The sequence below is a fragment of the Schistocerca cancellata genome, chromosome 10 (genome assembly GCF_023864275.1).
Source record: "Schistocerca cancellata isolate TAMUIC-IGC-003103 chromosome 10, iqSchCanc2.1, whole genome shotgun sequence".
NCBI classification, from domain to species: domain Eukaryota; kingdom Metazoa; phylum Arthropoda; class Insecta; order Orthoptera; family Acrididae; genus Schistocerca; species Schistocerca cancellata.
This window is the reverse complement of record NC_064635.1, coordinates 166,937,228-167,081,406: the sequence shown is the minus strand read 5'-3', so window position 1 is coordinate 167,081,406 and position 144,179 is coordinate 166,937,228.

Below are 144,179 nucleotides of genomic sequence, written 5' to 3'. Positions count from 1 at the left end.
AAACCGTCATCGAACCCATCGTTCTACCATTCCTAGACCGGTAAGGGAACTTGCTGTTCCAACAGGACAATGCACGTCCGCATGTAACCCGTGCCACCCAACGTGCTCTAGAAGGTGTAAGTCAACTACCCTGTGCCAGCAAGATCTCCGGATCTGTCCCCCATTGAGCATGTTTGGGACTGGATGAAGCGTCGTCTCACGCGGTCTGCACGTCCAGCACGAACGCGGGTCCAACTGAGGCGCCAGGTGGAAATGGCATGGCAAGCCGTTCCACAGGACTACATCCAGCATCTCTACGATCGTCTCCATGGGAGAATAGCAGCCTGCATTGCTGCGAAAGGTGGATATACACTGTACTAGTGCCGACATTGTGCATGCTCTGTTGCCTGTGTCTATGTGCCTGTGGTTCTGTCAGTGTGATCATGTGATGTATCTGACCCCAGGAATGTGTCAATAAAGTTTCCCCTTCCTGGGACAATGAATTCACGGTGTTCTTATTTCAATTTCCAGGAGGGTATGTTGGGTCAGGTTTGTCTGTGCTGTAGGTCGACGTTGTATGTATGAACATTCACGAAAAACTGACTCACTGGTTTCCGTGGTGCTCAGTTAAATGTGGGATCGACGACAGTATGCTTTGTAGCTCTTATGGTTCTCAGTGCCTCGTTTCTATTTCTAACCAAGTGATCACGTAGATAGATATGAATGTAATCATTTTCACAAACGGCAATGTGTGTTTGGAGATGGTTGTTTACTGTGCTGGAATCTGCTTTAGTGTGTAGTGTCAACACGAACTCAGTTGAATCTCTTTTAAGTGCCAATATAGAAGAAAATTACCAGTAAAAGCTAGCCGCAAAGGAATTATGGCCTTCCACACAAGATCCATTGACTGAGAAAGTGAACGAATCAAATAGGTGTGACTGCAAGCGAATGAGGAAGTTGTAATAAGCATAAGTTTTTGTGTGGGTGCAACGTAAGAATGTCTGATTTTCAGCCCGTAAGTTAATTCGTTAAGTAACGCTTGTGTTAGGTATACTGTACATTTGTCCGAAAAATAACTCCCATTTACAAAGAAAAGTGAAAAGTTATACGTTATTTCGTTCTTGCCGTAAACTATACATAATTATGTACAAAATAACACAAAAGCTATTCTTTCTTTTTTCAGACAAGTTACGCATATTATTATTACTATAGTTATTATTATTTTCAGTGGCTGTAGTTGTGTAAATATGTTGACAGGCGTAACAGTTACACATGAGATGCTATTAATTTTACACCCTCATATTTATATGAACCCAACAAGTTATGGATACCATACACTAGGCGCCACTGAATCCAATTTTGGCTCATCCCGTATATGTAACCTGCTATGCTGTAGCCCTTTCAAACTATCTTGCTCGGTTTGAAGTCACCTACGATTTCCTCATTTTGTGGCATACGCACAGAGGTTACATCTGTAGTCATCATTTACGTCTCCAGTAGGTGCTGATCTCTAGCAGCTGCAGCCTGAACTACCTCATATGTTTCAACTCTTAGCAGTTAGAAGAACAAAAGTAGCAGCCATTTTTGTATGCGGTACACGATTGTGCATGTTTTCAAACTGTGATTGAATTTACACTCCTGGAAATGGAAAAAAGAACACATTGACACCGGTGTGTCAGACCCACCATACTTGCTCCGGACACTGCGAGAGGGCTGTACAAGCAATGATCACACGCACGGCACAGCGGACACACCAGGAACCGCGGTGTTGGCCGTCGAATGGCGCTAGCTGCGCAGCATTTGTGCACCGCCGCCGTCAGTGTCAGCCAGTTTGCCGTGGCATACGGAGCTCCATCGCAGTCCTTAACACTGGTAGCATGCCGCGACAGCGTGGACGTGAACCGTATGTGCAGTTGACGGACTTTGAGCGAGGGCGTATAGTGGGCATGCGGGAGGCCGGGTGGACGTACCGCCGAATTGCTCAACACGTGGGGCGTGAGGTCTCCACAGTACATCGATGTTGTCGCCAGTGGTCGGTGGAAGGTGCACGTGCCCGTCGACCTGGGACCGGACCGCAGCGACGCACGGATGCACGCCAAGACCGTAGGACCCTACGCAGTGCCGTAGGGGACTGCACCGCCACTTCCCAGCAAATTAGGGACACTGTTGCTCCTGGGGTATCGGCGAGGACCATTCGCAACCGTCTCCATGAGGCTGGGCTACGGTCCCGCACACCGTTAGGCCGTCTTCCGCTCACGCCCCAACATCGTGCAGCCCGCCTCCAGTGGTGTCGCGACAGGCGTGAATGGAGGGACGAATGGAGGCGTGTCGTCTTCAGCGATGAGAGTCGCTTCTGCCTTGGTGCCAATGATGGTCGTATGCGTGTTTGGCGCCGTGCAGGTGAGCGCCACAATCAGGACTGCATACGACCGAGGCACACAGGGCCAACACCCGGCATCATGGTGTGGGGAGCGATCTCCTACACTGGCCGTACACCACTGGTGATCGTCAAGGGGACACTGAATAGTGCACGGTACATCCAAACCGTCATCGAACCCATCGTTCTACTATTCCTAGACCGGCAAGGGAACTTGCTGTTCCAACAGGACAATGCACGTCCGCATGTATCCCGTGCCACCCAACGTGCTGTAGAAGGTGTAAGTCAACTACCCTGGCCAGCAAGATCTCCGGATCTGTCCCCCATTGAGCATGTTTGGGACTGGATGAAGCGTCGTCTCACGCGGTCTGCACGTCCAGCACGAACGCTGGTCCAACTGAGGCGCCAGGTGGAAATGGCATGGCAAGCCGTTCCACAGGACTACATCCAGCATCTCTACGATCGTCTCCATGGGAGAATAGCAGCCTGCATTGCTGCGAAAGGTGCATATACACTGTACTAGTGCCGACATTGTGCATGCTCTGTTGCCTGTGTCTATGTGCCTGTGGTTCTGTCAGTGTGATCATGTGATGTATCTGACCCCAGGAATGTGTCAATAAAGTTTCCCCTTCCTGGGACAATGAATTCACGGTGTTCTTATTTCAATTTCCAGGAGTGTATGTCTGTAAGGCATGTTTTGCCCTTGGTTTACGTACGGAAAACTGAACTGTTCGTCTTTATTCTCCGTGTATTGCTATAATAATTAAATTCATGTATTTATTTTCCTAATTATTGTGGTATTTCCTTTTGATACCCTTGAGGCTCTAATAATATGACTAGCTATGACAGGTAATTATATTTGCAGTTTCACGCGATGTACTCTCGCAGAATAAAGGAAGAGAAAATTCCGGCGTGCATCTTGGAAGGGATTTCTTCTGGCGACCACTCAGGGATTGAGAGTAGCTGTGAAAGTGGAGATGATGTGTCAGCAGGAGACAGTAATGTCGATTTGGGGATTGTATGCTATGACAAATAGTTTTTCAGACTAATCAGAAAGTCCTGGGCATCCAATTACACCATGACTATCAAGTTGTAAAACATAAAACAGAAGCAAAGAATCTACCAATACAAGGCTCAGTGTACGCTGTAGCACAAAGAAGAAACCACACAGAGTCAGATGGGGAAGTGTGTGGTGTCTGCTAAGTAATCTTACTCCTACCTACAGAGGGAAACTGAATTTTAAATTAGGATCAAAAAGTAACGACATTTGATGCACAGTTGCCCTTTTGAAACTGTTGAATCCCGCCTTGTCGTTGAAGATGGAGTGTCTAGTAAACCTGCTTTCTCGGATCGCTAGACAACAATTCAAATAAATCGTATTAATGAGTTTATAGCGAAAAGTAAATAACAGTATCTAACACATATATGCGTAACAAGCAAAGGGCGACATGCAATATAATCAGTGTTCTTCTATATAACAATTCCAAGATTGAGCTACATAGAATGTACGAGGAAAGTATTGAGCTTTGACGCTTCTATCTAGTTGCTAGTCTCCAAGCTGCTGTAGAAGTTCGCTGCGACAAGTCGTCGGGCGCCGGCCTACTACACGTCACAGAATCTATCCAAGACAATTTCAACAAGAAAAAACATATCATTGGAGCCTTTCTCGATATAGAGAAGGCTTACGATAAAATATGGCGACACATCTTGATCGTCAAGCTCCGACGTACCACTCCTCTGCCGGACTGCTACTTAAAACTTCTCGACAAATTTCTCCAGGATCGCAGATTATGTGTCCGCATAGATGACAAGAATTCAACAACATGGCCTGTCCTTGAATGACTTCCACAAGGGTCGGTCATACCTCCACTGCTGTTTAATTTATACATTAACGACCTCCCGACGGTGCCACATGTTACTGCCAGTTTCTATGCCGACGACACAGCGCTCCTGACTGCAGGCACCAGAATGGACCACCTCGTCACACGGATGCAGCGCCAACTAGGTTTAGTTCAGATAGTTCAAATGGCTCTGAGCACTATGGGACTTGACTTCTGAGGTCATCAGTCCCCTAGAACTTAGAACTACTTAAACCTAACTAACCGAAGGACATCACACACATCCATGCCCGAGGCAGGATTCGAACCTGCGACCCTAGTTGTCGCGCGGTTCCACACTGTAGCACCTAGAACCGCTCGTCCACTCCGGCCGGCCCTATATTTAGTGTATCACTGTGCCCACAGGAACAAAGTAAACATTAATGCAAAGATAACCAAAGTTATTGTCTTCCCACGTCGGAGAGCCATTGTCAATGAACGCCTACGGATATCAGACCAGCCACTTCCCTGGGCAACAGCTATAAACTACATTGGCGTGCATCTCGACACCAAACTGCTGCATAGTCATAACATTATGGAGAAGATGACGTCTGGCCTCAAAATGCTGACAGGTCTCAAACCATTTCTGAAGAGCTCGTACCTCAGCCAACGCACGAAACTCTAGCTGTACCACACCACAGTCAAACCATCTATTTCCTATGGATCGACCTCCTGGGGTACTACGTGTGCCACTAACTGCAAGAAGTTACAGGTTGTACAAAGCAGAGGCCTACGATGGATCACTGGAGCCCAATGGTGGATCCGGAATCATGATATTCATCGATCCTTAAGCGAATCTTACCTCTCAGACAAGGTCAAGGGGAAGGCACGAACCTTGTTTCGGAAGTTGGACATGATACGCGACAGTACACCGCAATTCACCACAGTAGGTATGGTAGAACCGTCACGCAACTACAAATATAAAGTATGGAAGGCGATAGTATTTGAGTCCCCGTAAATGTTATCCCTACGTAATTCTTCATAATTTACGGACATAAAGTTCCTTAGCACTTCTACACACTGTTTTGAAACACACACCAAAAGCAGCGAGTTGAAGGACTCCTCTGTGTGCCCAAACAAAAGCTGATGGAAGAATAAATAAAGGGAAAATTTTTACCCTTTCCATTCCCTATAGAAGTAAAAATCAACGAAGTTGATCAGACTTCAGCACCACGCACACACACACACATACACGCACACACACACACACACACACACACACACACACACACACACGCACGCACACACACACACACACACACACACACACACACACAAAGGTCGGGTGCGGCGCTTATATCCGCATAGAGACCGCTGCTGTCACGTTGTCGTCCGTAAAAAGGACCGGTCAGCGTGAAATTGCATGACGTCACCACCTTCTCCGCTCTATCGTTCCCGACTGGCGTGCCGGCGCTTGACTTGACGCCGTAAAATAAAGTACCCAATATGTCCTAAATTAATGTATGTAACATCTATTTTTCATATTGTTCTGTGTCGATGTACGTGCAATATCTAATTAAAAAAAAGAAAATTCAAAGAAATTTTTGCTATTTCAAGTCTGAAAGGGGTAATCGGCCTGACGTGTACACCTGTTTAAGCTTTAGAATGTGCGAGCTGATGACAAAATAGTCGAAATGACTTACTGCAAAATAATATCTGGTAGAAGAATATAAAAGTGACTAGGAACAAAATCTGTGAGGGGTATAAAGTGCAGTAGAGGTGTACGGTAAGGAGACGTAATCCAGGTGGACTCTGCCTTCCTCCGCCGCCAGTGGAGAGGCGCCCCGGCTGCCGGCAGCCACTTGCCACGCTTGCTCCCTGCCCCTCCCCAGCGGATGTTTGTCTGACGTCACGGCCTGACAGGATTCCGATAGGAAGCGGCGGCCGGATGTCTGCAGGAGACGGCAGAGCCCTGGCCGAACTGCCGCCCTGGTTTGTTCATTAGAGAGAACTAGACCAGGGAGGAGACGGGGTGAGAGGGTGGAGTAGTTGAAGAGCGAGGGGAGGGGGCAGGGAGGCTGTCCGAGAGAGTTCCGGCCGCGCCGTCTCGTCCTCGGCAATTGGGGAGGCGTGGCGGTCGTCCTCAGAGGCGACAGGGCCCGGAAGCAGGTGTCCCCACTCACCCTGCCTGGAATGACCCGGTACTGTACCAACACCTGTTCTAACCGGAACGTAGCACGCAGTCAGTACAGGTAACGCCCACATGCGAGATGATTACAACAGTTTCCAAAAGAAACTTTATCTGGAAACCTGGGAGAAAACCCCAGAGATTCTGGTCGTATGTAAAGTATGCTGGCTGCAAGACACAATCAATGCCTTATCTGGGCGATATCAAAAGTAATACTACCGATGACAGCCTTTCGAAATTCATTCACCAAACGACATAAAGTTAATATTCCAAAATATAAATCAGGAACAGATGCCAATGTGAGTAGCTCAGAAGCAGATACCTTCGGAGTAGTGAAGCAATTTAATTCATTTGACAAAAAAAAGTCTTCCGGTCTAGTTAATATTCCACAATATGAATCAGGAACAGCTGCTAATGTGAGTAACTCAGAAGCAGATATCTTCGGAGTAGTGAAGCAACTTAAATCATTTGACAAAATCAAGTCTTCCGGTCTAGACTGTGTACGAATTAGGTTCCTTTCAGAGAATGCTGACGCAATATATCCATACTTAGCGATCATATACAACAGTTCGATTGACGAAAGATCCGCACAAAATCTACATCTACATCTACATACATACTCCGCAATCCACCACACGGTGCGTGGTGGAGGGTACCTCGTACCACAACTAGCATCTTCTCTCCGTGTTCCACTCCCAAACAGAACGAGGGAAAAACGACTGCCTATATGCCTCTGTACGCGCCCTAATCTCTCTTATCTTATCTTTGTGGTCATTCCGCGAAATGTAAGTTGGCGGCAGTAAAATTGTACTGCAGTCAGCCTCAAATGCTGGTCCTCTAAATTTCCTCAGTAGCGATTCACGAAAAGAACGCCTCCTTTCCTCTGGAGACTCCCACCCGAGTTCCTGAAGCATTTCCGTAACACTCGCGTTATGATCAAACCTACCAGTAACAAATCTAGCAGCCCGCCTCTGAGTTGCTTCTATGTCCTCCCTCAGTCCGACCTGATAGGGATCCCAAACGCTCGACCAGTACTCAAGAATAGGTCGTATTAGTGTTTTATAAGTGGTCTCCTTCACAGATGAACCGCATCTTCCCAAAATTCTACCAATGAACCGAAGACGACTATCCGCCTTCCCTACAACTGGCATTACATGCTTGTCCCACTTCATATCGCTCTGCAATGTTACGTCCAAATATTTCATCCACGCGACTGTGTCAAGCGCTACACTGCTAATGGAGTAATCAGACATTACAGGATTCTCTTTCCTATTCATCTACATTAATTTACATTTATCTATATTTAGAGTTAGCTGCCATTCTTTAGACCAATCACAAATCCTGTCCAAGTCATCTTGTATCCTCCTACAGTCTCTCAACGACGGTACCTTCCCGTACACCACAGTATCATCAGCAAAAAGCCGCACATTGCTATCCACCCTATCGAAAAGATCATTTATGTAGATAGAAAACAACAGCGGACCTACCACACTTCCCTGGGGCACTCCAGATTATACCCTCACCTCCGATGAACACTCACCATCGAGGACAACGTACTGGGTTCTATTACTTTACTGGAAAGTTGCAGAGGTCACACCAACATTCAAGAAAGGCAGAAAGAAGTAATCCACTAAATCATATAATCAACGTTGATATTCAGAAGGGTTTTGGAACATACATTTTGTGTCGACCATTATGAACTACCTCTATGAGAACAAATCTATTGACACACAGTCAATACGGGTGCACAAAACATCGTTCTTCTGAAACAGAACTAGCTCTTTACTCGCACAAAGCGTTGAGTGCTATCGAGAAGGGATTTCAAATCTATTCCGTATTTCTAGATTTCCAGAAGGCTTTTGGCACCCTAGCTCACAAGCGGCTTGTAATCAGATCGCGTGCTTCTGAAATATTGTCTCAGTTATGCGACTGGATTCGTGATTTCCTGTCAGAGACGTCATAGTACGTAGTAGCTGACGGAAAGTCATCGAGTAACAGAGAAATGATTCTGAGGTTCCCCAAGAAGTGTTACAGGCGCTATGCTCTCCGTTATCTATATAAACGATTTAGGACACAATCTGAGAAGCCGTCTTAGGTTGTCTGCAGGTGGTGCTGTCGTTTATTGACTAGAAAAGTCATCAGGTCAAAACAAATTACAAACCGAATTGGGTAAGATATCTGTGTGGCGCGAAAAGTGGCAGTTGACCTTACATAAAGGAAAGTGTGAGGTCATCCATATTCTATAAGGAGTCCGTTCAACTTCGGTTACATGAAAATTCAGACAGCCATAAAAATACCAAGGAATTACAATTTCGAACAATTTAAATTGGACAGAACACATAGAAAATGTTGTGGGGAAGGGAAACAAAAAACTGCGTTTTATTGATAGAACACTTAGAAGATGCAACAGATCTACACTACGGTTGTCCGTTGGAGTACTGCTGCACGGTTTGGGATCCTTACTAGACGGTATCAACTGTGTACATAGAAACGTGAAAGGATGAGCAGCATGTTTTCTATTATGGAGAAACAGTGGAGAGAGTGTCACAAACATGATACAGAATTTGGTGTAAACATCAATAAAACACTTGCGTTCCACGCTGCGGTGGGATCTTCTCATGAAATTTCAATCACCATCTTTCTCCTCCAAATGTTAAAGTATTTATTGAGTGCGAAGTACACAGGGAGAACCGATCATCAAAATAAAATAAGGGAAATCAGAGCTCACCTGCCGCGCGATGTAAGCCGAGCGGTGTATGGGCGCTGCAGTCGTGGACTGTGCGGCTGGTCCCAGCGGAGGTTCGAGTCCTCCCTCGGGCATGGGGGTGTGTGTTCGTCCTTAGGATAATTTAGGTTAAGTAGTGTGTGAGCTTAGGGACTGATGACCTTAGCAGTTAAGTCCCCTAAAATTTCACACACATTTGAACATTTGAGAGCTCATCCGGAAATGTATAGCTGTTTATTTTTTCTGCATCCTGCTCGAGAGTGAAATGACAGAGAATTAATATGAAGGTGATTCGACGAACCCTCTGCCAAGCGCTTAGGTATGGCTTTCAGAGTAGCTGTGTAGACCTAGATGTAGATGTAGCTGATATGAAATCTTCATTGCCTCTTTGCCTGACCGGCTGCTTAGTCAATAACGTCAGACTTCTTTTAGGCATCTATGTCTCCATGTATAGTGCGCTAACCACCCAACGGTGTGTGTGTGTGGGGGGCGGGGGGATTTGGCTGTATGGGGGAGGGGGGAGGTCGGCTATTTTGTGTACCACGGTTACCCCCCCCCCCCCTCCTCATTCTTTCCAGTTGCGGGAAGAGTGATTGCTGGTAAGTTATACGTAGGGAGAAGTGCTGTGTTGGTTGACTCTTCCTAGAACGTAGCCTTCAGGTGCTTCAACAGTGGAGCACCGAAGAGGGGGTGCTTACATCTCAATGGCAGCGATGTCATCGTTGTTGGCAGCGTCCTCGTCCAGCGATGGCTGCTGCAGGAAACGTGGCGGCGTAACTGGCGGCGCACGAATTTGAAACTGCGGCAGACCGGACATCGCAGGTGGACGGAAGTTTTGGAAACGACCTCCTTATTGAGTGGACTACATTTCCTGACAATTCTTGCAATGAATGTCAGTCTGATCTGCTTTACGTGCGATTACTTTTATATGGTCGTTCCACTATAAATAGCTCCGTACGCATATTTCTAGATATATATTGACCCGTTGCTTGTACGGATTGCTCTGCGATCGCATTATCGTACAACAATATGCCTTTCTACAATGTGTCAGCAATTAGTTGCTCAAAGGTCAACTGCCAATCCGCTTACCAAGCATTTATCCTGTGAAGGTCTTCCTGTATTTGGCTTCAACTTTGTTGGGTTGTTCGCTGTATACAACAGTATCATCCATGAACATCCCCAGGGAATTTCCTACGTTAACCACTAGCTGATTTATATAAAGGTAATTGTGGTATCAAAGTTCGATACCACATTTGTTATGGGTCGCAGGTATCGACCGCGGTCCGTAATAGATATCGCTGGACCCGCGAGTCTTCGCTAGCGCCGCTCCGCGGCTTGTGACAAGTTTCTAGCGAGCTCTCGTCCACTCTTGCTCGGGACGTCAACTATGAATGCAGCATAGCCTTCAGCTGATAGGAAGAAACCTCTAAGGCGCTTAGTCAAGTATGGAATAAGTAATGCCTCCATAGATATCTGTTTTTAATTATATGTGTGCAGCATGTGAAGAAGGCTGTAACCCAAGTTAAGTACAATATACACTCCTGGAAATGGAAAAAAGAACACATTGACACCGGTGTGTCAGACCCACCATACTTGCTCCGGACACTGCGAGAGGGCTGTACAAGCAATGATCACACGCACGGCACAGCGGACACACCAGCAACCGCGGTGTTGGCCGTCGAATGGCGCTAGCTGCGCAGCATTTATGCACCGCCGCCGTCAGTGTCAGCCAGTTTGCCGTGGCATACGGAGCTCCATCGCAGTCTTTAACACTGGTAGCATGCCGCGACAGCGTGGACGTGAACCGTATGTGCAGTTGACGGACTTTGAGCGAGGGCGTATAGTGGGCATGCGGGAGGCCGGGTGGACGTACCGCCGAATTGCTCAACACGTGGGGCGTGAGGGCTCCACAGTACATCGATGTTGTCGCCAGTGGTCGGCGGAAGGTGCACGTGCCCGTCGACCTGGGACCGGACCGCAGCGACGCACGGATGCACGCCAAGACCGTAGGATCCTACGCAGTGCCGTAGGGGACCGCACCGCCACTTCCCAGCAAATTGCTCCTGGGGTATCGGCGAGGACCATTCGCAACCGTCTCCATGAAGCTGGGCTACGGTCCCGCACTCCGTTATGCCGTCTTCCGCTCACGCCCCAACATCGTGCAGCCCGCCTCCAGTGGTGTCGCGACAGGCGTGAATGGAGGGACGAATGGAGACGTGTCGTCTTCAGCGATGAGAGTCGCTTCTGCCTTGGTGCCAATGATGGTCGTATGCGTGTTTGGCGCCGTGCAGGTGAGCGCCACAATCAGGACTGCATACGACCGAGGCACACAGGGCCAACACCCGGCATCATGGTGTGGGGAGCGATCTCCTACACTGGCCGTACACCACTGGTGATCGTCGAGGGGACACTGAATAGTGCACGGTACATCCAAACCGTCATCGAACCCATCGTTCTACCATTCCTAGACCGGCAAGGGAACTTGCTGTTCCAACAGGACAATGCACGTCCGCATGTATCCCGTGCCACCCAACGTGCTCTAGAAGGCGTAAGTCAACTACCCTGGCCAGCAAGATCTCCGGATCTGTCCCCCATTGAGCATGTTTGGGACTGGATGAAGCGTCGTCTCACGCGGTCTGCACGTCCAGCACGAACGCTGGTCCAACTGAGGCGCCAGGTGGAAATGGCATGGCAAGCCGTTCCACAGGACTACATCCAGCATCTCTACGATCGTCTCCATGGGAGAATAGCAGCCTGCATTGCTGCGAAAGGCGGATATACACTGTACTAGTGCCGACATTGTGCATGCTCTGTTGCCTGTGTCTATGTGCCTGTGGTTCTGTCAGTGTGATCATGTGATGTATCTGACCCCAGGAATGTGTCAATAAAGTTTCCCCTTCCTGGGACAATGAATTCACGGTGTTCTTATTTCAATTTCCAGGAGTGTATATTATTTTTTACCAAAGACAACTAATTATTTCAGTCGTTGAAGATACACACTATGCAGCCAGCTCCTTACCGACGTCACTGTCAAACCTGCAATATGTGTTTCTATTTAGCATTGGCCATCTGTTGTCATAACAATTGACGACGAGAATCATCGAGAATCATAAAAGGTAATGATGTTATAGCACTCCTCTGAGATACGGACTAAATTACTTTCACGTTTGAAGATACATGTCTGTTGAGTATACGAGGTGAAAATCTAGTTAGACGACCGACTTCAGTGACTTATTCCTGACAGCAATGAGAAAATTGAATTTCCTCATTTCGAGGGTACTGAAGGTGCGATCTGTTTTACTTACTAAAAATCAATCAACAGCTAGATTACATCACACATTTCTTTATTGAAGATAATCGGTTTCGAGAGAGATGGCTTTCTTCTTCAGTTCTTAAAATCCTTTTTGTTGTATGAAACATGTTCCTTTTGTGGTGAACCTCAGGCCTAGTTGTGAAATGGATAAAAATCTGCATATTACAGAAGCTGTTGCTGATGTGGAGGCGTGGTGTCTTCGAGTGCCTCCCATACGTCATTGTGCACAGCAGCAAGCCCTCGCTAACGGTCGTGGTATGGATTCGCGTTGCCGACTTTGCATTGATATGGCACCGGGATCTCTCGACGATACGACAGTCACTATGCTGCAGGAACGAGCATTCACAGACAATTTACCAGCGTTTACTGACACTCACTTGTGTCCCCAAACAAGCATTTACACTAGGGGGAATGAAAGAGAACACGAGCTAACGAGCATAGCCTATGAACTTTGCGTTATTGCTTTTTCGCGCTAATAATCAGCTTGCAGGATACAACATTACATATTTAGAACTGTGATGAAAGACTTTGATATTCGGAGAAGATTACTTAACATGCTGAGTGCACGGCTTTTGACGAAATAAACAAAGTGGTTTAGGGAAAGAGGAGTTTAGGTTCCTGAATGTATCCGTTAGCGTGAAATGCGTGGGGGTAGTCCATTTAACACCGTTTCCAGTTTTCCTTAGCATTGTAGCAAAACTTTGTACTTAAGTTGGTTGTGCTTTTCGCTGTCTCCTCAATACAACTAAGAAGGTAATTTAAAACGAGGACACTAATTATCGAAGACAGACGTAACCTAAAAAAAGGCTAGTATTTATACTTTGGTTATTAGCAAATAGAAAAACTTATGCTACTTCAATAGCTGCTATACAGGGTGTAAATTTTAAGTTGACAAACAAGAATAACTCGAAAAATAAGCTTCACACGAAAAATGTGTAGAATCCAAAGCTGATTATTTTCGAGCTGGGCATGTGCTGGTGCTGAAGTTAGCCGGCCACCCCAGCCCCCTGGGTGCGGGGTGGGAGGCAACTTTAAAATTTCAAGTGGGAACCCCCATTTTTTATTGCAGAATCAGATTCTACATAAAAAAAACTACGTACATTGTGGTGTCACCAATAGACACAACACTTGCTAGGTGGTAGCTTTAAATCGGCCGCGGTCCATTAGTACATGTCGGACCCGCGTGTCGCCACTGTCAGTAATCGCAGACCGAGCGCCACCACACGGCAGGTCTCTAGAGGCGGACTAGCACTCGCCCCAGTTGTACGACGACTTTGCTAGCGACTACACTGACGAAGCCTTTCTCTCATTTGCCGAGAGACAGTTAGAATAGCCTTCAGCTAAGTCCATGACTACGACCTAGCAAGGCGCCATTAACCATATCTGGAGAGAGTCTCATTTGTATAGTCAAGAGCGATGTACCACAAGGATGAATTAATTACGTATCCTGTTCCAGAATTCACGCCCGTCTGCGTTAGATAGCGTGCATTTCAGCCTCATCTATCTACAAGGTGTTGGCACATTTGCCAACACATCATACATTTTGTCTGAAACCTTTGCTTTGATTCTTGGTGGTTGGCGCTCTAATTCAAGAAAATCCAAGTTCTCATTTTTGCGTGGAAATTACTTATTTACTTCGTAAATTTTTACTGTAAGATGTTTGGTTAGTTAGTTGGCTAGTAAGATGATTTGTTTGGTAATTAAAATTTTAGTGGCCTCATGACCACTAAACAAACAACGGTTATCCGAATCTGCGGAAAAAATTAATATTTGGGTCAACATTTGTAAAACTCTAATTCCTTTCTCTGAAACCCCACCCTACGGAGAGCGAGGGAGAGTTTTAGTTTTAGCGAATCAAAATTTGCGAAGTAAATCCGTATTTTTATTTATCCGTAATCATTTTCCACGCAGAAATGAGAACATGAATTTTCTTGAATTACAGCTCCAACTACCAAGAATCAAAGCAAACGTTTAAGACGAAATGTACGTAGTTTTTTATGTAGAATCGGATTCTGCAATAAAAAATGGAGGTATCCACTTGAAATTTTATAGATGACTCCCGCCCCACCCCCAGGGGCTGGGGTGGTGCGCTAATTTTAGCATCATCAGTTGTCCCCCTCGAAAATAATCAACTTAGGATTCTACACATTTTTTCGTGTGAAGCTTATTTTTAGTGTTATTCTGTTTTGTCAACTTAAAATTTACACCCTGTATATGACGTAGTTTATGATGTCTAAAAAGCTATTCAATGATTTTATTGAGATGCGCATAAGAAAGAATGTCAACGAAATGTGATTAATGGAACGTGAAACGTAAATAAGTACTTTACTTCGTAAATAGGCTTGATAAAACCTGCTATACTGCTTGCTACATGGCAGATGGCGTGATTCAGGCCAAACTATTTTTTGTAATCTTAAAGTGTCTGTAATGCAGCAACGGTTCATCAGCCTTGTATTAGGTTGGTGTGTAAGTTTGTAGCGTTTTTCCGTAAGTTTAGTCATCAATAATCTCCTTCACAATTTACAAAAGTTTGCCAACGCTAGAGTAACACCTCGACTCCGCGACTGTAGAAATCACACGTTTTTGAGGAAAAGAACTTGTCGAGCCATGCTCGGAGCGCATTTTGATGCGGAAAGGAATTTCCTTGAAAGTTGTTCGTTAGAAAGCGGAAAAGGTGATAATTTGAGGGCGCAAGACCGGGTGAATAAGATGGGTACGGGATTACTTCCCGACCTAACTCCTGTATAGTGCTTTCTGTCAGTCTAGCTCACTGCGGGAGGGCGTTATCGTGTAATAGCATCACTTACTCTTCCTGGTCGTTGTTCTTGGACTGCAAGACGTCTCACCTTTTGACAATAAATGTCAGCAGAGATGGTTACACGTCGGGGAAGGAATTCGTAGCACACTACATCGTCGCTGTTCCACCAGATGCGTAACATTACTTTTTACGTAGGCAGGGAGATCTCTTTACGGGGAGTTGCTGCCCTGGTTGGACTCAGCTATCGCTTTCTTTTCCTTATGTTAGCACAAAGACACCACTTCCCGTCACCAGTAATGATACACGATGGGGATGGTCGATGTTTTTCGCGAGCCAATTGATGACGAGCATGTAGAGAGATACATTTGTGATTTCGTTTCAGAGCATGCTATACCTATACACCCAATTTTTGAACCTTCCTCTTTGCATGCAAATGTGGCACGATGGTGGAATAATCACAGATCATCACATTGGTCGGTTCTCAAGTATACCGATGTGGGTCATTGTGGATTAATGCGTTTCATCGATCTTCGTCAGACCCCGAAGGTCTACCTGAACGTGGGTAGTCAAATTGATCCTCTTTAAACGAGGAAATCACTTTCTTGCTGTGCCCTGTCCAATGGCAATACCTTAAACAAGGCACAGCTGTTCCTGTCTGCCTCCAGTGAGTGCTGTTACACACCTATGAACTCAAACGGAAGAATATGTAGGAAATGTTCCGATTACTCCACAAGACACTCACTTTTCTAGCGTCTACATCTCCATTTATCGTCTCCAAACGACAAAATAACAATGCGTAAACTAAACAGCAACAGTGTGGCTAAAACAATTACCGACGATAAATAAACCCAATGCAAAGGGAATACCAAAATGCAAAAGAAAACGCTACGAACGTATGTATCAACCTAATAGTTATAGACTGCTTAAACATAAGCAACGAGAATGATCAGGTCAGCTGCGTATTTTGAATTTAATGAGCGTAACAGATACATATTCGCACTCATCCACTTTCTAACAAGTTTAAAGTACTTTTCATTTCTAAAAGGAAGCTTGTACGCTCCCTCCCTTCCACATACAAGCATTGAGTAATTTATTGAGGTGCTTGCGCCTCCCCCCCCCCCCCCCCCTCAGTTAGACTTTTGAGAGCTTCGGCAGTTTTCTACTAATCCTATTTCTCTTGCCTTTGCACTTGCTCTGTGGATCTCTCAGATCCCAGATGCACGTTCGAGATCTAGACTCTTCTATTAATCACACTCTCTTGGGGCACCCCATCGTTCAAGCAACTCACATCAACAACAAAACTAAGATGACAGAGGAAACTTCTGTGTTCTCTTAGGATAGCAGCGGAGAGCACTTAACTTCCGTTCATTGTTCTGTGCCGGCCATTGTGGCCGAGCGGTTCTAGGCGCTTCAGTCTGGAACCGCGCAACCGCTACGGTCGCAGGTTCGAATCCTGCCTCGGGCGTGGATGTGTGTAATGTCCTTAGGTTAGTTAGGTTTAAGTAGTTCTAAGTTCTACGGGACTGATGACCACAGATGTTAAGTCCCATAGTGCTCAGAGCCGTTTGAACCATTGTTCCGTAAAAGGCCGACAACCGGCAGCGCGAGAACGAACACTAGCGAAGGCCGACAGAACACCACCGAACGCCGTTCAGTGAGTATCTCCTGCCTGCCGTGTAAATCAGAGAGAACCTTCTTTCGCTGTTGTTCATTCGTTGGGGTGTAAACCAGTCATCAGAAATCGCTTGCGAGCGGAGCACACTGCGGCAAACGGATACCGAAACAGGAACTCGAGCACAAGGGAAAGAATAGCTTTGACGACCGAAGTCCGACGAAATTCAGCGTTTCCGAAGTTAAAAGCCTGTTTCGCTTGGTTCACGACCACACGCGTGTACTTTCCGGCCCATCTACCTGGTTTAGATAAACGAGCGTCATTAATTCGTTATGCTGTGATCATTTTACACACATCAGTTAGTTTTATGTTCCTCCAGCTCGTAGTTTGTAGTCTACAGAAAAGTAGCGATAACTCCGCTAAAATCTGTGTGCTTGAGAAATGGTACTACACTTTGGCAGACCTTTCAGAATTACCTGTACGTCAGTTATGTTTCTGTACACATCGAACAGTCACCTTTTTTTGTCTATATTATGTCTCAATAGTGAGAAATTTTACGAAAATACGAGAGGTAATATTCCAGTACATCTACATCTACATCATACTCCATAAGCCACCTAATGGTGTGTGGCGGAGGGTACTTTCGATACCACTATCTGATCCCTCCAACCCTGTTCCCCTCGCGGAAGAATGATTGTCGGTAAGCCTCTGCATTGGCTCTAACTTCTCGAATTTTTTCCTCGTGGTCAATAGGCGAGATGAATGAGGCAGGAAGTAATATGTCGCCTGACTTCTCCTCAAAAGTGCTGTCCGGAAATTTCGTTAGTAAATCTCTCCGTGATGGACAACGCCTCCCTTGCAAAGTCTGCTAGTGAAGTTAGTTTAGAATCTCTGTATGCTCTCTCTCCAGCTAAACGATCCCGTGGCGAAAGCGCCGCGCTTCGTTGGATCTTCTCTATCAGTCCTACCTGATAGAGATCCCAGATAGATGATCAGTACTCAAGAATCGGGCGAACAAACGCTTTATAAGCCACTTCTTTCGTAGACGAGATACATTTCGTTAAGATGCTTCTGATGAAACTGAGTCGTCTGCTTTTCCCACTATCTCTTTTGTATAGCCCATTCCGCTTAAGGTATCTCTGGATAGTTACGCCTAGATATTTAACGGCAGACGCTGCCTCCCACTGTTTTTCATCAATAGCGTAGCTGCACAGTAGTGGGTTTCTGTTATTTATATTCAGGGTCAACTGCCAGAGTCTGCACCAATCACCAATTCTCTAGAGGTCGTTCTGCAGAGTCTAACTATCTTCTGGCGTTGCTACTTTGGTACAGACAACTGCATCGTCTGCGAACACCCTTTAAGAGCATCCGACACTTTATACTAGATTATTTATATATATTGTAAACAGCAACGGTCCTATCACACATCCCTGTGGTACTCCAGATATTACCTTTACATTTGTCGATTTAATTCCGTTAAGAGCGACGTGTTGAGTTCTTTCAGCAAGAAAGCCTTGAATCCAGTTGCAGGTCTGCTCCGACACTCCGTAAGCTCGTATTGTTTTTTTCATTAATCGTCACTGCGGGACTGTGTGAAATGCCTTACTGAAATCAAGGAACACAGCATCAACCTGAGCACCGTTGTCCACTGCGCTGGGGATCTCATGGAGGAACAGAGCGAGCTGAATTTTGCAGGGTCTCTGTTTGCGGAATCCATATTAATTTATATAGAGGAGATGTTCTTTCTCCAAGAACGCCATAATTCTTGAGCAGAAAACACGTTTCTACAACAGATTGACGTCAACGATATAGGTACGTCTATAATTGTGTGGATCTGTCTTACGGCCTTTCTTAAAAACTGGAATGACCTGCACTTTTTTCCAATCGTTAGGTACCTTTCGTTGCTCAAGCGATATGCGATAAATTACTGCTAAGTAATAAGAAAGTGTGGTTACGATCAGGCACTGACACCACTGTGAAATACTTTATTGTCCTAATGTATTTTAAATGTTTACTATTCGAGTAAGCCCCCACCTAATAGGGATCACATATACAGCCTTTATCTTGGGCAGCTGGAGAATCCGAGAGGCGTCCTGTAGATGCTTCATAAAGTAGCTGGAAGCGACGATGACGTCATCTTTTTTTTGTACAACAAGTAATAGTTAATCTATACGTATTGTGTAAAATATGTCTATTTTCACTTTAAAAATCAACACTTTCACTTCGAAATAGATGCTGGCAGTTAAAGAATTCAATCTGAACAAAGATCTTAATATAATATGTCTCTTTACAGGTAAGCACCATCATCATTCAAACAAATTCTCTTCACCAACAACCAGAGAGCGTTGAAAGGTAAGACGGCCTCTTGAATCTTCTGAAATATTACTCTAGTGTCAAGTGCACCATATATCCAGGTTTCACTGTTCGCACCCTAGATAGAACATGTAGTAACTTTACCTTTCGTTGCTCACGATGTAGATGGAATATCTGTTAATAGTTACCAAAACATTGTTGTTGTGTACACTGCTTGTCAGTCTAACAATAGTAATTTCGCCACAAAATGCTTTATCAAATTTAGGCCATTTTGAGTGTGCTGCAACGTTAGATAAAATAAGTCAGTGTAGTAAGTAAGTCATTAATTTGCAACCTTGCTTTCACTTTGCCGATAAAATTCAGAACTGAAAGAATAATAAACTGAAATGAACGCTTAATGATCGAGCACAAATAATGCACCATAGCCTTCTTTAGAGAAATAAAATGTTTATTGTGATAGTTAATTCTCATTACACCATTTTAGATGTAGAGGAACAGAGGGATTAGCGTTTCCAGTACTATTTTTAGCCTCTCTTCTTAGGCATATATCCTTCAATCATAGAAAGTGATCTACGCCTGAATGTACGAGATGAAACATTTTGATTCACAAAACTAGTTTGAAATAAAATTGTGTAATGATTTTGGTTCCTTGTTCGCAAAATCTGCTGTATGCAACTAAGAAGACTAAGTATTTGTAAAAATATGGGAAGATGATACAGATGAGGTAATAGGAAACACTGATGGAGGTCTGAGATGTAATTTGAAAACTATTAAGAAATCTCTAAACTTTCTATGATTAAGATGCTCACAAATAGTAATGTTTTTCTAGCAGTTCGTTACTGTACACATTCTAACTCTCAGAAAACTGAGAGGATCCAAGTATACCTTTAAAATTCGTGTGAAGTTTAATTACCACTTGTGACTCAGAAATGACAAGATGAAGACATTGTCAGGAAGTACTGTTGGTGTTTCGAATTCCCCTTCAACTGTCAAAATCCTTATCAAAATGGATATCGCACCCATAACATAGAAGTTAGAATGATGAATGGCACATGAAGGGAGGCAAATTATACTTACACATCAAGTGTATTGTGCCACACATCCATCGACTTCTGATGAGTAAGGGTAAATTCAGGTTAAAAGTCTGCAGTGTGGTTCCATGTATTATTTAGACTATCGCTAAGCAGGTAGGGAACAATGGTTACAGTCAAGACGGCGTAAGATGGCCCCAGACAGCTCAGAGCACTGTGGTCAGCTTTCAACTGCGAAGCGCTAACAGCTGCAGACGCAAACAGGGGCCGTCTACAGTGTTGCGACAACAAAGAGGCGTTGCTGCAGAGATGTTTAAAAAATCGTGTTAAATTATTGGCTGAGGCAGGCCCCCAAAGCGTCCACACCCAGACTGTTGCAACTATCAGGGATCAACCGATGCCAGCGCAACTTACAGTATTGGTAAAAAGCATTTGTTGTTTTTTTTTTTTTTTTTAATAAAGGATACCTGCATAAATGTTAATTTGAACTTTCGTTTTGGTGTAAATGTTTAAAAAACGAGTTCTAACGAAATGATACATGACAGAATACGATTTTCTAAGAGTACAATTTCATGTGTTAAGAAAAGTGTAGGGGGGGGGGGGTTATGAGGCATAGAACTAAACATAGATTTTAAATAAAAAATGTGTTTTTGTAGTTCAGAAATAAATTAATCTGATTTTATACATGAAGTGAAAGATTATAACTAATTAAAGGAGCGTTGAATTTTTAGTCGACTGAACCTGACGCAATGCATTAAAGTTGTGGACCATGGTTTTCTGTAAGGCAATAAAAAAATAAACGTCGTGTGGCTAGGACCTCCCGTCGGGTAGACCGTTCGCCTGGTGCAAGTCTTTCGATTTGACGCCACTTCGGCGACCTGCGTGTCGATGGGGATGAAATGATGATGATTAGGACAACACAACACCCAGTCCCTGAGCGGAGAAAATCTCCAACCCAACCGGGAATCGAACCCGGGCCCTTAGGATTGACAGTTTGTCACGCTGACCACTAAGCTACCGGGAAGCCAATGCTTCTTCATAAAGTTTTGAAAGAGGCCTTTACCTGTCAATTTCTTTTCTCTGTTAATTCGGTGAGGCAGTTTTGAATTTTCTGCCTAACCATAAACCAACGACTGAAGCTCTGCCTTAGCTAGTTGCACGTACCTTGAATCTAAATCAATAATGTGTGCTGAAGTCATCTCTTCGTAATTTACTTCAAATGTTTGTTTAGAAAACTCCGTGTCACAGACGTTTGCTGATTCCCCACAATGACTTTAAATTTCCTTGCAGTGTAGCTCTTAGAACATTAAAACGATCGACAGCAGTTCTCTCGTCAATTCGTCTTCTTAAATACAAGACACTGCATCTTTCTTTGCAGTTTCAGACCACTTCCCCTCGCCCGTCACTGGATGGCTTCTTTAAAATTAGCATCGTACACAGAAAAAGTTGACTTACGGGGTCTATACCAGTCGGCCCATACGAACAGACCGACACTGCACATTAGAACATGGCAGAAACAGAATCTGGCTTGAGAAAGTCCAATTTCATTATTACAATACAACTCACATTACACTACTTAAATATTAGTAGTGGTGTGATAATATTACTTCTTAAGTTCAAAAGGGAGATGCATTTGAGAGCAATATTATAGAAAATGAAGAGGATGTAGATGAAGAGATGGGATATTGCGAAAAGAATTTGACAGAGCACTTACAGACCTAAGTCGAAATATGGCCCCGGCAGTAGTCCATATTCCATTTGAACGTAATCAAAAGTACCCGATCACTCCCATAAAACTTTTCATATTAGGTGTATTGTGCTGCGACCTACTGCCAGGTACTCTATATCAGCGAACTCAGTAGTCATTATACATCATGAGAGAGCAGAACGGGGTGCTCACGGACTTAGAACGTGGCCAAGTGATTGGATGTCACTTGCGTCATACGTCTGTACTTGAGATTTTCACACTCCTAAACATCCCTAGGTCCACTGTTTCCGATGTAATAGTGAAGTGGAAACATGAAGGGACACGTACAGAAGAAAATCGTACAGGCCGACCTCGTCTGTTGACTGACAGAGACCGCCGACAGTTGAAGAGGGTCTTAATGTGTAATGGGCAGACATCTATCCAGACAGCCACACAGGAATTCCATACTGCATAAGGAGCTACTGCAAGTACTACGACAGTTAGGAGGGAGGTGAGAAAAGTTGGATTTCACGGTCGAGCGGCTGCTCATAAGCCACACGTCAAGCCGGTAAATGTCAAACGACGCCCTGCTTGGTGCAAGGAGCGTAAACATTGGCCGATTGAACAATGGAAAAACGTTGTGTGGAGTGACGAATCACGGTACACAATGTCCCGATCCGATGGCTGGATGTGGGTATGCGGAAAGTCCGATGAAAGTCATCTGCCAGTATGTTGAGTACCTACAGTAAAATTTGGAGGCGGTGGTGTTATTGTGTGGTCGTGTTTTTCATTGAGGGGGCTTGCACCCCTTCTCGTTTTGAGTCGCACTATGACAGCACAGGCCTACACTAATGTTTTAAGCAACTTGGCGACTGCATCTTTCAACACGATTGTGCACCTGTTTATAATGCACGGCCTGTGGCAGAGTGGTTGCACGACAGTAACATCCCTGTAATGATCTGGCCTGCACAGAGTCCTGACCTGAATCCTATTGAACACGTACGGGATGTTTTGGAACGCCGACTTCGTGCCAGGCCTCACCGACCGACATCGATACCTCTCCACAGTGCAGCACTCCGTGAAGAATGGGCTGCCATTCCCCAAGAAACCTTCCAGCACTTGTTTGAACGTATGCCTGCGAAAGTGGACGCTGCCATCAAAGATAAGGGTGGGCCAATACGATAATGAATCCCAGCATTACCGATGGAGGGCGCTACGAACTTGTAAGTCATTTTCGGCCAGGTGTCCGGATACTTTTGATCACATAGTGTAGCTTTGGGAGAGCTATCCATCACAAAACTCTTCCATCCGGTGAGCTAGATGTATGAGACAGGCGAAATACCATGAAACTTCTATTAGACTGATAGTTCGCTTATACTCACATCTGTCAGCACCTGCTTTCTTTGGAATATTGCACATATTATATGATTCTTGAAGTCACTGTTGCAAATGCTAACACGAATTCGTTACAGAAGAATGGGAAAACTGGTAGAAGCCTACCTTGGGGAAGTTCAGTTTGAATTCCGGAGAAATGTAGGAACGTGTCAGGCAATACTGACACCATTACTTCTCTTAGAAAGTAAGTTAAGGAAAGACGAACATACGGTTATAGGACTTGTGCGTTTAGAGAAACCTCTTGACAGTGTTGACTAGCGTACTCTCTTTGAAATTCTGAAGATATCAGGTCAAAATGAAAAGTGCGAAAAGATGATTAGAACTTATACGGGAAACGACGGTAGTTATTAGAGCAGAGCAGCATGATAGGAAAGCAGTGGTTGAGAAGGGAGTGTGACAGAGTTGTAGCCTATCACCTATGCATTTCAATCTGTACCCTGAGCAAGCAATAAAGGAAACAGAAGGGAAAACTGGAGTAGGACTTAAAATTCAGGCAAAGGAAATAGAAGCTTTGAGGTTTGCTGATGATATTGAGATTCTGTCACAGACATAAAAGGAGTTGGAAGAGCAGTTGAACGTAATTATACAATGAAGGCTTCCACGACCGGTTGTTTCAGCTGTCGAGAATTCTTCCGGGTTGTATGGCCGTGGTCCATGGAACTCTTCTATCCCTGACGTTTCGTCCAAAGCTACGTTGGACATCTTCGGGGGTGCTCCTGGTTGTGCTGAGTCTTGTCTGACGAGTTGGACTTCCAAGAACGAGCTAAATACGGTGGAAAATGGGCGTGGTCTGAATTTCACGTGATAGCAGAAATAAACTTTTCAAGGATAACCCCTATTCTCTCCCGGAGCTTTGCTACACCACGTGGTAGGGGCGGTACATACACCAGATCTGTAATGCGTCCCCCACACGGAGTGAGATCTGGGAGGCCATTTAATTAAAAAACCGTCACCTTCTGTAGCACGGCCGATCCATCGATGCGGCAGCTCCGTGTTCCGGTATCCACAAACTTCACGATGAAAATGGTGTGGAGCCCCATCCTGTTGAAAGATGAACGGAGAGTCTGGTTGCATTTGAGGCATCAGGAATTGCTGCAACATGTTCAAGTAGGAATATCGAGTTACAGTACTCTCGGCGAAGAGGAATGGCCCGTACAGTTTCTGACATGATAAGGCACAAAAAATATTTACCTTCGGGAAATCACTCTCAAATTCAATTTGTTTGGGTGCTTTAAACCCCAGATTCGTCAATTATGCCTGTTTACTTTCCCGTTAGTGTGAAAACTGGCTTCGTCTCTAAAAATTAATCGATGAACAGTGCCATCCCCATTCTCGTTCAATTGTTGCAACTGCGAACAAAACTCAAAACGTTTGTCTTTGTCGTCGTCGTCGTGAGCTCCTGCACTAGCTCCAGTGGGAATGGTTTCACAGACAGCTATTGTCGCAGGTCTTTCCACACTGTCACTGAAGCCATTTTGAGTTCACGGGATGCACGACCCACCGATTTCATTCCTTATGAATGTCTCTCGTACGCGCTCCACGTTCACTTCTCTCACACTGGGACGTCCGCTTCTCTTTGCCGGGAACAAGTAACCAGTCGTAACGAACTTGTTGTACCTGTGGTAAATGGCCTTCCTTGTTGGTGGCTCCTTACCGTACTTGGTTCTAAACATCCGTAGCACACTCGTTTTTGTCGAACTCAAACACACAGAAAGCTCGCTCCGCACCTAAGATCGCCATGTTTGCGACAAACCCTGACTATCGGCAAATTACCAAACTACATTGTGGCGGTATAAATGAAAAAAAAACATTCAGGGTTTCTCTTCAATATGACATATGTATGATATCTGCACAATGTTTGGTTCTTGCGCAATAAATAATTGAAAGTGTTCCAGGAATTCTTGTACACCCCGCACGCATGCCTATACCTGTTTCCTTGGCGCTTCAGTGTAATACATAGCTCACGGTTTTTCACATTCATGTTATACATTTCTAGAGGCCATGGAGGGTACTTAGTGAATCAAGTATTACATAGGACGCCATGTCCGGAAACGTCATTCAACGACAGTGCAGATCGTCAAAGTTATAGGCGCCGGCGCCTGTAAACGAATGTGTATACATGGTGATCCTATGATGATGTTACTAACTTTAAAGGAGGATAGAGACGCATAAGTGTGTCAATTTTAGGTAAGGGTTTCTGTTTCGGAAACGAACGAAAGTTACGATCGAAAATCATTCTGATATCTTTGACTGGAATTGCATGTACCGCTACTGTTGTTGCTAAGAATGTAGGGTATGTAACTTTCGGAGTAGTATGGACCACTTCAAGAGAAAATGTCAAGCAAACATGCGCTCTGAAATACATACCTAAGGAGCTATGAGAACTTCATCTTTTCTGTTGTGAAACACATCTCCTGTATTCAAAGAGTGCCCATAACTCTTAAGTTACGCATTTTAGAGACCTTGTTTACTAGACATTTTTCTTGTTTCAGTGCATGCTACAACCTCTGAAAGTTGCCTACTCTACAATATTAGCAACAGCAGTACATTCCACTGACAGAGGTGTCTGAAGGTGTTTTCGCTTACAGCTTTCTACTCGTTCGTTTCGGGTGCAGGGTCCTTACCTCAAATTGGAACATTTATCAGTCTCCGTCTTCATGGAAGGGTTGTCACATCATCACGGAAACACCTTGTATATACAGGGTTATTACAAATGATTGAAGCGATTTCACAGCTCTACAATAACTTTATTATTTGAGATATTTTCAAAATGCTTTGCACAACCATACAAAAACTCAAACAGTTTTTTTAGGTATTCACAAATGTTCGATATGTGCCCCTTTAGTGATTCGGCAGACATCAAGCCGATGATCAAGTTCCTCCTGCACTCGGCGCAGCATGTCCCCATCAATGAGTTCGAAAGCATCGTTGATGCGAGCTCGCAGTTCTGGCACGTTTCTTGGTAGAGGAGGTTTAAACACTCAATCTTTCACGTAACCCCGCCGAAAGAAATCGCATGGGGTTAAGTCGGGAGAGCGTGGAGGCCATGACATGAACTGCTGATCATGATCTCCACCACGACCGATCCATCGGTTTTCCAATCTCCTGTTTAAGAAATGCCGAACATCATGATGGAAGTACGGTGGAGCACCATCCTGTTGAAAGATGAAGTCAGCGCTGTCGGTCTCCAGTTGTGGCATGAGCCAATTTTCCGCGGGCCGACCCGTTGATTTCTCCTTACAGAGGCATCCAGAAGCTTTAAACTGCAAATACCATCACCGAATGGAGTTAGCAGTTGGTGGATCTTTGTTGAACTTCGTCATGAAGTGTCGTTGCACTGTTATGACTGACTGATGTGAGTGCATTTCAAGCACGACATACGCTTTCTCAGCTCCTGTCGCCATTTTGTCTCACTGCGCTCTCGAGCGCTCTGACGGCAGAAACCTGAAGTGCGGCTTCAGCCGAACAAAACTTCATCAGTTTTTCTACGTATCTGTAGTGTGTCGTGACCATATGTCAATGAATGGAGCTACAGTGAATTTATGAAATCGCTTCAATCATTTGTAATAGCCCTGTACATGCATTTAAAAGCGCCGGCGCCTGTAACATTGACACTCTGTAGCGTCGTTGGGTGACTTTCCGGATATGGGTCCCTGTGTAGAACTTGATCTACTAAGTCCGCTCTTCAACCTCTAGAAGTTGTAACATGAATTTTGGTACATCCTCTATACGATTTCATACAACATGAGATCTGCTAAGATGAGCTTGTGACGTAAAACCTACGCTGTGCCCCCACGAAGCCAAGATCTGGCATGGTAGATTCCCCCTCCCACGCTTCGCAGTGCTGAGGAAGGTGAAATTTCAAACTGTGACGTCACCAGCTCCTCGTCCACGGATGTGTTCATGCATTGTGGCAGGGCGCCTCAAGAGACAGTTACGAACTTCTTCTTGGGCCTGGTCCGACAGGCCCTGGTCAGTGTCTGTTGCCGTACGTATTTTACCGGGTACAGCGTTACTGACAGTCGAAGACAGAACTCTTGGATTTTCGAGATCTCGCGTGTGGACGGATGTGGGTGGTTGAGGTCACTGCGCTTGTGTGGGAGTGGTGGGGGAGGGAGGCGGAAGGAGAAGTTTCCTGGCCGACGACGCCCAAACTACTGCCCTACAGGGAGCTGCGCTCTTAATTAATTTCCGGCCGACTTCACTCTTTCTCTACCGAACGTGGACTCGATGGGTTCTCTATCTCGCGGAGTTCTTTCCTATCCGCCCTCCGGTTCTTTGCCCACGTAAACCTGAAGCCGCTCACTAAAATCACCGCCGGTCCACCACTCTTACGGACTATAGCATTGCCTCCGGCAAAAAAATATAGTAGCGAAAATTCCAGAGACTTGACAATGAGGAAGCGTTATCTGCGCTATCAGAATTACAAACATTATTATCTGTATATATACTAAGATGGTATCTGTTCTTTCGGACACCGGCCACTTGACCATCTTCTTCTTCTGTGCGGATGTACAAACAGTGCCCGAACTCTTACGGGAATCGGCAACGCACCGCGAGTAATGAGTATAATGGGCGGGGGCACTACGAATGTAGTGCGGGACAATAGGCTGAGAATTTGGGTTTCGCGGGAGGCGTGCGAGAGATAAATCCCTGCAGTCGCGTTGTCCTCTGTGTCCTCGGTGGCTCAGATGGATGCCGGCACGGTAGCTCAGCGAGTTCGGTCAGAGAGCTGGTTGGCCTCTGTAACAAAAAAAACTGAGTGGAAGGATCAACAAACGAACTTGAATGGATGTCAGGTGACGTCCGCAACGACCAGACACGACGATCAACAACGAACAAAATTAAAAAAAGAGATGGCTAGAGCGTTTGCCATTAAAGCAGGAGGTCCCGGGTTCGAGTCCCGGTCGGGGCACACATTTTCATCTGTCGCCGTTGACGTATGTCAACACCTGTAAGCAGCTAAGGGTGTTCATTTCTTTTTAATTGTTATCTGTGTTCTTTTGTAGAGGAAGATTGAGATTGTTTTTGTTTCATTGTCTTATCGATTCTGCAGTTGTCGCTGACGGACATTAATTTTCATAGTCTGTGAGTGATAAATAAATGTTTGTAGTAGAAATATAATTGTGCTCAATATATATATATATATATATATATATATATATATATATATATATATATATATATATATATGAGATTAATAATTGTAGTGCGTGTTTTTGTCAGTGGCGAGTACCTATCCTGTATATTATTCAGTGCGTAGTAATTGAGGCGTCAGAGAACAGAGAACAGTCTTTACAACATAACCATCAATACAATAGCAAATTATTCACACATGTTCAAATGGCTCTGAGCACTATGGGACTTAACATCTCAGGTCATCAGTCCCCTAGAACTTAGAACTACTTAAACCTAACTAACCTAAGGACATCACACACATCCATGCCCGAGGCAGGATTCGAACCTGCGACCGTAACAGTCCCGCGGTTCCGTACTGCAGCGACTAGAACCGCACGGCCACCGCGCCCGGCTATTCACACATGTACTCCCCCACGGTTTCGATTCGCAAAGCCCTAGACAAAACGTGGAGAACGTATCACTTAGACCAACATAATCGTGCTCCCTCAGTTACCCCAAATAACTGACTCCCTTAGTTGCACAGCAAAGAACCAGACCTAATAAAACCCCCACAGTTTCGCCTCTAAATTGTCACAGTACAAGTGAGACTCAATCCCAAATGTCATTATACATCACCAGTTCCCGTATAGTCAACACAAGCGCCTGATTTTCACCCATTTATAACGGCAGGCAGCAACATCGTACGGAAAAGAGCGTAGACACAAGCTCTTACCAATTCTCTTCTCCGAAAGCAGCCACCGCTACTCTCGGGAACCACTGGGACATGCAATGCAAAAATCGTTACTCCTTCACTCGAATTACAGAAGGCCCACTTTCCGCTGCTTGCTACGGCGCCTTCCGTTCAGAGCCAACTTGTACATCTCCATGTGACAGGTCCGGTCCCACACTCGCTGCGTCAACCCGACAACCGTTTTCCACCACGTCCCGGAGCACACCCCACCCCCCCTCCCCAGAGAACCTCGCCACGTTACTCCTCGCGTAGGCCCCAGAGGGCGCTGCTTACCGCCCTGACCGTGCCAGGAAAAATAAACCACCAGAGTTGCACTATAGATAAGAGCCTCCACGGCTCAGTAATTAAACGGTGCCCTGGCCATTTTTGTGCTGGCTCATTATTGTAGCGACACCATTAATGACAAAAATTGTGTAAGTTCTTCCAACAGTCATACAATACTAAAAGTATAAAAAAATAATCTTAATAATATGAAAACGGTCTTGTAGTATTTTTCAATTCACATTAGTCTAGAGGTACAGTTTTTAATTAATAACGATATCAATGAATGCTTACGCTGTCATTGCAAATAGGCAGCAATCTTGGAGCATCCAGTCCCACAGAAAAAATAACTAAGCACTGAAACTTCCTGGCAGATTAAAACTGTGTGCCCGACCGAGACCCGAACTCGGGACCTTTGCCTTTCGCGGGCAAGTGCTCTACCATCTGAGCTACCGAAGCACGACTCACGCCCGGTACTCACAGCTTTACTTCTGCCAGTACCTCGTCTCCTACCTTCCAAACTTTTAATCTGCCAGGAAGTTTCATATCAGCGCACACTCCGCTGCAGAGTGAAAATCTCATTCTGGAAACATCCCCCAGGCTGTGGCTAAGCCATGTCTCCACAATATCCTTTCTTTCAGGAGTGCTAGTTCTGTAAGGTTCGCAGGAGAGCTTCTGTATAGTTTGCAAGGTAGGAGACGAGGTACTGCCAGAAGTAAAGCTGTGAGTACCGGGCGTGAGTCGTGGTTCGGTAGCTCAGATGGTAGAGCACTTGCCCGCGAAAGGCAAAGGTCCCGAGTTCGAGTCTCGGTCGAGCACACAGTTTTAATCTGCTAGGAAGTTTCATATCAGCGCACACTCCGCTGCAGAGTGGAAATCTCATTCTGGTAACATCCCCCAGGCTGTGGTTAAGCCATGTCTCCACAATATCCTTTCTTTCAGGAGTGCTAGTTCTGCAAGGTTCGCAAGAGAGCTTCTGGGAAGTTTGGAAGGTAGGAGACGAGGTACTGGCAGAAGTAAAGCTGTGAGTACCGGGCGTGAGTCGTGCTTCGGTAGCTCAGATGCCCGCGAAAGGCAAAGGTCCCGAGTTCGAGTCTCGGTCGGGCACACAGTTTTTATCTGCCAGGAAGTTTCATATCAGCGCACACTCCGCTGCAGAGTGGAAATCTCATTCTGGTAACTAAGCATTGTTTAAATGTACTATCGCGTAATATAAAAAAAGTATCTTTAATCCATAGTCAGTAGGGCTGATGTCTTCACTCTGGGATATCCAGGCTATTATCGGTGATAGAGCCCTGACAAAAATTAGCCGTGGCTAATAAAAGAAAAAAGTTTCATTAATTCTACTTTTCAAAACCATTCCATGCAAGAAGAATAACGGCACAGTTATCGTTATATGGAATATTCAGTTAACAATTTAATTATTCATTAGGCGATAAGACAAAGGAAGTATCGCAGCTTAACTTTAGCATCACAGCTAGCCACCACTCCAAACGTGAATCCTGAAATATGTGGAAATGATTATTCGTTATATTTAATTTCATTTAATTGGCATCTGATGTTCATTGACAGCGGCACTACGTTGTATTGAATGTGCGTATATGACAATTACAACAAATTTACGTTGATCAGCCACAATATTATGACCGCTGCCCACCGCAAAGTTGGATCCCACCTGGTTGCGTTTCAGGCACGTGACGCGGTAACAAAACATATGTAAGTGGAGCGGACACAGATCGGAGATCACGCTAGCGAGTATACGGACTGCAGATGGGGAAATACTTTGATATAAGCGACTTTGACGAGAGGCAGGTAGTATTGTTACACAGAGCCGGTGAAAGAGTATCTCGAAAACGGCGGAGCTGATCGAATGTTCACGACTCTTCACAGAAAAATGGCTCTGAGCACTATGGGACTCAACTGCTGTGGTCATAAGTCCCCTAGAACTTAGAACTACTTAAACCTAACTAACCTAAGGACAGCACACAACACCCAGCCATCACGAGGCAGAGAAAATCCCTGACCCCGCCGGGAATCGAACCCGGGAACCCGGGCGTGGGAAGCGAGAAGACTCTTCACAGAATACGGAGCTCGGAGATCTGTCTTTTCTATAAAGTTGCATAAATGGTGATCCGTGGCATCTCTGCCGTTCATCGTACATCGCTGAACATGGAGGTCCGCAGGAACCACCCCTACCTGTTCACATGTTGACCCAAAGACGCCGTCAACTACGACTCCAGCGAGCACGGTACCATCGGAATTCGACCGTCGGTCAGCGGGAACGGCTCGGCTCTTTGGGTGAATCACATTTATTTCTGCACTATGTCGCTGGTCGTCTCCGCAAACACCGTCAGCCCCGACAGTGATGCAATTTTTCAGCAGTGCGATAGTCCGTGTCTAAGTGCCAGAACCATGATACAGCGATTTGAGAAGCATTACAGAGTGAAAAGATTTTCAAGTACCGCTACCAGTTACAAATTTGGTTGCGAACTGAATTATTTATTTAGCGATGTGTTACGAGGTGATACCTTATTATCAAGCTCCATTACCAATACAAAAACATTTGACAGATGCTTATATAAATATTGAAGTTCTTTGTATGACTGCTGTGATCATCTTGTGGGGACAGTAGGATAACCTGGTCAGAGGCGATGTCACTTTGTGTACTGGACTTCTGCTCACACGAAAATGTTGTAAAACATTCAGTTTTTTCTTGTGGCGTGAAAGATATTTTGAGATGTGTTGAGTTATCGCTATTTCGATGGCTCGTTTGGACTTCTTTACCACTTCTCACAGACTTCACAACGGTGCCCTCAAGACACGGTACACAAAACAAATTTGCAGAACAGATCAGATGATGGCATTAAAAAGAAAACTTGTTTAGATTTGACTATCGATGTGTCAATCCTGCTATTGGCGGTAGCAATGTCTTCTGCATGCCTTGCTGTCGTAGCACTAATGGTGGCTAGTGTAATGTATTACAGAATGAGCGACTGTGACTATTTGATAATAAAAAGACAATGTAAATACTTTTTATTTACAGAATTACAAGGAAATTTCTGGGATCTGTGAAATGTACTTACTATTCTAAGAGTACTGAATTCAAATTCGTAAAGAAGTGTGAATTTTTTAACTCTGGCATTCCATTTACGACGTAGTTTTTCCATTTAAGGCCAAAGATGAATATTTATGAATATTTTCATTTCAAGATGTCCATTGTCCAGTTCTTTTCCAAAGTGTGTAGTACTTTCAGGTCCTTATCTATTGCGACACTGTGTCTAGTTTCATGTGTATATTTTGCTTACATGTGTATTTTGCTATAGCTGATTTATTAGCTTTATCCTGTCTGAAACAGTCAATGTGTTCAGAATGAGATTTTCACTCTGCAGCGGAGTGTGCGCTGATATGAAACTTCCTGGCAGATTAAAACTGTGTGCAAAGGTCCCGAGTTCGAGTCTCGGTCGGGCACACAGTTTTAATCTGCCAGGGAGTTTCAGTCAATGTGTTCTTTACAATGGGTTTTAAAATTTCTTCCTGTTTGGTCAGTATAGTATTTCCTGCAATGACTACATGTAATTTTATAAATTTATGGTGCGCTCAGTTTTTTTGTATGTTGTACTATGTCGTGGACCAGTTTTCTTTCTTAAGTTATTATTGGTGACAAAAATGATCATGATGTCTGTATTTTAAACAACTCAGCTATTTTGTTTGAGATGACTCCTAAGTATGTTATCGTTTTTTACTTCAATTTTTTATGCAAGCAAGCCAAGTTTTTCGAATACTTCAGGCGTACAAAAACATTAAAATGTATGTACTGAACAGTAACCTAAGCATAAAGTTCAACAAAATCTGAGAGAAGATTTGACCCAAAAATACGTAAAACTGAAAACAAACAACAGTTGTTTCTCTGCCAAGTGGTGACAAAAGTAAGAGGATAAATTCTGGCTGAACGCTGAAGCGAAACAACAGAACAAAAAAGAAAATCACTTAAAATGTTAGCTATAAATTTTATTAAGAATTACTACTTCTTACCCAGTCATCTCAAGTACTTTTATTCCAAAATGTCATAGATGAAGCTCTACAAGGTAATTAGATCAGGATTAAAGCAACACACCTGAAGAGACTATGTCAACTCTGACAGTGAAACAATAACTTCATCCCCAGCACCAAAATGCTAGAGCTCTCGTCAGTTTCTGCCAAAGAGTAGTCAATTCCACAAACATTCCTTCCCATAAAAGTGAACTCTCTCTACTAAACAAAGACATTAAACAAAAATTAGAACCAGAATTTAATCAGCATAACATTAAAGATGTCATCTGTTTACTTAAAATGGCAGCAAATATAGCCAACTTAACTAAAAATGAATAAACATTAAAAGGCCACAAACTAATAAATTAATAGAGGAACACCTAATCAAAAACTCAATAAAAGAAGCTAAAGAAGAGGACCAGTTACTTATAAACATAAAAAAAATCTCAATAATGGCGATTCACTGACAGTTATATCTGATAAAGTCTCTACAGTAGTTATCATCGACAGATGTGAATATATAAATAACACACTTGAGTTCCTTCATAATAATCATATACAAGAAACCTCACGTAGCCTCACTCAGAAGTTCAACAGTAAATTAACGAAGCAGTTCAATAGTACATATTTCTTATTAACAAAACAGGAAACTTAGAGACTTACAATCACGAGCCCAACAGCTCCAAAGCTATGGGCCCAAGCAAAGATCCATAATGATAATGTCCCTGTCAGACCTATTGTCAATGCTATCAACCATCCAGGCTACATAGTTATGAGAAACTTACAATTCAATTTTGCAAAACCAATACAAATTTCAGAACATTTTTTCAGTGAAAACTATTTACCACGCAATTCGATTAATCAAAGACCTTCAGATTACACCAAATGTAAATGTCATTTCTCTTGACATTGTTAACTTACGTACCCATCAAAGAATCTATAGATATAATGAAAGAAAATGTCGAACTATGTCCACAGCTGTAGTTGAACTAATAAAATTGCTAGAGTGTGTTCCCTCCCACAATCATTTTACACTCTGTGGCAAAATTTACAAACAGGATGTGGGCCTGCAAATGGTAATTCCTCTCCGTGGGATCATTACAGAAATTTTCATTAACTATCACAAAAATAAACTACTGCAGATATGCAGATAACACATACTTTATATATAATGGAACTAATTAAAAAATAGAAACTCTTTTAAACAGGTCCAAAGACGTACACAGTAACATCTATTTTACCATAAAACACCAGAAGGGTAACAAAATAAATTTTTGAGACATGACCATAACCAACACAAATCAGACTCTGAACATCAGCGTACGACAGAAAGTGATCAAACAGAGACACTGTCATTAATAAATCTTCCACACACCCAGGCTCACATAAACATGCTGCATTCAGATCGGTCTTAAACAGAGTACAGGAATTCTCACGTAATTCTGCTGACCATCAGACAGAAATAAACATTATCAAATACAAAGCACGCAGCAATGACTATCATGAACATGAAATAGATGCACTTTCACAATGCGAAACTAAAAACAAAAGCTCGCAAAGTAATATGGCTACTTCACATAGCAGACGAAAACGTAAGTATTTAGTGATACCGTATTTATGAGTTACCTCAGCCAAAATAGCCAAGTCAGGCTCACTTTTGTCACCAACAACAACTTAACTGGCCCATAACATAGTACAACCTACTGACAAACTGAGCAAATCAGGAATTTATAAAATTACATCTAGTCATTGCGTCAAATACTATATTGGCCAATCAGGAAGAAGTTTTAAAAAACCATTGCAAAGATCACACTGACTGTTTCAGAATGGATAAAGCTAATAAGTAAGCTATAGCAAAACATACACATGAAACTGAACACAATGTTGCAAGAGATTAAGCTTCAAAGTACTGCATACCTTGGAGAAGAGATGGAGAATGGACATCTTGGAAGAAACTGAAGTATTCATATGTGGCCTTAAATAGAATAACAAGGTCCTAAATGAAATGACGGAGTTCAACAATTCCTTTGCGAATTTCAATTCAATAAGTGCATGTTATCGATCATAATTTGTGTTATAAAATTGTCACAGTCGCTCATTTTGTAATATATTACGCTAGTCACCATCAGTGCTAGGACAGCAAGTCATGGAGAAGACACTGCTAACAACACTAGAATCGACACAGCCATAGCCAAATCAACACTAGCCTTATTTTTACGGCTATCTGGTGATCTGTACTGCTAAATTATTTTGTGTATCGTGCTTTAAGGGCACCACTGTGAAGTCTGTGAACAATGTTGAAGAAGCCCAAAAGAGAAAAGGAAATATCGATGCTTCAACACATCAAAAAATAACTGCCACGCCACGAGAACAAAGTAACTGTTTTATGAAATTTTCTTGTGAGCAAAAGACCAATACACAAAGTGACAACGCCTCTTACTAGGTTATCCTTCTCTCTCCAGACGATGATCACAGCATTCATATAAAGATCATATCTATGTAAACATGAATCAAATGTTTTTGTAATGACAAAAAAATGGATCAAATTTCTTTGAGCACTATGGGACTTAACTTCTGAGGTCATCAGTCCATAGAACGTGTTGTTGTTGTTGTTGTTTTCAGCCCTGAGACTGGTTTGATGCAGTTCTCCATGCTACTCTACCCTGTGCAAGCTTCTTCATCTCCCAGTACTTACTGCAACCTACATCCTTCTGAATCTGCTTAGTGTATTCAGCTCTTGGTCTCCCTCTACGACTTTTACCCTCCACGCTGCCCTCCAATGCTAAATTAGTGATCCCTTCATGGCACAGGACATGTCCTACCAACTGATCTCTTCTCCTAGTCAAGTTGTGCCACAAACGTCTCTTCTCCCCAATCCTATTCAATACCTCCTCATTAGTTACGTGATCTACCCATCTAATCTTCAACATTCTTCTGTAGCACCACATTTCGAAAGCTTCTATTCTCTTCTTGTCCAAACTCTTTATTGTCCATGTTTCACTTCCATACATGGCTACACTCCATACTAATACTTTCAGAAATGACTTCCTGACACTTAAATCCATACTCGATGTTAACAAATTTCTCTTCTTCAGAAACGCTTTCCTTGCCATTGCCAGTCAACATTTTATATCCTCTCTACTGCGACCATCATCAGTTATTTTGCTCCCCAAATTGCAAAACTCCTTTACTACTTTAAGTGTCTCATTTCCTAATATAGTTCCCTCACCATCTCCCGACTTAATCCGAATACATTCCATTATCCTCGTTTGGTTTTGTTGATGTTCATCTTATACCCTCCTTTCAAGACATTGTCCATTCCATTCAACTGCTCTTCCAAGTCCTTTGCTGTCTCTGACAGAATTACAATGTCATCGGTGAACCTCAACGTTTTTATTTCTTCTCCCTGGATTTTAATACCTACTCCAAATTTTTCTTTTGTTTCCTTTACTGCTTGTTCAATATACAGATTGAATAACATCGGGGAGAGGCTACAACCCTGTCTCACTCCCTTCCTAACCACTGCTTCCCTTTCATGCCCCTCGACTCTTACAACTGCCATATGGTTTCTGTACAAATTGTAAATAGCCATTCGCTCCCTGTATTTTACCCCTGCCACCTTTAGAATTTGAAAGAACGTATAACTACTTAAACGTAACTAACCTAAGAACATCACACACATCCATGTCCGAGGCAGGATTTGAACCTGCGACCGGAGCGGTCGCGCTTTTCCGGACTGTAGCTCGGGCACTCTGGTCGGCTTTGTAATGATGAACTAGCCTGATATTGAGATATCACGGAGCGGTGCGGTACCTTTCTCTCCATACAGTGGTATTGGAAATGGTTCCCGCACGCTCACCAGCAGCGGTCCGATCCACAACAGACCGTCAAACGTCCCGTATTACTGTATGGAGGCGACATGACGTCACACACTTGGAGCCTTCCTGCACCCCCATTCTCTATGTCTGGGTATACTGTCTCTGCGCTACTTGGCATCCACACCAAACACTTCGGATCTTGGAAAAGAGAATCCTTGTGTAATCACAGATGTGCTATGATCTGTGCATTTCATACCAATTATTTTCTCTCCTATACTTTTCAGCCTTTCTTTCTTTTCTACTTTATCTGTTCACATAATTTTCAACGTACCTGAGCAGTGTGGTGGTGACAGCTATCTGGTGAACGCGGCAGAACGTCGCAAGTTAACTGACTCTGAACACAGCGTTCGTGAGCAGCTACATTATCCCTGCTTACAAGTAGAAAAGAATTTTCGTGAGGAGAGGTTGGGGGTGGGAGATAGATTGGGGAGGGAGGGCGATGAAGCACGCTTGCATAGCTCAGGACAGGACTGCACGATGTTCCCCGCACGTGACAGGGCGTGTAGGCCCGGAGTAGGACTTCAGTCAATGTAGAAAAGGAGACGCAGCTTTCTATCATTTTCAGAGAAAAGAGAGTTTGAAAATTTTAAGCTTATTCGTATACTTTGTCCAGTTGCTAGCTTTCAAGATGCAGCTGCTAAAAGTACGAGGAGCATTCACATTCTAAGGCCTCCGATTTTTTTTCTAATTAACTACTCACCCGAAATCGATGAAACTAGCGTTACTTCTTGACGTAATCGCCCTGCAGACGTACACATTTTTCACAACGCTGACGCCATGATTCCATGGCAGCGGCGAAGGCTTCTTTAGGAGTCTGTTTTGACCACTGGAAAATCGCTGAGGCAATAGCAGCACGGCTGGTGAATGTGCGGCCACGGAGAGTGTCTTTCATTGTTGGAAAAAGCCAAAAGTCACTAGGAGCCAGGTCAGGTGAGTAGGGAGCATGAGGAATCACTTCAAAGTTGTTGTCACGAAGAAACTGTTGCGTAACGTTAGCTCGATGTGCTGGTGCATTGTCTTGGTGAAACAGCACACGCACTGCCCTTCCCGGACGTTTTTGTTGCAGTGCAGGAAGGAATTTGTTCTTCAAAACATTTTCGTAGGATGCACCTGTTACCGTAGTGCCCTTTGGAGTGCAATGGGTAAAGATTACGCCTTCGCTGTCCCAGAACATGGACACCATCATTTTTTCAGCACTGGCAGTTACCCGACATTTTTTGGTGGCGGTGAATCTGTGTGCTTCAATTGAGCTGACTGGCGCTTTGTTTCTGGATTGAAAAATGGCATCCACGTCTCATCCATTGTCACAACCGACGAAAAGAAAGTCCCATTCGTGCTGTCGTTGCGCGTCAACATTGCTTGGCAACATGCCACACGGGCTGCCATGTGGTCGTCTGTCAGCATTTGTAGCACCCACCTGGATGACACTTTTCGCATTTTCAGGTCGTCATGCAGGATTGTGTGCACAGAACCCACAGAAATGCCAACTGTGGAGGCGATCTGTTCAACAGTCATTCGGCGATCCCCCAAAACAATTCTCTCCACTCTCTCGATCATGTCGTCAGACCGGCTTGTGCGAGCCCGAGGTTGTTTCGGTTTGTTGTCACACGATGTTCTGCCTTCATTAAACTGTCGCACCCACGAACGCACTTTCGACACATCCACAATTCCATCACCACGTGTCTCCTTCAACTGTCGATGAATTTCAATTGGTTTCACACCACGCAAATTCAGAAAACGAATGATAGCACGCTCTTCAAGTAAGGAAAACGTCGCCATTTTAAGTATTTAAAACAGTTCTCATTCTCGCCGCTGGTGGTAAAATTCCATCTGCCGTACAGTGCTGCCATCTCTGGAACGTATTGACAATGAACGCGGCCTCATTTTAAAACAATTCACATGTTTCTATCTCTTTCCAGTCTGGAGAAAAAAAAACGGAGGCCTTAGAACTTGAATGCACCTCGTACTGCTTTTTTCATGCTCACGTTATTCTGCCCACATGCAGTATTAAAGTAATCACTACCAAATTTACGCCACTAGTGCAGCCTTGCAACGTTTATATTTAGATGCACACATAGAGCCGCATAAACCACAAACTAACCCCATCCAAACTAGCATTGAAGACCCAACGCTACCGCCTGGCCGCTGTGTCATCCTCAGTCCTGAGGCGTCACCGGATGCAGATATTCAGGGGCATGTGGTCAGCATACCGTTCTCTTGGCCATTGTCAGTTTTTGTGACCGGTGCTGTTACCCACACAAGGGCTGAGTGCATCCCATTTGCAATCAGCACTCGGCAGACACCGTCGCTGACCCATGCAAGTGCTAGGCAGCACGTAACTTCTGTGATATGACGGGAACCGGTGTTACCACTGCGGCAAGGCTGATGGAAAGAACTGTATAAAACGACTAAAACCTTCTCCTTAAATCGTCGAACATATAGAGAAAACTGCTTAAAATTTCAGTTAATCGTACACCATCAGTCATTTGTGCAAAAAAAAGTTCAAATGGCTCTAAGCACTATGGGACTTAACATCTGAGGCCATCACTCCCCTAGACTTAGAACTCCTTAAACCTAACCATCAAACACATCCATGCCCGAGGCAGGATTCGAACCTGCGACCGTAGCAGCAGCGTGGTTCGGGACTGAAGCGCCTAGAAACGCTCGGCCACAGCGGCCGGCACTCATCTGTGCAAATATTTGGTCATATGCTTCGTTACACATGGTATGGTGCTAAATTACGTGATGACTGAGAACAGCTTACTAATGTAATCAAAGTTTGTTTCGCACCGGAAACCTTGAAAAATCGTGCACATGCACAAATTCGGCGTTCATGGTATGTGCCGTATGTCGCAGTTGTTGTGTCCAGGAATCCTGCACACTCTGTTGGCTAGACAAACAGTCAGAGAACACATATTAATGAGTTTCATTACAAACAAGACAAGATACAATTACTTAACTTTGATAGATGTGTCACAAGCACTGGCCGACTTACGGAATAATCAGTCTTCTTCAGAATAGATAAACACAAGTCTGTGCTACGTGCAGAGTACTAATGAGGAGGCTACGATTTGTCGGCTAACAAAGCGGCTAACGTTGAAGCTGCTATCGAAGTGGGCTGCCACCGGTCGGGCGCGGCGCTTATGACCACATAAGGGCCGCTGCTGTTGTGTTGTCGTCCTGGAGAGTGGTCAGTGTGCGATTGGCTAACTTTTCTCACAGCCGCCTCTTCCCTGACGTTCCCAACTGGCGTGCCGGCGCTGACTTTGCGCTTTAACAGCAATCATTATTGTCTTTCGTTTTTCAACTATCAGTATCATCCCGATTTGTGCAGCACTCCTTAGTTTATAAATGAAACGACTGTAGCGATTTGATTGAAAGTTGTCGTGTATCCTTTTTTATTTCCAGTGTCCTTGCGAAAAAGTTTTTTCTCCTTTTTCTGAACAAATTATTATTGGTTTAATCTCACTAAGGAACGCTTATGACTAGTTCTTCGCCGTGCGGGATTAGTCGAGCGGTCTAGGGGCGCTGCAGTAATGGACTGTGCGGCTGGTCCCGGCGGAGGTTCGAGTCCTCCCTTGGGCATGCGTGTGTGTGTTTGTCCTTAGGATAATTTACGTTAAGTAGTGTGTAAGCTTAGGGACTGATGACCTTAGCAGTTAAGTCCCATAAGATTTCACACAGATCTGAAGATTTGACTAGTTCTTCTTCGATGCTCTCTTCCGTTCTCAATATCTCTTGAGCCCTGCTGATAATTTCTCCTTCCTCTCCTGTGAAAGGGGCCTCCGACATTTGGGGACTCTAGGTGGGAGGGGGGATGGGGGTGGATGAGGGGGGATTCCAAGACTTTACCATAGCACAAAATTTGAAACGATCCTCTACCTCATGATCAGAGATCCCAGCCAAATCAAAGTCCTTTGATACTTCATTAAGCCACAGGCTTCCAGTCTTGTAGCTCGTGGTAAACCTACTGGTCTTCATTCCTAGTAGGTGCCTCCTACGGTGCTTACCGGTGTTGGCTTTTTCTAACTGTTGGTACAGTTCAGAATTAGACTTCCGTCAGTAGGTTCCATCTAGGAGCAAAAAACTGTGTGTGAAATCTTATGGGACTTACCTGCTGAGGTAATCAGTCCCTACGCTTACACACTACTTAATCTAAATGATCCTAAGGACAAACACACACACCCATGCCCGAGGGAGGACTCGAACCTCCACCGGGACCAGCCGCACAGTAAATGATTGCAGCGCCTTAGACCGCTCGGGTCTGGGAACAATCTCGGGCCATGAATTTTTCTGAGAATACGTCTTTAGGCTTTATCCAGGTCAACCGTTCTGAACAAATATTATGTAAAAATAAACGAATCATTAAGTATGTATAATTTGCAGAGTCTTCATAAATCTGTTGTCAGAACTGGGAATGAAAGAAAAGTACCAGTAGTGAGATTCGATTCAGAAACCTCGTGCCTACCAAAGAAGGCGCTTACTTCCTCTGCAGCGGACTGTTTGAATATTTGTGACCGTCCGTACCAAGCATATAAGCACGCCCAGAACTCTACTCGGAAACGATTGACACTTGCGTCTTCCTGTTTACAAATGTTGAAATCCTAGTCCCGTCCTGTACACCCTGTCAATAGGAAACAGAGTTCACACACTCCCCTAGTTAGTCGGCTTCGAGTCACGGCCACGCGCTCAGTTATCACCTACCATCGAGTTACCGCCTCACAGCGAAAGATTAATTCTAAGACGCATTTTTAGCCCACTCTCATTTCCTACCCTGAATCCTTCGGACTCTCGCCTCAGAAATCAGTGACGTAACTGCATTAGATAAGGGCCACTACGTCTGACGTAGGACGCTGAATGTGCCGTCGGATTACACGGAATTTTTACCCGCCTTCCCTGTTTACAGGCGAAGAGCATTTTGCAAGACACAGACCTTAACAAGTTCCGAAGCTTCTTTTAATCCATCGAACAGCTATCGATTTGGCTGACTTTTGTGGACAAAGAATGTCTCCGAAGAAGTTTCTGCGAAACCTGGACGTCGCCGCTTTCTGATAAATTGACTTGCAGCTTGGATGTCTGGTAGCGTATTGATTATCCAAGGCGGTGGGGTACCGGCGAGGCAGAGACAGTTGGACAGAGAGAGAGAGAGAGAGAGAGAGAGAGAGAGAGAGAGAGAGAGAGATAGAGAGAGAGACTGGCAGAGTCGCTACAGAAGTCGGCAGTGGCCCGAGGCAGTTTGCGCAACATTTCCGGCGTTGCAATACAAACAGACAGAGGGCGAGTCGATAAACGCCATTAAGTAGTTCCACTCGGTTAAATCGACTCCAGAGCGTTTCCAGCCTCCTGTCACTCCAGGCTATGGCCTAACGATATGTCAAACATTTACACATCGGCCTAAATTCCCTTCTAAACTGAAAAATGCACCGTTTGTGTCACTCTTGATATCAAGCATAGAAGATAAAATACCTAACGTAACTGATATTTCACCTTCCAATACATGTTATTATTTACTTATTTCGATACAAACTACATGTTGATTGTGACCAGTCGCAATTTATTTTATTTCCAGTACGCATTTCAGAGTTGTGGACAATCATATGGTCGGTTTATTTGAATTAATAGATGTAGTTGTTATGTGTTAGACTTAGCCGGCCGAAGTGGCCGTGCGGTTCTGGGCGCTACAGTCTGGAACCGCAAGACCGCTACGGTCGCAGGTTCGGTCCTGCCTCGGGCATGGATGTGTGTGATGTCCTTAGGTTAGTTAGGTTTAACTAGTTCTAAGTTCTAGGGGACTAATGACCTCAGAAGTTGAGTCCCATAGTGCTAAGAGCCATTTTTTTGTTAGACTTTAGGGAAACCTGCGGTATCATCAAGTAGTGGAAGACAAAACAAAATGCTACTTTAGTATGTAGTTCAAACTTTTGTGTACGTTTTTGATTACAATGGCCCGCTGCTGTGGCCGAGCGGTTCCACGCCCTTCATTCTGGAACCGCGCTGCTGCTAAGGTCGCAGGTTCGAATCCTGCCTCGGGCACGGATGAGTGTGATGTCCTTAGGTTAGTTAGGTTTAAGTAGTTCTAAGTTCTAGGGGACTGATGACCTCAGATGTTAAGTCCCATAGTGCTGAGAGCAATTGGAACCATTTTAAAGCTTCTCTTGTCAATAAATTTTTTTAACGGCCAGTTTCGTGGCCTAGAAACCACATCATCATGTTAAGGAGCTGCTGGGGATTTTTGGATCTTACTGAGCAGATTAACAGGGAGTGTATCGTTTCTTTTCCTCATCCATTCGCATATCCGTGTTATCTTTCGCTGGTAATTTTTCTGACAGTCATAGTTAATAAAAAAGCAACAACGTTTAAGGGTACTTCGACAGCTTGGCTTCTTGATCTCGCTATTCCAGCTTAAAATACTCACATGGCTGTTGGGGGTCTGTTGAACAATAACCACTTGGCTACTCTCGTAGCCAGCCTCTGTGGCCGACAGCCAGCACGGTAGCTCAGAGTGTTCGGTCAGAGAGGCGCTGGACGTCTGCAATAAAGAAGCTGCAGAAAGGAATCAACGATCAACTTGAACGGATGCCATGTGACGTCCGCCCAGAGCAAACCCAACGAACAATACAGAACAAAATGAAAAATAAGCGGTTCTAGGCGCTTCAGTCCGGAATCGCGCTGCTGCTACGGTAGCAGGTTCGAATCCTGCCTCGGGCATGGATGTGTGTGATGTCCTTAGGTTAGGTAAGTTTAAGTAGTTCTAAGGTCTAGGGGACTGATGACCTCAGATGTTAAGCCCTATAGTGCTTAAAGCCATTTGAACCATTTGATTACAGTGATGAACAAAAATATAAATGTAACGGCAAAAATAGTTTCAGTGTCCACAGGTTCCTTGGTGTCATGTTAAAACACATATGCTTCGTAAAGACTGACGTTAACAAAGGTGGCATCTAGAATCTGTAAGTGCAAAGAACATATAAAATAATAAGTTCTCCTACAGTGGAAGAAACAAAACATGACTGTAGCCGAAACGACGTCATAAATGAAGACACATACTAAACGATCTAGACGATGTTTTTCACGAAATATTCACATTGATGACGGGCCATAAATGAAATTTATTTCCTTCATTAATACACCTATCTAGTGAACACAGATTTATTTCTGTCTTCTTGCACACACAACACATGCGTGTCTTATTAATTCAGACTAATCCATCTGAAAGTGCTTGTTCAAACATTTGAACACGTAGCGAAGGTAAAAGAAATTCTGGCTAAACTTGTGGTTGCAGTCTAGATTTGTAGGCGTCACTCTAAAGCCTAACTAAAAATGTGTGTCATTAGTAGACCACATACGGAACACGATATACTTGCAAGTATGACAATGGTATTCTGCTTATTTCTTGTGTTTATCCACAATGTCTTCCGTTAAAAAACTGATGAATTTGGACCTGTCATATCTGACAGGAGTATCATCCATCAAATCAATGATAAAGGAATGCAAGTGGCTACAAAATTAAGCAATGATCTCATTGAATTCAGTTTATTACACGTACGTAATCAAACTCACAGGAAATAAGTTTAATACTCACTGAAATTAGTGAGTTAATGTCTTAGCAAACTTCGTTAGCGGATCTGGAAATATATGGCAGGTGAACGGGTTTCTGAAGAAAAAAATCTGTATTCGTAACAGTTGTACCATGGATGACAAGTTGGGTGCATAGATACAGAAAATACCGCAGAAATATATGCGTTAGTATCAGTTCCCGAAGATGGAAGCATATTGAACTTCTAACTGCAAATAATTATTCGAAATTAAGAGAAAAGTTACTGAACATCATTAAAGAAGATCTGAATTTACTTTGCGGCGGTATGTATCTGTTTACTGCTGTGTAGTTGCTCTTTCAAACAGAGTCCCATACGAGCAAACCTGTTGCGTCTTTACCTGCGGTTGCTCGCACTCTAGCTCCTTGGGCTATGCATGTTTCCGTTTAAAGAGAACAGCTCGATGTAGTTACAGGATCGAAACGCGCACGTTTGCTTCCATGCCCCGCAGGTAACTCGCTGTATCTGTGATCCTGCAGTCAAATAGTCTAGGTGTTAGCTAGAATTGGGAGAAAAGCACTGAAATACAAATAAAAGTTAAATGAATATTTGACAATAGGGTTTCTATTCTATCGTTTGTCATTGATGTAGAGAACAGAGAACTATGTTGAATAACGTTTATTCAAGATAGTCGACCTCAGATAAACAGTAACTGTTCCTACGATATTCAGTTAAGGTACATACAGAAATACTCTTATCAAATGCAGTAAAGCCACGTTGAGAGCGTTATCGATTTTCTCTGCCTCGTGATGACTGGGTGTTGTGTGATGTCCTTAGGTTAGTTAGGTTTAAGTAGTTCTAAGTACTAGGGGACTGATGGTTGGTTGGTTGGTTGTTTCGGGGAAGGAGACCAGACAGCGAGGTCATCGGTCTCATCAGATTAGGGAAGGACGGGGAAGGAAGTCGGCCGTGCCCTTTGAAAGGAACCATCCCGGCATTTGCCTGGAGCGATGTAGGGAAATCACGGAAAACCTAAATCAGGATGGCCGGACGCGGGATTGAACCGTTGTCCTCCCGAATGCGAGTCCAGTGTCTAACCACTGCGCCACCTCGCTCGGTAGGGGACTGATGACCTCAGACGTTAAGTCCCATAGTGCTCAGAGCCATTTGAACCACTCTTTTTTTAAGAGCGTTATCAGAATGGTAGCAAAACCCACTAACTAATTAGTTATCAAAGATACGCGAGTCTGTTCCGTAACCACAATTGTGGAAAAACACGATACATGAAATATTCAACAGCTCAAGATAGTTGGGACTTCAACACGAATATTCACAAATTAACACACACAATACAAAGAATAATAACTCGTAGTCAATCCATTCTCAGTTTGGTAAATGAAGCAGAAATGGGGTCCAACTCTGGAGCAGATTCAGACCTCTTGAAATATGAAGTCCCTCCAAAAGTTCGAGCTTTGTAGCGGCCGTTCACCGCTCAGAGTCTATTACCGACACGAACGAATATCACACGGTATCAAAGGCAGGCCTTCCTTCTTGCAGCACGAACATCCAATTACCTCCTTAAAGATCTAACCGAAATGTGTCCTCAAACGTTAAAATTTCGTAACAGCTGTTCACCGCACAGAATCTGTCACTTATACCACCGAATCATGCACGGTGCCTCAGGTAAGGCCTGCCTTCTTCAAGAACACGACATAAAGTGCCCCATTTTTCTGAGATAGCAGATAAATTCACATTCGCTTTAGTAAGTGTGATTTTTTGTCGAAGATCAGAGAGCTAAGCCATCTTTAAGATTGTCTGATTCTTGGAGCATTGTCTGTCCTTATAAGTCGGCCGGAGTGGCCGAGCGGTTCTAGGCGCTACAGTTTGGAACCGCGCGACCGCTACGGTCGCAGGTTCGAATCCTGCCCCGGGCATGGATGTATGTGATGTCCTTAGGTTAGTTAGGTTTAAATAGTTCTAGGGGATTGATGACCTCAGAAGTTGAGTCCCATTTTGCTCAAAGCCATTTGAACCATTTTTTGTCCTTGTAAGGGGCGGTCCGTCACCAAAATTCCCCGTACTGGGATTTACCCACACACTGCGCTTTGCTGATGCACCTGGCTCCTCTATACGCAATTTGGCTGGAGTGGCCGTGCGGTTCTAGGCGCTACAATCTGGAGCCGAGCGACTGCTACGGTCGCAGGTTCGAATCCTGCCTCGGGCATGGATGTGTGTGATGTCCTTAGGTTAGTTAGGTTTAATTAGTTCTAAGTTCTAGGCGACTGATGACCTCAGAAGTTAAGTCGCATAGTGCTCAGAGCCATTTGAACCATTTTTTTTTGACTGGCAATGGCATCCCGCCCTGGGGCCGCACAACGCCACAAACAAATTCACCTCACTTTGTACCAATTCTAGGCGGACATATACCTCTCCTACATACACGTAACGTTACACTCTACAGTTCGCTTTGCTATTGCAGCTGAATCTCGCCATTGTGTATTGTGTGTTGAACTGGGGACCTAGGAACGTCAGGGAGGCTTCGTCGTTCCGTAGCCCTCAGTGGTTCACAACCCAACAACAGGCCTCAGCAGTCCCCCCGCCCCACCGCTATCGCACAGCGAACCCAGGGTTATCGTGTTGTTCTGCCCCAAGTGGATAACGCCCCCCCTCCTCCCTCCTCCCTCCCCCACCCCTAGGGGAACGTCTCATACCAGACGAATGTAGCAGCAGATATTTGCCTGGTAGAGTAATTATGGTGTACACGTACGTGGAGACAGTGTTTGCGGAGCAATAGTTCAAACGGCTCTGAGCTCTGTGGGACTTTACATCTGAGGCCATCAGTCCCCTAGAACTTAGAACTACTTAAAGCTAACGAACCTAAGGACATCACATACATCCGTGCCCGAGGCAGGATTCGAGCCTGCGACCTTATCAGCAGCGCGGTTCCAGACGGAAGGGCCTAGAACCGCTCGGCCACAGCAGCCGGCCATTGTAATAAAAAACGTACACAAAAGTTTGAACTGCATACTAAAATAGCATTTTGTTTTGTCTTTCACTACTTGACGATACCGCAGGTTTCCCTAAAGGCTATCACATATCAACTACATGCATTAATTCACATACATCGACCATATGATTGTCCACAATTCTGAAATGCGTACTGGAAATAAAATAAATTGCGACTGGTCACAATCAACATGTAGTTTGTATCGAAATAAGTAAATAATAACATGTATTGGAGGGTGAAATATCACTTATCTTCTACGCTTGATTTCAAGAGTGACACAAACGGTGCATTTTTCAGTTTAGAAGGAAATTTAGGCCGATGTGTAAATGTTTGACATATCGTTAGGCCATAGCCTGGAGTGACAGGAGGCTGGAAACGCTCTGGAGTCGATTTAACCGAGTGGAACTACTTAATGGCGTTTATCGACTCGCCCTCGGGGTGTTTGTATTGCAACGCCGGCTGCGGAGCAATCGCCGACATACTGTAAGTGTAGTGCTGGCAGAAGAGCCAACACTGTGGGGCAAGAGGATGCCGAAAAGCACGCGTCAACTCACGCAGGTTTGCTTAGGTCTGAAACAGGATACGTAATGAATGCTATAAAGAAAAGTACGTAGCTGCTGGAATACTTAACTTTAATCCATCATTTGTATACAGCATTCTTGATGATACAAGTGAGACTCTCTTCTAGAAATGGTTAATGGCGCCTTGCTAGGTCGTAGCCATGGACTTAGCTGATGGCTATTCTAACTATATCTCGGCAAATGAGAGAAAGGCTTCGTCAGTGTAGTCGCTAGCAAAGTCGGTTGTACAACTGGGGGCGAGTGCTAGGAAGTCTCTCTAGACCTGCCGTGTGGTGGCGCTCGGTCTGCAATTACTGACAGTGGCGACACGCGGGTCCGACATGTACTAATGGACCGCGGCCGATTTAAAGCTACCACCTAGCAAGTGTGGTGTCTGGCGGTGACACCACAGTAAGTGAGGCGAACCAGTCCGCTTTCGCCGAGGCAGATGGAAAACCGCCTTAAAATCACCCAAAGACTGCCCGGCACAACGGCCCTCGACACTAACCAGCCGGGCGGATTCGTGTCGGGGACCGGCACGCCTTCGTGCTCGCGAAGCAGCGCGCTAGACCGCGCGGCTAGCCAGGTGGGCTAGATCTCACGGTATTCACAATGTGCAAGTGGTGGCTGAATTGACTGCAGAACCGCTGTTTGGCTCTGCACCAGCGACTCCTCTCTGTCTCCGTCAGCCATATGAGAGACCCTCGTCCGTGAGATGGCTCGAGAAGTCACTCAGACATGAAGTCTGCCCGAAAGTACTTCTGTTCGAGATGAGAGTATCTGCAGAGTGCTTCCAACGACGAACACTTAGAGAACTGTGTTTTTCGGCGTCGTATAATTTTGACAGCGGGTCAGCAACGGGAAGCAGTTATTTCCATAAATTATCTGGGAGTACGCATTAGGAGTGATTTAAAATGGAATGATCATATAATGTTGATCGTCGGTAAATCAATGCCAGACTGAGATACATTGGAAAAATCCTAAGGAAATGCAATCCGAAAACAAAGGAAGTAGGTTACAGTACACTTTTTCACCCACTGCTTGAATACTGCTCACCAGTGTGGGATCCGTACGAGTTAGGGTTGATAGAAGAGATAGAGAAGATCCAACAGAGGGCAGCGCGCTTCGTTACAGGATCATTTAGTAATCGCGAAAGCGTTACGGAGATGATAAATTAACTCCAGTGGAACACTCTGCTGGAGAGACGCTCAGTAGCTCGTTACGGGCTTTTCTTGAAGTTTCGAGAACGGGGTTCGTAGCGACAAACACTTCGCTGTGGAAACGGCTTACGAAGTCACCGCCACACTTTTAATAGCGGGCCGACCGGTCCGCTGGAACAGTGAACAGAAAGATGAAAACCCAAACACTCTGATTAAATAAAAGTCGGTACTTATCTTTATTAACGAAGATACAGAAACACAGTAGTGAACTCCGTGTCTACAGAAATCTGTCTAGTTCGAGTCGGAGCGGCTAGGTCAGCGTCGGCTGACGACAAACAACAACTCTGCTGCGATAAACACACAACTGACTAGCAAGTACACAAATCGGTGGCGAGTATACAACTGAGCGGCGAATACAGAACTGTCCTAGCGCTCGCGACTCCAGCGCTTAAGAAGCCAGAAGCCAGCGGTGGCGCGCGCAGACTTGCGGCGATTTCCTGTATCGCTGGCGCTGCTTATGCGGACGGCGTCCGGACTTTGATGCTGCCAACCTTTTGGCAGCGGGCTCGGTTGGCATTACTGGCTAGGATATAACAATACCTTCACCGAGGAGTCAAGCAGTATATTGCTCCTTCTTACGTATATCTCGCGAAGAGACCATGAGGATAAAATCAGATAGATTATAGCCCACACAGAGGCATACCGACAATCCTTCTTTCCACAAACAATACGAGACTGGAATAGAAGGGAGAACCGATAAAGGTACTCAAGGTACGCTCCGCCATACGCCGTCAGGTGGCTTGCGGAGTACGGATGTAGATGTAGACGTACATGTAGATTGACTGAACGCCGATTCTTGTGGGTGTCGACCAGTAAAATGTCGTTTCAGAAGGCGCTCGTCTCCCTCCCTTACCTGTATTTGTAGTGGTTAACCAGTTGAAAACCTTGTTGTCATTGTGTAAGACTCCGTACATGCAACAAAAAGTAGTCAGCCGCCACAACAGTAGCAGTGATAGTCAGTGCAGCAACTAGACATCTCCTACGTACCATCACGAAACGAAGTGGCTCCGAGTGTGAGTGGTCTGAATCGCTGCAACCGGTCATCCTATACCCTGGTGGCAGAGGGTGCTCGTGGTACTGAGCTGTTAGACCTGTGGCCAGTGGGCATGCCCCATTGCGTCCACAGGATTGGTGTCTCACAGTAGCTTGCAGTTCCATTGCTATGACGCATGTGGGGTGGAATCTATACGTGATACTACAGTTAGTTCTGGCTCTTCTAAATGTATCCAGTTTAATCCTTCCATGCACTGGCCAATATGGTCGGACATCTGTAAGCACAGTCACACAACTTACTCCCACTTCTAAATTATTTACGCGATTGAATACCTACTGTCTACACATTTCTTTAAATGTATAGTTTGGTGGATCATACGTGGTTGGCGGCGTCTTATGCTCATCAAAGTATACCTAAGATTCCAGTTCCCATTCCACTTTCTAAGAAGTTGTCTTAAAAACCCATGTTTTTCGGTGAAGTTTGACCGCCCATGTTCCCCTCTGTAATAGCAGTTCTTCCGAGAATAGGGTGTTGAGCTGCTCTCATCTTGTGGACACGCAGCTCCTGGATAACAGCATCTGTTGTCCTGCACATCCGCAATATGTAAACTGCACTGTCTGACTCCAGACATTCTGTGCAAACAGCAGCTTTCTTTCTCACTCTCTTTCCACAGAATACAACTCCGTCCCACATCATATCCGTTTTGTCTTGCCCAATCGTTTCGTATAGGGCCACTAAATGATGCTGCGTTCTAGGAATGCTGTACTGCAATTCAAGCAAATAACATCATAACTTAACTTGTATTTACAAAGATGTCGCAAGCGAAGGGCGACATTCAACCAAGTGAGAGTTCATGCGAACAGTATTGATTGAGAAAGACCAAGTAAGCACTTGATACGGATCACTACAACCCGTTTTGCGAGTGCCGGTCGACAACCGACCGTTAATCTCTGTTGCTTAGACGATCTCAGCGGCCAAGGCTTTTTTTGTGGCATGTTGTGTCCAAATATTGATCGCATTTGGGGATTTTTTTCTTCTGGAGTGGCAAGGTGTGAGTATTGGTTTCACTTTGTTGTGTATTCGCTTGCAAAGGGACTTTGGCTGTCTGGGATCCTTGAGACCTTTAAGGGTGTTGGTTAGGTAGTAGTACGAGTGATTATTTACATGTAAACCAGCGAATAACTGAAAATGAGTCATCTTTGATGCTCCTGTGGGGGTGCAATGATGGCTCGAGGCACCTTGTATTTGTGCCCATGTTGTAGTGGTGCCTGACCTACATTCGCAAGTTGGTGGACATTTCCCCGATACTCGTCTAATTTGTGATAAAGACGAGTTGCCTGGTCTTTTATCTTCTCAGTGACTTATTTTTCTCCAGTCAGCCCGTGTATTTCTCTCGTCCTGGCCCACCGTGTGGCGCCTAGTCTCCACTTCAAGCACCCGTTTTGTAGTGGTTGCAAACTACGTATATTACAGTCATATGTTGTTCCCCATAACGTCAAAGCCATACAGCAGAGAGGGTTGTACCGTTGCTCTACAAAGCTTTAATTTCGTTGACGGGCTCAGATTCCTGCTCATGAAACATGGCGTGAGTGCCCAGATCACTTTCATAGTATTTGTTGTGACTTGGCAAGACAGCCAAGTCACTATGCGAGGATGCCGAAATGCACGCGTTTAAGCTCACGCAGACTGGCGTGAGGTCTGGAACAATTATGGGAATTTATAATAGCAAATAAAGTACGTAGTTGATGTAATATTTAACTTTAATCCATAATTGGTGTACATCGCTCTTGATGATACGTAAGTGCAATCTCAATATTAACTGTTAATGGCGCCTCGCTACGTCGTAGCAAATGACGTAGCTGAAGGCTATGCTAACTATCGTCTCGGCGAATGAGAGCGTATTTGTCAGTGTAGCTTCGCTAGCAAAGTCGGCTGTACAACTGGGGCGAGTGCTAGTAAGTGTCTCTAGACCTGCCGTGTGGCGGCGCTCGGTTTGCATTCACTGACAGTGGCGACACGCAGGTCCGTCGTATACTAGCGGACCGCGGCCGATTTAAATGCTACCACCTAGCAAGTGTGGTGTCTGGCGGTGACACGACAGTATTGAGTTTCCTATCTTGTATGTGTGGGGTAAACGTCATCCCTTTATCCAGTATCACCCGCAGGTATTTTGTCGTAGTCCAGGTTATTAACTGTCCATTGATGGCAAGTTGCGTGCTCAGTTCCGGCTGCTTCTTCGTAAACAGTATTGCTGTGCTTTTCGTAGGGTTTAGGGTGATTTAAATGCTCTGTACCCATTGTTGGGTGACGAAAAGTTGTCGCTGCATCCTGTTGACAAGTTGTTCGATGTTCCTTCCAGAGGTTAGGAAGGCCGTGTCATCGGAATACAGAATGGCGGTGACATACCGAATGGTGGGAATGTCGTTAATATACAAATTAAACAGGCATAGTGATATCACTGTTCCCTGTGGGATGCCAGTTGAGACAATTTTCAGTGATGATGTCTTCCCATGTATTTGTACAAACAGACGCCTGTCCTTCAGAAAGATATCAATCAGCTTGATGTAACAGTCGACTAGTTTGGCTATAAGCTTGTCACGGCACGCCCAAACTAACGAGGCTGCCAGGGGCGGCGCTTATATTCCCTTCTTGCAGGTGCCCCTCGTGTCGTGGGCCGGTCCTAATCAGCTCACCATTGACCGACGTCGCTTCACCGCCTTCTCTGGTCTTGCATTCTTCCTCTTCGTTCCGGCGCTTGTGGTGATCCCAGATCAAATATCCACCTCACATTTTCCAACACATGTAGAGCGAGCAGCGGATCGGCAGACTCCCTGCAGTTTTATGGTCCGACAGACCGTCCCGCACACCCTCAGTGCAGTCCAGGCAGCTTTCACTGCGACTTCTCAAGTATTTATGCAGGCGATTTAACATAGGAAATCGTAATCTACGTAGTTATCTCTTGCCAATCAGTGGTAGCAATTGAAATTTCGTTAGTCGGTGAGGATTAATTCATTCTGATTTAATTTGGATCTTTCTTACGGGTCTTATGTAAATCATACGGGGTGTTCGGAAAGTCTCTCCGCAGTACCGTGTGACTGTTAGCCGCGCGTGTCGTACGGTTGTTCGCCTGCCTGGGTTACTTCCCTTCAAGTGGACTCTCCCAACATTCCTCTGTTTCGTTTATCTCAGCCAGCGTCAGTAGTATCGTTGGTGTGTGTCGTTACTTGTTGACATGGACGTCTAAGTTTAGTTCCATTGATCGTTTGTTTCGTTTTTGTCTCTGCTAGAATGATGACAATTGAAGAACGTGTGTTTTTAGTCGAACACGTATTTAAAGCTGACGGTAAATACACAGTTTCAGTTCGTCAAACATTTAATTCAGTTTTCCAAGAGACAACACTCCCACATCGCCATACTGTGCGCGATTTGATTAACTAATTTCGAAATATGGGTTCAGTGACAGATGCAGCGAGAAGTGGTCGCCCTAGCGTTTTGTCTCAGTGTAAACTACTCGATATTTCCGATAAAATATCCACGAGTCCGAACAACTCAGTAAGGAAACTCGCATAGGAAATCGATGTTGTATGAAAAAAATTAGAACTCTTCCCATACAAAGTGACAGTCGTGCAAGAACTAAAAAATACTGATCATGACAAGAGACTGCATTATTGTCAATGGTTCAAAAAGTTTCGTTCAACAAAATGGAATGAAACGTTTTTCACTCATGAGAAATGGTTTCATTTATCCGGGTATCTGAACTCCCAAAATTCTCGTACGTAGAGTACTGAAAATCAGCTGTGTATTCATGAGGAACCACTTCATTCTGTGAAACAGGAGTTTGGATTTCAATTTCTAGACGTCGGATTGTGGGTCCCGTATTTTTCAACGAAACAGAAAACGCACAACGATTATGCAGTGATATTCTGTATCCATTCATAGGGGAACTTGTGTTAAGTGAAATACTGAACGGTTATTTTCAACAAGATGCTGCAACCGCACATACAGCTAGCGTTTCAATGTCACTGCTTGCTTATGTTTTTGGTGATCGCATAATTTCAGAGGGACTTTGGCCTCCACGATCGCCTGACCTAACACCACATGACTTTTTCTTCTGGGCTGCAGTGAAAGCAACTGTCTATAAAAACCGTCCAAAAGCCATCGATGAATTAAAAACTGCAATATCCACTTTCACTACTTCTGTTACGGAAGAAATGTTATAGCTTGTTTTAGGAAACATGATTAGACGAATTGAATTGTGTATTCAACAACAGGGGGGAGGGGGGGGGCGGGCACTCTCAACATTTAATGTGATAATTTGTAAGTAAAAATGAGTATTCAATAAATGCACCCGCGGCTAACAATGATACGGCACTGCGGAGAGACTTTTTGAACACCCCGTACGACAGTTTCGTAATAATGGTCACACAACAGCTACTGAACAAGATACGACTATGCCCAATATTTTCCCAAATAGTTGGTTGCTTCGATGAGTATTTGACTAATACAGCCCATTACGTTACACTGGCCTCCCGGTTTTTGCAGAAACGAAAACATCTGTTGTGCCACTAAGTGGCTTAATAGAGTCTCTTATGTTCCCAGTATATATAAATGGTTTATTAGAAAGTTTCAGTAGCACCATAAGGATGTTTGCTGCTGTCTACACGAAAGTATAGTCCTCGGACGATCATACGAAATCGTAGAGGGACTTGGACAAAATTTGCAGTGACACGGGGATTAACTCAGAAATGGTTCACCAATTCAGCTAATATATGCCAGGTCGCTTGAAAACAATCTAAAATGGGTCTCTAGTTTATTTTGTCCCGTCTTGCAGTCGATTATATTTCTTACTTCCTAAAAGAAACTTGAAATTATTGATTTTTGGCTGAAAAAAATGAGAATGATACATCAAGAAATTCAAGTGAAGAATGTAGACAGTGGGCAAATTTACCAGTTGCAACTGTATGAGAATAGTTAAGATTTCAGAAATCAATTAATCAATTGCCCAATATTTACTGTCCACTGCTTTAAAGGCAAAGGAACCTTGTAATACATTGCTCTTCAACTTCGTAAAATACTTCCAAGACTATAGATGGTGGCACTCAGTAATACGACAGATGTTCAGCGACGACAGTGATGAACTACCATATAGACCAGCTGGGGGCAAGTTCTGCACACCACTCGCACACGCACATCGTTTAATAGACCCCCCTTAAGCGGCAAGAGGTTCGTTAGTGTCTCTACAAACGATGTACCTATCCTTACGCCATACGTTCGATGTTATTAAATTATGAGTGATCTCTCTTACCATTTTCTACAATAACCCAATTTTTTCGAAGCAATGGAAATTTTGCTAATAAATATTACTCGTTTTTAAAACAAATTTTATTTATAAACCAAAAATGTTTGCACATTTTATGGCAAATTTTATACACCGGTTTTTACCTGGTTATCAGCAGGAAAGACATGCTATAATCGAGACTGAACAAATACTGATAAATGCCGGTTATTGAACCTAAAATATCGGTGTCGGTTTTTCCTATTCCAATGGTTCTCAATTGTTTTCGATGCCTGTATAAGGTGGTGCAGTCAGTCCCTGTCACGTGACCCTGTGTACAGTACGGTATCGTTAAAGTGATAGCATGTTGACAGAGTATTTCTTTTCTTCGGAGCATACCATTACATCATTCGCTCTACAAACCATAATCACCGCCATAAGCTGCCGTATATCGCGGATCTTTTACACGGGAAAGTTCGAGTATGTCTTGCGCCTCATTTTTCACCCACAATGGTCCTTAATGAAGCGATAACAATGGCGCCGAAACCAGCGAACCTTATCTGCACGGAAGCCATGTCGGCATAATTAATCATCTGCGTACTGCGTTGTCGGCCCCACGTTCACGCCCCTCTCCGTATGAATGCCGCCTCAGCACTAAATAGTCCGTTTTATCAGCACAAACTTTCTGTTCTCGCCTTTCGCACTTTAGAATGGACCGTTGGTACTCGGAAGGTCTGATTCAGTAGCTGAAGAGCGGTACACAGCGCGTAATTTGGTGTAACTGCTTGCATGACTGTCTCACTTCTCACTATCGTTACAATAGCCCACAAAAAATCAGATATACAAGGCTCATGTCAATTAAACTCTTATGCATTGCAGAGTTTCTGCAATATGATTCTTACTGTACGCAGTTAAAGCAACGAGGCTTCTGGTCTTTCATTTCGTTCGTGTTGATATGCATAAGCGTGAATGGAAAGCACTGCACGCTGAAACATCAGTCCAGTGTTTGCCATGCAAATGTTAATGACGTAACTGTTATTGAATTATTGAAGGGGATGAATACACTCACGTATTAGTTAAGGAAATTCTTGTCCTGCGTGGTACAAGCTGTGTCAGTTCGAAACCTTTCGACATTGTCGTCGCTGAACATCTGTCGTATTACTGAGTGCCACCATCTATAGTCTTGGAAGTATTTTACGAAGTTGAAGGGCAATGTATTACAAGGTTCCTTTATCTGTTTAGCAAGAGTAATAGAAGGCAGATTTCAGACTACCTAACAAATCAAAACGAAAATTTCTGTTCCGACACTGACAATGTTGAGTGTTTATGGAAAAAGTTCAAGGTAATCGTAAAATGCGTTTTAGACAGGTACGTGCCGAGTAAAACTGTGAGGGACGGGAAAAACCCACGGTGGTTCAACAACAAAGTTAGGAAAGTACTGCGAAAGCAAAGAGAGCTTCACTACAAGTTTAAACGCAGCCAAAACCTCTCAGACAAACAGAAGCTAAACGATGTCAAAGCCAGCGTAAGGAGGGCTATGCGTGAAGCGTTCAGTGAGTTCGAAAGTAAAATTCTATGTACCGACTTGACAGAAAATCCTAGGAAGTTCTGGTCTTACGTTAAATCAGTAAGTGGCTCGAAACAGCATATCCAAACACTCCGGGATGATGATGGCATTGAAACAGAGGATGACACGCGTAAAGCTGAAATACTAAACACCTTTTCCCGAAGCTGTTTCACAGAGGAAAACCGCACTGCAGTTCCTTCTCTAGATCCTCGCAGAAACGAAAAAAATGGCTGACATCGAAATAAGTGTCCAAGGAATAGAAAAGCAACTGGAAGCACTCAACAGCGGAAAGTCCACTGGACCTGACGGGATACCAATTCGATTCTACACAGAGTACGCGAAAGAACTTGCCACCCTTCTAACAGCCGTGTACTGCAAGTCTCTAGAAAAACGGAAGGTTCCGAATGATTGGAAAAGAGCACAGGTAGTCCCAGTCTTCAAGAAAGGTCGTCGAGCAGATGCGCGAAACTATAGACCTATATCTCTGACGTCGATCTGATGTAGAATTTTATAACATGTTTTTTGCTCGAGTATCATGTCGTTTTTGGAAACTCAGAATCTACTCTGTAGAAATCAACATGGATTCCGGAAACAGCGAACGTGTGAGACCCAACTCGCTTTATTTGTTCATGAGACCCAGAAAATATTAGATACAGGCTCCCAGGTAGATGCTATTTTCCTTGACATCCGGAAGGCGTTCGATACAGTTCCGCACTGTCGCCTGATAAATAAAGGAAGAACCAACGGAATATCGGACCAGCTGTGTGGCTGGATTGAAGAGTTTTTAGCAAACAGAACACAGCATGTTGTTATCAATGGAGAGACGTCTACAGATGTTAAAGTAACCTCTGGCATGCCACAGGGGAGTGTTACGGGACCATTGCTTTTCACAATATATATAAATGACCTAGTAGATAGTGTCGGAAGTTCCATGTGGCTTTTCGCGGATGATGCTGTAGTATACAGAGAAGTTGCATCATTAGAAAATTGTAGCGATATGCAGGAAGATCTGCAGCGGATAGACACTTGGTGCAGGGAGTGGCAACTGACCCTTAACATAGACAAATGTAATGTATGTATCCTTTATTGTATGATTATATGATAGCGGAACAGACACTGGTAGCAGTTACTTCTGTAATATATCTGGGAGTATGCGTGCGGAACGATTTGAAGTGGCTCAAATGGCTCTGAGCACTATGGGAGTTAACATCTATGGTCATCAGTCCCCTAGAACTTAGAACTACTTAAACCTAACCAACCTAAGGACATCACACAACACCCAGTCATCACGAGGCAGAGAAGATTTGAAGTGGAATGATCATATAAAATTAATTGTTGGTAAGGCGGGTACCAGGTTGAGATTCATTGGGAGAGACCTAAACTTGAGTATTGCTCATCAGTGTGGAATCCGTACCAGATCGGGTTGACGGAGGAGATAGAGAAGATCCAAAGAAGAGCGGCGCGTTTCGTCACAGGGTTATTTGGTAACCGTGATAGCGTTACGGAGATGTTTAGCAAACTCAAGTGGCGTACTCTGCAAGAGAGGCGCTGTGCATCGCGGTGTAGCTTGCTCGCCAGATTTCGACAGGGTGCGTTTCTGGATGAGGTATCGAATATATTGCTTCCCCCTACTTATACCTCCCGAGGAGATCACGAATGTAAAATTAGAGAGATTCGAGCGCGCACGAAGGCTTTCAGATAGTCGTTCTTCCCGCGAACTATACGCGACTGGTACAGAAAAGGGAGGTAATGACAGCGGCACGTAAAGTGCCCTCCGCCACACACCGTTGGGTGGCTTGCGGAGTATAAATGTAGATGTAGATGTAGAATAAAAGTAGAAAAAACTTGAGATGGTGTTCTTTCAAATTGTTTAAGTGTGCCGAGAACTCTTTGGGGTTGCATGGCAGTGGTCCGTGGAACTTATATGAAGTGTCGGCAGACGTGCCAACACTGTTTTGTTGGAGGAGACCGAAATGCACGCTATAAGCTAACGCAGGCTGGCGTGAGGTCTGAAACACAATACGTAATGAATGCTATAAAGAAAAGTACGTAGCTTCTGGAATACTTAACTTTAATCAACATTTGTAGAACATTGCTCTTGATGATACAGTAATAGAATTTCAATATCAATGGAATACGGCGCCTTGCTAGGTCGTAGCAATTGTAGCTGAAGGCTATGCTAACTATCGTCTCGGCAAATTAGAGCGTAATTCTCAGTGAACCATGGCTAGCAACGTCGGCTGTACAACTGGGGCGAGTGCTAGTACGTCTCTCTAGACCTGCCGTGTGGTGGCGCTCGGTCTGCAATTACTGACAGTGGCGACACGCGGGTCCGTCGTATACTAGCGGACCGCGGCCGATTTAAAAGATACCACCTAGCAAGTGTGGTGTCTGGCGGTGACACCACATTATATATTCCTGAAGTTTCGTCCAAAGCTATGTTGGTCATCTTCGGAGGTGTGCAAAGAGTTATCTGTAGAATGTTTCGCCAGACACCATTAGGCTACATCAGCGAAGAGAAATGGCGTAAGAAATTCAGTTGTTTGTGCGGTGTACAACGCTCGCGCCGACCGACGTGTTACAATAGACAGTGGACCCTGTGGGGGGAAGTGATATTAGGAACTCCCATAAATTATACCTGTCGAGCTGGTACAGAACTGAACATTCCTCGGTAAACAGGGTGGCAAATAGTTCCTAAGCGCGAACCCGTACACCTGCTGCAATCCATCATGACGACAGCGCAGTCTGCCGTTCTGCGTCAATATACAGAACGAAGCTGCAAATGACGATTTCACAGAGAAATTAATCTTCAGATACCGAAACACTTTTCATCTTTCGGGAACGGTCAACCTGGTCATAGGAAGAATGGGATACAACCTGTGGGCTTTGACAAATGACGTCACAGTTTACTCATAGATTTTAATACCTTTATTTTCGTGCCATAGGTAATAAATCGGTTACCTTCTGTGGCGAGGTGTCATCATTGTAAACTAAAATAAATGAATGTGTTTTTAAAAGACATGACTGGACAATGTGTACGATTTTTGTCGCCTGTATTAATTTAAATTATTTCTTCCTTCCAATTCATTCGGTCCTTATATTAATTATTAATGATTTTCAGATGTTTTGTAAGAATCGTTTTTCATTCTGGACAGTTTTTAGTCTTTGATTTTCGTTTGTAGGTATGAATTTATCTATTGCTATGAATATGGTAGGCTTGAAGCAGGATTCGTCAACACAAGTACACAATACAAGTTTTACAGTTGTTTTCTTCCGCCTTCTCTAGCACTAGTAGTACTACGATATGTTTTAGTAGATATTAGTACTATCGAAGACGAAAAGACGATATACGAAAAATATGTATGCCGTACTTCAGTCGACATTTATGGGTACGGGATACAAATTTTTCGTATGTCGAGTTTCTCGCCTTCGCTATCACTAGTACCCTATTCTTCAGTTGACCTAAATAGGTACAAATTTTACTGTTATAGGATTTTTCGCCGTCGCCAGCACTACCATGATAATTTTCGGTAGATACTGTCAGTACCGAAGACGAAAAACAAAATTTGTATCCCATACTATCGTTGGCCTATATAGATCAATTGAGGTATGGGACACAAATTTTATGTATGTCGATTTTTATCGTCTTCGTGTACTTTAACTAGGATACAGGATGCCAACGTTGTGTACGCGGATTTTTTCGTCTTCGCTTGCATTAATATCTTATTCTTTAGTTGACCTATATACATTAGGTCAGGTTAAGTACGGGACACACATTTTACGTATGTCAGTCTTTTGCTTCCACTAGTGCTAGTATCAATTGAAGAATAGGATGCTAGTAGTAGCGGAGGCGAAAAAAGCAACATCTGTAAAGTTTGTATCCCGTACTTCAGTTGACCTGCACAATGCTAGCGACGGCGAAAAAGTCGACATACCTTAAATTTGTATATCAAATGTAGTTGGGAATATAACTCATATATGTTCTAATGACCCTCCCTTAGTCACTAGAAAAATTATTAAGTATTCCTGGTAAGAATAAAAAGAACAAGCAGACAGGCAGCCTAGAAACTTTCCGCTGCAAAATTTATTGTAACTACTGTTCCCTACTCTTACCAGGTCCTCTTTCCTTCCTAGTATTAAATGATTTAAGTAAACCTGTCCTTTTGTGTTACTTTTGAATATGAAAATTTAAACTGCCTTTTTCATCAAAAATAAAATATATAGTGCTGTGGATCTCAATTACTGACTTCTTCGCTGAAAAAGAGTAAATTATTAAATTTTCCGTAATGCGTGGCGTCTCCCGGGTGCAATCGAGCGCACCCAAGTTGGAAGTTCTTAGCAGCCAGCGTAAGAAACTCCTTTTCAAGATCTGCGTCGTAATGTAGCTCTGAAAAATTCTTGAAGCTGTTTTTGAAGAGCATGTCAGACGGATACAATTCTGAACAGCAATGATAGTCTGTTTCGGTAGGGCAACTTCCACAAATTTTCGGTTTTCAGAAAAGAGAATGTGTTCATTCCATAGGACCGTGGGATTGCACAGTACTACCCAGCTTTCAAAGTCCTAAGTCTTCTGCTTGCTTGCACTTTGCATCGTAATTAGTAGGAGAGGAAAGATGAACATAATATTCACTTCAGAAATGAGAAAAATTTTACCTTTTAAAATAACAATTAGTATTTCATAAAAAACGTTCTTCTCAGTGCTCAACTATTACCCTATATAAGCAGCATTTACAGAACCGTATATTGACAAAAATTAATACCTTCTGATACATCGTCGCAATGACGGCTGTAGTCCCTTTTTTTAAACAATAAAAGTACACCTCCTTTTTGAAATACGTCCTTCCTTAGTCAAGTCTACTATTAGTAAAGTCACGGAATACACAAGTTTGTTAAAAAATCACGGAAAGTTACACAAGCCAACGATGTTATTTACAATGCTGCGCTCTCGCAGGCGAAAGCGCTAATGCGGGTTATTTATAATTCAGAGTACTGTGTTTAGTATTTGTTAATTTAAGTTTGATCAATAGTTGCTGATTTAGCAAATTAAATCATTTGAATGCATCATCATAATAGTAAATAAACAAATATTACTTTCGTCGCAGCTCTCAGTATTATGGTGTTTGTTACAGAATGTATTACACGCTGTGAAGTGATACTACAATGCAAACTGAGGTATTCTATGCTAACGTAATTTCTGTACTTTATTGTTGTTTCTTTTTTGCACAAGTGTCCCATATTTGCCGGCCGCGGTGGTCTAGCGGTTCTCCGCGCTCAGTCTGGAACCGCGCGACTGCTACGGTCGCAGGTTCGAATCCTGCCTCGGGCATGGATGTGTGTGATGTCCTTAGGTTAGATAGGTTTAAGTAGTTCTAGGGGACTGATGACCACAGATGTTAAGTCCCATAGTGCTCAGAGCCATTTGAACCCATTTTTTTGTCCCATATTTCAATTGAGCTATATAGGTCAATTGAGGACTAGGATTCGAAGAAGTGATCTACTTTTCACTGTGTGCGACATATCAATGTATGTGATATGTGTCTACATCTGCTTTTTCTGCCCTGAATGCCTTTGTTCCTCAACATACGTCTTTGATGTTAAATCTGGGCAATCCATCATCTCTGGTAACTTCTGACATCATTGTATCACATTATTCAGTAATACCGGTCAACCGACACAACACGAGCAAATGAGGGGCAGAGAATACTGATGTATCTGTCGAACAGGGCCAGGATTTGAGGAAGTTAATGGTTTCCGCGCAGTGTCAAGCAAGACAGTCTATGGATCCTTCTTATTCGCCGATAGGTCAGTGCTATCACCTTGGGTGGTGGACTAAAATACGGAGACCCCACAAACAAATCAGATTACCACGCCTGCTACCGTGTAGGAAAGTTGTTGCCATACAAAACATGTTCAAGTCCCCTCGGAATGGATCGATTCGGGTCCTTTATGGTTTTCATGGAAACCTTATATCATTCTTCCTCCAAATAGTGGGAAGTTTATATAATGATGAGGGGTGTGGTTTAGGGATTATAGACCATTGTCTCCAAAGTAGGCCAGAAAGGATCAATAATACTGAAATCAGTGGTGGGCAGGCAAGATGCGATAGTTAATCCTCGTGCTGAAAAAACCAGTCTTCGACGAAGCGAACTATGTGAACGGCGGCCATGTCATCTTGGTCTTGGAACACAGCATCGTCATTGGGGAATAAACAATGTACCATGGGGTGGGTCAGATCAGCCAAAATGGTCACATAACCCTTGGCAGTGATGCGGCCTTGCCGGATAACCGCGCGGCCCATGGAATATCCCGATATGACTGCTAAAATCACCACTGAACCCCCTTCCTCAGATTAAGACCAATGACTGATATTAGCAGACTTCTGGCAAGGAACGCCCTCTTTTCCAGTTCTAGTCTGCTTTTTATGTCCTCCTTACTTCGCCCATCATGTGTTATTTTGATTCTGTAGTAGTGTAATTCCTTAGTTCCTGGTATATAATTTTAACATTAAGTTTATTTCTGCTGCTCATGCTCATTACGTTCATCTTTCTTGGGTTTACTCTCAGTCTATATTGTGTACTCATCAGAACGTTCACTCCATTCAAAACAACCTATAATTCTTCTTAACTTGAGGATAGAAATATCATCAAGCAACCTTATGACTGGTATTCTTTCACCCTGAATTTTAATTCCTGTCTTGAACCTTCCCTACATTTCAGGCTGGGCTCCTTCGATCTATTCTGGACAGTAGGTCCGAAAGAATACATCTCTGGTTTTTTTTTCTTCTAGCTTCTGACTGGTTGGACGCAGCCCATGACGAATTCCTCTCTTGTGCCAACCTATTCATCTCAGAGTAGCCTTGCAAACTACGTCCTCAGTTATTTCCTGGATGTACTCAAATCCCTGTCTTTCTCTGCAGTTTTTACCCTCTGCATTTATTCCATTATACAAAATTGTTAAGGCTTTCGTGGCCATTTCTTGACAAACTGCCTATTGGCATCAGTCTCGGGTTTTTCGGCCGACGTTCATCTAATGATTTTACTGACGTTTCTCCAGCACGAGTGGTTGGCATTGTCAAAGCTTCACCCTCCATTGCCATTTCCTCCCACCGGCAATGGAGTGTGAAGCTTTGACAATGCCAGCCACTCGTGCTGGAGAAACGTCAGTAAAATCATTAGATGAACGTTGGCCGAAAAACCCGAGACAGATGCCAATATTCCCTGATGTCGAAAAAACATTGTAAGTACACTGTTTAGGTTTTTATGTTGGTAACGCCGCATAGCGCTCTGTATGATAATCGCTGACTGCGTTGTGTGCAGTCTGTGGCTGGTTGGACTCATTGTTGGAATATTTGCTTGTGTAGTGTTAGGCAGTTGGATGTGAACAGCGCGTGACTTTGTGTAGTTGGAGGTGAGCCGCCAGCAGTGGTGGATGTGGAGAGAGAGAGAGAGAGAGAGAGAGAGAGAGATGCCAGAGTTTTGAGAGATTACTATAAGCGGACGATCTGGACGTGTCTTCACCCAGCTCTTACTGTATCAAATAACTAAGAGTTTTTTCAGCACAGTCATTTTTAATTTTTCAAAGGGGACGTTTCAACATGCGCTGTCATCCTTTCCCTTCTTCCTGTCAGTGTTTTCCATATCTATTCCTCTTCTCGCCGATTCTCCAATGAACCTCCTTATTCCTTAACTTATCAGTCCACCTAATTTTTAATGTTACTCTGTAGCACCACGTGACAAATGGTTCGATTCCTTTCTGTTCCGATTTTCAAACAGTCACTGCTTCACTACCACGCAACGCTGTGCTCGAAACGTAAATTCTCAGAAATTGCTTCCTCAAAATAAGGCCTATGTTTGGTATTAGCACACTTCTCTTGGCCTTCAATGCCTTTTTTGCCAGTTCTAGACTCCTTTTAATGACCTGCCTGCTCCGACCGTCACGGGTTATTTTGCTGCCTAAAAACTAAACTCCGCCCGAACAGCCCATAAAAGCCCAACGGTACCGACCGACGTCGGGGTCATCCTAAACCCACAGGCCTCATTGGAAGCGGATATGGATGGACATGTGGTCAGCACACCGCTCTCACAGCCGTATGTCAGTTTATGAGACGGGAGCCGCTGCTTCTCAATCAAGTAGCTCCTCAGTTTGTCTCACAAGAGCTGAGTGCACCCCGCTAGCCAACAGCACTCGGCAGACCAGATGGTCACACATCCAAGTGCTAGCCCAGCCCGACACCGCTTAACTTCAGTTATCCGACGGGAACCGATGTTACCACTGGGACAGGGCCGTTGGCCTTATTTTATTGACTAGGTAGCTCAATTCCTTAAGTTCGTCTACTTCGTGATGACCAATCCAGATGTCAATTTTCTCGCTGTTCTCGTTTCTGGTACTCCTCAATACTTTCGTCTTTCTTCGATTTACTCTCAATCAGCATTTTGTACCCACTGGACTGTTCGTTGCATTCAACACATCCTTTAATCCTTTCTCGCTTCCACTGATGACAGAAATGTCATCAGCGTATATTGTCATACAATGGCCTGTCTTACAAACTTCGTTCTAACTCTTCCATTGTTGTTATTCCCTGTTGGTTCTCAAAAAAACTGGCTCTGAGCACTATGGGACTTAACATCTGAGGTCATCAGTCCTCTAGAACTTAGAACTACTTAAACCTAACTAACCTAAGGACATCACACACATCCATGCCCAAGGCAGGATTTGTGGTGTCACCGCCAGACACCACACTTGCTAGGTGGTAGCCTTTAAATCGGCCGCGGTCCGTTAGTATACGTCGGACCCGCGTGTCGCCACTATCAGTGATTGCAGACCGAGCGCCGCCACACGGCAGGTCTAGAGAGACGTCCTAGCACTAGCCCCAGTTGTACAGCCGACTTTGCTAGCGATGGTTCACTGACAAATTACGCTCTCATTTGCCGAGACGATAGTTAGCATAGCCTTCAGCTACGTCATTTGCTACGACATAGCAAGGCGCCATTATCATTTGCTATTTATCTTGTGATGCATGTACCATCAGACTGGTGTTCACCAATTATGGATAAAAGTTTAGTATTCCAGAAGCTACGTACCTTTTTTACTAGACTCAACTCCTATAACTGTTCCAGACCTCACGCCAGCCTGCGTGAGCTTAAACGCATGCATTTCGGCTTCCTCAGAGTGGCTTGGTTGTCTTGCAAAGTCACAACAGGAATCAAACCTGCGACTGCAGCGGTCGCGCTGTTCTAGACTGAAGCGCCTAAAACCGCTCGACCGTAGCGGCCGGCCGTTGGTTATCGTTCATATTATATGTCACCAGTCATTCGCTGTACCTTACTCCTACTTCTCTCCGATTTTAGAAACACCATTTTATGTTCTCCAGCGCATTTTTCTAGGCCGACAAACCCTATGAACGTGTCACGAATTTTCTCAAGCCTTGGTTTCATTATCAATCGCACCGCCAGGACTGCCTCTGTGATGTCTTTACGTTTCAGAAAGCCATTTTAGTTACTGTAGTAATACTCTTTCGCTGATGCTATACAGCTGCTTGTTGCGCTTCCTGCTTTGAACCACCACTCCACCCGCGAATCTTATGGTTCGCAAAGCGTAAATGTTGCGCGGCGCGCGTTAGCTCCACACGTCGCCCCCTCCCCCTCCCCCCCCCCCCCCCTCTCTCTCTCTCTCACCATCCTGTGGGCGGACTTCCACTGCTTTTAGTGCGACCACTTTTGCTGCGTTTAATAATTCACGGTAACAGAAAGTTAGTCGCGTCCGCTCTGAAAGGGGTGGAGACGCGGCGTTCTTTATCTCGCTTCCCCTTAATCTTACTCGCGTTTTCATGGCACTCGTTCCCCTGGAGTACTCGGCCTGTCCAGAACGTTCCCCGCCGTACAGCTTTTCGGGAGGGAAAGTCGTCACGCATTAGAAAATACTGTGCTGTTTTCCGGGCTGCGGTCTACCCCGCTACTTTAATAATTCCGCTGCTGAGGAAGGATAAAGACCAGAGTCTGTAAACGTGCTTTTAAAACGATCGAGATTCATCCAAGGCAAGCTCAGAACGGTGCATGCGTTTGTATGTTGCATTAATGGTGAGCAGGTTTCTCATTAACGTTCTTTTAGGAAGATGAAACGGAAAGCTCCGTGTGTGTGTGTGTGTGTGTGTGTGTGTGTGTGTGTGTGTGTGTGTGGAGAGAGAGAGAGAGAGAGAGAGAGAGAGAAAGGTAGCCTCAGATTTCTTGATGTGCCCTTTTCTTCAACAGGCATGAGGTTGCTGAATGTGCTGGTTCTCCTAGACGAGACATCTAGTGGAGTAAAGAGTTTGTATGTACTATGGTCGACCATGGGAATCAGAGAAATGTTAGATACTACACTGCAATAATAATCCAAGACATTTTATTCATCGGCCAGTTTCAGTTGAAGAAAATACAAAATTTGTTGTGGGACATTGTGGAGTAGTCGCGCGTCAGCCCTTAAATTTAGTGTTCAGATATGTGGTATATGTAGTGGAAGTGCGTTCCAAGTAGACAGCCGTCATTCAGTTTCTTTTGGCAAGAAACCAGAGCACCGCTGATATTAATAGGAGCTTGCTGAATGTCTAGGGAGACCCGGAAGTGAACAAAAGCACGGTGAGTCGTTGAGCGAGGTCGCTGAAACCTGTCCTACCTCATATGTGCCGGTGGGCCCCACACAGCTGAGACTCCTGAAGTGTTAGAATGTGCGGACACTGTCATTCGAGATGATCGGCAGATCACAATCAAACACCTCGCTCTCCAGCCGGACGTCTGTGTTGGTAATGTTGACATAGGCGTCCACCTGAGGTACTCAGAGGTGTGTGCCCGCTTGGTTCCTCATTGCCTAACATGTGAGTATAAGGACCAACAGAGGACCACCTATGCGAAATTGTTTTCGCGTTACGAGACTTATCGTGACAATTTTTTGTCGACTATCATTACAGGCGATAAAACTTGGGTTCCTAACTTCCACCATGAAACAAAACGGCAATTCAAGACGTGGCACCACACCACCTATCCGCGGAAGAAAAAGTTCAAATCCGTACCCTCAGCTGGTGAACTCACGGCGACGGGCTTCTGGAACTTTTAAGATGCTATTCTCTTTGATGTCCTCCTCATTGTGCAACTATCAACTCTGAAATGTACTGTATTAGCCTCAGGAAATGGAAGAAACAACTTCAGCTTGTTCGTTGCAACAAAAATACAAACTTACTTCTCTTCCTCCATAATAAAGCAAGGCCTTAAATGGCTCTGATCACTATGGGACTTAACATCTGAGGTCATCAGTCCCCTAGACTTAGAACTACTTAAACCTAACTAACCTAAGGACATCACACGCATCCATGCCCGAGGCAGGATTCGAACCTGCGACCGTAGCGGTCGCAGGCGCCTAGAATCGCTCGGCCACAACGGCCGGCAAAGCAAGGCCTCACACAGCCTGGATACCCCAGAGGAGCTCAAAAACATTGATTGGACTGTTCCTCCTTGCCCACCCTACATTCCGGATCTCGTACCTTTCTGTTTGCCCCAATCAAGAATGAACTCCACGGGAGGCAGTACGTGGATGATGCGGAGTTGATTTATGCAGCTCCGACGTCAACCAGTAGAATGGTGCCATGCTGGCATATGAGCCCTCCAACTAACGACAAGGGGGATTGTTGAAGGAAAATGTTTTATAGCAAAAAGAGCGGGAAATAATATAGTGTACTAGCACTAATGAATAAAACCATGCTGCTTTCAGATGCAAAGTGTTGCTTTACTTACTGAACGCCCCTCTTACTTCATTTACTGAAAGGTGTTTCCAAATCAAAACGAAATATATGGAAAAGAAAGTGAATAACCAGTTAAGTATTTCAAAATTATCCGACACAACTGTTACTACATTTACGCCACAGTGAGGCAATACGTTCAATGCCTTCAGGAAAAAATATTTGCGGTTGTTTACGAAAACAGGAGTATCCGTAGGTGTGCACTTCTAAGTCGGAAACAAACCGACGGTCAAGAATGTATTTCTTCAGGACTTCAAAAATATGGATATGGCATGGGGAGATATTTTACGTTTGGACGATATGTACGGGTTTTCCAGTAACACGTCTCTAGCGAAGTCGAAAGTTGACGGACCACGAACATGAGGTCGTTGCCATTACACATCCTGCATTCAGTCAATATCTCTCTCCATGGGATTTCTATATTTTTGGGCCCTGAGGAAAGACGTTCATGTCAGTAGATTTGCTTAGAACGAAGGGGTGTGCGCCTCGCTACAGTCATGTTTCCTAGGCAATCGTAAACATTTTTCCATGAAGGCAGTGACGGTCTTGTCTCACAGTGGTATTTATTTATTAACAGTCACGCCGATAACTTTTGAGTTAATTTACTAGCTTTTATTCCAAGCGTCACGTTTCCGTTTGACCGCCGTTTATATTTGTGCTTATCGGAGTGCTACCGGCAGGTCACGTGACATCAGACTAGGATTCTACACATACAGTACTCTCTACTTAGCAGTTACTTAAGTGGGGTACGACGCCAAACGAGCCGACTTGGTGTAGGAGAGGCACCACAGGACATTTTAATTTCCACTGTCTATACTTTTACCAATAAATTTATAAAACTTTGTCAGCATGACGAGGAAGGATACAGGATTCAAACTCATAACAGTGGACGTTCAGAAACATAATAAAAGAATTTTTTTACGTGTGAAATTTGATCATTATCTTACTTACTATTGGCAGCATTTATTTCTATAGGTACACTTTTCTTTATAACTATCAGAGATTTCTCGATGAATTTTTTTCACAGCATGCAAACCATACTTGCAGGTTAACAAATTCTTGAATTTATTTACTTCATGAAAAAATGAATGAGCTGTTACATTTTAAACTTCATATTTAGAAAAAAACCAAAATTTTATAGTTCATTACCTCAATTTTTTACTGTTTTTAATATATTTCGAAATTTCTAGACTTTCGTACTCCTGTAAGTATGGTTTGTATGCTGTGCAAAATTCATGAAGAAATTTCTCTTACTTGTGAAGAAGAGTGTACTTACAGCAACAAATGCATCCAAAGGTAAGTGGAAATTGATGAAATTTCACATGTAAAAAATATTTTGTTATGTTTTTGAACTTCCACTACTATGATTGTAAATTTTGAATCCTTCCTCGTCATGCTTATGAGGTTTTATACCCACAGAGCACTCAGCACCGCGCGTTGCAGAGGTAGAGGTACTATTAGAAGACACAAAGAAATAAAAGAGACAGGAGGTACCCATGGGCTTTGATTTATATCACAGTCACCAAACTTTTTTCACAGTGGGCCGGATAACTGAGAAAATGACAAGCGCAGGCCGCATCAATCATTCTGTACAGTATTCGAATGCCAGAACGATAGCTCTCTCAAAAAAGACGGAAGACTACGTTTAGAATTCTGCGTTAATCATAGCTGAATGACGGGTATTGAATTAAAAACAAAGGCAACCAGCGTATTTATTTATTTTCTAAAAACCTGATCAACTAAGGTGATGTTGGCAAAAAGATAAATACATTAGATCTAATGAGCGTATCCAAATCTCACAAACTAACCAGCAAGAAACGTAGGTTATATTACGTTTGTCCATAAAGTAAGTTCCGATCGGTCGCTAAATGGAAACCACAGTGAAAATCAGAAACATTTTATTTTCAATAGTTATCTAAACGTTCCCGATACTTCTCTACATGGTCGCTGCTCCAACATTTGTCGGAGCGATATACTAAATTTCCAACACCATCGTCATGGAAGGCAGTCGCCTGTCCATGCCGATAATTCTCTATGCTGGTCTATAGCTCGTGGCCTGCGCCCAAGTGTTTCATGTGAACAGAGATGATACTCAGAACGAGCCAATTAGGGCTGTGTTGTGGGTGATCGAACACTTCCCATAGAAAAGGTGGCAGGAGCGTCTTCACTGCCACAGCAAAGTGCGGCTGAGAATTGCCGTGAAGAAGGAAGTGCGTGGCAGTTGTGTTAGGTGGGCTGCATTCATTAAGGCGAAGCCTCTCAACGGGCCCTCCTACTTGGCGGGAGACATCGTTGTTCCAGGCACCTTTAGTCGCTCACAGTGCGCTCACAACTGAAAAGAGCGTCTTGATGTGATCGACGGACATACTAGAGCCACTACCCAACTCATCTGTGCGAAGCTTCATCGTGTTTTCACTGTGGTGTCGATTTAGGAACCGATCGGAACTTACTTTCTGGACACCCTCGTATTTGTGAAACTGATGTTTGGCTTTGTAGATACCATTTAGCTTGTTGTTGTTGTGGTCTTCAGTGCTGAGATTGGTTTGATGCAGCTCTCCATGCTACTCTAACCTGTTCAAGCTTCTTCATCTCCCAGTACCTACTGCAACCTACATCCCTCTGAATCTGCTTAGTCTATTCATCTCTTGGTATCACTCTACAATTTTCGCCCTCCACGCTGCTCTACAATGCTAAATTTGTGATCCCTTGATGCCTCAGAACATGTCCTACCAACCGGTCCCTCCTTCTTGTCAAGTTGTGCCACAAACTCCTCCCCAGTTCTATTCAATACCTCCTCATTAGTTATGTGATCTACCCATCTAATCTTCAGCATTCTTCTGTAGCATCATATTTCGAAAGCTTCTATTCTCTCCTTGTCTAAACTATTTATCGTCCATGTTTCACTTCCATACATGGCTACACTCCATACAAATACTTTCAGATTGACTTCCTGACACACAAATCTATACTCGATGTTAACAAATTTCTCTTCTTCAGAAACGCTTTCCTTGCCATTACCAGTCTACATCTTATATCCTCTCTACTTCGACCATCATCAGTTATTTTGCTCCCTAAATAGCAAAACTCCTTTACTACTTTAAGTGACTCATTTCCTAATCTAATTCCCTCAGCATCACATGACTTAATTCGACTACATTCCATTATCCTCGTTTTACTTTTGTTGATGTTCATCTTATATCCTCCATGCAAGACACTGTCGATTCCGTTCAACTGCTCTTCCAAGTCCTTTGCTGTCTCTGACAGAATTACAATGTCATCGGCGAACCTCGAAGTTTTTATTTCTTCTCCATGGATTTTAATACCTACTCCGAATTTTTCTTTTGTTTCCTTTACTGCTTGCTTAATATACAGATTGAATAACACGGGGAGAGGCTACAACCATGTCTCACTCCCTTCCCAACCACTGCTTCCCTTTCATGCCCCTCGAATCTTATAACTGCCATCTGCTTCTGTAGAAATTGTAAATAGCCTATCGCTCCCTGTATTTTACCCCTGCCACCTTTAGAATTTGAAAGAGAGTATTCCAGTATCGTTTAGCTTACTATTACCGAATTCAATGAAGGCAGGAGGAGGAGGAGGATATTAGTGTTTAACGTCCCGTCGACAACGAGGTCATTAGAGACGGAGCGCAAGCTCAGGTGAGGGAAGGATTGGGAAGGAAATCGGCCGTGCCCTTTCAAAGGAACCATCCCGGCATTTGCCTGAAGCGATTTAGGAAAATCACGGAAAACCTAAATCAGGATGGCCGGAGACAGGATTGAACCGTCGTCCTCCCGAATGCGAGTCCAGTGTGCTAACCACTGCGCCATCTCGCTCGGTTTCAATGAAGGCAATTGATTGCAACTATACATTAATCAATCTCGTTCGACATGCTGATCTCAGATACTTCATTCCTCAAAATGGTGGTTCACAGGCATAAGTTGTTCAAAACACTGATGTAATTCCAGCTGCAAATTTCTTCATTCCCGGAAATTCATATAAGCAGCGGTAAAACTGAACAAGTTTTCGTTCTCTGTGCTCCTCTTCCAACTAGGCATTTGTTTGCGAACCAAAGAGCATTAACGCATTAGCATATGTACCAAGTTTCGCTGCCGTACGGTAATTACAGTCCACAGTGGCCCTCCGTAAGTTCATCTGCAATTAAAACCACCCGGTAGCTGGAGATGATGGACAAGTTTGCCTCTAAGCAAGACATTTGTTGGATACTCTTCGCATCTGCAGTTTGTACAAAATATTCCCTGTGTAATGAAGATGCAAAGGTAAACGGGACCGGGGGTAAGAACTCATAGGAAGTGCAGGTAATTTTTTAACGAGACATCATGGACCCTGTGTCTATACTGCAATAATCAGGAAATATCCATGAATGATTTCCGAAGTTTTTTCAATGGTCTTGTCAATTCATCCTGTACAAAAATACTCTGGAAATCCGCTTGTGGGTGAATATATAGGAACGTTGTACTGCTAGACGGGTGTAGTGAAATACAGGAAGATCAGCGAAGTATTTATGCTTGGAGTGGGGAGATGTAGTTGATACAGAACGTAAGTAAATGCAACGTACACTCCTGGAAATTGAAATAAGAACACCGTGAATTCATTGTCCCAGGAAGGGGAAACTTTATTGACACATTCCTGGGGTCAGATACATCACATGATCACACTGACAGAACCACAGGCACATAGACACAGGCAACAGAGCATGCACAATGTCGGCACTAGTACAGTGTATATCCACCTTTCGCAGCAATGCAGGCTGCTATTCTCCCATGGAGACGATCGTAGAGATGCTGGATGTAGTCCTGTGGAACGGCTTGCCATGCCATTTCCACCTGGCGCCTCAGTTGGACCAGCGTTCGTGCTGGACGTGCAGACCGCGTGAGACGACGCTTCATCCAGTCCCAAACATGCTCAATGGGGGACAGATCCGGAGATCTTGCTGGCCAGGGTAGTTGACTTACACCTTCTAGACCACGTTGGGTGGCACGGGATACATGCGGACGTGCATTGTCCTGTTGGAACAGCAAGTTCCCTTGCCGGTCTAGGAATGGTAGAACGATGGGTTCGATGACGGTTTGGATGTACCGTGCACTATTCAGTGTCCCCTCGACGATCATCAGTGGTGTACGGCCAGTGTAGGAGATCGCTCCCCACACCATGATGCCGGGTGTTGGCCCTAAGTGCCTCGGTCGTATGCAGTCCTGATTGTGGCGCTCACCTGCACGGCGCCAAACACGCATACGACCATCATTGGCACCAAGGCAGAAGCGACTCTCATCGCTGAAGACGACACGTCTCCATTCGTCCCTCCATTCACGCCTGTCGCGACACCACTGGAGGCGGGCTGCACGATGTTGGGGCGTGAGCGGAAGACGGCCTAACGGTGTGCGGGACCGTAGCCCAGCTTCATCGAGATGGTTGCGAATGGTCCTCGCCGATACCCCAGGAGCAACAGTGTCCCTAATTTGCTGGGAAGTGGCGGTGCGGTCCCCTACGGCACTGCGTAGGATCCTACGGTCTTGGCGTGCATCCGTGCGTCGCTGTGGTCCGGTACCAGGTCGACAGGCACGTGCACCTTCCGCCGACCACTGGCGACAACATCGATGTACTGTGGAGACCTCACGCCCCACGTGTTGAGCAATTCGGCGGTACGTCCACCCGGCCTCCCGCATGCCCACTATACGCCCTCGCTCAAAGTCCGTCAACTGCACATACGGTTCACGTCCACGCTGTCGCGGCATGCTACCAGTGTTAAAGACTGCGATGGAGCTCCGTATGCCACGGCAAACTGGCTGACACTGACGGCGGCGGTGCACAAATGCTGCGCAGCTAGCGCCATTCGACGGCCAACACCGCGGTTCCTGGTGTGTCCGCTGTGCCGTGCGTGTGATCATTGCTTGTACAGCCCTCTCGCAGTGTCCGGAGCAAGTATGGTGGGTCTGACACACCGGTGTCAATGTGTTCTTTTTTCCATTTCCAGGAGTGTATTACGCTTAAAAAAGCAAGAAAGAGAATCGTTGCTCGATCATTTTATTGGTGTAAATAACTTCATGCGATAACTGGAAAACGTCTGGTAGTAATTGCTCAATGATCTAATTAGGGACGATCACATAAAAATCTAATATTACTTAAAGTATATAGACGCTGAGATTCATCGGAAAAATCCTACGAACTGTTATTTATACATGGAAAAGGTGATGTTTCACATTCACTTTAGACCGATTCTGCATGAGCGCTCGTTTGATTAGCACCCTTAGCAAATACAATTTACAAGTTGATTTGATAAGCGGAGAGGGTAACAGACAAATTAGAGTTGCAGATACTACTAAAGAGTGTTCCATGAAAAATTTCACAGTCTAAATGCCCGAGTGCGTTCTTTTCAAGAAGGGACGGCTAAATATTACTTTCTCGTTTAGAAACATTACGAAGCGAGCAAAAGTTTAGCGACATTAGGAGCGCGATTCACCGCTGAAAACAATGCTTCGTCAGCAGTGCATGCTTCCTGATCACTACCCCACTCCAAACGGAGCCGTTTGTGTTGTGGCGCTAAGGGAGAACGACAGGGTGGCGGACGATAATATTGCTCAAATTCAGAACTTTTCTCACCGTAGGTGAAGTTTGCTGCAATGAATAAAGCGTAAATTGAAGTTTTATTGGTATTTTTTGTTGAAAAATATTAATAGCTTCTGTGTGTAATTGGTATTTTCACGAGGCAGCTCTGAAAGAAGGTAGATCGACGGTTGTCGTTGTAACTGCGGTTGTGGTTATCTGAAACATGAGATTGCCGTATCACCCTGATCCATAAACATGTAATTTTAGTTCATCATTTTCTTTTTGGTCATCAGTCTACTGATTGGTTTGATGCGGCCGCCACGAATTCCTTTCTTGTGCTAACCTCTTCGTCTCAGAGTAGCACTTGCAACCTAAGTCCTCAATTATTTGCTTCACGTATTCCAATCTCTGTCTTCCTCTACAGTTTTTGCCCTCTACAGCTCCCTCTAGTACCATGGAAGTCATTCCCTCATGTCTTAGCAGATGTCCTATCATCCTGTCCCTTCTCCTTATCAGTGTTTTCCACATATTCCTTTCCTCTCCGATTCTGCGTAGAACCTCCTCATTACTTACCTTATCAGTCCACCTAATTTTAAACATTCGTCTATAGCACCACATCTCAAATGCTTCGATTCTCTTCTGTTCCGGTTTTCCCACAGTCCATGTTTCACTACCGTACAATGCTGTACTCCAGACGTACATCCTCAGAAATTTCTTTCTCAAATTAAGGCCGGTATTTGATATTAGTAGACTTCTCTTGGCCAGAAATGCCTTTTTTGCCATAGCGAGTCTGCTTTTGATGTCCGCCTTGCACCGTCCGTCATTGGTTATTTTACTGCCTAGGTAGCAGAATTCCTTAACTTCACTGACTTCGTGACCATCAATCCTGATGTTAAGTTTCTCGCAGTTCATCATAGGGATTTCCAAACAAATTTTTTTTTGACGAAGTTATATGTGTTTGAAAAATCCATCTTTTTTTATCAAAAATATTAAATATCAACAAAATAAATTCGGCTACTATGAATCGAAGAGAATTCAATTTGCTTCAAACCAGACCAAAAATGACTAAAATAGGATTAAAATAGTAGCGTGGGCGGCGGCAATCACGCCGAAAAACATGTTATTTGGAAAAACGCGTTTAAAGTTTGACAAGCACTAATTGCACAAAGAACACGGACAAAGCTTGAAACTTACGGGATATCATCGGTACCTGGTCCATAGTAACTATCGCCCCCGCTAGTGGATGGCCGCTTTGTACTAGTAAGACCTTATAAGCCCTCATTTTCGTCATCAAAACCCATTTCATCTCGGACCGTATCGCCGCTGGCGTCTCTGCCTTCACAGAATCGGCGCATTTCATCACCGATTTTGATTTGAAGTGCGTTTGCCACTTGCATTTTGTGCAGTATGGCCTACATTGAAGGGGTTTACGCCCAAATTTTAAGCAATGTTTCACATCGCCTGGTTGTTACTTCTGGAGGGTATGTCCAAATGAGGCTACTGAAATTCCGTTCACATTTTTAGTAAAACCGCTCAAACAACACTCCAGCAAATCAGGTTTACTCAAAACCCTAAACATCTCACGGACGAACGAAGGTTCGACTCCTGCCTCGGGCATGGATGTGTGTGATGTCTTTAGGTTAGTTAGGTTTAAGTAGTTCGAAGTTCTAGAGGACTTATGACCACAGCAGTTGAGTCCCATAGTGCTCAGAGCCATTTGAACCATTTGACGAACGAAGGGAGCGTGACCGCGGAACCTGTTCTCTACTACCGAGGCATGCCGCACATATTTGGTTTCACCGCTGACAGAATCATGACATTTTGGAGTTGGCGCACAATATTTGGGGGAATAATTCTTCGATGTTTGTACACTCTAATTTCGTAACAAAGTGAATCGCGTTATTTCGACCGTCACGCTGTCGTTCCCACTTCAAGACAGCCTACACATGGGATAGTGATTTTCAAGTCCGGCTCCTGCTGCCCTACGGGTGCGCGATGACATAAAACGTTGCAGGGAATCCGAGACCAGCTCCCGGACGTCAGGCGCAGATGTGAAGGGGTTACGATGTGCCTGATACTCAGTACGTTGATCTTCCCGTCTGGTGGCCAGACGAGGGCTACGAAGGCGTTGAACCGGTGCAAGCCAACTTCGAGCTACATCTGAATGGCCCACAGGTATTGACATTGCAGTACTTTCACCTATCAGGCCAAATGGAGACAGAAAATTAGGTCACTTTCAAACTTTGTCACCGGTTGATAACGTTGGAACGTAGGAGACGAGTTACTGGTGGAATTAAAGCTGTGAGGACGGGGCGTGAGTCGTGCTTGGGTAGCTCAGTTGGTAGAGCACTTGCCCGCGAAAGGCAAAGGTCCCGAGTTCGAGTCTCGGTCCGGCACACAGTTTTAATGTGCCAGGAAGTTTCATATCAGCGCACACTCCGCTGCAGAGTGAAAATCTCTTTCTGTAAACATATCTCAGGCTGTGGCTAAGCCATGTCTCCGCAATATCCTTTCTTCCAGGAGTGCTAGTTCTGCAAGGTTCGCAGGGGAGCTTCTGTAAAGTTTGGAAAGTAGGAGACAAGGTACTGGCGGAATTAAAGCTGTGAGGACGGGGCGTGAGTCGTGCTTGACTAGCTCAGTTGGCAGAGCACTTGTCCACGAAAGGCAAAGGTCCCGAGTTCGAGTCTCGGTCCAGCACACAGTTTTAATCTGCCAGGAAGTTTCATCGCTCGACGAGTTCTTCGTCTCAAAACCACATGGTTTCTACTGTCCTGGAACCGAAAACGTACGCCTGAGTTGGGTACCTGTTGTAAATAGTAATGGAGATTATATTATTGGTAACCAAAGTCTCTGTTATGAGTGACTGTTTATCCTATTAAACTGATGGAAAAACGGTAAGAACTTACGTACAAACATAATGTACCACTTTCATATCATACGCAATTGGATCGTTTCCTTTTCAATTTCACAGATATATATTTTGACCATACTTATCAGTTTCCCAGTCATCTCGTCGGACATTTATAGGAAGTAAATAACTTACTCACGATTTTGTTTCATATGTAACATGAACTGACACACATTAACAGTGCCTTACGTTCAATATGTCGCTACAAATGTAAATAATTTTTTGTGTTTTCTGGCCAAATTTTTCCGATGGAAAATGAAATAATATGTGAATTAAAAGTGTAGATGTAACATTATTGAACTAAAACGAGGCATATTGAACTAAAAAGTAACAATAATTTTATATTTTCATTCTTTGCATTGAGTTTAATAGATGGTACACTTTTATTGAAGCTACAGTAACACAACATGTCGTTTTCTTTCTGCTTTAATGATAAGCTTATAAAAATCCCAGTAGTTACTTTAAATGGAAATGGTTTCTTCTTTTAATATTTAGCACTGTAGTAACATCAAGAAATGTATTTCTGTTACAAAGGTATGTGTAGTACTTACTTTAATAGACAAAATAACGCTTTTCCGAAATCACTAGATTGGAATTTGCTTTTTTAAACGCTTTACCAAGTGCCCACAAGAAAGAAAGAAAGTAAAAGCAGGCGGGGTGGAATAGGAGGCGCCAAATGACATGTAACGTGAGTGAATAATGTTCCCGAACCAGCCGTGGATGTAGGCGCAGTATAATGCCGCCCACATAAAATCGACGAACACCGCCACTATCTACTGCAGTGAGGACATGGGAACGTTAACGGTGAAAGGGCTGTTGCTATCAGATAGCACCGAGGTGTCAACGCCAGTGATGGATTGCAGAGGTCGGTAATATCGCAGTTTGTGGGACACACTGTGGTGCGTGCAAAATGGCGCGCGACACTGCCAAGCGGCGCCCCTGCAGCTAGGGGAATCACTGCGTGCGTGTCTCGCGAGAGCGTGGGAACCCCCAGCTGCAGTGTGGCCAACTTGTTCCACGCTTCGCCACCCTGCAATCGTCGGTAAACGCTGTGAGCCGATTGCTGTCATTAGGGAGCTCGACAGGGGGAAAAGTGGTGTAGCCAACCGTCACAGCCTACCACACAGCTCTGTAAACGTATGAGCCTTCTTATATAGACCACCAGAAAGCTGCTAAAAATGTAACATGCCGCAAACATCTTCGGGAATCGTATCAGGAGACTTCAGAGTTTAAAATAGTGTCTACCTCCCGTCTATCATTTTTAAATATGTTGGGGCTACAGGATAGTGGCACCAAAAATGCGGCATATATAGACTCACTTGGCCTTGTTCGTGTTTCTATATTATAGACACAATAGGCAAGCTTTGTAATCCGCTTCAATCAGTTTATGGATGACCTCCGATTGAAAAACTTAAACAAGTCCAGTTTTGAAACTTCCCGGCAGATTAAAACCATGTGCCAGACCGAGACTCGAACTCTGGAATGGCAATATTGAAGCTGTGAAGACGGGTCATGAGTTGTGCTTGTGTGGCTCAGTTGGTAAAGCACTTGCCCGAGAAAGGCAAAGATCCTGAGTTCGAGTCTCGCTCTGGCTCGCAGTTTTCATCTGCCAGGAAGTTTCATATCAGTGCACACTCCACTGCAGAGTGAAAATCTCATTCTGGGAAGCCCAGTCTTGCATCTCACTTTGCCCACCTTGAAAACTGTTTGTACCATTAGAGGCAATCTTTCTGCGATATACGTTGCTGACAAAGATTTGCAGAAGGGTCCCATTGGATAGTTGGTGATTTGCATTCACAAGCCACTACAACTACAGCAAGTAAACATATGAGTGAAGCCAAAATATGTCTGGGTAAGGGTGGAAACCAAATCTATGTCGACTAACTGCAGACTCACTTCTCATTTCAATAAAAAACTGGCAGTTTATAATAATGTAGTCTAATCCAAATAATTTTAATAAAAACTGTCAGTGCTGAGCTTACTTTCTCATTTTGAATATGACCGTGAGCAACTGTCTTTGTATATTATCATTTCCAAATCTTACTCAGTCAATCAAAACCTCAACCACACATTGTTCTAATATTCTAATCATTGTACTGATAACGAATATACTTCTATGTTTCCTGTACCACTAGAATGAGGAATGTATACAAATTGAGCCTCTCTTTTAACGTATAATAATGTATACATTGCGTAATTTAGCTACAATTACTGAACTTGCAATAAATGGATCTCAAACCCTGAATAACATTTTTGTTCGAATTGTTGCACAGTGGCTACCATACTGCAACGTTCTAATTAGAAAAATAAAATGAAAATAGTATTGCTGGTGCACCAACCATATTACATGGAGAATTAAAAGTCTTGTATGTACTCAAGCTTTATGTCTAATAAGTATTACAAAAAATTGTTAGCAATTTAACTATATAATGTCTATACTGCATATTTAATTTGAAAAACATGTAAACTGACTAACTTATTTGAGTCTTCAATGGAGTGTCCACAGATGTGAAACTGTCTGACAGGATTAAACTGCGTGCTGATCTGGGATGGATCCAGCCATCCCTACTGACCTGGATGTCGATGGGAGATGAAACCCTAATTTTCCTTCCTCGAAGGTGCGACATTTGTCTTTCATTACCAAGTATGCTGATGCCAGAACTACCTTTTTTCATTGTAATACTCATTTTATTTACCTTTTTTTAATTTTTACTTCTTTTTGCTTTTCCTTATGGGTAGGTGGGTCTACAACCACATCAATAAGCCCACCTTACACATGACATACTCACCTTTTTTTGGCATTAGCACTTGACTAAATAAATGCATTTCTCAAGAATATTGATGAAAGCAGATTCTTTCCTGGGTTATGACGAAGGCAAAGGAAGGATTGTTGGTTGATATTTTATGACTAAACCTTTGCTTTTTAATGCGAAACTTTTTCAAATAATGTATCACTCTTCTACAAGAACACGAAGTAAAATCAACAATCGTGCACAGTGAATTATTGGTAAAACATGGTAAGGAGCAAAAAATACTACAAGGACTATTAATGTGGTTGCTACTGACCAATTATCTAATAGTGATCGCACGATCTTGGAGATCTTCGGAGCTTAACTGTGAATTTCTTCTTCTTGTAGGTCTGTAGACTCGACTAATGACCTGCCCTCGTAACTCTACTATTTCAACACTTCATCCTCTACCTTCTAATCTTTATAGATGTTCTTCTAAATACCTTTCAGTACTCATGCTTTCAGAAGAAATAAGTTCCAGGAGTATTGTCTTAGCCAGATATGAGGGAAAGTATATAGAATGAACCTTTCATTCTGCACTGGAATATGTGCTGCCAGGAAAGTTATATCTGGCAGTACTCGAACCCAGTAACCTGTCTTGTCTACCAACTGAGGTACGGGTGCACGACCGATGAGTGAGGGTAATTCCCGAGAGTTTAGGTTCTAGGAACGAGTCCAGGCAGAGCATGGCACACATCTTTATTTCACCAGAAAGTGCTACATGCCACCCCTGTTTCTATTTGAATCTAAATTAGGAATGAACCATTAACTGACCGTATCTGACCAACCCCCATTTCTGTAAAGAATCAAACTAACATGTATTTAAACAGCATTCAGTGTTTCAACAGTTCACAAATAAATTAATAATTTAAATATTTGACATTAAAAATGTAAAACTCTGGAGCGAGAAAAATGTAGGATAAGTGTCAGACTATACTAAAAATTCGTTACAAGTCACTGAGTGTGTTCATTGCCATGTATTGTGTGTGATTGGCTGTCCGTTAAAAGTTAATGATTCGCGCATCTCATTGTTTATTATGCTATCACTCATGAACTACGTGACGTACAGTTTTGCATATAATTTTGGATATACATCCACATCTACATCTACATCTACATCCATACTCCGCAAGCCACCCGACGGTGCGTGGCGGAGGGTACCCTGAGTACCTGTATCGGTTCTCCCTTCTATTCCAGTCTCGTATTGTTCGTGGAAAGAAGGATTGTCTGTGTGCTTCTGTGTGGGCTCTAATCTCTCTGATTTTATCCTCATGGTCTCTTCGCGAGATATACGTAGGAGGGAGCAATATACTGCTTGACTCTTTGGTGAAGGTATGTTCTCGAAACTTTAACAAAAGCCCGTACCGAGCTGCTGAGCATCTCTCCTGCAGAGTCTTCCACTGGAGTTTATCTATCATCTCCGTAACACTTTCGCGATTACTAAATTATCTGGTAACGAAGTGCGCTGCTCTCCATTGGATCTTCTCTATCTCTTCTGTCAACCCTATCTGGTACGGATCCCACACTGCTGAGCAGTATTCAAGCAGTGGACGAACAAGCGTACTGTAACCTAATTCCTTTGTTTTCGGATCACATTTCCTTAGGATTCTTCCAATGAATCTCAGTCTGGCATCTGCTTTACCGACGATCAACTTTATATGATCATTCCATTTTAAATCACTCCTAATGTGTACTCCCAGATAATTTATGGAATTAACTTCTTCCAGTTGCTGACCTGCTATTTTGTAGCTAAATGATAAGGGATCAATCTTTCTATGTATTCGCAGCACATTACACTTGTCTACATTGAGATTCAATTGCCATTCCCTGCACCATGCGTCAATTCGCTGCAGATCCACCTGCTTTTCAGTACAATTTTCCATTGTTACAACCTCTCGATGCACCACAGCATCATCTGCAAAAAGCCTCAGTGAACGTCCGATGTCATCCACGAGGTCATTTATGTATGTTTTGAATAGCAATGGTCCTATGACACTCCCCTGCGGCACACCTGAAATCACTCACCATTGAGAATGACATGCTGCGTTCTGTTATCTGGGAACTCCTAAATCACACAATTGGTCTGATAGTCCATATGCGCTTAGTTTGTTCATTAAATGACTGTGGAGAACTGTATCAAACGACTTGCGGACGTTAAGAAACATGGCATCTACCTGTGAACCTGTGGCTATGGCTCTCTGAGTCTCGTGGATGAATAGCGCGAGCTGGGTTTCACGCGACCGTCTTTTTCGAAACCCATGCTGATTCCTACAGAGTAGATTTCTAGTCTGTAGAAACGTCATTATACTCGAGTGTTATACAGTGTTACTTGATGGATACTATCTGCAAATAGAGTAAGTAAACGCCATGCTTGATGCTGAGTTGTATTGAATGAAGTGTGAAAATGTAGAAAACAATAAAATTATTTCATTCCTTTTTTATTCGTGGGGAGGAGGATGTGTCAGCGAGAAAAACGTTCATACAGATTTATAGCTATGTGTAAATGTTATTGAAGGTCGCTATGTGCTGTCATTTTCAAATAGTGGACGAATATAATCTGTGTAAACTGTCCAGTCATATTAGTGTGATCACCTGTAAAATGAATGAATAACCATCTTTTTGAGAGCAGACTACTGAGAAATGGGCAGGAAGATAGTCAAGGAGGTTCTGAAAGGTACCAACATGGATTTGGAGCCATGCCGACTTCAGTGCCGTGGCAGCCGCGCTAGTTTTCTCGATTGAGGATCCACAGCGTGAAGATCTCGATCAAGGCGGTCCCACTTTTACCCAGTTGAGTTTGATGGTAACTTATTTTTTTATTTAATCGGATGGCTAGCTGCCCCCCCCCCCCCCCCCATTGGGCAGACTGTCTGCCGGGTGCCAGTCTTTTAATATCACGCCACTTCAGCGACCTGCAGTCGATGAGGCTGAAAGGATGATGATGATGACATCACAACACCCAGTCCCTGGGCAGAGACAATTCCTCGACCCAGCTGGGAATCGAACCCGGGCCCAGAGGACTGACAATCTGTCAAGCTGGCAATTCAGCTACTGGGGGCAGACTTTGATGGTCATGTAAGTATGGAAAACTTATCCTGCTGCTCCTCAAATCCGACATATATACTGAAAGCTTTGTGACACATTGCATTGTCCTGCTGGTGAGTGCCATGGTGCTGCGAAAAACCAAATTGCATGAAGAGGTACACATGCATAGATGCATACCTATAATGATCCACTGTGCCTTCCAGAATGACGAGATCACACAGGGAATGCGACAAATACATTCACCAGACCATAAAGCTCCCTTCTCCATACTGGCCCCTTTTGACGATTTTTGCAGTGTGTTCGCCATCTGTCAGATGGAGCATAAAACGTGATTCGTCTGAGAAGGCAACCTGTCGCCACTCACAAGACATCCAGATGTGGTGCGGGTGTGCTAATTCCAACCTTCATCGCCAATGAACAGCAGTCAGCGTGGGTGCATGAACCAGGTGTCTGCTGCAGAGGCTTGTACACACCCCCATTCATTGAACGATCGTTAAAGAAACGCAGTAGGTAGCCCTTTGTTTCATCTGGGCTATCACTTGTTTTGTGTTGGCAGAAGAGCCTACACGGTGTTATGAATGGAGGCCAAAATGCATGCGTTTTAGCTCATGCATGCTGGCATGATGGGGGAAGAACTATACTGATGTGAGGTCTGGAACATCACAAGGAATGAGAATTCAGAAAGCGGATGTAATTACTTTGATACTTAACTTTAATCCATTAATGATGAACGTCGCTCTTCACGGTACATGATTCACAATATTATCTGTTCAGAATACATTCTTGAAGTAATTATAGTAACCAAATAGTACGCATTGCTAGGTCGTAGCAAATGTCATAGCTGAAGGCTATGCTAAACAGTCGTCTCTGGAAATGAGAGCGTATGTATACAGTGAACCATCGCTAGCAAAGTCGGGTGTACAACTGGGGCGAATGCTAGGGAGTCTCTCTAGACTAGACCTGCCATGTGGCAGCCATCAGTCTGCAATCAGTGATAGTGGCGACACGTGGGTCCGACGTGTACTAATGGACTGCGGCCGATTTAAAGGCTACCACCTAGGAAGGGTGGTGTCTGGTGGTGACACCAAAACTTGCTCACCAATTCCACATCTATTCACCCGAACACATCTCCACAGCTATAATTCGACCCTGTCAGCTGTTGCCTCTCTTGCACCAGTTGCCTCAGCGCCAGTTTGGATGGCACCTTTTTGCCATGCACTTAATACTGTAAGGACGGTGGTATAAGAACAGTATCCAAACATAGCCATTTCGTAAATGCTTCCACCATTGGACTGAAAGCCAAATCATAATTCCCTTTGGATGTGAGGTAAATCTCTCCATTATTGTGTCACAACAATGGATGCACTGTTTTCCGCTTCCCCAATGGCCCACTTTCTATATCCCCAACTGCCATGAGCCGTCTGTGACTAGTTGTTGCCTGTTGACTTCGAATACAGACAGTGGTCACATTTCTGTGAACCTCTTCACACCCCTTCTAACAGCCGTGTACCGCAAGTCTGTAGAGGAACGGAAGGTTCCAAATGATTGGAAAAGAGCACAGGTAGTCCCAGTCTTCAAGAAGTGTCGTCGAGCAGATGCGCAAAACTATAGACCTATATCTCTGACGTCGATCTGTTGTAGAATTTTAGAATATGTTTTTTTCTCGAGTATCATGTCGTTTTTGGAAACCCAGAATCTACTATGTAGGAATCAACATGGATTCCGGAAACAGCGATCATGTGACACCAAACTCGCTTGTATTTAGATACAGGCTCCCAGGTAGATGCTATTTTTCTTGACTTCCGGAAGGCGATCGATACAGTTCCGCACTGTCGCCTGATAAACAAAGTAAGCGCCTACAGAATATCAGACCAGCTGCGTGGCTGGATTGAAGAGGTTTTAGCAAACAGAACACAGCATGTTGTTATCAATGGAGAGACGTCTACAGACGTTAAAGTAACCTCTGGCGTGCCACAGGGGAGTGTTATGGGACCATTGCTTTTCACAATATATATAAATGACCTAGTAGATAGTGTCGGAAGTTCCATGCAGCTTTTCGTGGAGGATGCTGTAGTATACAGAGAAGTTGCATCATTAGAAAATTGTAGCGAAATGCAGGAACATCTGCTGTGGATATGCACTTGGTGCAGGGAGTGGCAACTGACCCTTAACATAGACAAATGTAATGTATTGTCAATACATAGAAAGAATGATCCTTTATTTTATGATTATATGATAGCGGAACAAACACTGGTAGCAGTTACTTCTGTAAAATATCTGGGAGTATGCGTGCGGAACGATTTGAAGTGGAATGATCATATAAAATTAATTGTTGGTAAGGCAGGTACCAGGTTGAGATTGATTGGGAGAGTCCTTAGAAAATGTAGTCCATCAACAAAGGAGGTGGCTTACAAAACACTCATTCGACCTATACCTGAGTATTGCTCATCAGTGTGGGATCTGTACCAGATCGGGTTGATGGAGGAGATAGAGAAGATCCAAAGAAGAGTGGCGCGTTTCGTCACAGGGTTAATTGGTAACCGTGATAACGTTATGGAGATGTTTAACAAACTCAAGTGGCAGACTCTGCAAGAGAGGCGCTCTGCATCGCGGTATAGCTTGCTCGCCAGGTTTCAAGACGGTGCGTTTCTGGATGAGGTATCGAATATATTGCTTCCCCCTACTTATACCTCCCGAGGAGATAACGAATGTAAAATTAGAGAGATTAGACCCTGCACGGAGGCTTTCAGACAGTCACTGTTCCCACGAACCCTACGCGACTGGAACAGGAAAGGGAGGTATTGACTGTGGCACGTGAAGTGCCCTCCGCCACACACCGTTGGGTGGCTTGCGGAGTATAAGTGTAAATGTAGATGTAGAGATTATGACTGTATTTTAAGTTTTTCAGTTTGGTCACCTATTACATGACACGATTAAAATCAAATTTTTATTGCCTCTAGGTATAGTTAGATTGGCAACTTAAAACAGGGTGGGTCCGAAATGCCCCAGACACCATTTCGGACGATTAGTAATACTGAGAACTAATCGGGAAGTGCCAGGTGATCACCCAGTAACTAGCTGTTGTGGAGAAAATGAAGGGAGTGTGTCAGTCGTCCAAAACTGGGCTTGCACCACTACTACGGCTCCGTCGGCGTGCGTACACGCACGTGCTCTGGCCTGCATTATGCGTGCCTGGGCGGCCGGACGTAGCGTGTGGCGTGTGGCGTGCTTATTGATTCCGGCAGGACGGACGCCACTGTGCGAACACGGGAGCTGCATTTGGGACGGGGGCCGCAGCCGTTCTCCACGGCCTCTCTATGACGCAGAAACCCCCACCCCTAGTCGGGAGGAGGGTGGAGAGGGACTGCCCGACAATCCGGTGACATGACACTGTCAACAGGACTGACCTCGAGTCAGAAGGGTTTCCAAAGGATAAGTGATTGGAGCGCACTTGTGTCTCTATAGAGCGATTTTCTTTTATTGTTGTTCCACCCCTAGAGAGAGGGGCGGGATGGCAACAGAGAGTGACGTCTGACATCCTGTGTGATGTACAGTTGTTAAAATCTTGTAGAAATAGTAAACAGCCAAGCAGTTGCAAAATGGAGAGCTTATTTAAACTACTTCAGCACAGTTCTAACGTTTAGAAAAACGTCTTATTCAGTAGGGAATAGTGGGAAGTAGGTTACATGTTGTCGTGCAGGTACGTTGAAATACAGCCCAAAGGTATCAGTCAAATGTAAAATTACACCTCCATAATAACAAATGTGCACAGCATGGTTATTGTCATATGGTAGTCTTTAGACAACGTACAGCTGTAAATTCGTGTAAAGATTGAAATCATGGTGAAGGGGTTTAAATAAGATTGCCATTTTGCAACTGATGGATTGTTTGCTATTTCTACCACAAGATGTAATCCTACAGTTGCTGCTCCAGCCATCTACAGGATTTTAGAAGATTTGTAAAATATTAGTAAGTTTCTCCTATGTTTCAAGGATTTAATTTTTGCTCCCTCATTACAACGTGGAACTAGTCAGTTTTGCAATTACATTTTCTCGGCGAAAAAGTGTTGCGAAATGCTGCCTACTTGCTTGAGTTCTTAAAGTTTTCTCCTTATGGTTAGTAGTTAACAAGTAACTTTACAAGGAAATAAGGGCACTTGTGACACTGTTGTCAGGATGGTTGTCAGGTTCTTGAGTGGACACCATACACTATTCTTATTATATGCTTCTGTGTAAGAAACACTATTTTCTTCCAGTGGCATGTTACTTCAGAATATGGTGCCACAAGACATTAAAATTTGCACAAGCAACCAAATTTCTTAACATTTTCACTACTACAATCTGATAGCATCTCTAAAACAAAAGTTGCAAACCTGAGACGTTGAAAAACACCCATAACATAAGTTCTTCAACGTGGGTGCTAATCAATCTAAATAATTTAGTATAATCTGTTCTATCTTTCTCTCATGCATTTTTTGTAATGGTGTGACTGGGTCTTCTGCTGTATTGAATTGCGTGCATTGTCTCCATTTTTCAAAAAAAGCAGTTATCAATTTTGATTAAAACATTATTATAGCTAACTGTTACTACTGGATGCATTGGCAAATCAGTACTTTTGTTACTATGAGTGACGGTGAATAAGTATGCTGTTGTACATGAAATATCGCCAGGTCACCTCACGTGCCTGCCGATTCGGATAAGCACAGCTCATGATGTGTGCCATACCTGTCCCCTGCCAGGTTCCCGAACACAAGAGGTGTCAGCGTGCGCACCACCACAGCCAAGACTACGTAAAGAGAGCCATATACAGTGCTGTACATCTTATCCAACACAATGAAGATTATATAATCATTGCTTCATTACTTTGAATCGTATCGCATGGCACATATCAACCTAAAAAAGCATTTTGACAAAACGACAAGGGTAAATAGTCAAAGAGTAAATATTTATCGATATTGGCATAATATTTTCAAAGCAAACACTGTCTTGTAATATACACATTATAACGTAGCCTATGTTCTTCCTGAGGGTTCAAGCTATCTCGTCTACGTCTACGCCATTGCTCTGCTGTTCACAATAAAGTGCCTGTCAGAGGGTTCAGGGAACCATCTTCAAACTGTCCCTCTACCGTTCCACTCTCGAACGTCGCGTGGGAAAAACGAGCTCTTCAATTTTTGAGAGCGAGCCCTGATTTCTCTTATTTTATTGTTATGATCGTTTCTCCCAATGTAGGCTGTTGCCAACAGAATGTTTTCGCAATCGGAGGAGAAAACTGGTGATTGAAATTTCATGAGAAGGTCCCGTGGCAACGAAAACGCCTTTGTTTTAATGACTGCCACTCCAATTCACGTATCATGTCTGTGGCCCTATCTCCCCTATTTCGCCGTAATACAAAAATAGCTGCACTTCTTTCAACTTTTTCGATGCCATCCGTTCTTCCCAACTGATGCGGGTCCCACACCGCACAGCAACACTCCAGAATAGTGCGGACAAGCGTGGTGTAAGCAGTCTCTCTAGTAGACCTGTTGCACCTTCTAAGTGTTCTGCCAATGTATTGCTGTCTTTGGTTTCCTCTACCCACAACATTGTCTGATTGATCGTTCCAATTTAGGTTATTTGTAATTCTAATCTCTAAATATTTAGTTCAATTTACAGCCTTCAAGTTTGTGTGATTTATCGCGTAATGGAAATGTAGCAGATTTCATTTAGTACTCATGTGAATAACTTCATACTTTTCTTTATTCAGGGTTAATTGCCTTATTTCGCACCATACGTCCATACCGATATTTTACATAAATCACTTTGCCATTCACTCTGATCATCTGATAACTTTACAAGACGGTAAATGACAGCATCGTCTGCAAACAATCCAAGAGTGTTACTGAGATTCTTTCCTATGTCATTAATATAGATGAGGAACAATAGAGGGCCTATAACACTTCCTTAGGGAATGCCGGACATTTCTTCTGTTTCACTCGATGACTTTAAATCTATTACTACGAACTGTGACCTTTCAGACAGGAAATCAGGAATCCAGTCCCACAACTGAGGCTATATTCCATAGTCATGCAGTTTGGTTAGAAGACGCTTATGAGGAGTGGTGTCGAAAGCCTTCTGGTAATCTAAAAATATGGAATCAATTTGATATCCCCTGTCGATAGCACTCATTACTTCATGAGTATTAAGAGCTAGTTGTGTTTCACAAGAGCGATATTTTATGAACCCGTGCTATTTGTCAATGAGTCGTTTTCTTCGAGGTATTTCATAATGTTCGACCACAGTATGTTTTTCGAAACTCTACTGGAAATCACGTTAATGATATGGGCCTGTTATTCAGCGGATTACTCCTATTTCCTTTCTGGGTGTTGGTGTGACTGGAGTATCTCCATACTAGATACAGTCAAAACCGCTTCAGTGGGTTAGCCATGAAACCGTAACAGAGTTACTTCCGCATACTATTAGTATGGATTACTAACGATGAAATTTTCGATTACGGCATCTTTACCTTTGGAAATCCGATTTCGATGATATGAAGCCTATATCTTGTACCAAGATGTGCTCAGGTTACGAATGAAAACTCTGTGGAGTTTCGTCTCTTAGTTTTGGATAACGATATACAGACAGACAGACAGAACTTTTATGCAGACTTATTTTCGTTGTAGATTTGAAGCTATTCCATTCAGCTCTGTTATATCACTTTCACCGTCAGCAAACAGAGTTAAACAGTAAGAGATAAAGATAAGGTTAAAGAAATATCTTGGATATACATGGTGCACCACACGTGTCGGGCCCTGCGAAAACATCTATGAAAGTCTTACTAAAAGAGGATATGAAGCCAGAAAAGGGAACTTTATAAGAGGTATACACTGCTTAACATGGCGCTTCATGTCCGTGAACGTTGCTGCAAGAATATTGGAAATCACGGCAGATGTTCTCCAGTAACTCGCCGACGTGACAGCGTCTGTGAAATTTAGCAACAAAAGGGTTCCGCTAGCTTTGCGTGGGCCCCAGATTTGAGAGCAGCGTGGCTCACTGTTCGTAGTGCGCTGTGCGACTTACACCTTTTGTTTCTCTTTGATTCTGAAGATGGGTCTCTGTTCTATGGAAAAGCATGTGTCTCTTTTGAAACAGTATTGTTTAATCGGGTCCTTAACACACGCCGTCGACTCTTTTTAGAACGTTTAGGTGGTCGACGTAAACCATCTAAATACTGCACTCGACGATTGGTGATGGAACTGGAGGCAAATGGAATATCGTTAGATCTGCATGGCAGGAGGCGTATATGGCTGAAGTTGAAACATTTTTCACTGAGTGAGTGATTTCCAAAGGATTTACGGCCTCCAAAGTCACCTGACTTAACCTCCGCGACCTTTATCAGTGGTGTCACCTCATAGTAATGCATACGCGTACAAGCAACGCACGATCGACGAGTTACTTGAAAAAATGCGCCATGAAATCCATCCAGTCGAGTCCAATACTTCGACAGCCACATTCACGAACGTGCAGCTCCATGATGAACTGTGTCACTTCAAGCACCTCTCGTAATTTACATTCACTTGTCAGTCATAAAGATAAAGATGTCCAAATTTGGATTCATAAACTCTTTTGTTACAATTTTTATAACGCTTTTCTTTCGTCCGACAAAGAGTGAATGACCCATTGTAATGGAAGATTATTTATATGTAAGAATAAGAAGAATGGATCCAATTACCATTCCTGTGGTACACCTGTGGCAACGTACTGAAGTTTCTGTTTCAGACTCACCGAAGTTTTTAATCCAAACCGTTGAATTCCTTTAGTTAGACAGGACGGAAACCATTAACCAGCTAGATCTCTGATACCATAAAGTTTGTGCTTCTATAGGAAAGTACTGTGATCTGCAGACTCAGAATAATTTGATTGGTGAATTGAAGAATAGCGTCCATTGGGGAGTGAATTTTCATAATCACATCTGAGAGAATTGTGGTTAAACGAGGCTAAAACGAAATATACAAGATGAAGACATAGCAATGGAGGAGGCCGTTGTGATGTCGAGCTGAATGGTAATTATCCCTTCGTTTCAGTATCGAGTTGGAGGATGATGGTTGGAGCGTCAGCGATCAACTCTAGATAGATTTCTGGAATGGAATTAAATGCATCGTAACAAGAGATACGGGTGGGGAGATAATGTAGGAAATTTTACACGAGGATTTTCAACATTATATTCCGAGATTATAGGTAATGGGATGAGATGGGTTTATTCTCATATGAAGATTTGTTGCAGAAAGATTGTAACGGGCTCAGCCAGAGGTTTCTGAATTGACCCAAGTAAAGCCACAGTGTGTGTGGCCGAAACGAAGTAGTAGTGGAAATGTTGGAGCTCTGTCTGGCCAGTCCAGGTGATTTTTGTAGTCGCCTCATGACTTTGGACTTAAATTTTGTCTCTAAACATGTATCCGCTGCCACGAGATCCAGTGATTCCTTCATTCTCCTTTGGATGAAGACACCACTGCGTGGCACAAATTTCCAGAAAGATTATGAGATTGTTTTCGAGGTGGAACGTCTCCTGGATTGTGTATAATACAGCCAAGCGATCAAATGAAGATTTAACTTGATCTGGTTTCGACACCAACTATGGGTGTCTTCAACACCAAAATCAAAACCAATTACCTATAAAAATTTTTAAAAAATTTACGTATACGGAAACGAAGAATAGATTGCTATCACACAGTTATTATACCATTTTTACAGGATACAGCACCTCCTCCAAAACAAATACGACTGTAAATTAGCATTTACTACTAACATTATTTTGAGAAATAATAATATTCGTAATTTTAATCCACTGCATTCTCCCTTACAAAACCCAGGTGTCTATAAAATTAAATGTCCCGCCTATTACACGAGTCAGAAACGACTAGCAATTACTGTTCCCATTTAAAGAACATCTCTTAGGGAACAACGGTATCAAAAACACTATATGATCAAAGGACACCTGGCTGGCGACCTCCATCGGTAATGCTTGAATTAAGTATGGTGTTGCACCACTCTTAGCCTTGATGACAGCTTCCACTTTCACAAGCACACGTTCAACCAGGTGCTGAAAAGTTCTCGGGCAATGGCAGCCCATTCTTCGCCGAGTCCAGTACTGAGGAGAGGTGTCCATGTCGGTCAGTGAGGCCTGGCACGGGTTCGGCGTACCAAAACCTCCCAAAGGTGTTCTGTAGAATTCAGATGAGGACTCTGTGCAGGCAGTCCATTACAGGAAAGTTGTTGTCGTGTAACCAGTCCGCCACAGCCCGTGCATTATGAACAGGTGCTCGATCGTGTTGAAAGATGCAATCACCATCCCCGAATTGATCTTCAACAGCAAGAAGGTGCTTAAAGCATCAGTATAGGCCTGTGCTTTCATAGTGCCACGCAAAACAACACGGGGTGCAAGCCCCCTCTATGAAACACGCGACCACACCATAACACCACTGCCTCCGAATTTTACTGTTCGCACTACACACGCTGGCAGATAAAGTTCACCGGGCATTCGCTATACCTACTTTGTGTCATAGGATCGCCACATTGTGTACGGTGATTCGTCACTCCACACAACGTTTTCCGCTGTTGAATCACCCATGTTAACGTCCTTACACCAAACGAGGCGTCGGTTGGCATTTAACGGCGTGATGTGGCTTTACGAACAGCCGTTGAATTACGAAATCCAAGTTTTCTTACCACACGTCCAACTGTCATAGTATTTGCAGTGGATCCTGTATGATGGTCTGGGTAGATGTCTATTATACATTACGACCCTCGCCAACTGTCGACAGTCTCTGTCAGTCAACAGACGATGTACCCTTTTGTGCTGTACGTGTCCCTTCACGTTTTCACTTCACTATCACATCGGTGACAGTGAACCTAGGGATATTTAGGAGTGTGGAAATCTAGCGTACACACGTATGCCACAAGTGGCACCCAATCATCTGACCACGTTCGAAGTCCGTGAGTTCCGCGGAGCGCCCCATTCTGCTCTCTCTGACTACCAAGGTCGCTGATATGGAGTACCTGGCAGTAGGTGGCACCGCAATACACCTAATATGACAAACGTATGTTTTTGCGTGTGTCCGTATGGTTTTGATCACATAGTGTATATATAACTCGTTCTTTGCTGATCGGTTAATTACAAGCCATAAACCTAAAGAGTTTCAAGATGTCAGAATCCTGCACACAGAAAACAAAGGCTTCAGATTAAATATCCTTGAAGAATCAGAAATTTTCAAACACCTCACTCTTACTGAATGAACAGCTGCAGCTACGCAATAAAAATTACTCTAATGGTATAAAACCATTACTTAGAAACGGCTAAAATTGAATCCCTATTATCCTCAGAGTATACAGTATCGTCTCCCTCTCTCCTTTTCACTTATTAGATTGTAATTCTTTTTCACACAAAATGTACAAAATATTTGTTGTTTCATTGTCCTGTATTTTGCGTAATACTGGATGTGCAAGATGATCACTTATATGCTATTCAAAATATTTTTGTTAATGTAAGGAGCCGAGTTCTTCGATGGTTCGTAAATTGCGCGACTTGTTCCGCGTCCACGTTGTGCCAACTTCGGGCTGTCAGGCTCTTTCTCTGATGCCACCCCCAAATACCTATTTGTTCCTACAGTGGCGTACCGTGTACTACGTCATATAGCAGTAATCTTTACTGACAAGTGCCGCTGTTGTCAGTTCCAATATTTGTAACTTTTATGTGGTTTTAAAAAATGGTTGAAATGGCTCTGAGCAATAAGGGACTTAACATCTCTGGTCATCAGTCCCCTAGAACTTAGAACTACTTAAGCCTAACTAACCTAAGGACATCACACACATCCATGCCCGAGACAGGATTCGAACCTGCGACCGTAGAGGTCACGCGGTTCCAGACTGAAGCGCCTAGAACCGCACGGCCGGCTATGGTTTTTAAAATAATTTTAAGAAGTTATTGTATGTGACGAAAGCATTTTGCTCGTAAATCTGTTTTCGTCTGTCACTACATCTGAGTATAGTAATCACATAAATTTGTTCGGTATAATTACCATCTATTCTTGGCTTTCCTCTACGCTAATGGCTCTTTAATCTTCATAGGTAATTGTTTTTGGTTATTCTTAGGAAGACACCCACAGTTTGTGTCGAAACTAGACCGCGTAAAATCTTGCAGTAACAGGTCGGCAGTCTTACACAAATTGCAAGATTGCCATCCAAGAATAACTTATTATTAACTCTATTTGACCACTATTTATTCCTTCATTATGCAAAGGAAAAGAAAAGGGAGCGTAAACGAAAATGTGACTGAATCTACAGAAATGGTTGCACCTTGTATTTTCTTGGATTTGTTCGTAAGTGTAAATTTGACTTTCCTTACAAACAGATCAGGAGCTGTGACGACGTACAGCCCCACGTTGAAAGCTTGGTGCATATTCACGAAAAGAACTTGACTGCAATATGGCACTCACGTCGAACGTAGCGTGGAGCAGCATGAAGTCTGTAATTTCCGTCAACGCTGACAACTGGTGGCCGTTATTTTTACTTATTCTTAAAAATTTAGCTTCAACGATCCTATTTTGTTCCAGTTCCCATGAAAAAGTATATGTGCAAAAGTTTAGCTTAATCGGACAACTACAAAATAACCCTCATCGAGCACTAATTTTCGAGTTTTTGCTGTGTGAATTATTTTTCGCAGTTTGTTCTGCTTCTTATAATTATTATTATTATCATTAAATGAATTACTGTTGTTAGAGATGCTTGTTTTCAATAAACCTATTTTAATACTTTAATTCTAATTTTGTAACATATATTTTGATAACTGCAAAACATTAATACTATGAGTTCGAGTACATTGCTGCAGTCCTTACTTGTTATACCTCCCTTGACGCCATCACATTTTTAAATTGGTGTTGAGTACCTGTTTCGACTCCTGATGGGGCCATCTGCTTGTTTGAACACGAAACTTTTCAAGAAATTTAGAATAACTTGGTCGAAACTCGGCAGCAGTGAAGTAACTGACGATGTACGATCTACTGTTCTTCCATTTCTTGAAAACCAATTTTCTACGCAGGAACAACTAAGAGTTTATAACCGAGAACTGCTGGGGTAAACTATGATCTTTGTTGAAGGCACTCCAAACAATGGGATATCATTTTGGATTATGGCTATACAGGCACTCGAGGTATTCTTGTTTCGAGGTCAGTGTCACGTATCTTATGTGGATAACAACTCATTAACATGTATTTTTCTTGCACGCCTGAACGTTCGGGCCTGGTTTATGGTAACAGAAGCAATTAAGCCACGTTACCATGATATCCTATTCTTCAGTCAACCGATAAATTATCAGTTAACTGAAAAATTATCAATCAACTGATAAATTATCAGGATATTAAAACTTCCTGACAGATGAAATTTGCGTGCCGCACCGAGACTCGAACTCAGGACCTTTGCCTGTCACGGCAGGTGTTCCACCGAAGCAAATTTTTAGCTTTCAGAATGTTACACATAGCTAAGGGCACCTGTACTGAACAAGTATGCAAAGAATTCAGATCAATTTCACTTGAGACGAAATTCATTGAATTATTTGCTCTCAAATAGATTACAGACTCAAGAATGAATATAAGAGAACATGTGTGGAGTGCAAAAGTGATCCAGACCTCGTAAATCAGTAAGGGTACGGAGGAGAGGTGAAAATGAATCGAAGATGCTCTAGCGAAATTTCTGATTATTAGCATGCAACTCAATTAGCAGTCTCATACGATAAATTTACTCTCGACGTGTAACGGACCATGTGATGTATACGATACGTGATAATCAAAGCAAAAGAAAACTTCATACAATCTTTAATAATTTGAGTTTTAAATGAGTGAAGATATAATGAATGTCGTAGGCTAACCTCAAAGATGGACAGTTGAAATACCGGTACTGTACCACGAGCATGGGAGAAGATTTCTGCCTGGACACCAGAAGCTAATTTTGGACGCGACTGGAGGTACATCTACAGAGATGAAAGCGTCACAAACAAAGCAGTCCTCCAAGCTGCATGAGGACTGCTATGACCTCATGAAGATTAGGGTATTTTACATAAAAAAGTGGCCATCAAGCGTAATCTCACAAAATACACAGCGCCAGTAAGATAGCCCTACATGCGTGTAAATCTAGAACAGATAAAGGTAACGAATACGGGACGCAGAACCTCGTCAGTAGAAAGCCAGAATCAGAATGTCTCAGTCTTGTGTTGAAAGGGACACGCAATCCCTTAAGTCTGCCTGCCGCACATGTGTCACATTCGTCAGCCAAGGTAGGGTTAAGTGGCCAGGGCGAGGAGAGTGGCTTTTGCGTGGTTTTTGCTCTGAACAGTGCTGCTGTCTGCCGGGAAGTGTTCAGAATAGTTTTAATAAGCATCACTGTTGTCAGAGTGTCTGACGCAGGAAGCGTCTTCCGTTATTTTTTAGTGAAAGCTTTTCTGAATATCAGTACTCTAATGTAAGAGCACGCAACGTGTATCCACAAGACACGTGACCTGTAATTAAAAGAGTCACATGATGGCCTCTTCATTGGCAAAAGATTCCGGAATACTCCCCCATTCGGATTTTAGGGAGGGAACTGCCAACGGAGAGGTGACAATGAGAAAAAGACTGAATAATCAACGAAAGGATAACGTTCTACGAATCGGGGCGTGGACTGTCAGAAACTTGAATGTGGTAGGGAAGCTAGAAAATCAGGAAATGGGAAATGCAAAGGCTCAATCTAGATACAGCAGGGGTTAGTGAAATGAAATCGAAAGAAGACAATGACATAGGTAATATCAACAGAAAATGGTATAACGGGAGTAGGATTCGTTATGAATAGAAAGGCACGACGGAGAGTTGTACCGTGAACAGTTCAGTGATAGGGTTGAAAATGAAGAGATGTTGTTGTTGTTGTGGTCTTCAGTCCTGAGACTGGCTTGATGCAGCTCTCCATGCTACCCTATCCTGTGCAAGCTTCTTCATCTCCCAGTACTTACTGAAGCCTACATCATTCTGAATCTGCTTAGTGTATTCTTCTCTTGGCCTCCCTCTACCATTTTTAACCTCCATGCTGCCCTCCAAAGCTAAATTTGTGATCCCTTGGTGCCGCAGAACATGTCCTACTAACCGATCCCTTCTTTTTGTCAAGTTGTGCCACAAACTCCTCTTCTCCCCGATTCTATTCAGTACTTCACCATTAGTTATGTTATCTACCCATCTAATCTTCAGCATTCTTCTGTATCACCACATTTCGAAAGCTTCTATTCTCTTCTTGTCCAAACTATTTATCGTCCATGTTTCACTTCCATACATAGCTACACTCCATACGAATACTTTCAGATTGACTTCCTGACACTCAAATATATATCGATGTTAACAAATTTCTCTTCTTCAGATATGGTTTCCTTGCCATTGCCAATCTACATTTTATATCCTCCATCATCAGTTATTTTGCTCCCCAAATAGCAAAGGAAGTATATGAGGATGTTGAAAGGGTAATACAGTACGCATATGGATATGTAAATCTAACAGTCATGGGGGATTGGCATGCAGAATGCAATTGGAAGGGAAGGAGTGGAAAAAAGGGTTACACGAGAATTTGGGCTTCTGACAAGGAACGAGAGACGTGAAAGACTAATTGGGTTCTGTAATAAATTTAAGCTAGTAATAGCGATTACTCTGTTAAAAAATCACAAGAGAAGGATGTATACTTAAAAAAGTCAGGGTGTTACGGGAAGATTTCAAGTAGATTACCTCATGGTCAGACAGAGATTCGAAAACCAGATACTGGGTTGTAAGGCGTACCTAGGAGCAGGGACAGGCTCAGATCACAATACAGAAGTGATTAAGAGTAGACTGAAGTTTAATACATCAGTCAGGAATAATCAATACGCAAAGAGGTTTAAGATGGATGTACTAATGAATGACGAGATACGTTTGAAGTTCTCTAAGGCTATAGATGCTGCAATAGAGAATAGCTCAGTAGGCAGTACAGTTCAAAAGGAATAGACATCTCTAAAAGGGCCATCACAGATGTTGGGAATGAAAATATAGGTAGAAAGAAAGTAACTGCGAAGAAACCATGGGTAACAGAAGAAGTACTTAAGTCGGTCGATGAAAGAACCAAGTACAAAAATGTTCCGGAAAACTCAGGAATCGAGAAATACAAATCCCTTAGTACTGTGTCCAAACTAAGCGCCTGCAAATCTCGCTTCCTACAAAAACCGAAACTATATGTCTCCATCTCGATAATAAATTAGCAAGCAAACAACTTGACGTTCGTCTCGAGGGAAATCGGCTCCGATCTTATGAGCGTCCAAAGTACCTTGGAGTCACTTTGGACTGAGCACTCACTTGTAAACGACATCTGGAAAATATTGCAGCCAAATTAAAGACGAGGAATAATATTCTCCAGAAGACGTCCGGTACTACTTGGGGCTCCTCGGCTGGCACGCTACACACGTCGGCACTCTGACTGGTTTACTTGGCCCCGGAGTACTGCGCTCCGGTCTGGATGAACAGTGTTCACACACACACACACACACACACATAAAGAAGAACTAGACGTGCAGTTGAATAGCACCATGCCAGTTGTCAGCGCAACCATGAGATCAACCCCAACACATTGGCTGCCAATTCTGATCCACATACCACCTACGGACCTACGTCGCAGCAATCCTCTTCTCTGGGGTTATAGGAAGGTAATCGACAACGCCCAGCTCTCTATACTCTGCGACATTCTTGACCTGGAAAGAAACGCACTTCGGTCTAGAATCGAACAATGATAACAGCCAAGGAATTGCAAAGTATAAACTTTAATGCAATAAAGACCTGGGGCAAGCATTGGGGAGAGGTGTGTCCTGAGCATTGTCAAGCCCTCCCCTGCATTACTTAGAGACATCCCGGATGTGAACTACCGCGTAAAATATGGTCATCCCTAAGCAGAATACGCTCAAATGAAGGAAGATGTGCAGATACTCTTTACACATGGGCAAAAACACCAACTCCCAACTGTGACTGTGGAGCAAACAGACAGACCATCGGAAACACCGTCCAAGAGTGCGACAGAAGAGCATACAGCGGCAATTTCAGTCATTTTCTGATGGCAATATCTGTATGTTTTATACTTCTTATATGGCATATTTTATTGTGTTTTTATGTATATCTTTGCTTAAGCATTTGTAAGAAGTATAAATTAATGAGCATTGCCATACGCTAAACTAATTATAGCCTCCAAATACCGGATCATGGCCGGCTGCTGTGGCAGAGCAGTTCTAGGCCCTTCAGTCTGGAACCGCGCTGCTGCCAAGGTCGCAGGTTCGAATCCTGCCTCGGGCATGGGTGTGTGTGATGTCCTTAGGTTAGTTAGGTTTAAGTAGTTCTAAGTTCTAGGGGACTTATGACCTAAGATGTTGAGTCCCATAGTGCTCAGAGCCATTTGAGCCACTGGATCATGCTTAGGTATTAAGCACTCGCTTTACTGTAGTTAGTCACTCACAATCCTCGAAAAAGTGATACGTGATATTTAAAGAGCTGCCTTCATGTGACAATTAAAACTTTACGATCACCTCTCGTAACTGGCAAGTAGGGCTGATTAGTGTTTTTAGAGATTCATTACTGGCGACGTTATATTTTTGGAAAGCGGCGTTCATGTAGATGCAGCAGTGTCCAGTATAAACAAGTAAGTGATTGGACGTGGCTGACAGAGCTGTAACAGACGAAGGAGACAGAGAGAGAGAGAGAGAGAGAGAGAGAGAGAGAGAAAGAGAGAGAAAGAGAGACAGACAGAGAGAGAGAGAGAGAGAGAGAGAGAGAGACATCTTGTTGACGCACACCCCGGGCTTCTCGTGAAAATCGAGCCCGAGTCTGGTGTTTATGTTGGGTGTTTACATTCGTGCCGGGGAGCCGCTGGGCTGACGCTGCTGAAATCACGGCGTCCCTGAGCTTAACCTGGCGTCTGCCCGCAGCGGTCCGGCGTCAGCGTTGTGAGACTCCCTGCGGACGGGTGCTGTGATAACCAGCCGCCGCCGCGAGCACTTCAAGCAGTACTTTGTGCCACAATTCTGTTCAACTCTCCTCTCCTGTGTCATCTTCATGCACGTGCCTCTGTAAGTCACATCTGTCGTAACATCTCGTCAGTTACTTCAGACAAATGGAGCATTGTTTACCATGCTGTCTCGTGGCACCATGCCAAGAGCAAGTGACCATTAACAGTGGTTAAGAAGGAAATCCAAATGACAAACAAATAATTCTTTAAAAAATATATATATTAATGTATTTTTCAGGGAAAATTTGTATCATTCCTCATCAGTCAGAACATTTACATACACACATTAAAAAAAGGTTTCCATCTCCTCAGTTTCGAGAGTTCGGAACCTGTACAGAAAATTGGAAGAGAGACCAACATAAACATCATTTCCGCCCCTTCTATTGCTCATGAAAAACACACATTGCATGTTGCACCATCATACAGCGAAATCTTCAGAGGTGGTGGTCTAGATTACTGTACACACTGGTACCTCTAATACCCATTAGCATGTCCTCTAGCATTGTTGCATGCCTGTAATCGTCGTGGCATATTATCCACAAGTTCATCAAGGCACTGTTGGTCCAGATTGTCGCATTCCTCAACGGCGATTTGGCGCAGATCCCTCAGAGTGGTTGGTGGATCGCGTCGTCCATAAACAGCGCTTTTCAATCTATCCCAGGCATGTTCAACAGGGTTCACGTCTGTAGAACATGCTGGCCACTCTAGTCGAGCAATGTCGTTATCCTGAAGGAAGTTGTTCACAAGATGTGCAAGATGGGGCCGCGAATTGAAGTCCATGAAGACGAATTTCCCGCCAATATGGTGCTGACAAGTGCGAGAATTATCGCACAATCAGCTTAACAGCTCATGTATTGAAGCTGCTTACAAGAATAATATACAGAAGAATGGAAAAGAAAATTAAGAATGCGCTAGGTGACGATCAGTTTGGCTTCAAGAAAAGTAAAGGGACGAGAGAGGCAATTTTGACGTTACGGCTAATAATGGAAGCAAGGCTAAAGAAAAATCAAGACACTTTCATAGGATTTGTCGACATGGAAAAAGCGTTCGACAATATAAAATGGTGCAAGCTGTTCGAGATTCTGAAAAAAGTGGGGGTAAGCTATAGGGAGAGACGGGTCATATACAATATGTACAACAACCAAGAGGGAATAATAAGAGTGGACGATCAAGAACGAAGTGCTCGTATTAAGAAGGGTGTAAGACAAGTCTGTAGCCTTTCGCCCCTACTCTTCAATCTGTACATCGAGGAAGCAATGATGGAAATAAAAGAAAGGTTCAGGAGTGGAATTAAAATACAAGGTGAAAGGATATCAATGATACGATTCGCTGATTACATTGCTATCCTGAGTGAAAGTGAAGAAGAATTAAATGATCTGCTGAGCGGAATGATGTCTAATGAGTACACAGTATGGTTTGAGAGTAAATCGGAGAAAGACGAACGTAATGAGAAGTAGTAGTAAGGAGAACAGCGAGAAACTTTACATCAGGATTGATGGTCACGAAGTCAATGAAGTTAAGGAATTCTGCTACCTAAGCAGTAAAATAACCAATGACGGACGGAGCAAGGAGGACATCAAAAGCAGAGTCGCTATGGCGAAAAAGGCATTTCTGGCCAAGAGAAGTCTACTAATATCAAATACCGGCCTTAATTTGAGGAAGAAATTTCTGAGGATGTACGTCTGGAGAACAGCATTGTATGGTAGTGAAACATGGACTGTGGGAAAACCGGAACAGAAGAGAATCGAAGCATTTGAGATGTGGTGCTATAGACGAATGTTGAAAATTAGGTGGACTGATAAGGTAAGGAATGAGGAGGTTCTACGCAGAATCGGAGAGGAAAGGAATATGTGGAAAACACTGATAAGGGACAGGATGAGAGGACATCTGCTAAGACATGAGGGAATGACTTCCATGGTACTAGAGGGAGCTGTAGAGGACAAAAACTGTAGAGGAAGACAGAGATTGGAATACGTCAAGCAAATAATTGAGGACTTAGGTTGCAAATGCTACTCTGAGATGAAGAGGTTAGCACAGGAAAGGAATTCGTGGCGGGCCGCATCAAACCAGTCAGTAGACTGATGACCCAAAAAAAAAAAAAAAAAAAATTGCTGATATGGATGCACTACCGGTCGGAGGATGGCATTCACATATCGTACAGCCGTTACGGTGACTGCAACCACTACCAGCGGCGTACGTCGGCCCTACACAATGCCACCCCAAAAGAGCAGGGAACCTCCATCTTGCTGCACTCGCAGGACAGTGTGTAAGGCGTTCAGCCTGACTGGATTGTCTCCTAACACGTCTCCGACGATTGTCTGGTTGAAGGCATAAGTGACACTCATCGGTGAAGAGAACGTGAATCCAATCGTGAGCGGTCCATTCTGCGTGTTGTTGGGCCCATCTGTACTGCGCTGCACGGTGTCGTGGTTGCAAAGATAGACCTCGCCATGGACGTCGATAGTGAAGTTGTGCGTCATGCAGCCTGTTGCATACAGTTTGAGTCGTAACACGACGTCCTGTGGCTGGACGAAAAGCATTATTCAACATAGAGGCGTTGGTGTCAAGGTTCCTCAGAGCCATAAGCCGCAGGTAGCGGTCGTCCACTGCAGTAGTAGCCCTTGGGCGGCCTGAGCGACGCATGTCACCGACAGTTCCTGTCTCTCTGTATCTCCTCCATGTCTGAAGAACATCGCTATGGTTTACTCCGAAATGCCAGGACACGTGCCCTGTTGAGTGCTCTTCCTGGCACAAAGTAACAATGCTGACGCGATCGAACCGCGGTATTTTCCGTCCAGGCATGGTTCAGCTACAGACAACACGAGCCTTGTACCTCCTTCCCGGTGGAATGACGCACTGATCGGCTGTCGGACCCCCTCCGTCTAATAGGCGCTGCTCATGTACGGTTGTTTACATCTTTGGGCGGGTTCAGTGACATCTCTGAACAGTCAAAGGGACTCTGTCTGTGATACAATATCCACAGTCAACGTCTATCTTCAGGAGTTCTAGGGAACCGGGGTGATGCAAAACGTTTTTTGATGTGTGTATATCGCTAGGCCACAGTATCTTTCGGTAGGACACTGTAAACACAGTTAATTTTTTGGTTTCCGTTACTAATAGAAAATTGGCCAAATGAATGCCCGGGAAGTGACGATTTTGTCTGCATGTTAAATAATAATACTAAAAACTTTGCGTTATTTTGTAATTTCCACTAAAAATCTATTTGTTTAAGTTAATGGTGACACACATTTCTCTTGTTGCGGTGGCTAACAGGATTACCTTATGGCCCATGGGGCCAAAGATCGTACGTGCGACCCTGACTCTCGATGTTACAAGCCCAGGTCTATTATACAGGGTGATTCAAAAAGAATACCACAACTTTAGGAATTTAAAACTCTGCAACGACAAAAGGCAGAGCTAAGCACTATCTGTCGGCGAATTAAGGCAGCTATAAAGTTTCATTTAGTTGTACATTTGTTCGCTTGAGGCGCTGTTGACTAGGCTTCAGCGTCAGTTGATGCTAAGATGACGACCGCTCAACAGAAAGCTTTTTGTGTTATTGAGTACGGCAGAAGTGAATCGACGACAGTTGTTCAGCGTGCATTTCGAACGAAGTATGGTGTTAAACCTCCTGATAGGTGGTGTATTAAAAGTTGGTATAAACAGTTTACAGAGAATGGGTGTTTGTGCAAAGGGAAAAGTTCTGGATGGCCGAGAACGAGTGATGAAAATGTAGCACGCATCCAGCAAGCATTTGTTCGCAGCCCAGGAAAATCGACTCGCAGAGCTAGCAGAGAGCTGCAAATTCGACAATCAACTGTATGGAGAGTCCTACGAAAAAGGTTAGTTATGAAACCTGAACGTCAACTACCCGAGGCGATGGATCGGCCCCCAGGCAGCCCGTGACAGAGCACTTCATCATTGGCCTCCAAGAAGCCCTGATCTTACCCCCCTGCGATTTTTTCTTATGGGGGTATGTTAAGGATATGGTGTTTCGGCCACCTCTCCCAGCCACCATTGATGATTTGAAACGAGAAATAACAGCAGCTATCCAAAATGTTACGCCTAATATGCTACAGAGAGTGTGGAACGAGTTGGAGTATCGGGTTGATATTGCTCGAGTGTCTGGAGGGGGCCATATTGAACATCTCTGAACTTGTTTTTGAGTGAAAAAACCTTTTTAAATACTCTTTGTAATGATGTATAACAGAAGGTTATATTATGTTTCTTTCATTAAATACACATTTTTAAAGTTGTGGTATTCTTTTTGAATCACCCTGTATTACACGTCACATCTCCACACCTACACCCTTTCTCTTACACGTATGCTGGATGTCTTACTCAAATAATTGTCTTTCCTAGACTGCATGCCATATATATACAGTAAGTTTGCATGGAACTGCTTCAGCAGTTCCATCGATATGCTCCACAAATCATCACTTTCTTCCACTACATTGACCCCTAGGGTCTACGTGTCACCGGCAGTGTTACTAATAACAGCAACAGATTCGACAGTTGTGTGTTACGCACCGACATAACCCACTGTTGATTATATTTTCAGATCAAATCTCCTGACATACTAGAGCTCATTGGGTTTCATGCTCACAGGAATTTCGTCATTGTGAACGCTGACAAAAATCATGGGATGGCCATATCCACATACGCATATGGCGGTAGTTTAGCGCACGACAGGTATAAATGGGCAGTACATTGTCAGAACCGTCATCTATACTCAGGTGACTCATGTGAACAGATGTCCGACGTAATTATGGATGCACGACGGGAATTAAGACATTGAACGCCGAATGATACTTAGAGCTATACGCAAGGGACACTCTGTTTCGGAAATCGATAGGGAATTCAGTATTCTGGGACTCACAGTATAAAGAGTGTGCGGAGATTTAAGGCGTTAGCTCTTACCCCTGACAATGCAGTATGTAACGACCTTCTTTTAACGACCGAGAGCAGCAGCGTATGAATAGAGATGTCAGTGCTAACAGACAAACGTTACATTGTGAAATAATCGCAGAAATCAATGTGGGTCGTACGACGAACGTTTCCATTAGGACAGTGGGTCAAGATTTGGCGTTTATTGGCTATGGCAGCAGACGACAGACGCGAGTACCTTTGCTAGCAGCACGACATCTTTGCAGCGCCTTTTCTGGGCTCATGACCGTATCGGTTGGACGCTCGACGACAGGAAAAAACCGTGGCTATTCAGGTGAGTCCCGATAGCAGTTGCTAAGATCTGATGGTAGGTTTTGAGTGCGGTGCAGAGCCCTCGAAGTCATGGACCCGGGTCGTCACAACGCACTGTGCAAGCTAGTGGTGGCTCCATAATGGTTTGGCTTGTGTCTCTAGGGAATGGACTGCGTTGTCTGGTTCTATGTTCGGCTACTTGCAGCCATTCATGGACTTGGTGTTCCCAAACAACGATGGAATTTTCATGGATGACAATGCGTCATGTCACTGGCTCACAATTGTTAGAGACTGGTTTGAGGAACGTTCTGGAATGATTCATTTATGGAATATATCGAGGGGTCTATTAATGCACAAAATCCTGCACCGTCAACATTTTTGCTATATGGACTGGTATAGAGGCAGCATGGTTAAATATTAACGTAGCTGACTTTCAACAACTTGTTGAGGTTCGAATGGCTCTGAGCACTATGGGATTTAACATCTGAGGCCATCAGTCCCCAAGAACTTAGAACTACTTAAACCTAACTTACCTAAGGACATCACACACATCCATGCCCGAGGCAGGATTCGAACCTGCGACCGTAGCGGTCGCCCGTCTGCAGACTGTAGCGCCTAGAACCGCTCGGCCACACCGGCCGGCAATTTGTTGAGGTTCTGCCACATCGAGTCATTGCACTATGCTGGGAAAAACGATCTATCGACTGACTTTTGTCCCCTCTTTGTGTGAACAAATATTTATTTATGTTACTCTGTTTATCCCTTTGGTATGTGATCGGTCTGGTTGCTAACTGCTGTACACTGTGAAAAATCTATACAGACGAAAGTAACAAGTGGTGTGGCTCAAGGAAGATTTGTAAGAATTCCAGTTCTCTCATTGCATGTGAGCTGTGTATCATTTACGATAGTTAGAACTGCAAAATTATTCCCTGACTATGCCGTAGAAAACATCGTCGTTGGACAAACGCTATAAATTGCAGAAATACTTGGACCAGATTTCTGCTGGAGGGAGGAAGGGAATTACGAAAGGCAGCAATCTTTGGCTGTGAACAACTGTAAGTTAATAACGACTATATTAGTAGAAAGGACACTACAGCATTCGATTAAATGATTAGTTGTGAACATCTTCAACTCAGTATATGGTAAGTAATTAGAGGTCACTTTAAGCAATAATATGGAATGGGTCGGTCACGTAAATTCAGCATTAAGAAAGGCGAATGGAGGACATACATTTGGTGAAAGTGTTCTGGCAAAGTTTGGGGCATTTGTCAAGGAAATCGCATTCATGACTCTAGTCCAGCCACCTTTACAATACTGTTTCATTTACTGAACCTCTTTCTGCCTGGCATCACAGTAGAAATCGAACGTATTGGTAGGACCTTGACAGGGCTTAGCCCATACTAAAAAGGAACAGAAATGCTCGCTGAACTTCAAACGGAATCCTTGGAAGAAGGACCACTTAATGTTCGTGAAACCCATTGGGATGATTTTCAACAAATTATATTCGATGAAGAGTGCGCAACTATTTGATGCCACCAACTCACATACGTCGTTGTGGTCACATGAATAACCTGTGACAAATCATGGCAGGGGTAGAGGTTTAGAGACTGTTATTTCTCAGAACACGACCCGGAGGAGGACATAAAACCGAGAATATTGTTAAAAAGTAAGCTCCGCCGCCCGCACTGTACCGTGGATGGCCGAGTTGTTAACATTTATCAGCCAAAATATAATGACATCCGCTTAATGGAACGCAATGCAGCAGCAATTTTGTTTTCGCTGATTCAACAACTCCATGGTAGGTTGCTGTAAGTACGTGCACCTGGTGTATACGAATGAGTTATGCAGTTCCTGTAAATTATGGGTCGGTGATTTAGATGCGAAGCTTGCGCCAAAAAACGTCCATAATGTGTACAATCAGGATCATGTGTGGTGAATTAGGTGGTCAAGACGTCAGCGTGGGTTCACTATCATTTCCCTCGAAGCTTGTTAGACGGTCAGTTGCCCTGCTGTGGTACACATCAGACGTGAAGAGATGTGGCTGATTCCAAATAATGTGGATGAAGTCGACAGCTGCCATGCCTTCGATTACTGCCACAGGTTCCTCGAACTCCTGAGACAAACAGTTATCCTGCTGGAACATGTCACGTCCGCAGCTCGTGGTCGTGCGGTAGCGTTCTCGCTTCCCACGCCCGGGTTCCCGGGTTCGATTCCCGGCGGGGTCAGGGATTTTCTCTGCCTCGTGATGACTGGGTGTTGTGTGATGTCCTTAGGTTAGTTAGGTTTAAGTAGTTCTAAGTTCTAGGGGACTGATGACCATAGATGTTAAGTCCCATAGTGCTCAGAGCCATTTTGGAACATGTCACGACCGCAGTGGAGGTCAGCAAGCGTGAAGCGATGTAGGTGTTCCGTAACAATGTCCACGAAATCCACAGCTTTCATCGCTTAGATTACTGCCACAGGCCCCACAGAAGAACAGGTGATTTCCTACACAGAAAAATACTGCCCTCAATGTGCTGTATTCGTGGCGCAGTGCATATTTCGAGTAGGGGCTCCACTGGAAGCCATCGTACCCTGACACGATTCGACCAGATGTGACGAAAAAAGTGATTCGTGGGAAGATACAACGCGTTTCCATTATTCCACGGTCAACTTCAGTGGTAACCGACGATCTCATTATGTCAACATGTGAAAGGGTGGAGGGTTTGTATGATGCAGAGCCATGTGTTAACCTTCCCGCAGCTGCTCACGACAGTAGCACGCGAGCAACCAGTCAGCTTCGCCCTTTCCGAAATAATATTAGGTGTTGGTCTACCCCAGCGTGCCTTTTGTTAAAGTTGCTCGCGTCTATGGATTTGCCCAACTGCGAGCTGTGTCGTCGCAAAAAATGATTCCCCTTTCGACTCTGCTCCATTCCGTACTGTGTCACATGACCGATGTGGCATCAAGCGACATTTGAACCCACGGTGTTCAGTGGTCAATATTTTTGGGCTTATCAGCATAAACATTGCCTAATTAAATAAAGGAACACCTCAGGATTCCTATTAAATTGCAGCATTTGGTAGTGACATGCAGCAGATTTACAGGAACTGTAAATGGAGTGAATATAAACTGAAAGTATCCATAGAAAGACGAAAGTAATGAGTAAAAAATAGGACTAGTGTGTTTCACAACAAGAGATGACAGCAAAATTGGAACCTTCAATATGACGAAGTGAAGGATTGTTGCTCTTTCGGAAGAATAACGACATTTGAAGGATAAAGGAAGGAGGACATAAAAAGCAGAGTAGCACTGGTAAACAGGACATTGATGACCGAGGAAATAAGTACGAAAGGTCGACCAAACCTTGAGAGAGATATTTCAGAGAATGTACGCCTGGAGCACAGAGTCGTAAGTAAACCATAGACTATAGGAACACACAAAAGAAGATCGGTCGATATGTGGTGCTATACACGGTGCTTCAGATTTAGGTGGACTGATCAGAGAAGAGCTAATGGTTCCCACCAGGTAACCGAAGTTCAAAAAATGGCTCAGAGCACTATGGGACTTAACAGCTGAGGTCGTCAGTCCCCTAGAACTTAGAGCTACTTAAACCTAACTAACCTAAGGACATCACACACATCCATGCCCTAGGCAGGATTCGAACCTGCTACCGTAGAGGTCGCGCGGTTCCAGACTGTAGCGCCTAGAACCGCTCGGCCACTCAGGCCCCGCCGAAGTGAAGTGCTGCCAGGCTTTGCTAGCACTTGGATCGGTGAGCGTCTGGATCTACAGAGTGCTGTTGGCAAGTACGGAACACTCTGCCCTTTTCATGCGAATTGAAGAGCTGCTTAATGAATAGGTGGTTGTTACGGTTGCGAAAACTGAGAATGGTAGGATGGTAGGGACAGCTGGGTGTTTACAACATGTCCTTCTGCACAGGCATGCAGTGGCACCTGTGGTCTGAGAATGACATGGTGGTCGATCGCTACCATTGGGCCTTCGACGATTTCTCGGATGGAGTTCGATAAGATCAGAAAGGGTGGGGTTTGCTGCTGAATCAGCGAGAAGAGGAATGGATGGAAAACACTGACCAGACGGCAGTACAAGATGTTTTGAAATACGTTACATTAGGTGAGGTCAGTACTGTGTTAGATGATAAGAGATTCAGATACATTAAAGAAATAGCTGAGGACGTTGGAAGCAAGTATTAGTCTGAGCTGAAGAAGTTGTCACACGATAAAAATTCGAAGCAGAAAGATCACAAAAAAAAAATGAAATTACAGGATCTGTGCATCTTCATATCTATGTCCATGTGCCGTTGGTTCCACTGATATTTTCACAAGTATTTTATTCATAAATGCTTTGCAGGTGAAAGAATTTAATTGATGGGTTTCGGCCTTGTATATGGTTAATTTACTTTCGTTCTTTCTTTAAAAATAGAACCACTGATAAGTAGGCAAATATGTAACAATTATTTCGTAAATTACGGACAAAATGAATGAAAAAGCAGCATTTGTGTTACTGTGCTGTAACGTAACAAGTTATTACGAGATGACATTCGTTGCAGTAAGGAACGCATGCGTTTGGTACGGTGGCTGCAGGATGGCTACGTTTTTTTGTCGCTTTACTCTCAGCAGCGAGAACGGCATAGCGTAACAGTAAGTCAATTCGGAGATTCAAACCCTCTACGAATCTAAATAATCAATATTAATTTTTATCCGATTTTGTTCAGATGTGGTACACAGCCTTTTGTTATTAATGGAATGATGCTGTCAAAATTTCAGATTTTTATTTATTATAGTTCCGAAGATAAAGAAAATTACCTTAAAGTACTAAAACCAATGTTTTTTTTAAAAAACCAAGTTATGAACAAATACATATTGACTTTCTTTATCATTTGAAGCATTTACCAAGTTACCATTGCATAAAAATCAGTTAATTACAATTTTATTTTCAAAACTACAGTCACTGTGCGTACTTCATACAAAATTCGGCCAAATTTGTTATTTGATTGTATTTTGTTGTGTGAGTGCGTGAGACTGACTGAAAGAGTGTATGTAGGACTTACGTTAAAACTTAATATGTCGTTTTTCATAAAACCCTGCACGAATAGACCGTTGGAAAGTTATGGTGCAACCGTGATTCAGATGACGTATGTCAGTGTGAGCTTGCTTTTGAATAAAAGCATCCAGAATGAAAGTTAGATGCAGAATAAGTTTATTTATCAGTTTGGAATATAATTCGTAATTCGCGTATTTTGATTAAACAATACACTGGAAATTGAAGTTTTAATGGCATTAATTACTATCAGATTATAGATTAGATAAAGCAAGTTTTGCCGTGTGAATGATCTGGAAGGAGCATTCTGATTCGTCGTTTACATCAACAGCCAATCTCAATTAAGCTGTTCCCACGCGAATAGAGTGGAGTAGGCAGTGAGTAGGAGATAGTCGCTTGCTAACCGACCTACGGTAACACTGTGTTGGATAGCTTCGTAAAAGTACTCTGAAAAAAGCGACTGGAGCTACGAACAATGTAACGAAAGTTTGGTGTTCCTAAAGTTTGAGACTAAGGAGCGTGTGAAGTTTCTGGTCGTGGTAACAATTCCGCGTGGCATGTTTCGTGCTCTGTATGGAATACTTTGGCGAGCACTTCTTACGAAGAAGATCACTAAAACGACCGAATGTTTAACTAGCGAATAGTTGTGGGTCGGTACCTGGTAGAACGTGAAAATTAGTCCGGTTGGAATTGCAAAAATTATGGCAGCTTTTCAGGTGAAACTACACTCCTGGAAATTGAAATAAGAACACCGTGAATTCAATGGGGGACAGATCCGGAGATCTTGCTGGCCAGGGTAGTTGACTTACACCTTCTAGAGCACGTTGGGTGGCACGGGATACATGCGGACGTGCATTGTCCTGTTGGAACAGCAAGTTCCCTTGCCGGTCTAGGAATGGTAGAACGATGGGTTCGATGACGGTTTGGATGTACCGTGCACTATTCAGTGTCCCCTCGACGATCACCAGTGGTGTACGGCCAGTGTAGGAGATCGCTCCCCACACCATGATGCCGGGTGTTGGCCCTGTGTGCCTCGGTCGTATGCAGTCCTGATTGTGGCGCTCACCTGCACGGCGCCAAACACGCATACGACCATCATTAGCACCAAGGCAGAAGCGACTCTCATCGCTGAAGACGACACGTCTCCATTCGTCCCTCCATTCACGCGTGTCGCGACACCACTGGAGGCGGGCTGCACGATGTTGGGGCGTGAGCGGAAGACGGCCTAACGGTGTGCGGGACCGTAGCCCAGCTTCATGGAGACGGTTGCGAATGGTCCTCGTCGATACCCCAGGAGCAACAGTGTCCCTAATTTGCTGGGAAGTGGCGGTGCGGTCCCCTACGGCACTGCGTAGGATCCTACGGTCTTGGCGTGCATCCGTGCGTCGCTGCGGTCCGGTCCCAGGTCGACGGGCACGTGCACCTTCCGCCGACCACTGGCGACAACATCGATGTACTGTGGAGACCTCACGTCCCACGTGTTGAGCAATTCGGCGGTACGCCCACCCGGCCTCCCCCATGCCCACTATACGCCCTCGCTCAAAGTCCGTCAACTGCACATACGGTTCACGTCCACGCTGTCGCGGCATGCTACCAGTGTTAAAGACTGCGATGGAGCTCCGTATGCCACGGCAAACTGGCTGACACTGACGGCGGCGGTGCACAAATGCTGCGCAGCTAGCGCCATTCGACGGCCAACACCGCGGTTCCTGGTGTGTCCGCTGTGCCGTGCGTGTGATCATTGCTTGTACAGCCCTCTCGCAGTGTCCGGAGCAAGTATGGTGGGTCTGACACACCGGTGTCCATGTGTTCTTTTTTCCATTTCCAGGAGTGTACATATTGACTTTCTTTATCATTTGAAGCCTTTACCAAGTTACCATTGCATAAAAATCAGTTAATTACAATTTTGTTTTCAAAACTACAGTCACTGTGCATACGTCATACAAAAATCGGCCAAAATTATTATTTGATTGTATTTTGTTGTGTGAGTGCGTGAGACTGACTGATAGAGTGTATGTGGGACTTACGCTAAAACTTAATATGTCGTTTTTCATAAAACCCTGTACGAACAGACCGTTGGTGAGTTATGGTGCAACCGTGATTCAGATGACGTATGCCAGTGTGATCTTGCTTTTGTATAAAAGCAGCCAGAATGAAAGTTAGAGGCAGAATAAGTTTATTTATCAGTTTGGAATATAATTCGTACTTCACGTATTTTGATTAAACAATATACTGGAAATTGAAGTTTTAATGGCATTAATTAGTATCAGATTATAGATTAGATAAGGCAAGTTTTGCCGTGTGAATGATCTGGAAGGAGCATTCTGATTCGTCGTTTACATCAACAGCCAATCTGAATTAAGCTGTTCCCACGCGAATTGAGTGGAGTAGGCAGTGAGTAGAATAGTTTGAGATAGTCGCTTGCTAACCGACCTACGGTAAACCTGTGTTAGATAGCTCCGTAAAACTACTCTGAAAAATGAAGAAATAGTGAGTTAATTGCGGTTCGAATACCTCGTGACTGAAGCGACTGGAGCTACGAACAATGTAATGAAAGTTTGGTGTTTCTAAAGTTTGAGAGTTAGGAGCGTGTGAAGTTTCTGGTCGTGGTAACAATTCCGCGTGGCATGTTTCGTGCTCTGTACGGAATACTTCGGGGAGCACTTCTTTCCAAGAAGATCACTGAAACGACCGAATGTTTAACTCGCGAATAGTTGTGAGTCGGTACCTGGTAGAACGTGAAAATTAGTCCGGTTGGAATTGCAAAAATTATGGCAGCTTTTCAGGAGAAACTACACTCCTGGAAATTGAAATAAGAACACCGTGAATTCATTGTCCCAGGAAGGGGAAACTTTATTGACACATTCCTGGGGTCAGGTACATCACATGATCACACGACAGAACCACAGGCACATAGACACAGGCAACAGAGCATGCACAATGTCGGCACTAGTACAGTGTATATCCACCTTTCGCAGTAATGCAGGCTGCTATTCTCCCATGGAAACGATCGTAGAGATGCTGTACGTAGTCCTGTGGAACGGCTTGCCATGCCATTTCCACCTGGCGCCTCAGTTGGACCAGCGTTCGTGCTGGACGTGCAGACCGCGTGAGACGACGCTTCATCCAGTCCCAAACATGCTCAATGGGGGACAGATGCGGAGATCTTGCTGGCCAGGGTAGTTGACTTACACCTTCTAGAGCACGTTGGGTGGCACGGGATACATGCGGACGTGCATTGTCCTGTTGGAACAGCAAGTTCCCTTGCCGGTCTAGGAATGGTAGAACGATGGGTTCGACGACGGTTTGGATGTACCGTGCACTATTCAGTGTCCCCTCGACGATCACCAGTGGTGTACGGCCAGTGTAGGAGATCGCTCCCCACACCATGATGCCGGGTGTTGGCCCTGTGTGCCTCGGTCGTATGCAGTCCTGATTGTGGCGCTCACCTGCACGGCGCCAAACACGCATACGACCATCATTGGCACCAAGACAGAAGCGACTCTCATCGCTGAAGACGACACGTCTCCATTCGTCCCTCCACTCACGCCTGTCGCGACACCACTGGAGGCGGGCTGCACGATGTTGGGGCGTGAGCGGAAGACGGCCTAACGGTGTGCGGGACCGTAGCCCAGCTTCATGGAGACGGTTGCGAATGGTCCTCGCCGATAACCCAGGAGCAACAGTGTCCCTAATTTGCTGGGAAGTGGCGGTGCGGTCCCCTACGGCACTGCGTAGGATCCTACGGTCTTGGCGTGCATCCGTGCGTCGCTGCGGTCCGGTCCCAGATCGACGGGCACGTGCACCTTCCGCCGACCACTGGCGACAACATCGATGTACTGTGGAGACCTCACACCCCACGTGTTGAGCAATTCGGCGGTACGTCCACCCGGCCTCCCGCATGCCCACTATACGCCCTCGCTCAAAGTCCGTCAACTGCACATACGGTTCACGTCCACGCTGTCGCGGCATGCTACCAGCGTTAAAGACTGCGATGGAGCTGCGTATGCCACGGCAAACTGGCTGACACTGACGGCGGCGGTGCACAAATGCTGCGCAGCTAGCGCCATTCGACGGCCAACACCGCGGTTCCTGGTGTGTCCGCTGTGCCGTGCGTTGTGATCATTGCTTGTACAGCCCTCTCGCAGTGTCCGGAGCAAGTATGGTGGGTCTGACACACCGGTGTCAATGTGTTCTTTTTTCCATTTCCAGGTGTGTATGTTACAGGGACAGTGAACTCTGAATGAAAAAATATCACCATATTAAATATGGATTTGATAGCCATTTCGCCGGCGGCGGTGGCCGAGCGGTTCTAGGCGCTTTAGTCCGAATCCGGGCGACCGCTACGGTCGCTGGTTCGAATCCTGCCTCGGGCATGGCTGTGTGTGATGTAGTTAGGTTTAAGTAGTTCTAAGCTCTGGGGGACTGATGACCTCCGATGTTGTCCCATAGTGCTCAGAGCCATTCGATAGCCATTTCATCTGTTTCCATAGGAATAAAAAGCAGATTCAGTCTAATTTTTAATGCTTTCTGCAAGTACATAGCATCCTCCGAACGCCCGATATATTAAAAATGAACTTTCAGGAACTGATCTTCAACACGAGATACGCGGCCTCTGTGTGGTAGCTATTAGGTAGTGGTTTCATCGACACTGCTTTATACTGCCGCCGGCACGGTAGCTCAGCGTGTTTCGTCAGAGGCCTGCTCTCCCTCTGTAATAAAGAAACTGAGTAAAGGAATCAACGATCAACTTGAACGGATGTCTTGTGACGTCTGCCCAGACCAAACACAACAGTCCGCAGCTCGTCGTCGTGCGGTAGCGTTATCGCTTCCCACACCCGGGTTCCCGGGTTCGATTCCCATCGGGGTCAGGGATTTTCTCTGCCTCGTGATGACTGGGTGTTGTGTGATGTCCTTAGGTTAGTTAGGTTTAAGTAGTTCTTAGGGGACTGATGACCATAGATGTTAAGTCCCATAGTGCTCAGAGCCATTTGAACCATTTTTTGAACCAAACACAACGAACAATACCTAACAAAAAGGAAAAAAAAAACAGAGGTAAAGCCTAGCATGTGTCTGCTACTACAGAGTGAAGGGACGTCGGAATGAAGTATATCGAGGTGGGTGGACTTTCGATAAGTGAAACAATGTAAGCAGACGACCGACCCCGCTCCACCGCAGTGTCTCTGACGATATGAGGCGGCTTACATTCTGGAGCGCTAGTTACCCTTTACCTGGTAAACACTAACAAGTTCCACGGTAGTGAACGTCGTCAGGGTACGCGTAGTACGATTCTCGGAGGCGTGGCAGCAAGGGCCCTCCTGATACAAACACTTGACGGTAGAGGCAGGGATTGGCGGAGCAGGGAAGGCGGTGGGTGGGGGCGGAAGGGGAAGGGAGAGAGGGAAACAGCTTACAGCGGCCGTGTTCCTCCCGTCTGGAGCGCTTGCAGACAAAGGGTGCGCCAGCATCGCGTGCTGCGGGGAGAAAGCAAGAAATATGTGGCGCCGAGTAATGGAGGCCCAGCGAAGCCCTGCATCTCCTCGTCTGCCGCTGTACCGCCGCGGAGATGAATAGCTGCTCTCCCGGCGCAGTGCAAACACTGTAGCGGACCGCTGCTGCAGATAATACGAGCATCGTACCGTTACAGCTTACATTACCGGGAAATAAGCTACCAGTCACGTGGAAGATACGTCAGGTTGATGTTTGTTCCTCTGTATTACGAAATGATCACCAGCTCCCTTGGTCCCCGTTGGAGCTTGTCTGTCCAACAGCTTCCAAGTTAAACAAAAAATTTGATGTCCAAAATTTCATGTAAATAGTGACCACATTTAAGACTTTCAAATACTGGCGGTATCTGCTCATTAAGAGGTATTATCTAATGTTAAAAGTTTAACATAAAATGTTATGCACACTACTGGCCATTAAAATTGCTACACCAAGAAGAAATGCAGATGATGATAAACGGGTAGTCATTGGACAAATGTATTATACTAGAACTGACATGTGATTACATTTTCACGCAATTTGGGTGACTTGATCCTAAGAAATCAGTACCCAGAACAACCACCTCTGGCAGTAATAACGGCCTTGATACGCCTGGGCATTGAGTAAAACAGAGCTTGGATGGCGTGTACAGCTGTCCATGCGGCTTCAACACGATACCACAGTTCATCAAGAGTAGTGACTGGCGTACTGTGACGAGCCAGTTGCTCGGCCACCGTTGACCAGACTTTTCAGTTGGTGAGGGATCTGGAGAATGTGCAGGCCAGGGCAGCAGTCGAACATCTGCAACATGCGGTCGTGCATTATCCTGCTGAAATGTAGGGTTTCGCAGGGATCGAATGAAGGGTACAGCCACGGGTCGTAACACATGTGAAATGAAACGTCCACTGTTCAAAGTGCCGTCAATGCGAACAAGAGGTGACCGACACGTGTAACCAATACATACCATCACGCTGGGTGATACACCAGTATGGCGATGGCGAATACACGCTTCCAATGTGCGTTCACCGCGATGTCCCCAAACACGGATGCGACCATCATGATGCTGTAAACAGAACCTGGATTCACCCGAAAGAATGACGTTTTGCCATTTGTGCACCCAGGTTCGTCTAGGATAACCTCAGCCATGGTCTCCGAGCTGATTATCCATGCTGCTGCAAACGTCGTCGAAATGTTCGTACAGATGGTTGTCTTGCAAACGTCCCCATCAGGAATCGAGACGTGGATGTACGATCCGTTACAGCCATGAGGATAAGATGCCTGTCGTGTCGACTACTAGTGATACGAGGCCGTTGGGATCCAACACCGCGTTCCGTATTACCCTCCTGAATCCACCGATTCCATATTCTGCCAACAGTCATTGGATCTCGACCAACGCGAGCAGCAATGTCGCGATACGATAAACCGCAACCGCGATAGGCAACAATCAGACGTTTGTCAAAGTCGGAAACGTGATGGTACGCATTTCTCCCCCTTACATGAGGCATCACAACAACGTTTCATCAGGCAACGCCGGTCAACAGCTGTAGGTGTATGAGAAATCAGTTGGAAACTTTCCTCATGTCAGCACGTTGTAGGTGTCGCCACCGGCGCCAACCTTGTGTGAATGCTCTGAAAAGCCAATCATTTGCATATCACAGCATCTTCTTCCTGTCGGTTAAATTTCGCGTCTGTAGCACGTCATCTCCGTGGTGTAGCAATTTTAATGGCCAGTAATGTATATCAGTCACTAACTATGTATATGGCTGGTGGCAACTTAACTGACAGTGTGCCAATTACTCATAGTTATCCGGTATTTGCAGTCGCAGCCTTTAGGACTTCTAAGGAGTTTTAACATAATTTAAAAATTTTGCGAACCCTTTTTCCCGCAGCCGCGCGCAACCAAATAATGAAAGGGACATTACTGCGGACCACCCACATTCCTTCATGCTTTTTGCCCTCCACTGCGGTCGTGGTGTCTTCCAGCAAAATGACGGTTTGTCTCAAAAGTTCAAGGAACCTGTGGTAGCAGTCGAAGGCATGGCAGTTTCGAGGCAAATGATAGTGAACCTACGCTGATGTCTTGACCACCAAATTCACCAGACATGATACCGATGGTGCACATTATGGACGTTTTTGGGCGCCAGTTTCGCGTCTAAATCACCGGCTCGTAATTTACAGGAATTGCGTGACTTGTGCGTATACACCCAGAGCGACCCACGTACCTACAGAAATCTACTAGGGAGTTGTCGAAGCCACGAACACAGAATCGCTGCTGCACTGTGTTCCATTAAGTGGATGTCATTATATTTTGGCTGATCACTGATAACTACTCGGATAGCGACGGTACAGTGCGGGCAGCGCTGCTCAATCTGTCCAATATTTTCGATATTATGTCCTCCTCCAGGTCGTGTACTGATAAATTGGAAAAAGACAGTCTTGAGCTTCAGCCCCTGCTACGGTTTGTGATATGTTACTCGTGTGATCCCAACGACGTATGTGCTTTGGTGGCATCAAATACATTAGTTGCGCAGTCCTCATCGAAACTGTTTGTTAAAAATTATCCCAAAGGGTTTCGCGACCATTACATTGTCGTTCTTCCAAGGATCCCGTTTGAAGTTCTTCGAGCATTTGTGTTTCACGTCTATGCGGTTCACGTGGTAGAAGTTCATCGTCTGGGATGACGTTTTAATTTACTATTTTCTTTACTACTAGCGCTAATGCAACTGAATTTACCTGAAAAATTAAATCATCCTGCAGCACATAGTTTAGGAAATTTGACGTCATAAACATGGAGGTACGTGGTAAACTAGCTATTCTTTAAAGCAGGGCCCGCCTAGAATTCGGTTCATTGGCTGTACTCTGGCCCGCGCGTCATAGCTTTCAACCCAATTGCACACTTCCTCCACCAGCCCGTCACGCTGACTGAGCTTGAGGAGGGGGAAGACGGGGAAGCTGTGAAAGCATCAGCCGGCCGGGCTGGCCGAGCAGTTCTAGGCGCTCCAATCTGCAACCGCGCGACCGCTACGGTCGCAGGTTCGAACCCTGCCTCGGACATGGATGTGTGTGATGTCCTTGGGTTAGTTAGGTTTAAGTAGTTCTACGTTCTAGGGGACTGATGATCTCAGGTGTCAAGTCCCATAGTGCTCAGAGCTTTTTCTGAAAGCATCGCATTTAAATGACAAAAAAATGACTCCAAACACTATGGGACTTAACATCTGAGGTCATCAGTCCCCTAGAACTTAGAACTACTTTAACCTAACTAGCCTAAGGACATCACACACATTCATGCCCGAGGCAGGATTAGAACCTGCGACCGTAGCGGTCGCACGGTTACTTAATTTGTACTACACTCCTGGAAATGGAAAAAAGAACACATTGACACCGGTGTGTCAGACCCACCATACTTGCTCCGGACACTGCGAGAGGGCTGTACAAGCAATGATCACACGCACGGCACAGCGGACACACCAGGAACCGCGGTGTTGGCCGTCGAATGGCGCTAGCTGCGCAGCATTTGTGCACCGCCGCCGTCAGTGTCAGCCAGTTTGCCGTGGCATACGAAGCTCCATCGCAGTCTTTAACACTGGTAGCATGCCGCGACAGCGTGGACGTGAACCGTATGTGCAGTTGACGGACTTTGAGCGAGGGCGTATAGTGGGCATGCGGGAGGCCGGGTGGACGTACCGCCGAATTGCTCAACACGTGGAGCGTGAGGTCTCCACAGTACATCGATGTTGTCGCCAGTGGTCGGCGGAAGGTGCACGTGCCCGTCGACCTGGGACCGGACCGCAGCGACGCACGGATGCACGCCAAGACCGTAGGATCCTACGCAGTGCCGTAGGGGACCGCACCGCCACTTCCCAGCAAATTAGGGACACTGTTGCTCCTGGGGTATCGGCGAGGACCATTCGCAACCGTCTCCATGAAGCTGGGCTACGGTCCCGCACACCGTTAGGCCGTCTTCCACTCACGCCTCAACTTCGTGCAGCCCGCCTCCAGTGGTGTCGCGACAGGCGTGAATGGAGGGACGAATGGAGACGTGTCGTCTTCAGCGATGAGAGTCGCTTCTGCCTTGGTGCCAATGATGGTCGTATACGTGTTTGGCGCCGTGCAGGTGAGCGCCACAATCAGGACTGCATACGACCGAGGCACACAGGGACAACACCCGGCATCATGGTGTGGGGAGCGAGCTCCTACACTGGCCGTACACCACTGGTGATCGTCGAGGGGACACTGAATAGTGCACGGTACATCCAAACCGTCATCGAAACCATCGTTCTATCATTCGTAGACCGGCAAGGGAACTTGCTGTTCCAACAGGACAATGCACGTCCGCATGTATCCCATGCCACCCAACGTGCTCTAGAAGGTGTAAGTCAACTACCCTGGCCAGCAAGATCTCCGGATCTGTCCCCCATTGAGCATGTTTGGGACTGGATGAAGCGTCGTCTCACGCAGTCTGCACGTCCAGCACGAACGCTGGTCCAACTGAGGCGCCAGGTGGAAATGGCATGGCAAGCCGTTCCACAGGACTACATCCAGCATCTCTACGATCGTCTCCATGGGAGAATAGCAGCCTGCATTGCTGCGAAAGGTGGATATACACTGTACTAGTGCCGATATTGTGCATGCTCTGTTGCCTGTGTCTATGTGCCTGTGGTTCTGTCAGTGTGATCATGTGATGTATCTGACCCCAGGAATGTGTCAATAAAGTTTCCCCTTCCTGGGACAATGAATTCACGGTGTTCTTATTTCAATTTCCAGGAGTGTATATGGGAGACCAGGCGTCTGCATATTCGGCCATGAGATTCGCGTATTTGGTAAGCAAGTAAGGCACGGCCTCTACAAGTTGTTTTCCAACAGAAGAACCACTGAGCTGTTTACAGCCCAAGCCTTCCGCAACCGCCACGGGGTGCAGGTTGTGAAGGGTGAGGAGGGGGGGGGGGGTCAAGCCCAGCCGATTCGTCGCATGCAGGTCGTGATAATCAGCTCTACAGTTGCAGGCACGTATTCACGTCCACACTGTCGCCAGTACACGTGACACTGTGTCTGTATTCCTCTGCTGTCGAGTACTTAGGTCGCCACTTAGCCCCTCAGTGGGCAGTTCTGCCTTGAGTTCCATGCGGAACGTCAGCCACCTGGAGTCTCCACCACGGACCCGACACTTGCCGCAGCCGCTACCCTGAAACAGTGCTGTCCTGACATCACCATGAGCCCTTCTTCACTGAACGCGTCTGGACTGCCCAAGATGGTGATATTGGTTTGTGGGGCGCTCAACTGTGCTGTCATCAGTACCGGTACAAATCCCAAATTTTTACACCAATTTCTTAACATACCAATCTAGGCACTGTCATGAATGATGATGATGATGATGATGATGATGATGATGAGGACACCACAAACATCCAGTCTCTGGGCAGAGAAAATCCCCAACCCGCCTGGGAGTCGAGCCCGGGACCGTGTGATCCAGAGGCAGTAATGCCAGCCACTAGACCACGAGCTGTGGACAGTGCCCAAGAGCCACCACCTCGTGTCTTTGCGGTAGCTGGCTGCTGGACTGTCCAGAAGCTCACAGCCTAATGGAACTGCTGATTGAGTTCGTTTGTTTTGGGGGAGGAGACCAGACTGCAAGATCATCGGAAAGGACGAGGAAGGAAGTCGGCCATGCTCTTTCGAAGCCACCATCCTAGCATTTGCCTGGAGCGATTTAGGGAAACCACGGAAAACCGAAATCAGAATGGCCGGACACGGGATTGAACCGTCGTCCTCCCGAATGCGAGTCCATTGTGCTAGCCACTGCGCCACGTGGGTCGGTTATGGAACTATGTTGTTTCTCTTCCATGGTACCTCCCTGTTACCACTCCAGCGTTCGTAGTCTTTGTCATAGTGAGCAACTTCTAGATATTATGAAGGGATCAAATTGCGTGGACATTCGTTGTCAGAATCTGTACTGAATCTTGTTCGTGGTTAATAAACAGTTGCTATTCCAACGTGTGCATGTCAGTACAACCTTGGTACACCTCTTGCTCAACGAAATAATATAAATATTTGTAATACATAAGGGAATTAAAGACATTACGTGAATTAAAGACAGTAGTAGCCAGTGTGCATTGATTTATATCATTGGGGCTAGTTGAAAATTTCTGTTGGGCTGGTTTCCGAACCCAGGCTTCTTGTTTACTAAGTGAATGCACTGAGCACTAAGAAATCTGGACCCAGTGGTCATTGCAGCTGCACTGACTGCCCTAGTCTGCCATCAGACTGAAATGCTCAACTTATACCAAACACTTCTGAAGTAGTGCCCCTACCTTTTAGCTTCATTACTCATGACATCTAGCCTCCTGCCATTGGAGATCGAGCTTGGTGAGCATCTGCACTGATTAAGGGGCTCTGGAACGCCCTATACTTGCAATGTTAAAATAACGCTTATAACTTACATCTTTCCTAACAAAGTATTTCAGGTAGGAAGTTGAACTTTTTACAGATTATTTATTGGAATATGGGCTACAACTTAACACAGGGATTTTACAAAATTTTAGTTCAGTTATTAAAGATGATTTTTTTCAATTGTAATGAAAATTCACAACTTTTTTTGCAATTTTTTATTTATATATTAAAAAATATACAGTTTTTTGGAAAAAGGCTGTGTTAAATTATGCAGAAGGTACTGTGTAACATTTACTGAAAGTTTGAAACAAATATGTTTGGAAGATCCTTAGAAAACATGTAATTAGTATGAGAACATAAAAGTTTTGGGAATCGAGCGACAAATATTGGATTAACTTTTTAGTGCATTCCAGGTCCATAGGATGGATTATCTTCATCCTCTGCAAACTCCTCCTCCAGCTTCCTCTTGTTCCTCCTCCTGTTTACTCTTGCTTTTATTTCTAGACTCTTTACAGCCCTGTCTGCAGCCCGAAGGCGTTCCTTGCCTAAAGCAAGCATCGCTCGTACCATGTTAGAACCTATCTTCTTTCCCATATTTTTAAATACCTTGCACCTTACAATGTTGCCATCATTGAAAGTCGCAACAGCATCATACACACCAAAGTGAAGTGTTTCTGTTCCAACAAATACAGTCTTGGGGATTCTCGACCATATAACACTATTTACACTTTCATTGGGGTTTTGAGTTTTTCCGTGGATACAGTTTTTCAACAGTTCAGCTATTATTATTATTAATAATAATTATTATTATTAATAATTATTAATAATTGGTTAATAATAACACCATTTGACAGCAGTTTAACAGCGCCACAGTGGGTCACGCCCATGTAGAACACATTTCAAAAAAAATTTAAAAATAGTTGTAGTCTTCGGAATTGAATAAATTATATATCTATTACAAGGTAATAGTCTGCAGATTCAGAAAACGCAAAAAGTAAAAATTGAAATTTTCATGATTTTGAGCCTTTCCGGAGCCCCTTAAGGTGATGACGGCAAATGATACCGTCAGTGCAAATGATGACAAACCCGAACTCTTGTGGTAGTCGGCAAGATGTAACGAATAATGACGATAATGAGCAGAGGCAGTAGATTAGTAGTGCTTGGTGTGTGTTGAGAATTTAGGTGCGATGTGAGCTGTGTTAGGGTAGCGCATGCAGTTGTGGCAACCACTGTGTCCAGATGGCGTAGTGGTCATCGCATCTGTCTAGTAAGCAGGAGACTTGGATTGGAATCCCAGTCCAGCACACATTCTCAACTGATACCACTGATATAAGTCAGTGCCCACTGCCCTGTGGGCTGATTCATAAAAGCTGCAGGATCAAAATGATGTCTGTTCTTCCCAACATATCTGAAAGAACAAACGCCACATACATAATTTCTTTGTTTGCTGCTACATTTCTGCAGTTTTGATACACACTGAAAATCTCGCGTTACACAACGCTGGGAGGTGTCTGTCTGAGTGTGTGTGTGTGCGTGTGTGTGTGTGTGTGTGTGTGTGTGTGTGTGTGTGTGTGTGTGTGTGTGTGTGTTGGGGGGCTGATAAAAAGGCGTATGCCGTTGTTAAAGTGGAGAATAGTGAGGTAATCCACTGTCGATGAGCATTGGTTAGCTTCGCATTCGAGAGGACGGTGGTTCAAATACGTATCCAGCCATCATGATTCAGATATTCCGCAATTTTCCTAAATCGCTGGGGCCGTTCCTTCCAAAGGATATGGTCGCTTTCCTTCTCCATCCTTCACTAATTCGTGCCAGCACTCCATCTCTAATGACCTTTATGTCGACGGGACTTCTGGACACTAATCTCCTCCTCCATTTTTGGCATTTGGAAAGAAAGAACATAGCAACTTTCCATGCTGTGTTGGTAGAAGTGTGCAGCATCAACTCACCACAATGCATCACAGTGTTTGCCAACAGTCAAGTCCGAGTGAGGAAGAAGGAAGTGGCAGACCGTTGCTCTGTGTGAACAACTGGGAATCACAGGAGAAGCAAAGGCCCTGGATCGCGAAAACCAGCGCATAACAGTAGAGACGATATTGGAAGCAGTGATAATCCATCCAGAATGAGTTGTAAACATGCCACGTGACATTTTGAACGTGTGGAACTTCGCTGTGCGGTCCGTTCCCAGACTGCTTACACTAATTCTAAAAGCTCAAGAACCAAGGCAGCGGCGGGAACGTTGTAGCCGTTTCAGGCCAATCCAGGTGAGTTCTTTAGACAGCTAGTCACCGTGGAGGAGTGCTGGGTGCACCACTGTGTCCCCGAGACAAAGAAGCAAAGCGAACAATGGAAACAAATGGGTTTAGTTCTGCCGAAAGAGTGAAGATCAACCATCGTCGTACAAGGTGGTGCTGAATCTTTCCTTGCAATGACATAGTGTGGCACAAAAATATTATACGTGAAAGGTGCTAAACATCACCACAGTATACTATAGCACGAACATCCAATTATCATGCGCGCATGTATAGACAAGCAATAGAAATTCACAAACACCATAACAATTTTAATAGAAAAGAGGAAGTTTTAAAGTTGGACAGAATATGGATGTCGACGTTGCGCCAGCAGAATGACAATCGATTACTCTTAATCGAGAATGATGACGCCTTCCAAAGATAGGCATATCGTCGGCATCACGTGACGAATGGTGGCGCCCTCTATGCGCTCTATAAATGCGAGAGTGCCTGGAGCCTCAGTGGCAGTAGCCATTTCCTGGAAATGGGAAAAAGAACACATTGACACCGGTGTGTCAGACCCACCATACTTGCTCCGGACACTGCGAGAGGGCTGTACAAGCAATGATCACACGCACGGCACAGCGGACACACCAGGAACCGCGGTGTTGGCCGTCGAATGGCGCTAGCTGCGCAGCATTTGTGCACCGCCGCCGTCAGTGTCAGCCAGTTTGCCGTGGCATACGGATCTCCATCGCAGTCTTTAACACTGGTAGCATGCCGCGACAGCGTGGACGTAAACCGTATGTGCAGCTGACGGACTTTGAGCGAGGGCGTATAGTGGGCATGCGGGAGGCCGGGTGGACGTACCGCCGAATTGCTCAACACGTGGGGGCGTGAGGTCTCCACAGTACATCGATGTTGTCGCCAGTGGTCGGCGGAAGGTGCACGTGCCCGTCGACCTGGGACCGGACCGCAGCGACGCACGGATGCACGCCAAGACCGTAGGATCCTACGCAGTGCCGTAGGGGACCGCACCGCCACTTCCCAGCAAATTAGGGACACTGTTGCTCCTGGGGTATCGGCGAGGACCATTCGCAACCGTCTCCATGAAGCTGGGCTACGGTCCCGCACACCGTTAGGCCGTCTTCCGCTCACGCCCCAACATCGTGCAGTCCGCCTCCAGTGGTGTCGCGACAGGCGTGAATGGAGGGACGAATGGAGACGTGTCGTCTTCAGCGATGAGAGTCGCTTCTGCCTTGGTGCCAATGATGGTCGTATGCGTGTTTGGCGCCGTGCAGGTGAGCGCCACAATCAGGACTGCATACGACCGAGGCACACAGGGACAACACCCGGCATCATGGTGTGGGGAGCGATCTCCTACACTGGCCGTACACCACTGGTGATCGTCGAGGGGACACTGAATAGTGCACGGTACATCCAAACCGTCATCGAACCCATCGTTGTACCATTCGTAGACCGGCAAGGGAACTTCCTGTTCCAACAGGACAATGCACGTCCGCATGTATCCCGTGCCACCCAACGTGCTCTAGAAGGTGTAAGTCAACTACCCTGGCCAGCAAGATCTCCGGATCTGTCCCCCATTGAGCATGTTTGGGACTGGATGAAGCGTCGTCTCACGCGGTCTGCACGTCCAGCACGAACGCTGGTCCAACTGAGGCGCCAGGTGGAAATGGCATGGCAAGCCGTTCCACAGGACTACATCCAGCATCTCTACGATCGTCTCCATGGGAGAATAGCAGCCTGCATTGCTGCGAAAGGTGGATATACACTGTACTAGTGCCGACATTGTGCATGCTCTGTTGCCTGTGTCTATGTGCCTGTGGTTCTGTCAGTGTGATCATGTTATGTATCTGACCCCAGGAATGTGTCAATAAAGTTTTCCCTTCCTGGGACAATGAATTCACGGTGTTCTTATTTCAATTTCCAGGAGTGTAGTTTGGGAGTCTTACGAACTTAGTTTTCACTCCATTTGGTCTTTCTTTCTTCCTATTAACCATTCACGTGTTCCATGTCTCCACATGTTCATTTAAGAAATACTCTCTTTAGCGTCATTTCAAGCCCAGAGGGTCTAAACTGTTTTCAGTATCTATCTTTTTTATTTAAATGAAAATTTCTGTTTTGCAGGTAAGTTCGTGTGACTGTTGAACTTCAAGGCACGTGCTTGCAGAGACGGTGGCTTCGAGGTAAAGTTCTGCTACGACACTAGCTCAGATCTTTTCAGTTTATTAGTTGTAATATACAGAGTGGCAAATTATTTGTATCACACGAATCATATCTATAAACAATAAAGTCAGTAACTGTATGATGTCTGATGTAAGGGTTCCTATTTCCGTTTTGTCTAGATCCAACGCTTCTTCATCCTCCTTTAACTATTTCGTTGCGCGATCCGAAAGTTCTTACCACTTCGAAACTTGAAAACACAGTTAGTCAAATTGCGCTTATTCACATTTGGCTCACTGTTATATAAAGGGCAAAAGTTTTAGGGCATTAACATATTCACAAAAGCGTGAACCACTTGTGGCTTACGATCGACTCCAAAGGTGGTGCTATCAGCAGTACACTGACGTATCAGGCAGACGCAAGGAAACAGCTGTAAATGCACTGGCAGAGAAAAATACCAACAACAAGAATTAAACAATATGGAGTATTGAAATTTCTGAAATACATTTATCTAGGTCACATATGTAATTGATTAACAATACAAATGTCTAACAAAGATCACAAATCAATCTAAGCGCGATGTAACGCATTGCAAATATGAAATGCTGGTACATTAATAACCGGTGTAGCAACCAGAATGTTGAATGCAAACATTTAAACGTGCATGCCAGATGTCAGTTTGTGTGATGGAATTCCATGCTGTTAGGCCTGATCGGTCAATACAGGGAAGGTCAAACCTGTTTGTGGATGACACCAGTGTTGCGTTCGATATGTGCTCGATTCTAGACAGATCTGGTGACCTGGCAGGCCGAGGCAACATGTAGACACTCTGCAGAGCATGTTGGGTTACAACGGCAGTATGTAGACGAGCGTTGTCATGTTGAAAAACACCACCTGGAATGTTGCATGTGAGAGGAAGCACATGAGGTCGAGTCACTAGATTGTGGTACAGATTTGCAGTATTTGTGAGTGGGGTGAATATGAGAGTGCTCCTGCCGCCATACGAAATCGCACCACAGGTGTGGGTGCAGTGTGTATGGCACGCTGACAGGATGGTTGCAAACCCTCGCCTCCTTCTTACCAACGCACGGCCATCAGTGGCACCGAGGCAGATACTGATGACATCAGAAAACTCAACAGACTTCCTCCCCGTCCTTCAACGAGCTCTCACTTGACACCACCGAAGTCGCAAATGACGGTGGTTTGGTGTGAGTGGAATGCACGCTACAGGGTGCCTGGCTCCGAGGTGTCATTGAAGTAAGCGGTTTGTAACTGGTCGCTGTGTGACAGTGGTGCCAACTGCTGCTGCAGATGCAATACGATGCGCCAGATCCATACTCCGAACACGATGGTCTTCCCTCTCAGTGGTGGCATGTGGCTGTCGCCTATCTCTTCATTTGTCGACCATACATTTTCGTGACCGTTGTTGGAAACAATCAAGCCTTTGTGCAGCATCGCAGAAGGAATATCCAACTTCTTGTAGGCCTATTTCACGTCCTCTTTCAAAATCAGTGATTCATTGATAATGGCGTCTCATAGGTAACTAACGCTCACGACCGTTACAACGTGTATTTGAAGTTAACCTGATTTGAATGTCAAAGCTGCAAGATACTAACGCGAATTCTTTACAGACGAATGGAAAAACTAGTAGAAGCCGACCTCGGGAAAGATCAGTTTGGATTCCGTAGGAATAATGGAAAACGTTAGACAATACTGACCTTACGACTTATCGTAGAAGAAAGATTAAGGAAAGACAAGCCTACGTTTATAGCATTTGTAGACTTAGAGAAAGCTTTCGGCAATGTTGACTGGAATACTATACTAAAGGTGGCAGGCATAAAATACAGGGAGCGAAAGGCTATTTACAATTTGTACAGAAACCAGATGGCGGTTATAAGAGGGGTATGAAAGGGAATCAGTGGTTGGGAAGGGAGTGAGACAGGGTTTTAGCCTCTCCCCAATGTTATTCAATCTGTATATTGAGCAAGCAGTGAAGGAAACAAAAGAAAAATTCGGAGTGGGTATTAAAATCCATGGAGAAGAAATAAAAACGTTGAGGTTCGCCGATGACATTGTAATTCTGTGGGAGACAGCAAAGGACTTGGAAGAGCAGTTGAACGGAATGGACAGTGTCTTGAAAGGAGGGTATAAGATTAACATCAACAAAACCAGAACGAGGATAATGGAATGTAGTCGAATTAACTCGGGCAATGCTGAGGGAATTAGATTAGGAAATGAGACACTTAAAGTAGTAACGGAGTTTTGCTATTTGGGGAGCAAAATAACTGATGATGGTAGAAGTAGAGAGGATATAAAATGTAGAATGGCAATGGCAAGGAATGCGTTTCTGAAGAAGAGAAATTTGTTAACATCGAGTATAGATTTAAGTGTCAGGAAGTCGTTTTTGAAAGTATTTGTACGGAGTGTAGCCATGTATGGAAGTGAAACGTGGACGATAAAAAATATGGACAAAAAGAGAATAGAAGCTTTTGAAATGTGGTGCTACAGAAGAATGCTGAAGATTAGATGGGTAGATCACATAACTAATGAGGAGGTATTGAATGGAATTGGGGAGAAGAGGAGTTTGTGGCACAACAAGAAGAGACCGCTTGGTAGGACATGTTCTGAGGCATCAAGGGATCACAAATTTAGCATTGGAGGTCAGCGTGGAGGTTAAAAATCATAGAGGGAGACCAAGAGATGAGTACACAAAGCAGATTCAGAAGTATGTAGGTTGCAGTAAGTACTGGGAGATGAAGAAGCTTGCACAGGATAGGGTAGCATGGAGAGCTGCATCAAACCAGTCTCAGGACTGAAGACCACAACAACAACAATGGCGCCACTACACCACTGTGCGACTGGCGCGATATTTGAAGAGACACCTTCATTCGGGTGTAGAAACAAGCCTACCAACTTTAGTTTATGTCCCACAACTCCTTACTGGTGTTGCGACTTTTTTTTTCCCGGCAGTGTGTCATTTCGTCTGGCCTTGCAACGAGAGAGCTTTCTGAAAAAATGCGATATCATATAATTTGTGGTTTGTGTAAAATTATTTTCCGTGGTCTCTCGTTGTTGTAAATGAATGGGCCTATGCCACTTCTAAAATAAGAGATCAATATGTTAAAATGGTAGCCTAGTTCGTTTAAATACGCCCGCCGTCCCACAGCTTGAAACACATTTCTCAGTGCCCATAAACAACAAAAGAAAAAATGTTCAAGAATATGACGTACTTAAAGTTGTGGAAGACTGAATCCTTGCTACAAAAAGTGTTGTATGGTACGAATTTCGGTCAACCGGTCATTCATTAACTGACAAAGAGATCGAGACGAATTGAAATCCGGAGCACCGGGTAGGTGACACTCTAGACAGAGAAGTGGCGAAAGATAGCGATAGAGAGGGCGTAGTCCGAAACACGGTTGACTTTCCAGAATTTCTGCTGGTGACTCCCGTCTCGACTCGAAGCCTCCCACGTTCCCGCTCCCGAGGACGATGAGCAATTACTCAGCGGAACACACCGGTGGGCGTCCACTTACTGCCCCGCCGACAACTCCGGAGCCGTAATCAGCTGATGGATGTCTTACGTGAGGCGCTAGGGGCGCGCGGCGGGCCAGATGCATCATGGGTAATTACTGGACTCCGTCCACTCTCGGCAGTGGCCCGCACTGAGTTTGGCTTGAAAGAGGCGCCTCTGTAATACCTTATTAAGCGGCCAATAAACACAGGGATACGTCTAATACAACATTCCATTAGAACTACTGACAGTCTTGGGAGAGCCAGTCATGACAAAACTCTACCATCTGGTGAGCAAAATGTATGAGACAGGCGAAATACCCTCAGACTTCAAGAACAATATAATAATTCCAATTCCAAAGAAAGCAGGTTTTGACAAATGTGAAAATTACCGAACTATCAGTTTAATAAGTCACAGCTGCAAAATACTAACGCGAATTCCTTACAGACGAATGGAGAAACTGGCAGAAGCCGACCTAGGGGAAGATCAGCTTGGATTCCGTAGAAATATTGGAACACGAGAGGCAATGCTGACCCTACGACTTATCTTAATAGCTAGATTAAGAAAAGACAAACCTACGTTTATAGCATTTGTAGACATAGAGAAAGCTTTTGACAATGTTGACTGGAATACACTCATACAAATTCTGAAGGTAGAAGGGGTAAAATACAGGGAGCGAAAGGCTATTTACAATTTGTATAGAAACCAGATAGCAGTTATAAGAGTCGAGGGACACGAAAGGGAGGCAGTGGTTGAGAAGGGAGTGAGACAGGGTTGTAGCCTCTCCTCGATGTTATTCAATTTGTATATTAAGCAAGCAGTAAAGGAAACAAAAAAAAATCGGAGCAGGTATTAAAATCCATGAAGACGAAATAAATACTTTGAGGTTCGCCGATGACATTGTAATTCTGTCAGAGACAGCAAAGGAAAGAGCAGTTGAACGGAATGGATAGGGTCTTGAAAGGAGGATATAAGATGAACTTCAACAAAAGCAAAACGAGGATAATGGAATGTAGTCGAATTTACTTGGGTGGTGCTGAGGGAATTAGATTAGGAAATGAGACACTTAAAGTAGTAAAGGAGGTTTGCTATTTGGGGAGCAAAATAACTGATGATGGTCGAAGTAAAGAGGATATAAAATGTAGACTGGCAATGGCAAGGAAAGCGTTTCTGAAGAAGAGAAATTTGATAACATCGAGTATAGATATGTCAGGAACTCGTTTCTGAAAGTAAAATACTTTCAGAAACGACTTCCTGACACTTATATCTATACTCGAAATGGAAGTGAAACATGGACGATAGATAGTTTAGACAAGAAGAGAATAGAAGCTTTTGAAATGTGGTGCTACAGAAAAATGCTGAAGATTAGATGGGTAGATCACATAACTAATGAGGAGGTATTGATTACAATTGGGGAGAAGAGGAGTTTGTGGCACAACTTGACAAAAAGAAGGGACCGGTTGGTAGGACATGTTCTGAGGCATCAAGGGATCACAAATGTAGCATTGGAGGGCAGCGTGGAGAGTAAAAATCGTAGAGGGAGGTCTAGAGATGAATGTAGAGATTCAGAAGGATTTAGGTTGCAGTACGTACTGGGAGATGAAGGAGCTTGCACAGGATAAAGTAGCAAGGAGAACTGCATCAAACCAGTCTCAGGACTGAAGATCACACCAACAACAACAACAGTAATCTCCATGTCATTTGGGACTATTGTTTCACTTGGGGATATCCACCGAGTGTACTCCACTTAAGAGCAATATCATCTTAAAATACACTCCTTAACAAGAAAGGACAAACCAAGAGGAAATGATTTGAATGGGACGGATATCGGTAGATGTGATGGACATGTACAGGCAGACAGTGATAACATTTTGAGATTAAATGGATGATTTACTCAAGAGAAACAGGTTCACAAACAGAACAAGTCAATAACGCGTTGGTCCACCTTCGGCAGCCAGGCAGTTATTCGGATTGCCATTGACTCACAGAGTTGTTGGTTGTTCCCCTGAGCGATATCGTACAAAATTCTATATAACTGATGCTTTAGAGGGTCAAAATCCCGAGGTGGTTGGGGGACCATGGCCATAATGCTCATAAAGTTGTAATTGGGCAGGGATCTGGCGACCATGCTGGCCAACATATCGTTTCGCAGGCACGAATATAATGAGTAGAAGCTCTCATCCAGTGCAGGGGGGCATTATAATGCAGAAATGTAAGCCCAGTTGGCTCGCCATGATGGGCAACAAAACGGGTTGTAGAATATCGTGGATGTACCGCTGTGCTGTAAGGGTACCGTGGATGACAGCCAAAGGGGTCGTGTTATGAAAAGAAATATCACCACAGACCTCCATTCCCCGTTGTTGGACCGTATTGTGGGCGACATTAAGGTTCGTATCCCAATGCTGTCTGCGTCGTCTCCAGACATGCTTAAGCTGCTCATCGGCGCTCTGTTCGAAGAGGGACTCGTCACTGAAGGCAATGCTACTCCAGTCACTGAGATTCCAGGCCTAAGACGTGGCTGCAGGCGCTCCGGCCAGAAGTGACGGGCTGAGGTGATATTTCTTTTCATAGCAGGACCCCTTTGGTTGTAATCCGCGGCAGCGTTGCGGCACAGCGGTACGTTGGCGATATTCTACTCCCCGTTTTGTTGCCCATCATGGCGAGCCGACCTGGGCTCACATTTCTGCAAGACGACGAGTGTTTCTACGCATTGTCTTCGTGCTTTCCAAACCCTAACCTGGTGAGGATGGTCACCAGATCCCTCCACAATTAGAAAGTTCTGGTGGCCTTCGTGGCAAGCCATCCTAGGTGTGCATTTCAGCAATATAATGCCCACCCACGCATGGCGCTCTCAAAAGCACACCTTGGCCAGTGAGGTCGCCGAATCCCTCCGCAATTGACATCTTTTGAGAATTTTTAGACGATCTAACGCGTCAGTTGGACAAAATTTGGAACGGTATCCCCCAGGAGGATATGCAACAACTCTGTCAATCAATCTGAGCCGTGTGCGGCTCGTGTTCGTGCCGTTATTGCTTGACATCTTGTCTTGGTGGTAATGCCGTCTCGCTTCTTATTGGATTTACTGGCGTAACTAAGTTCCTGGCTTGCCTGCCTGTGAGTGGCAGCAGCAGCGCTTATTGATAAGAGCACTATCTTTGGAGCGGCCGCTAGTATTTCCGGGTCGTCGTTTGTCGTGAGTTCAGTCGGGATGGAAGAGCAGTGAGGTTAGGACAGTCATGACTCACCAAGCCATTGCCGACACACACGACTTGTGTGGGGACGATATTGGTTGGTCGTTCTGTCGGACGTCTCATTGGACGACGTGTATTTGGTCGCAGACCGATTCTGGGTTCTCCGCTTGTGTCGACATATGATTCGTGTTGTGTCGGCAGATTAGCCAACACAACGCACACTAATTGAGAGAGGAGGCCGAAATGCACGCGTCAACTCACGCAGGCTGGCGTTAGGTCTGAAACAGGATACGTAATGAATGCTATAAAGAAAAGTACGTAGCTGCTGGAATACTTAACTTTAATCCATCATTTGTATACAGCGTTCTTGATTATACAAGTGAGACTCTCTCTAGAAATGGTTAATGGCGCCTTGCTAGGTCGTAGCCATGGACTTAGCTGAAGGCTATTCTAACTATCTCTCGGCAAATGAGAGAAAGGCTTCGTCAGTGTAGTCGCTAGCAAAGTCGTCCGTACAACTGGGGCTGAGTGCTAGTCAGTCTCTCCAGACCTGCCGTGTGGTGGCGCTCGGTCTGCGACCACTGACAGTGGCGACACGCGGGTCCGACATGTACTAATGGACCGCGGCCGATTTAAAGCTACCACCTAGCAAGTGTGGTGTCTGGCGGTGACACCACAATTCGGCCTTGTTGTTCCACAGTCACTGGTTTTAGTACTGTTCGAGTTGTTTGTGGAAGTATTTTCGTGGAACCGTGTGTAACTTGTGCGGATTTTGACTGAGCAGCTATTTTAGTGGTGTCTGTGTGTGGCTGTTGGTCGGTTGGGACAGAGCAGCGAGGACGTCTCCGCGGCGCGCTGTTAGGCCGGGAACAGCGCGGAAGGATTGTGAGCTGCGACTGCTACAAAGTTCGTTGCCCACCGAATCTGGACACTCAAGTTGAGTGATCAGTTAACCTGTTATGAAACCTTAACTGCTGTAACACCTCTTCGTTCATTGCCGGTGGTTGCTTCCTGGGCCATTCTGGCTAGCAGCAACGTATGGTATGTTGGAGTCGGCGAAATTTTGCAGCCGTCTTCCTATATGGTCTCTAATTATTAAATTGGTTGTTACTTATCAGTGAAGTGCACCAGTGGTATTTTCTGCCTTGTGGTCGTTAACGCCCTAGTTAGCCGACCTGGTCATTTGCGTAGTTTTTCGGCAGTGTGTTTCTCCTCGTCGTGTTGTTGCTGTCCGGCACGGCGTGTAGTTCGACAGCCTTTTAGTTGGTTGTTCATTTTTTTCTTAGGAGTGGTTATCGTGTCTGGGCTGGTTTTAGACCCCGAGCACGGGGTCCCGGGTTCGATTCCCGGCGGGGTCAGGGATTTTCACCTGCCTCGAGATGACTGGGTGTTTGTGTTGTCCTCATCATTTCATCATCATCCAGGAAAGTGGCGAAATTCGACTGAGCAAAGATTGGGTAATTGTACGGGCGCTGATAACCACGCAGTTGAGCGCCCCACAAACCAAACATCATCATCATCATCATCTGGTTTTAGACGCCAGTTTTCAAGACGTAGTACTGCTGGTATCTTTTTTTCTTAGAAGTGGTTATCGTGCCTGGGCTGGTTTCAGACGCCAGTTTTCAAGACGTAGTGCCGCTGGTATCTTCGTCCTCGGCTGATACTTTCCATTGTCATGCTATTGGTCGGGCGGAAGGGAATAGGTTAGGTTGGTGGTCGGTCCTTCAGCCGTGCCTGGGTCGGGTTGCCATCCGATTATTTAACCTTACTCTTGGCTGCCTGTCTCACCTCACTTTATGTTAGAGCTAGCTCCTCAGGCCGACCCTTGGAACACTTCTGAGCACCGCTGTTCTGTTGGTTTTAGGTTCTGATTTTCATTTTTGTCTGCTCTACTGTGCGAGGCCCTCAGCCGAGATTTTACGTGAAATATTTTTAAGATAAGGCCATCAGCAGACTTTAATTAAAGTTTTGAAGATTGATTTGCTTAATAACTAATACTTTGAAATTTTGTTCTATCCGAAATTCCTGCTATCCAGACCCTAAGTCCTGAGTTGTTCAATGTCCAGTGTGTGGCATTCAGCCGAGCTTTTAGGCGAAATGCTTTTAAGATAAGACCTTCAGCCGTGTTAAATTAAAATTTTGAAAATTGATTTGCTTAAAACTAATTTTTTTTAAGTTTGCTCTGTCTGAAATTATTGTTGTCCTGGCCTTTAGCCCTGAGTTGTTCACTTTCTTGAGTGTGGCCTTCAGCCGAGTACTTACATGAAATATTTTTTTTTAAAACGAAGCTTTCAGCTGCGTGTATTCTTTCAAACAATTTTTATAACTTGTGTTCAGGCTTTTAGCGGTTCTTGTTTTCGGTGTGGTTTTGGGCCTTCAGCCCAGGAGGTATCGCAAGATTTCTTAACTAGGCCTTCAGTCGTATTGTTTTAATTTGATCCTTTTAAGGCAATGTGTAATTAAGTGTATCTTACGAAAATTAAGGTTTGTGTGTTTTGTGCAACTAACAGTAACTGATTACGACCCCCTTTACAACCATAACCTGATCCGCAGTCATCTGCGAAAACACATTTCACTATGTGAAACCGAGTAACTGCTTGCGTAAGGGCCACAGATGAGTTGTGCGTTAATGTCTTGCTGAGTTTGTGAACCTCTTTCTCTTGAATAAATAATCCATTTTTTTGAATCTGTAGTCAATTGTTTGTCGGTAGACGTACATAAAATCTACTGAATTCCGTCGGATAATTAATCCCTTCGTGGCGTATTTATTTTATCTGTCAAAATGATGTACGCTACAAACCTCTAATATTTCAACTCGATGAAGGCACCATGTAACGAACATCAAAACATCCATTAAGTGTTCTGCATCATCGCTAATACAGTGCCATCTACATGCTGTATTGTAGCGCATCTTTCCATGTTACTGCTGCATGCAATGGACAAGTTCCCACAGATGCCATTCGAATATTGAACCGATGTGTTCAAGGAGGGCCCATTTCCTACAGTATTCGATATCTCAACGGCCCCACATGACTAGCGCTAGAGAGTACGGATGTATTTTTCTCTCGGACGGCTGGTACAGCCAGATGACGTAGCTTCAGTAAGGAAATGATATTGTTTGCACCATGACATGAATCCCCACGGTCAATGCGACGGCGCATTGAGCTCCACTGACTGTCAGCACACTAACCACTATTTACCTAATTACTCAAAATTAATGATTGCGGACTCGTAAAATGATTTATGTCGTTTATTGTCGATTTTAATATAAGTTTATGACCAAAGAACAGGTACTATCAACGGAACTCAAGTGCGACATTTTGTTTACTATGTACTTATCGATCTATGCCTATCTGTGAACAACGATTTTCCGTCCGTTTTCACAGTCTCAGAGGGAGGACAGTTGCTACATCATGTTACTCTGAGATCCGGAAGCCGTTACTGATGTTATCGAAAAAAGAAGAAAGAAATGAAGACCTAAATCTTTTCGTAGAAGCTTTGATTTCTCTTATTTTATTATATTGATCATGCCTTCTATGTAGATGGGCATAAGCAATATATTTTTGCATTCGGAGGGGGACATAGGAGATCCGAATTTCGTGATAAGACCTCGCTACAATGAGAACACCTATGGTTTAGTGACTGCTACCAAAGCTCGGTATCATGTCCTTGGCGCACACTCCCATATTTCTCGATAATACAAAACTAGCTGCCCTTTTTGAACCTTTTCGATGTTGTCGGCCAGTGTATCTGGTAAGTATCCCGTATCGCACAGCAACACTCTAGCAGGAGGCGGACAACCGTGGAGTAGGCACTCGGTTTAGAAGACCTGTTGCCACTTCTAAGTGTTCTGCGTATAAAACGCTGTCTTTCCTTCGCTTTCCCCACAACATTATCTATGTGATCGTTTCGGTTTAAGATACTTCTGCCTGCTGGTGTAGCTGAGTGGTTGTAGGCGATTCAGTCTGGAACTGCACAATCGCTACTGTCGCAGGTTCGAATCCTGCCTCGGGCATGGATGTATGTGAGGTCCTTAAGTTAGTTAGGTTTAAGTAGTTCAAAGTTCTAGGGAACTGATGACCTCAGATGTTAAGTCCCATAGTGCTCAGGGCCATTTGAACCATTTTTAAGCTACTTCTATTTGTAATTACCAGGTCATTAACTAAACTGAGAGACTTTATATTTGCGTGTTTTACCTTATAACCGAAATCTAACGGATTCCTTTAAGTACTCACGTGGATGACCTCACACTTTTCAATACTTAGGATCAGTTGTCACTTTTCGCACCATACAGACATCCTGTCTAAATCATATCACAATTGGTTTTGCTTTTCTGATGACTTTACTAGACGGTAAGTGACAGCATCATCCGCAAACAAGCGGGTTGCTCAGATTTTCTCCTAAGAAGTTTGTATGGATTAGGAACAGCCGAAGGCCTGTATCACTTCCATGGGTAACGCCACATATGCCTTCTGTTTTACTCGACGTCTCTCCATCATCCACTACGACAGGAAATCTGACAGGAAAACACGGAACCAGTTGCACAACTGAGGCGATACGCCATAGGACTGAATTTTGATTAGAAGCCGCTTATAAGGAACGGTATCAAAAGCATTTTTAAAATCCGGTTGTGATCGCCTGTCCACAGTACTCATTACTTTGTGATAGTGTGGTGTGCGTACTGTAAGACCTACGGTACACACACCATCAGATTATTTGACTTGTCGCTCTAACGAAGTAGGCGAGTGTCAGCAATATGTCTCGTGGTCTTATCGTGGCGTGTTTATCTTCTGCCGTTAGGTCAGACGATAGAAATGCCACTTGCACGCTTACAGTAGCAGATTGACGGTGACCAACTTTAAACAGAACTTGATTAATTTTGACACACATTTATTAAAATAATAACAATCATAAACCTTACTTAACTTAATTCTGGATGCTATTTACAATTGACAATCTGAAGTTCCTTTGGTCTTGGTATGTTCATCTAATTCTCACATATCTCTGATACTTGACAAAGTTTCTATTCATTTCTGTTCATGGCTATGTACAGGAATATGGTAATCTTATTAGGCGCAGACTGAAACTTGACTATAGACTGGTATAGACAAATGCAGGCTAATGCATACTGGTGCACACTGTCTAATCGGAGGTCTGTACACTCATTATAATACCTCGAGCGTTCAGGTATCACTGTGCGAGTGAGATCCGCGAGGAGAAAAGGGTCTTCGTTAGCAGCGGTCTCATTGGCTGCGTTACATATTAATACGCGGATCGGCAGAAGCAGAATTTGGTCCGTCTCTATGGCAGCGCCATCTCGTAGTGCGGAGATGGACGAGCGCTGCGCCTGCGCTGTTGTGCTTAGCTGGGCGCGCTCTACTGGGAAAGTTTTGTATGCGCTGACTACGCAGAACTATGTACACAACAGGTAGTAAGTAGCTAGTTGTTTCTAAAAAACGATATTTTCTGACTCCCTGCTGACTGTGTGTCAACAGATCGTTTTGGTGGAGATAACTGAAAGATTTGAACACAGTATATCTTCCAAAATCTTACTACAAATCCATGTCAGTGGTATGGGTCTGTAATTCATCGGATCACTTCTATTATGCTTTTTGAGTAATGGCATGATGTGTGCAACTTTCCAGTCCTTACGTAAAGAATTTTCGCGAAGGCAGCAGTAGTATATAATTGTTGAATTCATATGCATATTCACATATGTGCCTAGCCATATGTAAGAAGATTAATAGGATGCAAAAGGTAAGACAAAGATCAGCCAAGTAACTTGTTCATTCTGTCACTCAGACACGCAGACTGGAAATAGGCAGCATTCACACCTACAACCCACTACAACGAAACTAATCAGAAGTGAGCGGAGATGGTGTTGGTGAGTATCCTGTGTGGACTCTCTCTCACTAAAATATGTTACAAACCATAAATCGGAAAATGGAAGAAAATTCCCTACGCAAGTACATGCTCATTCATAAAGAAAATTCGCGTACTACAGAGTTAATAGCAGTGAAAGTGAATGGATAACTACTTAAGAACATATGGTGGATGACACGCTTTGCCCTAGACGAAACAAAGTCAATTCCTACGTTTTCCAAAGCCACAAGTCGTTTACCATTAAAAAAAGACGACCACTCCAGAAGCAGAAACTCTTGTTGCAATGGAGGAATGTATTTAACTCACACTAGCAACATATAAGGGGGCCAAGCAAAAATTTTTTTGATATGACGTTAATTATAATGGCATAAATACAGTAGGCATTGTGAGAAAAGATGCGTTAATTTAATGAGTAAGTGTCTCGAGAAAACTTAACGACATTGTTCCACGTGGCAGCAATACTGAAGGAACAGTGCGCACTGGGCTAACTTACTATCTTCAGTCGCAAATTCGTAAACAAAATAAAATAAAGGATCACGAAAGACTCCCCGTAACACTGCACAGCTGGAAGAAATAATTAAAAATTTTACCATTTAAGGCTGAACATTCGAAAGAACATTTGATTCCTCAAGACAGCATGTCCGTATACGATGGGGTTCAATAGCGCATTTTTCTTCTCGGACAGTTTCTGTTGGAAGAAAAGTGCGGAATTTGTTGTGGGGTATTGTGAAATATTCCCACTTCAGTCACTATAGTTTCATGAAGTTCCGATAGTTGGCGGTGCTATCCATAGCCTTCAAAATGGCGTCTGTAAGTAGCGAACTACTATTGAGTTTCTTTTGGTGGAAAACCAAAGCATCGCAGATATTCGTAGGTTCTTTCTGTGTGCCTATGGAGACCTGGCAGTGGACAAAAGCACGGTCGGTCTGTCCTCATTTCAACAAGGTCGGCGCAAACATATATGATTTCCGCGTGCTGGTGGACCGCACACGGCTGTGACCTTTGCAATGTCGGAACGTGCAGACACTCTCATTCGAGGTCATACAAACGAACTTCTCCTTCTCCATGACAGCGACAGGTTTGCGTATCCGAGGGGAGCTTACACAGTTTCATTGGACTGTTGTTCCTCATCCACGCTACGGCCTGGATCTCACACCTTCCGGCTTCCATCTGTTTGATCCAATGAAGAATGTAGTCCGTGGAAAGCAATACTTGGTTGATGGGGAGGTTACCCGTTCAGCAAGACGCTGGCTCAGACGTCGAGCCGAAGAGTGGTACCATTCGGGCATACAGTCCTTCTCAATAAGTTGGAGCACGGCGGTCGCATTCAATGGAGATTATGTAGAAAAATAGGGTTTTGCAGCAAAAAGAAAGGGCAATAGTATGGTGCACTGGAATCCTGAATAGAATCAATCTGCTTTCACAAAGAAAATTATCGCATTACCTATGGAACGTCGCTGCTTCTTACGACGCCATTCCGCGTACTCGCTCCCACTGATGCGGCGGTTAAGGGAGGTGGTAGGAACTGTTGTTGTAGAGTCTTCGCCAACTCCGCGTCTTGAATGTGCCAAAACTGACGTTTTCCCTGATACTGACCAACAACCTTACTGCTACGTCCGTCCAACAGGTTTGATTGGCAGAACTCATATACACTCCTGGAAATTGAAATAAGAACACCGTGAATTCATTGTCCCAGGAAGGGGAAACTTTATTGACACATTCCTGGGGTCAGATACATCACATGATCACACTGACAGAACCACAGGCACATAGACACAGGCAACAGAGCATGCACAATGTCGGCACTAGTACAGTGTATATCCACCTTTCGCAGCAATGCAGGCTGCTATTCTCCCATGGAGACGATTGTAGAGATGCTGGATGTAGTCCTGTGGAACGGCTTGCCATGCCATTTCCACCTGGCGCCTCAGTTGGACCAGCGTTCGTGCTGGACGTGCAGACCGCGTGAGACGACGCTTCATCCAGTCCCAAACATGCTCAATGGGGGACAGATCCGGAGATCTTGCTGGCCAGGGTAGTTGACTTACACCTTCTAGAGCACGTTGGGTGGCACGGGATACATGCGGACGTGCATTGTCCTGTTGGAACAGCAAGTTCCCTTGCCGGTCTAGGAATGGTAGAACGATGGGTTCGATGACGGTTTGGATGTACTGTGCACTATTCAGTGTCCCCTCGACGATCACCAGTGGTGTACGGCCAGTGTAGGAGATCGCTCCCCACACCATGATGCCGGGTGTTGGCCCTGTGTGCCTCGGTCGTATGCAGTCCTGATTGTGGCGCTCACCTGCACGGCGCCAAACACGCATACGACCATCATTGGCACCAAGGCAGAAGCGACTCTCATCGCTGAAGACGACACGTCTCCATTCGTCCCTCCATTCACGCCTGTCGCGACACCACTGGAGGCGGGCTGCACGATGTTGGGGCGTGAGCGGAAGACGGCCTAACGGTGTGCCGGACCGTAGCCCAGCTTCATGGAGACGGTTGCGAATGGTCCTCGCCGATACCCCAGGAGCAACAGTGTCCCTAATTTGCCGGGAAGTGGCGGTGTGGTCCCCAACGGCACTGCGTAGGATCCTACGGTCTTGGCGTGCATCCGTGCGTCGCTGCGCTCCGGTCCCAGGTCGACGGGCACGTGCACCTTCCGCCGACCACTGGCGACAACATCGATGTACTGAGGAGACCTCACGCCCCACGTGTTGAGCAATTCGGCGGTACGTCCACCCGGCCTCCCGCATGCCCACTATACGCCCTCGCTCAAAGTCCGTCAACTGCACATACGGTTCACGTCCACGCTGTCGCGGCATGCTACCAGTGTTAAAGAGTGCGATGGAGCTCCGTATGCCACGGCAAACTGGCTGACACTGACGGCGGCGGTGCACAAATGCTGCGCAGCTAGCGCCATTCGACGGCCAACACCGTGGTTCCTGGTGTGTCCGCTGTGCCGTGCGTGTGATCATTGCTTGTACAGCCCTCTCGCAGTGTCCGGAGCAAGTATGGTGGGTCTGACACACCGGTGTCAATGTGTTCTTTTTTCCATTTCCAGGAGTGTATTTAAGAGCACACTTTTCTTGCCAGCGTAAATTTTAAAATGGAAGGACGCAATCAGTGATTCATACCGATCAGTAGAAAAGGGGGAGAGGCGAAGGGAGACACTGTGGCAACATAGATAATCGTCTTTCCTCCAGAGGCTTGTCATCATTACAACTAAGTATTAGATGGTGCCAAATCTCTCGTGTGCTCACTTCAGGAGACACCGTTTTTAAGAAACGCCTCTGGTTGACGCATTTATAGCTATATGGAATCAGAATCAATGTACTGGTCCACTCTACAAAAAACCGACGCTCTCGAAATTTTAACAATAAACCACACCGCGATGCGCAACTTCTGCCTTCTGCCACAAGAATTGGATCTTTATCAGCATGATACTTTCGCACTGACTTAGCAATCCCGTTGTTACCGAGCGAGGTGGCGCAGTGGTTAGCACACTTGACTCGCATTCGGGAGGAAAAATATTCAGATGCG